At 44.4% G+C, this 144,179-nt stretch overlaps 5 protein-coding genes and 1 pseudogene across 7 annotated transcripts; all 6 read left to right on the plus strand.

Moving 5' to 3' along the window:
- Window positions 1-9,499: 9,499 nt before the first annotated feature.
- On the plus strand, window positions 9,500-12,948 carry LOC140076502 (C5a anaphylatoxin chemotactic receptor 1-like). Its single transcript, XM_072123033.1, has 2 exons — window positions 9,500-9,553; window positions 11,812-12,948. The coding sequence occupies exon 2, from the start codon at window positions 11,836-11,838 to the stop codon at window positions 12,880-12,882; it is 1,047 nt and encodes a 348-aa protein (XP_071979134.1). The 5' UTR covers window positions 9,500-9,553; window positions 11,812-11,835; the 3' UTR covers window positions 12,883-12,948.
- Window positions 12,949-24,074: 11,126 nt separating this feature from the next.
- LOC140077036 (C5a anaphylatoxin chemotactic receptor 1-like) lies at window positions 24,075-27,287 on the plus strand. Its single transcript, XM_072123883.1, has 2 exons — window positions 24,075-24,304; window positions 25,961-27,287. Exon 2 carries the CDS (start codon window positions 26,008-26,010, stop codon window positions 27,037-27,039), a length of 1,032 nt encoding a protein of 343 aa, XP_071979984.1. The 5' UTR covers window positions 24,075-24,304; window positions 25,961-26,007; the 3' UTR covers window positions 27,040-27,287.
- A 12,979-nt stretch (window positions 27,288-40,266) lies between these two features.
- Window positions 40,267-44,646, plus strand: LOC140076856 (C5a anaphylatoxin chemotactic receptor 1-like). Its single transcript, XM_072123610.1, has 2 exons — window positions 40,267-40,374; window positions 43,491-44,646. Exon 2 carries the CDS (start codon window positions 43,532-43,534, stop codon window positions 44,561-44,563), a length of 1,032 nt encoding a protein of 343 aa, XP_071979711.1. The 5' UTR covers window positions 40,267-40,374; window positions 43,491-43,531; the 3' UTR covers window positions 44,564-44,646.
- Window positions 44,647-56,336: 11,690 nt separating this feature from the next.
- On the plus strand, window positions 56,337-61,577 carry LOC140076912 (C5a anaphylatoxin chemotactic receptor 1-like). Its single transcript, XM_072123704.1, has 2 exons — window positions 56,337-56,396; window positions 59,221-61,577. Exon 2 carries the CDS (start codon window positions 59,267-59,269, stop codon window positions 60,290-60,292), a length of 1,026 nt encoding a protein of 341 aa, XP_071979805.1. The 5' UTR covers window positions 56,337-56,396; window positions 59,221-59,266; the 3' UTR covers window positions 60,293-61,577.
- A 1,079-nt stretch (window positions 61,578-62,656) lies between these two features.
- Window positions 62,657-82,247, plus strand: DHX34 (DExH-box helicase 34). Of its 3 annotated transcripts, XM_072123050.1 has the most exons (18): window positions 62,925-62,942; window positions 63,490-63,548; window positions 63,979-64,686; window positions 64,780-65,091; window positions 65,327-65,581; window positions 65,697-65,799; window positions 65,903-66,120; window positions 66,202-66,376; window positions 66,556-66,749; window positions 68,478-68,579; window positions 70,011-70,244; window positions 70,376-70,549; window positions 73,388-73,499; window positions 74,636-74,745; window positions 74,851-75,123; window positions 79,275-79,451; window positions 79,780-79,912; window positions 81,744-82,247. In XM_072123050.1, exons 3-18 carry the CDS (start codon window positions 64,003-64,005, stop codon window positions 81,881-81,883), a joined length of 3,396 nt encoding a protein of 1,131 aa, XP_071979151.1. In that variant the 5' UTR covers window positions 62,925-62,942; window positions 63,490-63,548; window positions 63,979-64,002; the 3' UTR covers window positions 81,884-82,247. The 3 variants fall into 3 exon arrangements, with proteins under 3 accessions (XP_071979150.1, XP_071979152.1, XP_071979151.1); XM_072123049.1 differs by lacking the exons at window positions 62,925-62,942; window positions 63,490-63,548 and adding an exon at window positions 62,657-62,794; XM_072123051.1 differs by lacking the exons at window positions 62,925-62,942; window positions 63,490-63,548 and adding an exon at window positions 62,657-62,794 and having other exon boundaries at window positions 81,747-82,247.
- Window positions 82,248-83,307: 1,060 nt separating this feature from the next.
- LOC140076428 (syncollin pseudogene) lies at window positions 83,308-83,706 on the plus strand (annotated as a pseudogene).
- Window positions 83,707-144,179: the final 60,473 nt, after the last annotated feature.

Raw genomic sequence — 144,179 nt, forward strand, 5'->3', positions numbered from 1 at the left:
CTGAAATCCAAAGTGTGACATTCTTATTATTCTTGCTTACTAAGTAGGATGAGATGGAATGCGTCAGTAAGGAAGTGAGAAAGGAGAAGTATTCACTCTCAATGGAGATGAAAAGATTATTTGGCTAATAATCCTAACAATATCTCATTCTCTTTTTTCAATTTGCTTTTTTTGACACCATACAGGTACAGTAAATTAGGATTATACCATTATGTTAAGGTGATAGGAAATGGCGCAAGGCAACAGGGCAAATCGGTTAATATGTCATCCCAGAGAAATGGTGACGTAGTCGTTAGACACACAGGTTGCGACCTCCCATCTCATCTCCAATCAACCAAATGCTAAATGCCTTGAGTAACCTGGTCACATCTAGTACCATAACCAATATCTATAAAATATATATGACTTTATAGGCCATAGTAAAAGATGAGCTGACTGTCGGACTTTGCTGGTAGGGACCTACTTATGAGTAAAGTGGTGGGGGCCCCGGGGCACACACCCCTGGAGCCCTCCCCATAATCTGGCCATGCATATAGTACACAAAGCCTTAGCGTTACAGTATCCCTAGGGGGCAGAAATCATTGTCTGCACAGTCGTAGAATTGGTTTGAAACTATGATCATCTCCTATTTATAAAATAAGAGAAGTATCTGGTTTCAAAGTTGAGTTACAATTTGTTTCCCAGAATGCAGCCACTGATACAAACACTGGATATATCTAGTTTGGTTTTCATGGCTATTTTCAGGATTATCCAGGGTGATTATAAAAACACTTTCTACTCGTGGCTCTATTATGCATTGATACATGAGTTATGTCTCTGAGGTTTAGTAAGCAGGAACTGAATATAATGAAGATTATGAACTATATTATAGAAAGAAGTGGTTACAATACAGTTCTGTATATGTTGTCCTGGGGTGTTGCCTTTGACCTAATTTTTTAGACAGCTTCTAGAAACTTTTATGACTAGTATTTTATAAGGTATGTGTCAGGCGGTGGGGGGAAAGACAACCAGACAGTGAGCCCTGAGGCTGAACCCCCCCCACTGTCCCTACCTACTTGCCTCAAGACAGCTCTAGCAACTGCGGACAACCTCGGTGGCGGTCCCTATACTATGTAAGTGACACACGTAACAGGACAAGACAGACAACACAATAAGGGGTAGTCGACAAGCCAGAATCAAAACCAGAAGAATCGCAGTACAAAGTCAGTAGGCAAAAAACGGTAGTCAAAGTCAGGCAGAGGTTCGGCAACGATAACAGAAGGTACAAAGAGGTCACAGGGAAATATGGGGAGCTGGGATATCCAGGTAAGAACTAGACAATAGCCAGCACGCAATTGAGCCACTAGCTGCCTTATAAGTGAAGCTGGAGAGACAGACAAGAAGCTGATAGGACTAGTGCTGATTGGAGCTGAAATCACCTGCATCAGTCCAGCAAAGACCAGGTAACTCATTAACTGCTGGACCATAGTCATCGGGTGTGTCCAGATTCCAGAGGCACAATTCACATTGCACATTACTGTCAGAACTTGCTGCACCACCGCAATCGGGCGTGTCAAAACCCCTGAGACACAATTCACACTGAACGGTTCTGACAGTACCCCCCCTCTTATGAGGGGCCTCAGGACCCTTAATCGTTGGACCAGGCTTAGAAGGATTATGTAAGTGGTACCGCCGGACCAGACGGGGCGCATGCATGTCTTTAGCAGAGACCCATGTGCGCTCCTCCGGTCCGAAACCCTTCCAGTGGACCAGATACTGTAAGGAGTCCTGTACCCAGCGGGAATTCAAAATTTTCTCCACCTCATACTCCAATTCCCCCTGGACGATGAGTGGAGCCGGAGGAGGTGAAGGCAACACCGGTGGCACATATCTTTTAAGAAGAGACTTATGAAACACAGGATGGATACGAAGAGCATTGGGTAGTTTCAACCTAAAGGTTACCGGATTAATGATTTCCACAATGGTATAAGGTCCAATATATTTGGGTGCCAGTTTCCCTGACTGCACCCTAAGTTTCAGATTTTTAGCTGAAAGCCAGACCTTCTCACCTAGTACATATTGCTGGCCAGATATACGTCTTTTATTAGCATGTCTTTGATAAGACTCTTGGGCTTTTACCAAGTTCTGATGAGCTTGGGCCCAAACTGTGCACAGTTTAGAGAAAATGGCCTCGGCTGAGGGATTAATAGATTCTGCAGAATGAACAGACGAGTACCTGGGGTTAAAACCATAATTACAGAAGAATGGTGACATCTTAATAGCACGTTGTTCATGATTGTTTATAGCAAACTCTGCTAGAGAAATGAAGTCTTTCCACTTATTCTGAGTATCAGCCACAAAACATCTTAGAAATTGCTCTAACGATTGATTGGTCCTCTCTGTCTGTCCATTTGTCTGAGGATGGAATGCAGACGAGAAGGACAGAGAGATACCTAATTTGCCACAGAACTCTCTCCAAAACCTAGCCACAAACTGGACACCCCTGTCGGAAACAACATTCTCAGGCACCCCATGAAGACGTAGAATATGATTAATAAAAAGTGTGGCGAGTGTGCGAGCGTTAGGCAGTTTACGTAGTGGAATGAGATGACACATCTTAGAAAATCTATCCACCACTACCCAAATGACTGTCTTACCCTTAGATAGTGGCAAGTCGGTAATAAAATCCATAGAAAGATGCGTCCAAGGTCTCGTAGGGACCGGTAGAGGATGTAACAGACCCTCGGGTGGCCTACGAGGGACCTTGGACCTAGCACAAACCTCACAAGCTTCGACAAAAGCCTTGACATCTCGAGCCCAAGATGGCCACCAGTAATGGCGTGAGAGCAGATACTTAGTACCTGCCACACCTGGATGACCAGACAAAACTGAACTATGAATCTCTTCAAGAACTCGGAGTCGAAGGTTAGGCGGTACATACAACAAAGAGTCTGGAGTGTTATGAGGTGCTTGACCCTGAGATTCTGCAATCAGGGTCACCAAGTCAGGTTGCAAAATAGACACTACTACCCCGGGTCTTAAAACAGTATCAGATTGAGTTCTGGGGGAACTTTCTAAATCAAAGCTACGAGACAAGGCGTCAGCCTTGATATTACGGGAACCAGGTCGGTAAGAGACTTCAAAATCGAATCTGGTAAAAAACAAAGCCCATCGGGCTTGACGTGGCGAGAGACGTTTAGCATTGTCTAGGTAAACCAGATTCTTATGATCAGTGAGTACCACCACCTTATGTTTGGCACCTTCAAGGAAATGCCTCCATTCATCAAATGCCAACTTGATGGCCAATAGTTCTCTATTACCGATATCATAGTTACATTCAGCTTGAGAGAACTTCTTTGAGAAGAACGCAATAGGTCGCAGGTTAGTAAGAGTGTCCGATCCTTGGGACAACACCGCTCCTACCCCTACCTCTGATGCGTCCACCTCCACAATAAATGGACGTTCAAAATTAGGTTGAGTCAGTACTGGGGCCTCTGAAAAACACTTACGGAGCTTGTCAAATGCTCGGATAGCCTCATGAGACCAGTTGACAAGATCTGCCCCCTTCCTGGTGAGATCAGTAAGTGGTTTGGCTATAACAGAAAACCCCTTAATAAATTTCCTATAATAATTAGCGAACCCCAGAAATCTTTGTAAGGCCTTCAAATTATTGGGACGTTCCCACTTTTCGATGGCCACCACCTTAAGGGGATCCATACGGAAGGAATTAGGGGTGACGTAGTAACCCAAAAAAGAGACCTCCTGGATACCAAACTGACATTTAGACAACTTAGCAAACAGACTGTTTTGTCTAAGCAGTTCCATCACTACACGAACATGTTTTATGTGTGAAGCCCAGTCGGGAGAAAAAATCAAAATGTCATCTAAGTAGACCACAAGAAAACGACCTAGATGCTGACGAAATATATCATTCACAAAATGTTGAAAGACCGCCGGGGCATTGCATAAACCGAAAGGCATCACTAGATATTCAAAATGACCCTCTGGTGTATTGAAAGCGGTCTTCCATTCATCACCCTCTCTGATTCTAATCAAATTGTAAGCCCCTCGCAAGTCTATCTTGGAAAACCATTTGGCCCCCACAATTTGGTTAAATAAGTCAGGAATCAGGGGTAGAGGGTGTTGATTCTTAACAGTGATTCTGTTAAGTTGTCGATAATCTATACAGGGTCGTAATCCCCCATCCTTCTTTCCCACAAAAAAGAACCCTGCTCCCAATGGGGAGGAAGATGGGCGAATGTGACCCTTCTGGAGACTTTCCTTAATATACTCCCGCATAGCCTCCCTTTCTGGACAAGACAAGTTAAAAATACGACCTCGAGGAAACTTGGCACCGGGAATTAATTCAATGGCACAGTCGTATGATCTGTGTGGCGGCAATCCGTCCACAGCTTTTTCATCAAATACATCTGCATAATCGGACAAAAAACTCGGAATACCCTCTTCCATGGAAGAGCACCCAGCAAAAGAAACCACCTCACAATGGGAGTCACATTCAGTACCCCATTTTACCAGTTCCCGGTTTGCCCAATTAAAAACAGGATTGTGCTTCTCCAACCAAGGCAAACCTAAGATCCCATCAGACGACAGGTTATGCAGACACAAAAACTTCATACGTTCCACATGAACTGCCCCCACCTTAACCTCAAGGCAGGGAGTGATGTAACGTATATCCCCCTGAGCAAAGGGGGCTGAGTCTGCTCCTGTGACATTAACAGGAGATTGGAGCAGAAGGGGACACACCTCTAGATGGGAAAAGAACATAGGGTTAACAAAATTAGCAGAAGACCCCGAGTCAATCTGAGCATAACCAGAGATGTTTCTCCCTCCCAAAGACAATGAAATAGGCAATAATAACTTATTCTTATTGGTGAAGGTTACCTGTTCGCCTGAGTGACCCCCTCGATAGTCACTCAGGCGTAGAAGTTTTCCGGCGGTGGTCCAGGAAGGGATGGACATTGCCGGACTCGATGTCCTGCTTTCCCACAGTAGAAACATAAGTTGTTCAACACACGATATGCACGTCTGGTCTTGGCATCAGTAGAATCCACTTGCATAGGTTCCTCTGATGGGGGTATAGCAGGAGGGGAAGGACTAGGGTTGGTAACACGAATAGGTGAAGGTCTAAAGGCGTCTGATGTACCTCTCTCCTTTAGCCTGTCTCTCAAGCGTCTGTCAACTCGGATAGCTAATGTCATGCTATCCTCAAGGGAACTAGGAGTGGGATAAGCTACCAACAGATCCTTCAACCGATCATTCAGTCCGACACGAAACTGAAATCGGAGTGCCGAGTCATTCCAAGTGGAGGGACCACTCCACTGCCTAAACTCCGAGCAATATTCCTCCACAGGACGTCTACCCTGCCTCAGACCTGTCAAGTGACGTTCAGCATTAGCTGCACTATCCGGGTCATCATACAGTAGCCCTAGGGCCTGAAAAAACCCATCCACCGTCTGCAACTCAGGAGAACTAGGAGGTAACGAGAAAGCCCATTCCTGTGGTGACCCCTGGAGTAGAGACATAACTATGCCCACCTTCTGGACCTCATCCCCAGAAGAGCGGGGGCGCAATCTAAAAAACAATTTACACCCCTCCCGAAATGCACAGAATCTCTTTCTATCCCCACTGAACTTATCTGGGAGTTGTACAGGTGGCTCAGGTGGTGCTGGGGAAGCCATGGTAAACTGACGTGGGGCCGTCTCCTGCTCATGAAGCCGAACAGCTAGTTCCTGCACCATGGTGTTGATTTGCTGCATCTGTTCCACAATATTTGTCAACGCAGTTCTGCTGTCCATGACAGCGACAGTATATTGGGCTGGCTATTCTGTCAGGCGGTGGGGGGAAAGACAACCAGACAGTGAGCCCTGAGGCTGAACCCCCCCCACTGTCCCTACCTACTTGCCTCAAGACAGCTCTAGCAACTGCGGACAACCTCGGTGGCGGTCCCTATACTATGTAAGTGACACACGTAACAGGACAAGACAGACAACACAATAAGGGGTAGTCGACAAGCCAGAATCAAAACCAGAAGAATCGCAGTACAAAGTCAGTAGGCAAAAAACGGTAGTCAAAGTCAGGCAGAGGTTCGGCAACGATAACAGAAGGTACAAAGAGGTCACAGGGAAATATGGGGAGCTGGGATATCCAGGTAAGAACTAGACAATAGCCAGCACGCAATTGAGCCACTAGCTGCCTTATAAGTGAAGCTGGAGAGACAGACAAGAAGCTGATAGGACTAGTGCTGATTGGAGCTGAAATCACCTGCATCAGTCCAGCAAAGACCAGGTAACTCATTAACTGCTGGACCATAGTCATCGGGTGTGTCCAGATTCCAGAGGCACAATTCACATTGCACATTACTGTCAGAACTTGCTGCACCACCGCAATCGGGCGTGTCAAAACCCCTGAGACACAATTCACACTGAACGGTTCTGACAGTATGTGAACTAAACTAGAGGGACGTGCGCAAATTAGGCACATGTGCCGTCATTTTGGTGCTTTGTCTTGGTGTATACTAAGCCAACTTACTGGTGCAAAGTTAGACTAGATAATCTTAGACTACAACAGGTTTATCATCCAGGGTTAAACACTTTATTAAAACTGGTGCGTCTTCAGGTATGACAATAATAAACTTCAGACAGTGCTAGGTATAGGTCCTAGAGATTGTATGTGGAGTAAGTACCTGAAGAGCTTTCTGCTCTTTTCAAACTTTTTCACAGCCCCTCCCCTCTGCTCTGAGGCACTGCTGCTAGTATCCAACCAAAATATGATACAGCTTTTGCTCATAGCAAAGAGGAGGGGCTGTGGAGCAACACAGTGCAGAGAGAAGAAAGCTCTTCAGGCTCTTCAGACCTGCCCTGAGCCAATGAAAGAGCTTCACAGCTGGATTATGACATCACTTTTCCTTTTTCATAGTCCACTCATTAATGATGACACTACTCAAAGCTATAGTTACACAGATCTCCAGTGTCTTGCACTATACGGCAATGGTTTACAGCACTCAACCACGACACCAGATGTCAGGACACCAGATGATTAGCCCCGATAACATGACCAGGACAATGACATTAGAAATGATTGAGTATGTCTCCACCTGGCACAGTTGTGTGGATGAGTTACTTTATCGATTCATAGAAGACTCATTTCAAAGCTTTTATAGGAATAAATAGAGACTTCCTGTCTACACAGGATTTATCAATTGGAGGGGCAAACCGCTGGTCACATGACACAAATGAGGACCAGAAGGAGGCATATAACTCATAAATACAGGGATTCGTAAAAACCTTATCTCCAATACAATTTATATCAAGAACTGGTGCCTACACTAATCATCGATCAGTAAGTTTTCTACCTGGTTTTAAAGACCTAGGTGATGATGTCATCCCAGGTCCTTGTACCAGGAGAAATACACATTAATTTCGTGGAGGCTTTGCTGCAAATTGGGTCAAAAACTGCATGAAATTGGTCCCTCAGCTTGAAGGGTGGGGTGGCATCCTAGGTAGGCACCTACCCTAACGCACCCCGTGTCCTGGTGCTGGAGCTGTCTACGTAAGGAAGCAGTGAGGCATAGTTTTCTTTTTTCCACTCTTAAAAAGTCTTCGAAAAGCAATCTCCTTAAAGAGAAAAGTTTTTTTTTCCTGGACTTGGACCTACTACTTTAAAGGTGTTTTCCAAGAATTGTAGACCAAATTTAAAAAAAAAAAACTAACAGAACAAAAACTCAGGAGGGCCACCACAGCTATAATGGTGGCTTCTGGTATATAGTGCATCTGATCCTATCAGATTGGATTGTGCAGCCAAGCCAATGTGGAGTCTGCCGAGGGGTTTATACAAATCGTGCCCCCTCCAGGGGTTTCTGCTTATAAAAAAGTAACATCAACAGGACAATTTCTACATGGGAATATCACAGATTATGTTTGTTTGTAAGTTTTTAGCTACCAAATTAGGTTGTAGAATCTAGCTTTATGCAAACCTTCAATCGCCAGGTACCTCCCCATTCTCAGAGAAATTTTTCTGGTTGGTGACGTGGTGACCTATGTCTGTTCTCATCATTACTCATTGACCTTTGTTCTCTTAGTTCTACACTGGTTCTTTGTTGTGCCTGATTTGCATTTCCAATAATGTTGGTTTCAGGACACCTTAAAGGGGTTTTCCCATGAAAATTATCACATCTAAAGTGATAGTGATGTTAACACAATAAAGATCATTTTAACCCCTTACTTTACAATTTTACTCAGTTTTATTGCTGTTTTAGCTCCTATCACTCTCTAGGCTGCCAGGGTGTGGGTGGGGACTCTCTAAGCAGACACATTATTATCCATCTAGTTCTGTGGGGTGACAATGTGGTTATACTATCAGGGTACAAGGTGTATATGCACTTTCATCTTGCTTCTGACATTGTACTAACACACTGGCACATAGAAAGAGATGAGACAGATCAGAAATGCATGAGATTGCACAGAGGCTGACAGACTTTTACACTGTTAGGCTACATTCACACTGACGTATGGAGGACGTATATACGGCCGACGTATATACGGCCGATATACGCCCTCTATAGACGTCAATGGGCGCACGGCGCACCGTACCGCTCCGTACCCCGGAAAAAGATAGGACCTGTCCTATCGTTTTCCGTAGTACGGCGCCGTGCGCCATTTATTCCTATGGTGAGGGGCGGGGGTGAGCTGCGCTGACCTCCTCCTCCTCTCCCCGTACACTGCCTTGCCCGCTACGGTACGGGCGGGCAACGGCAGTGTGAATATAGCCTTACACTGTGAGCTCTACATCTCACAGCTATGTGCCTGCCTCCCCCTTCCCCCGGATCACTTATCTCCTTGTAGTTTGTAGCCTCTCTGTTTGCATCCAATGTCCTGGCAAGAAGTGATGAGAGTCTCTGAGCTTCATGCAGGGGGCGGGGCTACAGCCACACAGCAGAGACAGACAGAAATCTCATCTGCACAATCTCACACAGAAATACCAGATGGTGGACCGACCCTAAGTCAGAAGTTATAGGGTCGTAACTGACTGATAGAGACAGGTTGGAATTATATCTGTGAAATGCTGCATTTTTGTTAATAACTGAGAATTAGAAAATGTGTTATTTTGTTATCCTGAGTACATTTAAGAAACTTGTCTTCGTTGGAATACCCCTTTAAGCCGACAGTAAATATGTTGCAACGATCTGTGATAAGAATAAGAAAATGTGATAAAGTCTTTGTCATGGGGACCTGTCAACTCGTAATCGGTCTCTTTTACTAAATTCTTGTTTTCCCTATCCATTTTCCATTGCAATAATATGTATAAATTAAGCATGGGTGTCACCCTTACCGTCAATGGGGTATGTCTGACCAGAAATGTCATGCTTTGACCCTCCCTATCTCCAGTTCGTCACATAGGAGGGTCACTGATTTCCCAATGCAGAGTAAGAACAATCTCCTTCTGAGGGTTATACAATGCGGTGACGTCCACTGCAAAATAACTATAAAAGAGGAAATTGAGTTTTTTTTCTCCATTAGCGAGGCGTCTCTGGACACTTCCACTTGCTCCATTCCTGGTAAGCATAATACCAATGTATATAGGAAACTTATCTATGTGTATAGTAGGAATATACTAAGGAAAGATGAATGACTTGATTAAGTAAGTAGAGAATTATCATTCGTCCATGGATATATAGTAGTAATAGTTGTGTAGTACTAAAAGTGCTATTAAAGGTGAAGTATACTGCTATATTATACTACATATACAAAACTGTATACATGCTATATGCAAGTGTATCATGTACTAATGGTCTTCTATAGGGAATCTATCAGCAGAATATATCCCTTGAACACAGAGGATCTAACACCTAACCTATGGCACTCAGGGTAATTGCCATGTCTAGGGAGTATTGCCCTACACAGGGTATGATAATATTCCCAGGGGTCCGTTTTCCAGTAGGAAGAACAAGGGATTTTCTGATACCCAGACCAATTTTGGAATGGTTTAACTTTTCCTAGTGATGGGTGATCAGTGTGGACACCTTACAGATCAGCTGCTACAACAGTTTCCAGCACCAGAATAACATAGTAGTAGGAGCTACAACAAGACTTTGGGAGACACAAGAAGAGAGTTGCAGTACCAGGGTTGGCCACTACACTGTAGATGGAGCTGTGGAGTTTTGATGCTCAAGTTGTATAGAGCAGCAAATTGCTACAGGGTGTGTGTGTGTCTGAAGACCAATTATATGAAGTAGACCAAAAAATCCATTTAAAATATTGATAAATATTCATTGAATATATATAATTGGAAAAGCAAATCAATGGCTTCCATGACCCAAGTGTGATTGGTGGGAAATAAAGAAGTCACACAATACGTGTCCCCAATATTAACAAAGATTACACTGGCTATACATTTTTAGGGGGTAAAGGGAATATAAAGGGAGTTAAAATATTGCCCCCTCCCACCCGACCACCATCATATGCCACATTATAGAGGGCAGATATCCCGGAAATGCCCACAACCCAGACCACTTTTGTAGGATGTCCCTTCCCTAATACTAATACACTGCAGTGATAGCAGAATATGCTGCAGAAAATCAGTATTTTATAAGAGTCAGTTTACAAATGTTTGGCTGCTCCCTTTTCTATTCCAAGAGGTTCTACCTCAGGTTTGTAGGGTTCTACATCAGTCTTATACCTACTATACAGTTTTAAGAACATTATACGCAGGGGTGTACCCCCTCTGGCAGGATCTGCTCTTCTTTTAGCTCCTAATGCCATGGAGCCCCTCAGGCTAATTTGCATGATTTTTAAAACCTTTTATTTCTTAAAATCAAGGGTATAAGAAGCTAAAAGAGGAGAGAATCCTGCCAGAGGGGGCACACACCAATATGACAGTGTGTTTGGTTTACAATCCTTCATCCTGGTGGTAGATTTAAGAGCTTTATGGCATAGCATTATAAGCACAAATATACCAGAACTGCTGGAGTCCATAGAGTTACATAATTACTCAATGTGATACAGAATGAATTTACAGCTTAATTTACAGCTTAAATTTACTAACCAAAAAGCAGCAATATCACTTTTGCTATATCCCATTACTTTGTTATGGCAGCAACTAAAGCGGAAATGCAGTAAGTTTTACTATTTCCATAACTGTGTGCAATATTCTAGTGATTGGAATAGAGGCAAATCTATGTTCTAGCAATATGCTCCTTATATATTGTATACATATATTTGTAAGAAACCTAATTTGCACACTTTTTCCCATGAATCATTGCTTGCAGGACTTCCTGTGGCGGGTGGTGTCTCCATAAAGCAGGGATGGACGTACAACTGGTGCAACCTAGCCCAGTAGATGTGACCATATTGTCTATTAGATTGACACAGGGGACCCCTACTGTCTGTACTAGTAATGGGAAGTCCGGCTCTTCTTAGTGAGCTGGATCATTAGGCTCCGCTCAACAAGAAGAGCCGGCTTTTCTGGCTCCTGAATGGCTCCCTGTTACATGTATAATAGGGAGCCGCAGTCCAGGCAGTCACCCCACTCCACACCACTTTTAAACTGATTGTTTTGGTTAATGGGGGCGGGTTGAGCCAGTTAGGGGCATGGTAAAGAGAGCTATTGGCTCACTAAAGGGAGCCAACCTTTATCATTCACCTAAAAGACCCGCCTCGCTCGCGAATAACACATCACTAATCTGTACCACTAGGATAAAACAGGAAGAGTAGATCTTGATGTTGAGAAAAGGTCTTCTTTAGCCAGATTTTGATCATGGTATTCTAATAATAATCGCATGGTAAGATGTAAACTATTTTCTCTTATGTTTTGCAGGGCATCACAGGAAGAACAGAGAAGATGGATTATGATGCGGGATCGAATGGCACTTACAGTGGTGACTATGACTATGGCGGTCATACTTTTCCAACGCATATTATGCCCAAAACATCAGTCAATCCAGTCTATGGTTGGGTGGCCATATTTCTCTACGTCCTTGTGTTCATACTTGGTGTTCCTGGAAATGGTTTGGTGATATGGATAACCGCCTTTGACATCAAACGCTCGGTAAACACTATGTGGTTCCTAAATCTGGCAGTGGCCGATCTCCTGTGCTGTCTGTCTGTGCCATTCACTATCATGTCTATAGTTCTGGAATATTGGCCTCTGGGCCTCTTCGCCTGCAAGTTTATCCCTTCCATTCTTCTAATTTCTATGTACGCCAGCGTCCTCCTCCTGACTATGATCAGTATTGATCGGTGCCTCTTGGTGATGAAACCTGTCTGGTGTCAGAACAAGAGGACTCTGGGAAAGGCGTATGTGGCTTGTGCGGTTACGTGGATCCTGGCCCTCGTCTTCAGTAGCCCATCTTTTATTTTTCGGAACCTCAGTACATCCTCGGGGAAATGTGTTTACAGCTATGTATTAGTTCCAAAAGAGATTCAACAAACAGTGGAAAACTCCATCGCCGTATATCGTCTACTAATCGGCTTCATCATCCCATTTCTTGTCATTATCACCTGCTACACCATATTGGTAGTGAGAGTGAAAAAGCGATTCACGCAGAACACCAAGACAATGACATTAGTCCTTGTAGTCATCGCCGGCTTCTTCATATGTTGGCTTCCGTACCATGTGGTTGGATTCGTCATTGCTGCAAATCCAAGCCACTCAGACACATACAAATCTATAAAACAAGTGGATACCATATTTGTCGCCATCGCTTTCATGAACAGCTGCATTAACCCTATCATCTACGTGCTGATGGGTCAGGACTTCAAAAGCAAATTTCAAAAATCAATCAGATCAGTTCTCCGAAACGTCTTGACAGAAGAATCGAGTCAGTCACGGGACTCTAGTAAGACCAAGTCGTTATCAGAAACAAGGAATACAGAGGCTTCCGTATAATTTGAGGGAATTTTTTGTATCTATTATCCATGAATTTGTGACATAAATGTAGCCTGATTGTATAAACATACAAAAAAAAAAAAAAAGTCTAAGCAAAAAAAGGAAGCAAGTATCCTGGAAACACTAATTGAAAACCGCACAGATGAAAAAAAGGAGAAGAACGACGACCTTCTAGTTGTAAACTTAACGGACACTGAACTGAGTCCAGCATGTACATCCCTGCTGGCCAAGGGCTTAGGTTTTTGTCTGCCTGATAACTTTAATTTTGTCGATTTTGAGATCGACCTCTTTAAAGGGGTCCGTAACATAAATTTAAAAAGGTTTTTTTCAATAAATGCATCTAAAAATATCAGTAACACTGCCTCGCCCTCAAAAAAAGAAGGAGATACACCTGTCTGTATAGGTCCTTTGGGTTTCATGGTGCACGATCCTCCAGAACCCCAGGATCAAGATTGCCTGTTAGCTCTTATGGATCTTGATGATCCACGAGACCCACAAGCCGGATCCAATACCGAATTAAGCTTCAGAGGAGGGAATAGATCCACGTTTAATCCCCCCGTAGTTCCAGGCGGAGCCCTGGATCAGTTCCAGAAAAGAGTTTCACAAAGCTTAAAAGCCCTTGTATACGATAAAGACCCCAATAACATCACCAAAGAAGAAAAGGAAGCCTTAATATGGCTTAAAAATAATGAGACCTTAATAGTTAAAAGGGCTGATAAGGGGGGCAACGCAGTGGTGATGACTAAGGAATACTACAAAAAAGAGGCATTTAGACAGCTAGACGACACAGGCATTTATACAAAACTAACCTCCGATCCCACCACTAAGATTAAAAATAAGCTCTGCTCTCTCCTCAGAGCAGGAGTAGAGAAGGACATCTTAAGTAGATCTATGGCCGAAAAACTCGTTCCTCCTTTCCCCCAAAAACCTACCTGGTATTTTCTACCTAAAATTCATAAAACCTTGAAATCCCCCCCAGGGCGCCCCATAGTGGCAGGGGTTGGTTCCGTTACCGAGTCTCTCTCCAGGTACGTGGATTGGATCCTGCAACCTTTATTGCAAGCGATCCCCACTTACCTGAAGGACACTAATGATTTCCTGCGTAGTCTTACAGATATTCCCTGGCAAGATGGATTTTTGTTGGCCACTATAGACGTAGAAAGCCTGTATACTAGAATCCCTCATCAATTAGGGACAGAAGCTGTACGTAAAGTCTTGGCTAATTCCAATAGGGATCCCGTGTTCGTTAGTTTTATTTGTGATGCTATACATTTCATTCTTTCTAATAACACCTTTCAGTTTGAAGATACCTGGTACAAGCAGAGAGACGGAACGGCCATGGGTACTCCAATGGCTTGTACTTATGCTAACATATTCCTCGCAATTTTAGAGGATAAATACGTTTTTTCTAAGGAGAACCATTTTGCCAAATACATACGTTCATTTTTGAGATATGTGGACGATATTTTTGTTGTATGGTCAGGGACAGAGACACAATTTCTGGAATTTATGAATTACATGAATACCAATAGCATGAATATGTTCTTTACCTTTAAAATTTCTGATGTAGAATGCGATTTTCTTGATGTTCAGGTTAGGGTACAGGACTCAGCTTTGACTACTACAGTCTTTCGAAAAAGTACAGCTACTAATAGTCTCCTGCATCATGATAGTTACCACCCTCAGCACGTTAAAACAGCTGTCCCCTATGGGCAATTCGTACGCCTTAGGCGAGTTAATAGCGACGATGTCTCCTTTTTATCTCAAGCAGAGGATCTTAAAATCAGGCTATCTAGAAGAGGCTACCCGTCACGGACAATTAATGAAGCCTTTTCAAAGGCAGCTGCCCTTAAACGCGAAGATCTCTTACATCCAAAACACATCAAACATAAGTATAATGAACATACACGCTTTACTTTTACTTTTGACTATAGCCCCATGGCTCAAAAAATAAAGAACACTATTCACAAAAATTGGTATATGTTAGCAGAAGATGCCACACTTAAGAACTTGATCACTGCACCTCCCCTGATCTCGTTTAGAAAAACCAAGAGTATAAAAGACTATTTGGTACGCAGTCGTTTACCCCCCACGCAGAAACACTGGCTCAACGGAATGATCCCATCTGGTAACTTCTGTTGTGGCCACTGTAAATTCTGTTCTCAAAATATTAAAAAACGCGGGTTCTGTATAGGTGGAGAAAAAGTGTCATTACGTCAATTTATCTCCTGTAAGTCACAGTATGTAGTATACGTGATCCTCTGTCCCTGCGGCCACTTCTATATTGGCAAAACCATTCGTTCCCTTAACATCAGATTTAGCGAACATTGCCAATCCGTAAAAAGTGGCAAAGGAGCCCCGAGACTCATAGAACATGTGAACAAGGTACATGGTGGCAATACCCGTGTCCTCCTCTTTGGAGGCATTGAACACGTTCCGATACCACCTCATGGAGGTGATCGTCACAGGGAACTTCTGAGAAAAGAAGCCAGATGGATTTTGAGGACCAATGCCATGGGTCCCCTGGGGCTTAATGACAAAAACGATATGGGGGTATTTTTGTAAAGGTTCTGTTTCTGTTAGCCCCCCCCCCCCCCCCCCCTTTTTTTCCCGTGCTTCACTACATCCTACCTCGCTTCATTTCACAAGCCATCTTTAAGTCCGCGTGCCTTTCCGTCCGTCTCTCTGCTTGCTCCGTTTGTACCGATATTTACCTGTTTGCTGTATCCTCTATAGATTCACACGTGACAATATTCCTTCTTATAAATAGTAGTTTTGTATTATTGGTTCAGTTCTTCCTGGTACATGTATTTTATATATTGTATGTTCATCCGGTCCATGTTACGCTCCAGTGCACAGCTTAGCTTATGTTTAGCCGCTATGCACGGTAGCATCTTGGTTGTCTAGCAACAGGGGGGTGTGTCCCCTCGCCGGCAGCATTTAGCAGCAGGTGAGGACGCCACACTCCGAAGGCTAGAGAAAGCGCCGGTAGGCGCGAAACGGCTGTCGCCTTGTTGACCCCCTGCTCCTACCTCTCCCCTTTTATGGCTGTACTATGTCGGACCGTTTTATCCTGAAAACGCAATAAAGAATCGTTCCCTCCGGGTGAGTGCCGCATGTGCTTTTTCTTCTTTGCCATTTGTATAAACATACAGGGGGCCATTTACTAAGGGCCCGATTTGCGTTTTCCCGACGTGTTACCCGAATATTTCTGATTTGCGCCGATTTTCCCCTGAATTGCCCCGGGATTTTGGCGTACGCGATCGGATTGTGGCGCATCGGCGCCGGCATGCACGTGACGGAAATCGGGGGCGTGGCTGAACGAAAACCCGCCGGATTCGGAAAAACCGCCGCATTTAAAACAAAAAATCTGTTTCGGAGCTTGCACTTACCTTCACTCAGCCCGGCTCGGTGAACTCCAGTGCGTTCCGATGCTTTTCAGCGCAGCAGCGCCACCTGGTGGTCGGTGGAGGGTCTACCTTAGTGAATCCCGGCCGGACCCGAATCCAGCGCAGTGAACGTGCCGCTGGATCGCGAATGGACCGGGTAAGTAAATCTGCCCCACAGTGTCGGACTGGAGCACCTAGGACCCACCTAAAAAAATCTTTTAATGGGGCCACCACCGTACAGCTGCACGCAAAAATTACCAGATATACATTTACAAATTCCTAAAATTGCCTTGGACTTTTATGGTCCTAGAATCCCTGTCACTGAGGTGCTGCCTGTTTTTGCCTTTAACTTAGACCCTCTTATCTCTGTGTACAGTAGTGTAAAATGGGTACGTATAGTATCAAGTAAGGTTTCATATGGACTTAGCTGGTGACCTGCTCTGGCCCCAGGGAGCCTGGCCCCTGTCAGCTGTCAGTATATGTGGATATAGTAATAACCCCAAGGATTACCATTTCTGCTTTTAATGCACATGTAAATACATTTCACAAAAAAATAACATAAAAAGTAATTATTTAGTATAAAATACAATTGTTTTGCATATACATGATATAATTTCCAAATGTAATATTTGAATGTAGTCCAGACAGGGAACAGCAATCGCTATATACCACTCCCCAGCAATAACCATATACGGCCTCCCCAGTAATCACTGTATACGGCTCCCCCAGCAATCACTATATACAGCCCCCAGCAATCACTGTATACAGCTAACCCAACAATCACTATATACAGGCCCCCCAGCAATCACTATATACAGCCCCCCCAGCAATCACTATATACAGCCCCCCCAGCAATCACTATATACAGCCCCCCCAGCAATCACTGTATACAGCTAACCCAACAATCACTATATACAGGCCCCCCAGCAATCGCTATATACAGCCCCCCCCCAAGCAATTACTATATACAGCTGGCAGCAATCACTATATACAGCTCCCCCAGCAATCACTATGTACAGGTCCCCCAGCAATCACTATATACAGCTCTTCCAGCAATCACTATATACAGCTCCCCCAGCAATCACTATATACAGCCCCCAGACATCACTATATACAGCTCCCCCAGCAATCACTATATACAGCTCCCCCAGCAATCACTATATACAGCTCCGCCAGCAATCACTATATACAGCTCCCCCCAGCAATCACTATATACAGCTCCCCCAGCAATCACTATATACAGCTCCCCAAGCAATCACTATATACAGCTCCCCAAGCAATCACTATATACAGCTCCCCCAGCAATCACTGTATACAGCTCCCCCAGCAATCACTATATACAGCTCCCCCAGCAACCACTATATACAGCTCCCCCAGCAACCACTATATACAGCTCCCCAAGAAACCACTATATACAGTCCCCTTATAATAACTATATACAGACCCATATAATAACTATATACACCCCCTATAATAACTATAATCCCCCTATAACAACTATATATAGTCCCCTATAATAACTATAATCCCCCTATTACTATATAAAGTCCCCCTATAACAACTATATACACACCCACTATAATAACTATATACAGTCCCCCTATAACAACTTTATACAGATTCCTATTATTGCTATATACCCCCCCCCCCATAATAAATATGTACAATCCCCCAATAATAACTTTATACTGTCCTAGATAAAAATACTAAAATTGTACTCGCCCTCCATCGTTCCCACGATGCGCGCCGTCCTCATCCTCCCTCGTGGTGTCAGGGTGGATGTAAACAAAGATGGCGGCGCCCTGGTACAGGCCACGGGAGCCCCCCTGTGGTCCAGCCCTGCTTAAGAGTCCGAGGCAGCTGGTTGTAATCCCACTGTGTAACTGTCTTGCTTTAGGCTACTCTTAAAGGTCTTGTCTACAAGACCTTTAATAGTGGTGTTCAGATCTCCGAACTCGGACTTCATTCAGAAGTTTGGGTTGGGTGTTTGGGCTCACTTCCCACCGTTAACACTGTCAAGCTCTGCCCCTGTTCACACAACCTCAGGTTCTCTAATTATTATTAAAATCCACTGAGTGAGCTCAAAGAAAACACACCAAGACAAAGAATTGTACAATATCTCAATCTCTGTGGAGCACTGACGTGATGCAAGGCTAGGCAGATGTGAGATGCATTATTTGCGTCACAAAGGATTATACAGAAACTTTCAGTGGGGCAGGACCTGGGCTTGGTTAGTTAGGGACAAATAATGTCCATAGTTCATTGGTTAGTAAATTATCACATGTGTATCACATAAACAAAAGACGATAGGTAGTATCGTTAATCAGCCCAGGGAGTCGTACATTTTTTCGGAGTGTACTGTTATCAACCTTCATCCACAGTTGAGCATCCTCTTAGTTTCGGCATTTAGCAAGCATATAAAAATAAAAGCATTTTCATTAAACATATAACACCAGCGTGTGCACGGCCATTTTCCTAAGGATTGTCACTTCCTGTGACATCATTGGTGTCATTAAAAGGGTATTTAAACTGTAACACTTGGTGATTGGTGCCAGCATTCCTTATCTTCTCCAACAAGTCCAGGGATCTATGTCAACTTCTCCTGGAAACCTGTGGGAGACCATGTGATAGCTGTCCTCTTTCTATACAACAAGATATTACTCAGCCATGTTAGTGCTGATAATAATGGAGAAAGAAGGGATTCCCCGTATCCTACCAAAAATACAGAGCCCTAAAGAGACAATTAAATGATCAATAAATTATTTAAATCTCACACCAATCAATAAAGAATACAGAACCCCTAAACAAACAATAAAAACATAAAGATTTGAATATCATAGGCCTCAAACAGGACTATAAATAACAAGACAGATAAGACAGTAAATTATAATAAGGACCCCAGAATAAACAATGAATAATCCATATTTCTTATCAGAGAATACAAAATGTAAAAAAGAAGAAGAATAAACTCAGACATCAGATAACGCAAGAAACAAAACAAAACCTTCAACAAACAAAAAAGAGCCCACACCAAACAGTATGAAATACTCAGCACCAAAAAAAAAAACAATCAAAAGGACCCCAGACCAGGCAATAAGTAACAGAGGTCCCTCCTAAAATAGTAAATTAGGCAAATTCAATTTCAAATCAGTCAGTTATCAAATACAAACCCCAAAACAGTAATAAATATACTCTAGTCTGGAAAATATATTGTATACTGTACATCCTACTCTAGATTAAGTACAAAGTCATAACCATAAAATAAATTATGCAGAGCCTAAACCAGGTAACGAGTGATATAGACTCCTGACCGGACAATAACAATGTCAGCAAGAGGCAAGATGATAATAAATTATATAATATATATATATATATATATGACTAAAACAGTAGTATAGATCCTTGATCAGATAATAAATGAAAAAACACTCCAGACAAGATAGTAAATAAAACAGACAAGACCCTAAGTAATACAGACCCCAGACCTGGCAGTAAATAATACATCCCACGTTATAGAATAAATAATCATAAATACAGAAATTGACCAGATAAAAAGCAATATAGATCCCAGAAAAGAAAAAGGGTAACACTGATTGCAGATAAAATAAAATACACTCTACATTACAGAATAGAAAAAGTATATATATATGTAGTAGTACGGCCTCTCTCCACTCCCTGCCACACAGGTGATTTCATTGCCGCCTTCAAATTTCTTCTGTGTAATGTAGAATCTTCCATAAAATAGAAGGACATCATTGTGATCCTGTCACTGAGATGGATAGCTGGTTGGTTTATATACTCCCAACAAGTTCACTTTAAGGTAAAAATCTTGTACAAAGTTGAAAAAACTTTAATCAAAAAAACCACCCAACTCACACAATGATGGAAGCACAGCACACCTATGAATTTCATAGGATCTGAGCTACAACACCAGACACAATGAGGCAGATTTATCATGCTGTCTCAAAGTCAGAATATTCCTAGTTGCCCATGGCAACCAATCACAGCTCCCCTTTAAAATATTCATGAGCACTGGTAAAATGAAAGCTGAGCTGTGATTGGTTGCCATGGGCAACTAGGAATATTCTGACTTTCAGACACCTCGATAAATCTGCCCCAATGGGTCACAGCAACTTACCTGTCCGACGGAGTTCACCGAAAGTGCATTGTCCGGTCTATACTGCACCGTGCCGCGATTCACTAAGATCGTGCGCCCGATATCCTGCGTGTGTCGCAACCCACTCAGGTCCGACAGAGTTCACCATTTTTTAAGTGGTGCATTTAAGTGCATTGTCTTGCGACACAATTTGAAAGTTAAATCCCGCGCTCAGTAGAATCAGTCGGATCATCGAATGTGATGATATGATATGATGATATCAGGAACAAAATGTTACACATGTTCTTACTGGAGTATAAAAAAGCTGAAAAATTAAATCCTACATCAGAAGTCACTGGGCAACATATGCCATAGCACTGTACACAGATTGTCATCACTCGCCACAGTCATTCGATCAGTATTTAAAACAATGATAAAGACCCACATAATAATCAGTGTATACAAATATTCCTACACAACGTTAAAGTAAAGTAGAGCAATCCAAAATCTTTATGTGTTGCCCTCCTCTATGTATACAAGCTACAAACAGTCAAGGAGCGATCCACCAAAAGTCCAAAAGTCATATCAAATATTAAAAAATAAAATCTAATAAATAAAATATACAAATATAAAATATAAAAAATTTTTCTTACTGGTCAGAACCATTTTTATATTAAAGTAAAGTAGTCCGTATTTTTGGTCACCGTACATTTAATTCTATGAAAAAGAAGAAGCTTAGCTCCACCAGTCAGATATCAAAGAGCGCTGTTCAGACAGACATTGGGGGTCATTTACTAAAGGCCCGGTTCGCGTTTTCCCGACATGTTACCCGAATATTTCTGATTTGCGCCGATTTCCCCCAGGATTTTGGCGCACGAGATCGGATTGTGGCGCATCGGCGCTGGCATGCACGCGACGGAAATGGTGGGGGCGTGGCCGAACGAAAAACCGACGGATTCGGAAAAATTGCCGCAAAAAAAAAATCTGTCACGGAGCTTGCACTTACCTTCACTCAGCCCGGCCCGGCAAACTCCAGCGTGTTCCGATGCTTTTCAGCGCAGCAGCGCCACCTGGTGGACGGTGGATGAACTACCTTAATGAATCCCGGCCGGACCCAAATCCAGTGCAGAGAATGCGCCACTGGATCGCGAATGGACCAATAACTTAAATATAGTTTATGAATAGACTTTGCTTATTTTTTATTAAAAACTGGATACAAAGTTTCCCCCTAGCAATATTCTAACAGAATAAGTCCATTTTTAACATGTACAGTAGGCTAAAAATAGTTTCCCTCACATTCCCATAAAATCAACTTTGTTCTCGTACCTGATATACAGCTCCGAGTCATATAGGCCGAATCCCCCTTGGCCTGGGTCCAGCGGCTCCTCCCTACGTCCCATGCCTCTTCTCATCGCTCAGCACATGTGACCAGAGTGAAGTCTTCTAAGGTCCCTTACCACCTAAATCTACCCAAAGGGCTTATTTACTAAAGGCCCACGGCCACACTTTCAATGGTTTTTCCGACGTTTTCGGGATTCGCGCCGCTTTGACAGATATTTAACTGGGGATTGTGGCGGGGCAGAAATCAAGGTTTGGGTGGTCGGACAATCCGACTGATTCGGACTGAGCGCAGGAATTTAACTAAATAGCGTTGCAAGACAATGTACTTACATGCACCAGGAAGAAGAAGGTGAACTCCGGTGGACCGCGGGGAAGCGACACATGCCCGATATTAGGTGCACGATCTTAGTGAATCGCAGCAGAGTGTATTATAGACGGACAATGCACTTTCGGGGAACGTGTCAGATTTTTGTCGAACTTACTCATTATTAAAGGCAGCAAACCCAGATTTTAATTCAAAACTTTTGGTTGAGCTGCACTTAGAGACGGAATACATTTTGACTCCCTACATAGTAATTGTCGTGTAAGAGAACTGTCTCTTAACGTTTTGTGAACATGATCAATTCCTCTAACTACCAGTAGGTCGTCAGTCTCTTCAACCTTAGTCTTTTTTGTTGATAGAATCCCATTATCATGTTCCCTTGTAGATGTTTTAAGTTTGCTCGTGATTATACCCACGTAAATTTTGAGACATAGTAGATTATACCTACTGTGGGGAGCAATCAATGGGCCATATGATGTCAAATAGCTTCTGCCCAACAGAGTCAACGAATGTATTGCAAGTAGCTTGGTTTGGACATTGGATGCATGGTCATGTGTGGGTTCATGGTGACTATTTACCAAATTGTTCCTCACATTTTTTGGCTCACTTGGATGCAATCCTAGGATGAGAGGGCATCATTTGTTTGAATTTTGGATCGGTCATTGTCTCTCTTTCATCATACTCCTATTTTGGAAAGTTGTGATGTACCTTGGTATCTATTTCTTTGGATTGGTTGTATCAGAGCTTTTCAATCTGTGGACCTAGCCCGTCTCTGGATACATCTCCTGGAGTATTCTCTTTCCTGGAATGGTGTCTTCAAGTCCTCAGCCTGTTCCTCAAAATCCAGAGGGATTAAGCAATATAACTTGTAGAGGGTGGGTGGGCCAAGGAGACAAGTAAAGAAGAATTAACAGATAAGTCCTTCTGGTACACATCAGTTGGCGAAAAACCTTCCTTATCACGCAGAAAATCTATATTATGCAAATTGACACCACATGTTAATTTCATTTTCCAGCTGTGGTTATTAAGCTGGTCCAAAAACATAGTTAGTTGGTCCACTGTGCCCAGCCAGATGAGGAAGATGTCATCAATGTAACCGGATATGGAGACTGCTCCATCATCTGACCAGAACAGGTCCTAATCCCACAGCCACTGGAACAGATTAGCACATACATGCTGCCCCCATTGCTGTATCCGGGAGCTGCAAGTAAAAGGACCTATAAAATGTAATTTTGAAACTGTTTGTATATGACCTATCCTTATTTGAGATATTCTTCGGATTAATTGCAAAAATAATAGGGGATTCAATTGGAGGATAACCATATTCTTCTCACCTGTGATGATGATTCCTCATTTATATCAATCTGCCATGTGGACATCATAAGAGCGACTGGATATTTTCTGTGCATGTCCACATGCACTGCTGTTCTGCTGTTACTTGAGTTTGTGCAATTTTTCTACATTCCATGGGTCCTTTTACCAGTATCTCTAGGGCACAGTAATGGGGGCAGCTTGCGCTCCCTCATATGCTAATCTGTTCCTGGGGCCGTGGGAGAGGGACCTATTCCAGTCACGTCTCAACGTCCCAAGTCCTTTTTTGGGCCGGTTGGTTACATTGATGACATCATCATCTGGCACGGCACCATGGACCAACTAACTTAGTTTTTCGACCAGCTTAATAACAACAGCTGGAATATTAAATTACCCTGTTGTGTCAATTTGGATAATATGGACTTTGTGGATGTCTCAGTCAAGCGTGATAAAGATCCATTAATTATTTTTTACGTGCCTCCTCTACAATTACAGTATAGTCTCTGCATACACCATCGTAATACATGGTTATTCCTATGCTTTACTTTTTCGATTTTAATAATCTTGTCACATGTTCTAAATCTTCACGAGAAGTTCCCTTTTTGGTAAAAGTTTGTACAAGATTAAAAAAAACACATCTATTTTCTATCTAAAACATGACTAACTGGGGTCACATAAAGGGTGTAGCGTGGCATCCGCAATGATTTCACTGGAATTGAGCGACAATATCAGATACCGTCCATGGACCGGTGGGGTGGGGGTGTAATTTCTCGTTGAATGTTGATTTCTCATACAAGTTGATTTGCTATGAAGGTACAGAGGTAATTGTACAATATCCTATTATCAACGTGCACATGATGTTATCTAGGACCAAATCGTACATAAGCTCTCGCTGTCAGGAGCCAAAAACAAAATCTTACATGAAAAGTCAGATGTCACTGGGGAACTAAAGCTTAGACACAGGTAAGCAAGAAAATATCTATTTTCTGTAGATACTGTATATGGTATATTTTGTACAGTGATCGTCATCGCTCACTGCAGTGATACAAACAGAATTTGAAATATAGGTAATTTCTTACATAATCGGCAGTATATCTATAGAAATATACAGTATGTATACATATACGTACAAGATGTCCCAACTGAAAACCACTTGATTATTTTCTCCTGCGTTAAGTTTTAGTTTTGTGATTGCCTTGTTAAAATCTTTAATAAACTTTAATACGAAAAAAAAAAAAAGAATTACAAGATGTCATTTATAGACGGAAACCTAAATTTAGGCAATAGAAATATTTACCACGTTCTATTCAAAAACAGAAGCTGAGCACCAGAAGTCGGATACTTAAAGCGACCCAGTAACAAGTAATGTGGTGACACGTTCCAATAGTCTATGCTATGCTGATTTTAAAAATTCCTATTCCGGCGTTCTGAAGCATTTCAGTATAAAACTTTATTTCACATTACCTGTCTCTCTGCCAGCAGGGTGTGGTGAGTCCCTGGGGGCAGCTGCAACAGTCTGTGTCTCAGTCTCCTCTCCTCCACACTCATCCAGCTCTCTGCCCTCTTCCTGCCATGTACATTGAGGTGGAAGGGGAGAGAGGGGGATGGCGTGTAGGAGAGGAAGAATGCATGAAGAGTATGAGATATAGACACATAAAAGCTGCAGCTGCCCCCCCTCCACCACCCATGGGACTCATCACATGCTGTTGGCAGGGAGCCGGGTAATGTGAAATAAAGTTTTATAAAGTCCTGAAATTATTAATGTTGCTTACAAAAGGTATTTTTAAAATCAGCATTGCCTAGACTTTTGGAAGCTTTCATCATTTGAAAATGACATTCTTGGTGACAGGTTTGCTTTAAAATGCTGTTATAAGTTTTATTATTTTTTTATTTTTCCATGCTCACCTTGCAACAGACATAACTTCAAAAAATGTTTTTATCTGACATGGGAATAATGCGGAAATTTCCCACTAATTAGGACGAGCATTCTTGTCCTGTGTCTCCAATGTGTTCTGTGCTCATGAACTTTTATTTAAAACTGGTAGTAAAGTTTCCCTTTAGCAATGTTTTGGACAATGAGTTGCTCTCGGAAGCTAACTTTAAACTTTTATAGCATTGCATGAACTTTACAGATGGTGGAAGAGTAGAATTACCTACAGAAGAAAGCTCCGCAAAAGGAGATCATTCACATGTGATTGTATCTAGACCAGTGGTTCTCAACCTTTCTAATGCTGTGACCCCGCAATACAGTTGCTCATGTTGCGGTGACCCCAAACCATGCGATTTGCAGTAAAAATGCTATAAAATTGCAGCTCTGATGGCTTTAGGTGACCCCCGGTTTTGGTTGTTTGACCCCCGCTGGGGTCGCGACCCACAGGTTGAGAACCACTGATCTAGACAATAATAAATTAAAATTATAATATGTCCTCGTATGCTTTTAAAGATTGAGATGGAGATACATCTATTTATCAAGGATTTTAGAATTTTTTTAGAAACATTGCACAATGAAGCTACAACATTGGGTGCGACCTTGTGGGAAATGGGGTATGCACAAACAGTTTGCAGTCACCCAGAATGATACCAAAAAAAAAAAAAAACACTTTTTGTCCTGTTTTTCAGGTTTTCAGAGAGACCAAGAATTATCTGGTTGTTCAAAGAGATCAGAGATGAATTCTAGTAATTGGAATAATGTCTATGAAACCGTAACATTGAACTCCACAAGTTTTCCAAAAAATGACAATGACCAATTATCAGCCCCTGATTGGGTTGGCATATTTCTGTACGCCCTGGTGTTCTTACTCGGTGTTCCTGGGAATGGTTTGGTGGTGTGGATAACAGCTTTTGATATAAAACGTTCAGTGAACACTATATGGTTCCTCAATCTGGCAGTGGCCGACCTCCTGTGCTGCCTATCTGTGCCAATCAATATCACGACTATAACATTGAGATATTGGCCCCTGGGCCTCTTCTGCAAGGTAATCCTTTCCATTGTTTCAATCACCATGTACACCAGCATCCTCCTCCTGACTATGATCAGTATTGATCGATGTGTCTTGGTGATCAAACCTGTTTGGTGCCAGAACAAGAGGACTCTGGGAAAGGCGTATGTGGCTTGTGCAGTTATATGGATCCTGGCCATTGTCTTCAACAGCCCGTCCTTCATTTTCTGGGGCATCCGTAAATCCGAAGGTAAAGAAGAATGTAAGTACGACTATGAAATCAGAGGTGAAGGTAAACAAAGGACGGAAAACTCCATTACCATATCTCGCCTACTAATTGGCTTCATCCTTCCATTTCTTGTCCTTGTCACCTGCTACACCATACTAATAATACGAGTGAGAAACCGATTTACAAAGACCACCAAGATAATGAAAGTCGTCCTTGTAGTCATCACCGGCTTCTTCATTTGTTGGCTTCCTTACCATGTGACTGGAATGATCGCTGCTTTAAGTCCAAACAACTCATGGTTGTTAACACACAAATCTACTATTGATGAAATATTTATCGCCATCGCTTTCATGAACAATTGTATTAACCCCATCATCTACGTGCTGATGGGTCAGGACTTGAAAAGTAAAATGACAAAATCAATAAGTACGGTTCTAAGAAACGCCCTGGTAGAAGAAGCAAGTCAGTCACGAGACACGAGGAAGAAAAAGTCAACAGTAGGATACAGGAATTCAGAAACTTCTGTATAATATAATGTAACATGATATAAAAGGGGTTGTCCAGGGAATGGAAAAGTTGTTTTTTCATTGCCTTTCAACACCAAAAATGTTACAAATGCAACTTCTGATTGTAAAAAAAAAATGAACACTGGAAAAAGTTTTGTTAAGTTTCGTTTCTAAAGACACTCCCTGAATGCACAGGTTCCAGGACGAGCATAAAGTTAGTTAGAGTTGTCCTCACAACCTCTGGTATGGCACAACACTCGCCCACAACCAGGGCTGGCGCTTGGGGTAGGCAAAGGTGGCAATTGCCCAGGGCCCCCTGAAAGGGGAGAATCTCTTCTTTCAAATGAATCTTGAATTGTGTTTCTAGGTGCCCTGGATCCAGAGATATTCAGGTTTAAAGTGAGAATATCAGGTGCCATTTTTATATATATAAAAATCACTCCCGACGGCAGTTTAACAGTTAATATATCCGTTTTCCTACATTTTAGAAACACAAATTTAGATTCATATAAAAGAGGAGACTCTCTTCTTTCATAGGAAAAAAGAAGTGAGGTTCTATGTGTCACAGAGCCAGAGATACAGCCCCCTGAAGTGTGTCCCCCCCCTCCAGATTCTTCGCCATCAGGCTGCAGGGAGAATTAGCTGCACACAGGAGCTGCTGCACCTCACAGATAATGGAAATATTCACTTTATATGTTACTACATTTTGAGAAGGGATAATATCAACTAATATTCATGTTTTTAACCCTTCTCTATGCAGAACTATCTAAGAACACACTTTGGGCCACATGTATCAATCGTTTTTTTCTGTTGTTTTTGCGCCTTTTCATTCAGGCGCACCGTTTTTGCGCCATTTTTGCAACTAAACGCCAAACTAGCTGCGCAGCAAAAATAACCAGCTTTCCCTCATTTATCCTAGCAATCCAGATGTTTTGCTGCGCCTAATGATATTCATCACTTGCGACTTTTAATTTAGGCGCAAAAACGGGCGCAAAAACACTCCAACCCGAAGGTGGCGTTAAGTGAGAAGAAAGCACTGAGCCCCTTTGCAGAACAGCTCATTTCTAGCAGCAAAGCTCAGCCAGACACTGCAGACACTAGAACATATAATACAGACATGAGATACTCTGCAGACACTAGAACATATAATACAGTCATTAGATACTCTGCAGACACTAGTACAGATAATACAGACATGAGATACTCTGCAGACACTAGAACATATAATACAGACATGAGATACTCTGCAGACACTAGTACAGATAATACAGACATGAGATACTCTGCAGACACTAGTACAGTTAATACAGACATGAGATACTCTGCAGACAGGAGCTGCAGACTCTATTTACAGTTCATCACCTTCTATTTACAAAACATTCTGCAGAATCCTGAGCTCACAGCAAGAGAGAAGAGAACGTTACAGAATGTTGCACATAGTACTGACAAGTGTCCCCCATGTAATTCTGCACAGTATCACCAGTGTGTCTGAGGGGGATACTGTGTAGAATTACAGGGGTGCAGCAGGAGACCAGCACTGGGGGATCCCCTCCAGGAGAAGCCCCTGCAGAGGAGGTCACTGGGTGCTGGGTGTCACACACCTGGGTGCTGCTGTGAGGGTTATCTTCATGCTGGGCTGTGGGAGAAGCAGAGAGGAGCTTGTAGCAGGATCACATGTAAGTGCCTGAATCTAACACTGCGCCAAAATTGCGCCTAAACTGTGTTAAAGTTAATTGATTAATAAGAGGCAGAAAATTAACTTATCACAGATGGTTGTAGCTTGTGATAATTCTGGAAAACAGTGCGCCAGAATTTAGGCGCAACTACTACACTTAGGCGCACAAAAGTGATAAATGTGGCCCTTTCTCTCTTATTCCCTTTTATTTTGTGATACTGTTTTAGGAAAGTAGATTTTCTTTATATTCTGGATTTGTACATATTTTAGAGGAAATTTTGAATGTTAATTGCCAAATGCATGGCCTGGTTGTCTGCTTTCAAAATTCTATAGGTTTTATGGCGCCTTTACTTTTTATTCTGTTTTATTGATATATTTTGCAGGTTGTGACTGTCTAAAAATGTCTAGCTGAAAAGCAGATATCTAGTTATTACAGTTTTAGTGATATTATGTGAACATATCAATATGGGACATTTGTGAACTGTACAAATGTCCACGTATTACATTTAGGAGATGTGAAGGTAAACATTTTCTGTTTGGATCAAATTTTTTGCCATCAAAGTCAAATTTTAAGTATTTTTAATAAAATGTTTCAATTTGAATCAAAATTGCATGAAGGCGCCAATTTCTATAAAATCCTTGATGCAATTTTGAAAATGGGGCAAGTGTCTGCTTTCAGAAAATATCGGTCCCTCTCCCCAATGGGCCTCACAGTCTAATCAACCTACTAGTAATTTTTTGGAGTGTAGGAGGACCCGGAGGAATCCCACGCAGACACACGCATACAAAATCTTTGCAGATGTTGACCAGCGCTGTAAGGCTGTAGTGCTAATCACGGAGACACCATGCTGCCCATAAATCTCCCTATCATTTATCTATCTCCTATAAAATTCTCCCATATTACAGTATGTTTTACCATACTAAAGGAGCCTCTTGCTGACTGTGACTGGTCATAAAATAGTTTTATTTTGGGGACCCACTTTTAGTTTTGCCCAGGGCCCCACTTTGTCTAGAACCGGCCCTGCCCACAACCCTGAATGGCTCAAAGACCCCTTTCACTAGCCTCAGTGAAAAAGAATCTTATCAGTACGGTAGGCCACCATCAACTCCTCATTTTATATAAGCGTGGTCCGTAACGGGATTATATCAAGTCAGGAAGTCAGAACTCACAGATGTGGGAATTCGTGGATCGAAATAAAAAAAACTAAACAGGTTAAATTTAATTGCCTTAAGGGCACACTAGATAAACAATACACACAATAGATTCCATTAAGACCAGACATGACCCAATGAATAAGCTCCCATTGAGAGTTATCCATATCTATGTGTACAAGGATGCTAGAACCCATAGAGACACCCTAGCATTACCCGGGTTATATGGATTCCAAATATGTATTTGGCCTTGGGCTGGGATGGATCATAACTCCATAGCTGTCCACAACTGACATAATGGTCATTTAAGCACAAGGGATTTCTATGATCCTTTGTCTAAAATTTGGAGGGAACTCCAAATTTAGAGTTGCCAGGACTATGGAGGTTTTAGTTGATAGCCACCCCCTACAGAGCTAGAGACTCTATTAAGTCTTTGAAGTGGGACCTTCCAGAGATTTATTTAGTTATTTAAAGGGAACCTACCACCACGAATCTACCTATAAAGGTAGATCTGGTGGTAGGTGGATGTAAGGGACGTGAGGATAGCTCTTTTTAGAGCTAATCCTCACGTCCCCGCTAACTTTTGGGAAACTTTATTGACCTAATATGTAAATTCCATTATGCGGCTACTGGGGCGTGGAGTAGCCGGCACGAGGTTACACAGCGCGGCTACTCCACACCCCAGTAGCCACATTACTCCCCCTACCCTGTTGTGTGCGGCGCGCAGCTCCTCGTAGCTGCGTGCCCCCGTCCGACAAGCCGGCTACTGCGCATGCGCAGTAACTCCGGCCTCGGAGCTGGGACTGCTTAGCCGGCGTTCTGCGCATGCGCAGCACGCCATCATGACGGACGAGGGCGCGCAGCTACGAGGAGCTGCGCCCCGCACACAACAGGGTAGGAGGAGTAATGTGGCTACTGGGGCGTGGAGTAGCCGCGCTGTGTAGCCTCGTGCTCGGCTACTCCACGCCCCAGTAGCCGCATAACGAAATTTACATATTAGGTCAATAAAGTTTCCCAAAAGTTAGCCGGGACGTGAGGATTAGCTCTATAAAGAGCTATCCTCACGTCCCTTACATCCACCTACCACCCGATCTACCTTTATAGGTAGATTCGTGGTGGTAGGTTCCCTTTAAGATAAGGCTAGGAAGAAGTGAGGGATATTGATGCCCTGATGAACAAGACAAAATCCCTTGTACGTGTATATTCCTTTATCATAATCCATCAAAAACATTTTGTATAACAGTCTTCAAGAGTTTCTCTCTCCTTAATTGTATATATTGTCCTTCATGTCTTATTTTCTTTTGCTTAAAATTCAATAAATTCTTTGAGACTAAAAACAAACTATCAAACAATACTGGACTGGACAGAATTCATGAACAGATGAAACAACCTAAATCCTCATGATAGAATCCCTTTAAGGAAAGATTGACAAAATCAGCAAATGTGGTCACCGATTGCAGCCACATACATCTCCATGGATGGTTGTTGTGCAATTTTTTGTCGAATGCAGACAAGTTTTTCTCATGTAGAACAACATAGAAGCAATGTTGATTTTTTTTTATGAAGATACGCAGGCAATTGTACAAGTATGTCATTATATAAGTTGTACCACCCATTAACACCCATAAATGTAGTTTTTCTTAATTTTAATATTGTGGAGGAGGGATGAAGGTTATGAGATTATTGTGTGGAACATTTTTCTAATGTAGTTTATTGATCTTTGCTTAATTATATGAAATAAGATGTAAGGTTTCCCTTTAGCAATGCTCTAACAGAGTGTTTCTATGGGAAGTCTATATTTAAACATGTCAAGGTAGAATAACCTACACAAGTCAGCTCTATAACCTTTCTATGGCCACACAATACATATAACATAACTTAAACCAGTCAATGAATATAATATGATAGACCACATACTTTTCCAGGAAGGTCACATCCCAGGAAGGTCACACCCTGGAAAATGGATTTAAAACCCTTATTACATGTGATCAGAGACAATTTTTTACTCCCCTTTGTGTGGTCCGCAGGGCATATGCTATTATTCATATTGTAGCATTTATGGTGCATGGGCTTTTGTTCTTTACACATTCTACAATTGCCCCAGATGCCCCGACCCAGGTAACCACCAGAACAGTTTAGCAGTTTGTAAGTTACAATATTTTGTCCCTGTGGATATATGCCCCTTGTGGATATCGACAACTACACATTGGACCTTGCACAACCCAAAAACAATTTATATCAAACATATGCCGACACACAATATGGAGATTCATGTGATACAAAGGGAAAAGAGGACTGTCACACGGCAAATATAATACAAAATAAGTAAATTTTTATTAAAGCAAAACTTGCCTCAAATAGGGAATTCGTGGACGCAATAAAAACAATTGAAAATGTACCGAGTACTTATATCATACACATAGTTGGCCAAACCTATGAGTTTGACCAACAAAGCACCTCCTCTAACAATGGATAGTATCCAAACCACCCCTAATATTGAATACATATAATAAATACCAAACAGAATACCAATATGTAAGTCACATCAATCCATACATTAAAGATATTCCACAAAGATTATTAAGCATAAAGGATGCAGGACACTAAAACTAAAGTGTTCTCATCCATTACAAATCAGTATAGTAGTGAGGTACACCAGTCAATGTAAGGATAGTAGGTCTTCAGGCTGGTTAAGTAGTGTTAAAGATATTACACTGGACTCAGACGCCATTTTACATATTGTCGGACATTTTAAAGATTCAGCATTATTTCACATAACTTTGTGAAATAATAACTAAGTTTGGGTGTTTCCCTCCTGCAAACAAAGACTTAGTGCTCACTAGCACCACCTAGAGGAAGGTATCCAGGTGGACATCTGGACATTTGGTTTATGTGAAGTTTCAGTATTTGCATGTAGCCAATAGTATTAGACTCCTTTGTGTGCTTACATCCAATAGTGTTACATTTCCTGGGTGAGAATACCCAATTATAGTTGCTGCTTTCCTAATTACACGCCTTATGTAAAGTGCCTTATGGTTTTCTATAAATGTCCGTCCCTCAATAAACTTATTAGTCTTGTTGCTAACTTCCTGCAAGGACAGGTCTTGTCTTTTCATTCAAGTTAGTCAATTCCAGCGCTGGACACAGACTCATTTAATTTGAAAGTCACCTTACAATGATTGGGGGTTTGAGCCCCAGATATAAATCTATAAGAAGTGGCGTCTCCTGGTTGGGCATACTTTTATGGACATCTAGCCATCGAGATGACCTCCGCAAGAGTCCAGGCGGCCAGTGACCAGAACTGACAATGAGCGCTCGTCGGGGTAAGTCAAGTCTATTTTTGTCTACCTTGACTGTAGTTCTGTTTCACTGGCTGAAAGGGACTGGGTAAGGTCATCTCCTTGTGTGATATTATGTACTTTGCCTTATATGTCCATATATAATAGTATGTTCACTTTATGTGATAAAGGATCACTTGTACGGTGACCGACAGAGACTGGACGTGACAATGTATGTTGTAGAAAAAGGTCTGCAGTGCCCTCTTGTGGATTGTTGAGATAGTTCAGAAAGTTTGTGATGGTGGAGATTTTCGTTTATGTAAGCGCGGATAGAATCTGGAAGTTTGCAGAGACAAATTCTGGCCAAATTTACGTATCCTCGGGATTGATGCGGCCCCGTGATGCGGAAAATACAGTAGAGGCAGGAAGGACACTGACGGGAATTTTACAGTTGAGCGTAATCTCCTTGATTTCTGAAGTATTGTGTGAAGGTCTCTAATTTGTACTTACTGATAGGTAGTGGGGTAGTCTGGAGCTGTATGTACGGAGGATGTCTATAGCCCTTGAACAAAATCAGGTATTCCACAGATTCCACAAAATGGGTAGTGAGCAAAGTAAGACTGTAGCTGGACACTGCAGACCTAAAAAGATGACTGACATAGTTTCACACAGGAAAGGTAAAGAGTGGGTAAAAGGAAGTTATGAGGTTTTGAAGTTTTTGGGTATGTTAGATGATTCCCTGAGTGTGCAGAGGTAGGAGACAGCACTTGATGAGAATGGTGGCTGGCTCAAAGACAAAAAGTGGCACACCCAGGCAGAAGGTTGTTTTGATGTAAGTAGAGAGTTAATGACAAAGGAAAGTGGATGGGGTTGATTACTGGAGACTTAGACCAGTGACTACGGACGGACCAGAGCAGAGGGACAGGAATCCTAGAGAGTGCTCATTTAAAAAAAAAAAAAAAAAAATCTTTTGGAATGCAACCAGCACCCTCTTAGACTCCACCCCCGTATCTGGGGGTTAGAGAAGATGACACGCCCTACCATCTTTTAGTGGTGGCCATCTTAAGACAGTATATTCCCTTCAAGTCCCTGAAAGTTAATTGCCTATAACTCTACACTGTAGGCTGGTTGTAGGATAGCAGCCGAGTCACCCTTGAGGCGTCCTGGCGGACGTTTAAATATAAATTAAATGCCGGCAGGTGAATATTTTCACCAATTTCAAACATTTGCTAAGAGTCTTGAGTGTGCAACGCTGTTTGTTTATTTTGTTTATTTTATTTTTAAACTTATTTGATTCTGACAATTGCAGAAAAATTAGTAGAAAAAGTGTTGCAATGTCTCTGGTACCTGCTTTCTGGAGTTGAAAGAGTTAATCAGGGGGAGTTCTCTGTGCAGCTGTGCAGCTGGGCTTTGTCTTATCTGTGTCTGTGAGAAGTGGCCTTGAAGCGCACAGAAAGCATCTGTGTTGAGTGGGGGAGACAGAGCTGACAATCTAAAAGACTTAAAGGAATTTGCTTGTGATAAGAATACAAAGAGACACACTCTAGGAAACGTAGACGGCCCCAACAGGGCGGGACAAGGGGGGTGGTAATGGACAAGGATGTCAGCAAGAACAGTCCCCCTCTTCTGAAAGCCCCCCCAAATAGAGTTAGTGCCTTTCATTGTAGAACTCTTCCCTGTTGGCAAATGTTCTCCTCTCTGTGCCCCTACATGAGGATTGCCAGTAAATATTTGCCTTTACCAGTGTAGTATTCCAGTATATCTGATGTAGACTCCCACAAGGAGGGTAAAACTCCCCCAGCCAGTACTCCATACTACACGGCCCTACAGGGAGTAGACTGGCAGATTAGCCCCTTACTTGATGTTCTGCTTTTCCTGACCTACTGTCTTTGTTTGCCAGGATGCATCTATTGACCTTATGTGTTTTCTGTTCCAGAAGGGTTGCAAAGTTTCCTGAGACAAACTCCAGTACTGCCAGGAGAAGGTGGTCTTCCTAGGCCACTGCTTCTCAGCCACAGGCAGACACCTGACAGAGGAAAGAAAGCTGGCAGTCCAGAATGTGCCCCTGCCCTGAGGCCCTAAGCCTCTGCACATGTTTCTAGGACTGGCCAGCTCCTGCAGCCTGGGATAAGGTCTGCTGCCTCCAGCCTGATGCTGCCCCTTGATAATTGAATTGCCTCTTCCCCATTTGCCCTTAGTCAGGAGGCAATTGATGCATTCTATAGCCTTAAGGTAGCAAATCCTGTCTGCCCCGGCCCTAGGCACATCCCACTGGATAAAACTTTTATTTCATTTTGCACTGAGTATCTAGGCCACAGGTGTCGAGTCCAGGAACGTGGTGGCCTCCCCAGTGACCTACTATTAGGCCCGGTTAGACTCAGTCGTGAGGGGAGCCCCTCATGTGTTAGTAGCTGCAGCCAGCAATCTGCTCAGCAAGGCCAGTGAGTTGATCCCAGATCCCAGATCACTCAGTTACAGTGCAAACCCCACATACCTTGCACGGTGTCCTCACCCAAGTACAGCCCAAGCATGTGAGCCAAGGCCAGACAACTCAGACTCTAGTGTGCACTCCTGATGCCGCAGGACACACTGATAAGGTGCACAACTCTGAATCCTTCATTCTATCGCCAGTCTTCCAGGATTCAGAGAGGGGGGAGAGAAGGGTGATTAACCCAGATGTTGAGTTTTTTTCTCATAGATGGCTCCAGGTCTGCAGGAGAAGACAGACGGTTCTACACTGGATATACAGTGGTCAGTGGCGCACATGAGGTAGTACAAGCAGAACCACTCCCTCCACACAGGTCAGCGCAGGAGGTGAAGTGATGGCACTCAGGGAAGTGCTACAGCTGGTGGAAGGTAAAAGGACAAACATCTATACTCAAGGTATAGTTCTGGGGTCTAAACACGACTATGAACCCATATGGAGGGCTAGAGATTTCCTCACCTCTGCAGGGAACCCCGTTAAGCATGGCACGCTGGTTAAAGAGCTCATGCATGCTCTCTTACTTCCACAAGAGGTGAGGATAGTAAAAGTTAAAGCACACACAATTTGGTAACTCCACAAGCCAAGGGCAAGTATGTGGCTGACGGGATGGCGAAGGCAGCTGCACAGATGGGGCCCGGAGACTGTCCTGAAGTCTCAGCGTTGAGTTCTGAGCTAAAAGTTTGATCCACAGGTGTTCCAGTCCCTGGTGGCCCGAGAGTCATCAGAAGTGAAGGGAGTGTGGAGGAAAGCTGGAGCCCAGATGCAAGCTAATGGGACCTGGATGCTGGGAGAGAGGGTATGCCTGCCAGAGCCCTGCACCCGACAGTAAGGCGAGTAGCCTACGGACACACACATATCCAAAATGGCCATGCTAGTGCTCATAAACCGCAAGTGGTTTGCCCCGGGCATTACTACCCCTGTCACTAGACTAGTGAAAGCCTGTATAGTCTGTGCCCGCCACAATCCGGGTAAGGTGGTAAAGACCCCACGGAAGGTGACACCCAAGCTGCTGTATCCCTTCCAGAGACTGCAGATGGATCTTATCCAGCTACCAAAAGTGGTACGTAGGAGTACGTGCCTGTGTGCATTGATCTCTTTCCAGGGTGGCCAGAAGCTTTTCTCATGACCAAGGCTACTGCCAGAGCCACAGCCAAGAAGGTGGTGAGTGAGATTTTTCTGCAGGTTTGGACTTCCAGAGCCCATAGAGTCCGGTCGCAGAACCCACTTCACTGGACAGGTAAAAACCTAAAGCCTTGTCCCTCCTGGGTGTAGAACAGGCCCTGCACACCCCTTACCCTTCCCGAATTAGTTGTGGGTTTGAGAGAATAAATGGCACTCTTAAGTTAGAGATCCAGGAAGCCATGGAAGTAACAGGGAAAGCATGCCGCGAGTGCTTTCCTGCTGCCCACTATTCAGTTAGGACCACACCCAACAGAAAGATGGGATTGTTCCCCTTTGAAGTATTTTTTGGCTGTGCACCCAGACTAGACCCCTACTAGGAAACCAAGTGGAACATGCCATACAGTTGAGCCAGGCCTTGGAAAAGGTCCGCAAAGTGTTTCTGATTACTTTTTCAGATCCAGACAGAGACCTCAGGATGCATAACCTGAAGCCCGGAGACTACGTGGTGGTAAAGAGACGCACCAGAGAGACAGTCTGGAGCCTCGCTATGACGGTCCTTTCCAAGTCCTGCTGACCAGTGCCATGTCTGTGAAGCTAGAGGGAAGTCATCACGCTTCCACGCTTACTTATTCTTGCTGCTAGCTGGTTTCTTCTGAGAGACTGTATGCTCAGGTACACCCCAACCATGACTATCACTGTATCTATAGGGGTGACCAGGATGCCCCCAGGGTAGGAGACTTTACCTACGGTTGGTGCAACAAGACAATGACCTTCTTTAACACTGACAGCACAGGTAGCCCTGTAGTAGCAGTGTCTGATGTGTACAGGATTTGTGGGGATAGGAGAGTCAGGTCAGGCCTAGAGGCTGGGAAGGTGAGTGTACGGTGATAAAACTTGTGTATTCCTTCCTCGTGATCCCCAGGGATAAGGTTGATCAGACACATAAAGTAAAGGTGGAGTATCCCAAAGGATTCTGGAGGTCTGAGAGAAGCACCTAGATGACAACGTTTATATAGATACAGTGGGAGCACCAAGGGGGGGGGGGTCCCAGATGAGTACAAAGCCCACAATCAGATATGGGCAGGTCTAGAGTCCATTATTCCCCAGAGAGCTATGAGTAAAGATGTTGGTTGGGTAACTGTTTTTATTGTAATCAACAGAGATTTGTGATTGTATCCGAGATGCTTTCCAGACCCGCACGGCTTTGGACATGATCCTTGCTGAGAAGGGAGGAGTCTGTAAGATGGTGGGAGTGGCTTGTCGCATGTACATCCAGGATGACATCGCCCCCTATGGATCCATTACCCATGCACTTGAAGAGATTGAAGGACTGTCCAGGGACCTCAAGAGAAACTCTGGGCTGGACACTTTGTCCTTCGCTTTGTGGTTGGGGGATTGGAAGGGTTTCCTTTAAGTGGGGGTGATATTGGGGATTGTGATTTTGCTCTCGTCACTTATTACATGTTGTGTGGTCCTCCTCATCAAGTCCACCATGTCCCAGATGGCCGTCCAGGTGGTAAGAACCATGACAGGAGAAGTGCCTGGAGCGGAGGATACCGTCTTGTTGAAGAACCAGCCTGTTAATAAACCCATAAACTATGGAAACACAATGATGTAATTTGAGTATGCAGGCCTGTAACCCCCGAGTGACTGGCCTCCAGGGGATCTGGTGAAGAGTTAACAAGTCCAGCAGGTAAGGGCTTAGCCTACCTGTGGGTACCTGGAGTTTGAGGAGGTCACTCTGGACAACAGTTACAGGCCATGCAAAGCTCAAAAGGGGGGAAATGTTAAAGATATTACACTGGACTCAGACGCCATTTTACATATTGTCGGATATTTTAAAGATTCAGCATTATTTCACATAACTTTGTGAAATAATAACTAAGTTTGGGTGTTTCCCTCCTGCAAACAAAGACTTAGTGCTCACTAGCACCACCTAGAGAAAGGTATCCAGGTGGACATCTGGACATTTGGTTTATGTGAAGTTTCAGTATTTGCATGTAGCCAATAGTATTAGACTCCTTTGTGTGCTTACATCCAATAGTGTTACATTTCCTGGGTGAGAACACCCAATTATAGTTGCTGCTTTCCTAATTACACGCCTTATGTAAAGTGCCTTATGGTTTTCTATAAATGTCCGTCCCTCAATAAACTTATTAGTCTTGTTGCTAACTTCCTGCAAGGACAGGTCTTGTCTTTTCATTCAAGTTAGTCAATTCCAGCGCTGGACACAGACTCATTTAATTTGAAAGTCACCTTACAATGATTAGGGGTTTGAGCCCCAGATATAAATCTATAAGAGTAGTTATAGAGGAGGTGGGGGCTCCCAACGTGTTCCGTCTCCTGGTTCTACCAGCAGGAGACAGAATGTGTATTTTATATTATATTTGCCGTGTGACACAATTCTTTTCCCTTTGTATCACATAAAAACCTCATGATATCCACAAGGGGGTTTCTCTTTTTTTCAGCGTTCTTATTATGTGCTTCTTGAAGTATAAAGATTTATGCTATAATATGGAAGGCTCTACTTTTGTCTTTAAATTTCTTGCTTGTTATTGAATTAAATTTTGGTATTGGGAAACCTTCTTAGGCTTCTTTCACATGAAATATAAGCTGCATCCAGGCCGGGACCAGGGCATAGCATACATTCGGCTGTAGAAGTGGAGTGAAGTTGCTGCCCCCTCCCCTCTCCATGGGGAGGCGTGCTGCCGCTCTACGTTTTTTCTGGTAACAGCATTATACATGTGTTCTCACCTACTGTGCCACGCACAATGCACTCCCACGGCGTTCGTGCAGCTAACATTTGCTAGTGTGAAAGGGGCCTACGTCTTCTTATACCCTTGGTGCCGCCATTTTTCTAGCTGTTCTTGTCCTATCAATCCCAGAATGCTCAGGCCAGCATAACTTTTCTCCTCTCCTTACAAGAGATTTCAAAGTTCTTTCTCTGCATATTGGGGCACATTTACTTACCCGTCCCGTTGCGATCCCCAAGGTGCGTTGCCCGACGAGGATTCAGAGCTGCCGCAATGCCGCAAGATCATGTGTCCAATTTTCTGAATGTGTCGCTTCCCCACTGAGGTCCGCCGGAGTTCACCATCATCTTCCCGGTGTATGTGAGTGCATGTCTTGCGACACAATTTTAAATGTTAAATCCCGTGCTTAGTCCGAATCAGTCGAGTTGTCCGACGGCCACGCTCTCCAATTTGTGTCGCATGAAAACGGAAAAAGTCGGGAAACCCGAAGAAAATGTGGTCCGCAGACCCTTAGTAAATGTGCCTCAATGTCCTGGAATATAAGACATCACTGTGATCCGGTCACTGTCATGGATAACAAGTAGTTGACGTCTTGGAATCCTAAATCATCATAAAAAGATCTCTGGTAAAAATTCTGTGCAAAAACATCTGAAAATGCAGTCACCGATTGGGTGTAGCGTGGCATCTGCATCCATTTCACAGGAACTAACCTACATTATCAGACACGATCCACGGAGCGGTGGTGATATTGTACAAGGTGCAGACGTTGAGCAACATCCTGCATGCAATGTGATGTTATCTAGATAAAAATCTCACGTAAGTCCTTATCATAAAAAAGCAGAAAACCAGAATCTTCAGTTACAAAGTCCAAAGTCACTGGCAAGTAAAACATAGGTAAGTAGTAAAGAATATATGTCTATTTTCAGTTCATACTGTATATGATGGTATGTAATGTCTTACAGAAGATGCAGTATATCTATATAAATACATTTGTATACACAATAACAGTAGGGTAGTAATATAAGTATAGTAATATACATATAATATATGTAGTAATATAAGTAATAGGTAATATAAGATGTTATAAGGAGACTTAGGGACCATTTCTGGTCACTGTCCATCAATTTCTTTGGATAAGCAGCTGAGCTCGATATTAAAGATTGACTAATGTTTTATGCATTTAGGATTTTATGTGGAAGGGGAAATATGAGGAAGGGCATGTTGCTGGGAATATTTTTCAAATATACTGTAGTTTATTAATTTTATTACAAATTGGCTGTAAATTTCCCCTAAGCAGTTCTCAAACAGAGTTAAAAAGGCTTTTTTTCCAACCTATGTAGTATGTCAAGGGAGAATTACCTATAGAAACAAGCCCCGGCTGCCTCTATTCATGGGTTGGAAGACGTGTTGTTGTTTGGAACATCTTTCGAATAAAATTAATTCCCAAACTTTAAATAAAAACTATCCATAAAATTTCCCCTCACCAATGCCCTGACAAAACGTTGCTAAGGAAAGATCATTTTAACCAATTTTTACAGACTGTGTAAGAGTAGAATTACCTAGAAAAGCAAGCTTTTTAAAAAAGATCATTCATATGTGATTGGTTTTGGCAGAGTTCTGCGCTTCTGAACCATCTTGGAGCTAGTTTGGGTTTCGGTCTGGGTTAAGCGATGAAAAGCTGAACCAGTCAGCTGCTGGGGCGGGTCCAGGAACTCCTCAAATACTAGCTTCTTCCCCTAACAGTTGCTGGTTATACTAGTCTCCTTGCACTTGTACTATTTTTGCTATTGCTATATTGCTGTTTATTCCAACTGTGTTGATCCAGAGGAAGGCAAAAAACTAACCCGTCAAGCTGATGCCAATTTGTCAGAATAACTCCCTGGATCAACAAAAACTACTTACAGAAAGTTTTGTTCCCATATGATGTGATATTGTTGCTCTCCAGAAAGGCATTCAGATCCCTCACTGCTCGCACAGTAAAGAATCCTGGTCTATGGTGATGGTAGAACCGCAGCATCTCTAGGTAGAGGATGTCCCCTGTCAATAGCAATGATAGAACCTCCTCTCCTCTAGGTGTAGAGGATGTCCCCTGTCAATAGCAATGATAGAACCTCCTCTCCTCTAGGTGTAGAGGATGCCCCCTGTCTATGGGGATGGTAGAAGCTCTTCTCCTGTAGATGTAGAGGATGTCTCCTGTCTATGGTGATGGAAGAACCTCCTCTAGGTGTAGAGGATGCCCCCTGTCTATGGTGAAGGTAGAACCGCCTCTCCTCTAGGTGTAGAGGATGCCCCCTGTCTATGGTGATGATAGAACCGCCACCCTCTAGGTGTAGACGATGCCCCCTGTCTATGATGATGGTAGAACCGCCTCTCCTCTAGGTGTAGATGTCCCCTGTCTATGGTGATGGTAGCACCTCCTCTCCTCTAGGTGTAGAGGATGCCCCCTGTCTATGGTGATGGTAGAACCTCCTCTCCTCTAGGTGTAGATGTCCCCTGTCTATGGTAATGGTAGAACCACCTTTCCTCTAGGTGTAGAGGATGCCCCCTGTCTATGGTGATGGTAGAACCTCCTCTCCTCTAGGTGTAGAGGATGCCCCCTGTCTATGGTGATGGTAGAACCACCTTTCCTCTAGGTGTAGAGGATGCCCCCTGTCTATGGTGATGGTAGAACCTCCTCTCCTCTAGGTGTAGAGGATGCCCCCTGTCTATGGTGATGGTAGAACCACCTTTCCTCTAGGTGTAGAGGATGCCCCCTGTCTATGGTGATGGTAGAACCACCTTTCCTCTAGGTGTAGAGGATGCCCCCTGTCTATGGTGATGGTAGAACCACCTTTCCTCTAGGTGTAGAGGATGCCCCCCGTCTATGGTGATGGTAGAACCACCTTTCCTCTAGGTGTAGAGGATGCCCCCCGTCTATGGTGATGGTAGAACCACCTTTCCTCTAGGTGTAGAGGATGCCCCCCGTCTATGGTGATGGTAGAACCACCTTTCCTCTAGGTGTAGAGGATGCCCCCCGTCTATGGTGATGGTAGAACCACCTTTCCTCTAGGTGTAGAGGATGCCACCTGTCTATGGTGATGGTAGAACCGCTTCTCCTCTAGGTGTAGAGGATGCCCCTGTCTATGGTGATGGTAGAACCTCTTCTCTAGGTGTAGAGGATGCCCCCTGTCTATGGTGATGGTAGAACTGCCTCTCCTCTAGGTGTAGAAAATGTTCCCTGTCTATGGTCTTTGTGGGAAAAGGGGTATGTCCAATGTTTTTTTGACCCTGTTAATCCTTCCATTATGCTAGAGAGAAAAGAATTATAAAACAAAATATAATAATGATAACTTACACTTGGCTATTTTATGCTTTTAAATGGGGTTGTCCAATATTTTATTGTATGTATAATAAAAAGTTTTACGATACTTTCTTCATCAATTACTTATGGTTGCTTTCTGCTTGCTCTTATTCAATTAGAGGCTTCACTGTTTAGTCCTAAGGTCGATAGAAATCTGACCCCGCTCATGTAATATCACACAGGTGCACCGCTTGTTATATCCCTGGTCATGTGATGTCACACAGATGCGCCTGTGTCATATCATTTAAGCAGGGATATAATGAGCCGTGCACCTGTGTGACATCACATGAGCAAGGATATAATGAGCCGTGCACCTGTGTGACATCACATGAGCAGGGATATAATGAGCCGTGCACCTGTGTGACATCACATGAGCAGGGATATAATGAGCCGTGCTCCTGTGTGACATCACATGAGCAGGGATATAACGAGCCGTGCACCTGTGTGACATCACATGACCAGGAACAGATTTCCATCTCCAGAGTGTAAACAAAGAAGCTTTCTATACTGTAGAATGTCAGCAAACAGAGATCAGGGAAACCATAGGGAATTGTTACACAGAGTATATTAGAAAATTGTATTATGTTTCACGACTCCAATAATAACATTTGTTTGCTGAAACCTCTCACTGATAGCTTCCAATATGAACACTTTTTCTTATGTCTCTCAGGTTTTCCCAGACATCAAGAATCATCCAATTGCTCAGAGATTATGAATTATAGTTTCAAGAATGATGTCTATGCAAACTTTACATCAAGCCCCACAATTTTTCCCGAAAATGAGACTGACCAATTATCAGTCTCTGATTGGGTCGGCGTATTTTTGTACATCCTTGTGATCATACTTGGTGTTCCTGGAAATGGTTTGGTGATATGGATAACCGCCTTCGACATAAAACGCTCGGTGAACACTGTATGGTTCCTAAATCTGGCAGTGGCCGATCTCCTGTGCTGTCTCTTTATGCCTTTCACTATTATGTCCTTAACCCTGGGACATTGGCCTCTGGGCTTTTACACCTGCAAGGTTATCCCTCCCATTGCTTCAATCACCATGTTTGCCAGCATCCTCCTCCTGACTGTGATCAGTATTGATCGATGCCTTTTGGTGGTGAAACCCGTTTGGTGCCAGAACAAGAGGACTCTGGGAAAGGCGTATGTGGCTTGTGCAGTTATATGGACCTTGGCCATCTTCTTCAACATTCCATCCTTCATTTTTTGGGACATCAATCAATCTAAAAAGAAAGACAAATGTGTTTACAACTATAGAATTATTAGAGATAAAGGTGACCAAAGAATGGAATACTCCATTACCATATGTGGTCTACTGACCGCCTACATCCTTCCACTACTTGTCATGGTCACCTGCTACACCATCCTAATAATACGAGTGAGAAAACGATTTACCCAGAGAACCAAGATAATGAAAGTCGTCCTTGTAGTCATCGTTGGCTTCTTCATCTGTTGGCTTCCTTACCATGTGACTGGAATGATCGCCGTGTTAAATCCCGAGGACTCGTTCACATATAAATTTCATTTGGATGAAATATTTATCGCCTTCGCTTTCATGAACAATTGTATTAACCCCATCATCTACGTGGTGATGGGTCAGGACATGAAAGATAGAGCTAAAAAATCTATCAGAATAATTCTAAGAAACGTCTTGGAAGAGGAAGCGAGTCAGTCACGAGAGTCCAGGATGAAAAGGTTATTTGGAGAATCTAGGATTACGGAGACTTCCGTATAATATAATGTAGCAGGGCATTAAAGGGCTTGTCCAGGGTTGTTTTATTGTTGCCTTATGAAAAATAATAAAATCTGCTAAGCTTTTTTTGTGAATACTGCTCCCCACCCAACCCTATGCATAAACAGGGGAAAGAAAACTATCTGCTGTCTGAACATATGCAGGGGAGGTTCTGGTGCTGGTACTAGGATAGGGGCCTGGATTTTACACTTTGGGGCTTATAAATGAATGTATGAATTACAACACATATAATGGACAAGTATTATCAATTATAACTAAAACAAACAAATATCATATATACTATACCATCTATATAGTTTCACTCAGCCTATACACAAGTGTATAAAAATAATAAACCTATATACTTACCCTCCCTGCAGCTCATCTCCTCCTCCTGGCTCCTTGTGGCTCTTCCCAACAGTGCGGGCAGGGTCTATGCGCTCTACCCAGGGGCGTAACTAGGAGAGGCTGGGCCCCATAGTAGATTTCTGCATGGGACCCCCCTTTCCATTTAAAAAAATATACATTTAATACGTATACACATAAATATGTACACTCAAGTTTATACAATCCCACACATTTAGGCTACATGCACACTGCCGTTTCCCACCGCACCGTAGCACGGCGAGCACACGGCACTGCACGGGGAGAGGAGAAGGAGGTGAGCGCTGCTTACCCCCACCCCTCTCCATAGGAACATATGGGCCACGGCGCCGTAATACGGGAAAAGATAGGACACGTGTGCTGCACCGTACCGCTCCCGTACCATGCCGTGAGCCCATAGAAGTGTATATACATCCCCCATACATGTGTGTGAATGCAGCCTTATATACATACACATTTAAATACTTAAATACACACACAAAGTCCTACACTCATACACACACTGTTAAATACTCGTGCACACATACATACACATGCACAAATTTATGTACTCATTTATACATTTACATACTAATACATAAAGTATATACAGACACACAGTATGTATACATCCACAGGGCCGGGTCTGTGAAAAACCCTGTGATACTTATACAAAAAAGAATGTAGCAAACACACAAATATATTCCAGCAACGAATATACCAAACACATAGATAGCAATGACTGGGCCACATATATAAATATTCACCAGCAATTAATAATTAGCACATAATAATATCCTGCACTTATAAATATAGACCAAAAATGTATTTACTACAGAGCCGTCCATCCCGCTCTTCCTACTGTAGTCTGTTCATGTCTTATCTCTACAGAATTTGCCACTTTGGTGAATGTGGCCTTTGGAGAACGTCTCCAAACTCCACCCCTATATATCCAGCCAGCTCCATAGTATATAGCAAGCCAGTCTCCTGATCCCCAGTATATAGCCAGCATGCTTCCCGGTAGTATAAAGCCAGCCCCTTGTAGTATATAGCCAGCCCCTTGTAGTATATAGCCATCTTGCCCCCCTATAGTATATAGCCTGCCAGCCCCTGTAGTATATAGCCATCCTGCTCTATGTAATATATAGCCATCCTGCCCTATGTACTATATAGCCATCCTGCCCCCCTGTAAAGTATAGCCTGCCAGCCCCATGTAGTATAAAGCCATCCTGTCCTCCTGTAGTGTATAGCCATCCTGCTCCCCTGTAAAGCATAGCCTGCCAGCCCCATGTAGTATATAGCCATCCTGCCCAATGTAGTATATAACCATCCTGCCCATGTAGTGTGTAGCCAGCCCCATGTAGTATATAGCCATCCTGCCGTCCTGTAGTGTATAGCCTGCCAGCCCCTGTAGTGTGTAGCCAGCCCCATGTAGTATATAGTCATCCTTCCCCATGTAGTATATAGCCATCCTGCCCCATGTAGTATATAGCCATCCTCCCCCCTGTAGTGTTTAGCCATCCTGCTCCCCTGTAAAGTATAGCCTGCCAGCCCCATGTAGTATATAGCCATCCTGCCCCATATAGTATATAGCCATCCTTCCCCATGTAGTATATAGCCATCCTGCCCTCCTGTAGCGTATAACCTGCCAGCCCCTGTAGTGTGTAGTCAGCCCCGTGTAGTATATAGCCATCCTGCCCCCATGTAGTATATAGCCATCGTGCCCCCATCTAGTATATAGCCATCCTGTCCCATGTAGTATATAGCCATTCTGCCCCCCCTGCAGTATATAGCCATCCTCCCACCTGTAGTTTATAGCCAGCCCCAGAAGTATATAGCCTGCACCCCCAGTTGTATACAGTCAGCCTGCCCCCCTGTGGTATATAGCCAAGCCCCCAAATAATAATAAAATAATACTTACCTACCTGCGCTCCCTAGAGCCACGTGGTCCTATGTGGGACGAAAAGGCGCCTCAGGATAGGAGGTGAGGGAAGCGCCCTAGGCGATCGCCTACTCTCCCTGATCCCTGCACATCCATACATTGATTACTGTTGTTCCTGCTGTGCTGGCGCTACATACAGGCGCCTACATACAAGCGCCAGGGAGAGAAGGGGCCTGGGAGAACAAGAGTGCACAAACAAGGTTCTGCATTCCATACTGGACCCCTGAGCAACACGGCTCCGAAGCAGCCACTACGGCTGCTACCGATGTTGTTATGCCCCTGCTCCTGACTATGATCGGTATTGATCGGTACATCTTGGTGGTGAAACCTGTCTGGGAAAGGTTTCAACACCATCTTGGTTTTGAAACACAACTCTGAAAAGCTGTATGTGGTTTGTGCAGTCTTATGCAGCGCATCCTTTATGAAATGGGACATCAGTAAATCTAATGAGAAAGAAATGTGTGTTTATAAATATGAAATACTTAGAGGTGAAAGTGATAAAATGATGGAAAACGCTATTGCCGTTTTTTAATTCCTAATTAACTTCATTGCTCCATTTGTTGCCATTGTCACCTGCTACACCATACTAATAATAAGAGTCAGAAAGCGATTTAACAGAAACAAAGACCATGAAAGTCATCCTTGTAGTCATCACTGTCAGGATTGGAGGTGGACTGTCAGGATCGGAGGTGGTAGTGGACCCACTGAACCACCACGAGCCATGACGTAAATCGACACCGGGAGCAGAGTCTAAGTGGCACCTAGTATTCACCTAAGCCCGCCACAGGTTGGACTTACTGCGGTGGGATACTACCAGGTTGCTCCACAGGCGCGACTTGCTCGTGGTAGTGGCCAAGGCGAGGTACAGAAATGGCAAGAGGTCAGGACAGGCGGCACAGGAACGGAGTCGGGGATGTAGGAGAAAGTCAAGACAGATGTCAGAGAATTTGAGGTCAGGAAACGAAGCAAGGGTCACAACGGATCAACAATAGTCTCAATATCACGCTTTCTCTTAGGCAATAGGGCACAAAGATCTGTCAAGGGTCACAGGAAGAGATTAGCCACTGGCAATTAGTGCCGTGCTCGCCCTTTAAATTTAACAGAGCAGGCGCACATGCACCAGACCACAGAAGCCGACGCTGGCGCATGGAAAGGCGCTGGGGTGCCGCTACCCCAGACCCGGGTCGCGGGAGCACCCGTGACAGTACCCCCCCACCCCTTTCGTCCTCCCCCTCTTCTAAGACAGAAGGAACATTTTCATTCTGAATAGTGCCCTAATCTGTGAACAAAGGACTCCAGAACTTTGGAATTTCATTGCAACACTGAGAATGGCTTCCACCGCTGTTTGTCACACATTGCATGGGCTCAGTTTATGCCCATTTTTGACTTTGTATGATTTATGTTGGGGGTAGAGGGTGGGGGGGTTAGCAAACTGATCCAGACAGCTAGCCCTTTTATGCAAAAGCTGCGGAGAGGTAAAGTGTTGGTGCTGGAACCTTGAAAAAAGATCTGGATTTAGGACCCTGGGGCCAGTATTCAAGAAGAATTAGGAACAAATGGGGGAAATGTACAGTATGAAGTGAGGTTTCTAAAATCTGATAAATTTGTGAAAAAATCTTGTTATAACCGGCAAATTCTTTACAAATATGTATAACCCCTAAGTGCCTGACATGTGTCATATCTGAGCTGTTATCAGATTATGTGCACATGCCTCCCCCTCAGACCTATCAAATCATCTTTTACCAATTTATCTCATTTCAAGGACAAAATCTGTTCTGATAATTCTTTTTACTCAAGCAATAGATATTCTGCAGCACAACGTAACTTCCTTATCTCGGAAGCTGCCTTTCCTGTACAAGACGCAGACAGTTTTGGCCTCTGGGTGCGGCCAACTTTTTCTACTTATTTTCTTTTATGCCGAGTTCTAAAAATCATAACATTTTTATTTTTACAACGTTTGCTGTGGGCTTGTATTTAGTGACCCAGGTTGTACTTTTAGGCGGTGTTATAGGGATGCTTATAACTTGACTGATTTTTATCAGTTTTTACTGGAGGAATTCAAACAAAAATTCAGAATTATTAAAATATATATAATTTTGCGGATCGGTATGATTCCAAATAAACCTTAGTCATACAGTTTTTCTAATATACATTGGAAAAACTTTTCTTTAACCGTTAAGCTCACCATAATATGTTGTGGCACCCTAAACCTGTACGGAGGGGGCTCATGGGATGCACCCACCCATCAACCCCCGATGGATCTTTGAGCTATACGCCATAGAGAAGGCTTCCTAGTGTTGTCCCATCCTTGATCTCCTGTTGCTGATCCCGGACCTGACCTCTGCCGAGACTGCCCACTGATTCTGTATTTCGACCTTGGCTGCCACCGCGGGACTAGTCGCACCTGTGGAACGACCTGGTGGCACCCTGTCGCAGCAAGACCATCCTGCTTTGCGGAGGGCTCTGTTGAAGACTGGGTGCCACTTAGATTCCGGTCCCAGGTGTAGTACCATCTCCAGCGGTGGTAGAGAGGGCTCACTGACCCCGAGCCCTGACACTCGTGTATAAGCCATGTATTTCAGCACAAAAACATAACTTGGCTTATACACAAGCGTATAAAATGTAAACTTTTATCCTTACCTTCTGGCTCTCCCTGCGGCTCCTTTTCTCTCTTGTCTTCATGTCTATTAGAGCGGGCAGAGACGAGCCTACGCTCTCTGCCCGCACACATGCTATGAAGTGGCCACCTTGCAGATGATGACACCAGAGAGTGTACACAGGCAGAGAACATGGACGCGTCTCTGCCCACTCTGATAGACATGAAGACAAGAGAGAAGAGGAGCTGCAGGGAGCACTGGAAGGTAAATATAGGAGTTTTTTAATACAAGAAGGGGCTACAGGGCAATTCATTTCTTGGGGGTGGGGAGTTCTGTTGCATGGGGCATACCATTACTGCGTAAGCCTGCATGGGGCATACCATTACTGGGTGAGGCTGCATGGGGCATTTCATTACTGGGGGAGGCAGTATTGGGCATATCAATACTGAGGGAGGCTGCTAGGCATTACATTACTGAGGGGTGCTGCACGGGGCATATCGATACTGGGGGAGGTTGAATATTTAATTACTGGGGAGGGCTTTATGATGTATATCGTTACTGGGAGGCTGCATGGGGCATATCATTACTGTGGGAGGCTGCATGGGGCATATCATTACTGGGGGAAGCTGCATGGGGCAGATCATTACTGGGGGAGGCTGCATGGGGCATATCATTACTGGGGGAAGCTGCATGGGGCAGATCGTTACTGGGAGAAGGCTGCATGGGGCAGATCATTACTGGGGGAAGGCCGCATGGGGCAGATCATTACTGGGGGAGGCTGCATGGGGCAGGTTATTACTGGGGGAGGCTGCATGGGGCAGATCAATACTCAAATAACCTTATAATTCCAATAGTTATCATTTCTTCCATTATCCATACCAATATATGCATTTTCTTTATAGTTTTTAATTTTTGTTGTTTGTGGTCAACCAGAAAAAAAAAAAGATGGACTTTGTGGATTCCCCCAACGTAAAACAAACTCAGTTTAATATATTCTGGTCCATGACCAGAAAGTTTCTGTATTTTTGTTGCATGTGGTTTTTGTAACATTTCTTCAGACGGGTTATTCAAATGACTTCTGTGTCCTTCTGGGTTTTGTATCTGTACGCTGGCGCTCCCGTAGGCTTTTTATATACAACTCGCTGCTCCTGTTTGCCCTGTTATAAAACCACATAGTTTTTTTTAAATACAAAAAGTTTGTTTGGCGCTCTGGAAAGTAAATGTCATAATGCAATGTGCTCGGCTCACAGATACGGCTCAGTGATGGTCAGTAGACATGTGCTGCCTCCTGCAGGAAAACTATTACTGAAAGAAGTTCCCTAACTTTAAAGCTTAGGTTTGGAAAATATTAAATATAAGAATACATAACTTGTCAGGCCGTGTCCTTCAGTCATTTTCTACCTTTTCCGGATGAAAAATAATGAAATAGGTCACAACAGTTAAAGGGCATCTACCACCAGAATGAAAGACTGTATGCAAATGAGCCTGAGGGGCTTCAGGATCCATAGGCATTAATGGAGCCTGGAGCCCCTTGTCACGGGTGCTCCTGCGACCCACGTTCCGGGTCGCAGGCGCACCTGTGCCCCTCACTGTGCCCTGGGACGGCTCTCTTACCTTCCCACGATCCACCAACGATCTCCTCGTTCTGATGCTGGCCGCCTGCCCTTCCTGTTTAAATCCTGGCCCTTTCCTGCGGGATCTTTGTCCATGATGCCTCTTTGGACAAGCATCTTTGTCCATGATGCTGGTCTCTTATGCCTAGTGATCGTTTTGTGAATTCCCGTTGTGACCCCCGTTCCGTCCCTGGCCTGTCCTCGACCACAGTTCTGCCTGACGACTCTGTACCTCACCTTGGCGGCACTGCGGACAAAGTCGCGCCTGTGGAGCGACCTTGTGGTACCACGCCGCAGCAAGTCCAAACCTTTTTGCAGCTGTGAAAACCTGGTGCCACTTAGACTCTGGTCCCAGGTGTCGGCTTACGTCATCGTCCGCGGTGGTGCAGCGGTCCCACTACCCCAGAAGCCTGGTACCCGTCAGACTCATTTGCATACAAATGGGCCAGATTTACACACCATGCAGTTTGCCTCACTATCCTGCAGACTATGCCAGACCGGTCACCGTCTTCATGAATCAGGTGCACCCAGTGGGCGCCCAAAATATACTGTATAAAGTGCACCAGGTTTTTTTGTGGTGCACTCAGTTCCCTTTACGTGCACATGGATGTGTCACGGCGTGCATAGTGCAGCTGCGACACAATACAAGCGCACATAGTTTGATATTGGTGGGCCAATGTGTCAGCTCCAAATGTATTTATGTGAAACATATTTTTTTTATTTACAGTTTTTAAAAACATTTTTTTTACTAACCCGTCCTGTGTCCTCCTCCCATCTGTTATCCAGCAACTAGCAGTCACCAAGCTTCTCTGGAGTCCCATTCACCCTGGACCTTGTATATAAGATGACCGGTTGAGGACTGGGTCAAGTGACAGCACTTCTATTTATTATATTTTGTTTTATTCCCTTATGAAGAATGGCTGGACCATTATATATTCTATTACCTCTTGTGTCACCCCACTATTCCTCATAGACTGTAAGCTCTTGCGAACAGGGACCTCACTCCTTTTGTTCCATACGAATGTTTGTGCTCCGTCATGTTTTATTATATTTGTAATTGTTCCCTATGATTTGTAAAGCGCTATGGAATATGATGGCGCTATATAAATAAGGATTCATCATAGACAGGGCGCATCCTCAGCACCTAGAGGAAAGAGAGTTCTTCCATCACCATAGACAGGGGGCATCCGCTACACCTAGAGGAGAGGAGGTTCTACCATCACCATAGACAGGGGGCATCCTCTACACCTAGAGGAGAGGCAGTTCTACCTTCACCATAGACAGGGGACATCCTCTACACCTACAGGAGAGGCGGTTATACCATCACCATAGACAGGGTGCATCCTCTACACCTAGATGAGAGGAGGTACTACCATCACCATAGACAGGGGACATCTTCTACACCTAGAGGAGAGGCGGTTCTATCATCACCATAGACAGGGGACATCCTCTACACCTACAGGAGAGGAGGTACTACCATCACCATAGACAGGGGACATCTTCTACACCTAGAGGAGAGGAGGTTCTACCATCCCCATAGACAGGAGGCATCCTCTACACCTAGAGTAATGGCGGTTCTACCATCACCATAGACGGGGGGCATCCTCTACACCTAGAAGAGAGGAGGTACTACCATCACCATAGACAGGGGACATCTTCTACACCTAGAGGAGAGGCAGTTCTACCTTCACCATAGACAGGGGACATCCTCTACACCTACAGGAGAGGCGGTTATACCATCACCATAGACAGGGTGCATCCTCTACACCTAGAGGACAGAGAGTTCTTCCATCACCATAGACGGGGGGCATCCTCTACACCTAGAGGAGAGGAGGTTCTACCATCCCCATAGACAGGAGGCATTCTCTACACCTAGAGGAGAGGCGGCTCTACCATCCCCATAGACAGGAGGCATCCTCTACACCTAGAGGAAAGGCGGTTCTACCATCACCATAGACGGGGGCCTCCTTTACACCTAGAGGAGAGGAGGTTCTACCATCACCATAGACAGGGGGCATCCTCTACACCTAGAAGAGAGGAGGTTCTACCATCACCATAGACAGGGGGCAGAGTCTACACCTAGAGGAGAGGTGGTTCTACCATCACCATAGACAGGGGCATCCTCTACACCTAGAGGAAAGGCAGTTCTACCATCACCATAGACAGGGGGCTTCCTCTTCACCTAGAGGAGAGGTGGTTCCACCATGACCAAAGACAGGGGCATCCTTTACACCTAGAAGAGAGGAGGTTCTACCATCACCATAGACAGGGGGCTTCCTCTACACCTAGAGGAGAGGTGGTTCCACCATGACCAAAGACAGGGGCATCCTTTACACCTAGAAGAGAGGAGGTTCTACCATCACCATAGACAGGGGGCATCCTCTACACCTTGAGGAGAGGTGGTTCCACCATCACCAAAGACAGGTGCATCCCTTACACCTAGAAGAGAGGAGGTTCTACCATAGACAGGGGGCAGAGTCTACACCGAGAGGAGAGGCCGTTCTACCATTGCCATTGACAGGGGGCATCCTCTACACCTTGAGGAGAGGTGGTTCTACCATCACCATATACAGGGGGCATCCTCTACACCTAGAGGAGAGGCAGCTCTACCATCACCATAGACAGGGGGCATCCTCTACACCTAGAGCAGAGGAGGTTCTACTATCACCATAGACAGGGAGCATCCTCTACACCTAGAGGAGAGGAGGTTCTACCATCACCATAGACAGGGGGCATCCATTACACACATAGGAGAAGCGGTTCTACCATCCCCATAGACGGGGGACATCCTGTACACCTAGAGGAAAGGAGGTTCTACCATCACTATAGACAGGGGCATCCTTTACACCTAGAGGAGAGGCAGTTCTACCATCATCATAGACAGAGGACATCTTCTACCTACACCTAGAGGAGAGGTGGTTCTATCATCACCATAGACGGGGGACATCCTCTACACCTAGAGGAAAGGAGGTTCTACCATCACCATAGACAGCGGCCATCCTCTACACCTAGAGGAGAGGAGGTTCTACTATCACCATAGACAGGGGGCATCCATTACACATAGAGGAGAAGCGGTTCTACCATCACCATAGACAGGGGGCATCCTCTACACCTAGAGGAGAGGAGGTTCTACCATCACCATAGCTAGGGGACATCCTCTACACCTACAGGAGAGGTGGTTCTACCATCACCATAGGCAGAGGACATCCTCTACACCTAGAGGAGAGGAGGCTCTACCATCACCATAGACAGTGGCCATCCTCTACACTTAGAGGAAAGGAGGTTCTACCATCCCCATAGACAGGGATTCCTGACTATGGAATGCTACATCGAAGTTGTAGCATTAACGAGCAATAACGTCACATAGTATGGGAATAAAACTTTTTGCAAGAAGTTTCTGTTGATCCAGGTAGTTTTTCTGACCACCATATTCGGGGTCTGTAAGGATTTTTTTTATCTACTTTGGTCCAACTGGAATCAGCATTGCAAGGTTTTTGCTTTGCTCTGTATAATTTGAAATTTATAGATTGGACTTGATGGACTGATGTCTTTTTTTAATCTTATTTAATATGACACTATGAAATATGATGTTTCTTTCTTCCTATTCACGTGCCATTGGGGGAGATTTCACATAAAAGAGGGAATTCTAGAAAGAAAATCTTATACCCTACCTGGGTCCCGATAGTTTACTGGGGTAAATTCTTTGGAGTCCCTTTTATGTAAACATACATACATTGATATTACCGATGCATTGATGCCATTTCCTGCATTTTTTATTCTGTAGCTAGTGCTATAATTTGCTCAGAAGTTATTATCAAGATAAGGTCACATACAGGGGACTTTCCTATATTAACATTTCACAGAGCAGGTTGTCTGGTTTTGGTTAGGGCCCACCTGTAAAATCTTTTAATGGGGCCTACCCCCATAGCTTACTTTCTAGTCATTGCCTTGGACTGTTATGGTCTTAGGAGCTCCGTCAGTAACTTGCTGACTGGTTTTTGCTTTTAACTTAGCCCTTCTTAGCTATGAGCAAGCAATATACACCCATACAGTAGTGCTTGGGGGCCACCAAAAGTGGCCAAACAGTGGATCCAACTCTTCGCCTGTGGGTCAGTCCGAGCCTGCTTACAACGGATGGCTACGAGGAGGAGCAGGAGGAGAAGTGAACTTTGACAGCAGCCAGTAAATGGCGGCTCTCGATGTTCTGAATTTTCCCCCTTATATGGACAGTGACATCACTGGGGACCTCCCTGAGCGTACATTCAGCGGAGGCTGGGGATGGATGCAATACTTTGCAACTGTTCCCTATTGCTTGCAATGGAATCAACAGAGCATGTTTTCCACAGTATATGATGTATACAAGGCAGAAGGAGGCAAAAAAGATGCCCCCTCCTGTCAGTATATGTCTATGGATATGCTTAGTGCATCACAAAGATGTGTCCCAATTACAATGCCATACTTTAATTAAATTTAAAGGGCTTGTAACTAGGCAGAAAAACAGGAAAATAAGAGGAGCCACCATCCAAATACTTCCGGTCATTGGATATAGCATTGAAACTAATGCTTTATCAGACGCATGTTTTTCTGTACAGATGCAGAACATATAAGATATTCTGTTGTTCTGTTGTGATTCTGTGTATGTCCAAGAATTAAGTTATTGAAACTCTTTTTAACTATTTTTCTGGGAATAGTGACATCATTTCCGGTTATTGATTATAAAATTAAACCAATGCTTGTTTGCACACAGACCTGACGAAGCGCCCAGTAGCCGTCGCGAAACTCGTTGTCCATCCTGTTTTATTGCTTTATCGTTTTATTTATTCATTTATTTTTTGAATTTATTTTACTCTGGTCTTCATATTAAAAGGAATTACTATTAAGCTATATAGCTTTGATCTTTTGGGTTGCGTCGTGAGAAGTCCTTATTTTCACCTGGTATCCATTGAGGAAATTCAATTCCATATCCTTGGATCCATTTTTGGCATTTCTACAACGGGGAAAGATTTCCACCTGCAAGGACGAGGCAGCATCCTGAACGTGATTTAACAGCGTTGTGCCTGTCCGCATAATTACCGAAGGTGAGCAGAATATGCGCACAAATACACAAGTAATTTGAAAAAACACATTTATTTTTTCTGTCTTGCTCCAAGATATTCTGTTGTTGGTGATTAGATAATTGTAAAAACGTCTTCTATCTAAATGTGCAAGTGATGTCATTTTATCTGAAAAAAAGATCTGCCACAAGTTTATAACAGAGAGAACAGAAATCCCTCTTTTATTATCTGACATAAGTCACCAAGAACGTGAAACCTCTTCCTCGGGTAAGTAAAACATGTTATTATATCCATATATTCCCTGTGACAATATATTTTAGCAGTGGATCAAAAAAACATAAAACAATGTTCCAAATTAAAAGATTATTATTCGCAAATGGGCGTTGCCATTAGACACATTGCAATAGGGGATTTATGTGTATTTGCTAGGGGTCTGACCCCTGGCGATTGGCGGAACAGGGATCTACAATTCCCCATGTCTCGCCACATAACGGGACTTCTGGAATGCCCCTGAAGGTCATGGAAATTCCATGGAAGTAAATGGAGCGCAGGATGGAGCTGTAATACATTACTTTAAGGTAAACTTCAGTGCTTAGACCTCGTACGAAGGGCTTGTTACCAAGTAAGTTTCGTTATAAAATTCACCTTTATAAACTTCTTTTTATACTTATAAATTTAGTACTTTAGGTAATAATTTAAATGACATTATTGTCTGCTCTTCGATCACATTTAGTAGGGTTTCTTCTATGTTGAATCAGAATCTCATCTCTTATTATTATGCACAGACTTGTGTGAGGTTTTTGCTGGAGGGATACTTACCATGGACCTAGTAACCGAGTCTGTTTTTAATATCTCTGATCTCAGATCGTTCTCTAGGCAAAGATTTTTTTTATATTTACATTTATTCCATGTCTGAACAGGTTTTAGACCATGTCCCTCTGCCATGATGACCACTGAGACTAGAACTTCTACCACATTAGATTTACCTAGTGCTATTTTACCTCGAAGACGATCCCAACCTCAAACCACTGTACATTTTACATAATGTTCAATGATCTTGACCTCACATATCCACATGCAAGATCCATAAAGTTACTTCTCATTCACCGAATTGCCATCAGCAGAGGGTCCACCCATGTACTCCAGGATGCTTTACATTGGACTTACTTATATCTTCTCACCTCTTGGAATGCCTGGTTTGCTCAAGCGAGTTGGACTTGTTGTGGCGGGATACCCCCAGGTCACTGCACAGGCGTGACTTGCTCACGATGGTGGCCAAGGTGAGGTACAGAATTGTAAGGCTGAGATGGAGTCGTGGACAGGCAGAGGAGGTCAGGACAGGAGGCAGAGGAGCTAATACAGGAACGGAATCGAGGTCACAATGGGAAATCACTATAAACACACAGGGAAACAGGAGACAAGCTTTCACAAAGGCACAAGGCACAAATATCGGGCAGGGGATGCAGGAAGGGCCGGCAATTTAACAGGGAAGGAGGCGCTCTGGCCCTTTAAATCGTAGAGAGCTGGCGCATGCATCAGAGAGTGGGAACGAGGGAAGGTAAGTGAGGCTCCAGGGGCACAAGGAGGCGCAAGGGTGCACCTGCGACCTGAGACATGGGTCGGAGGAGCACCCGTGACAGTGATGTTGGAGGCAAACAGAAACATTTTATGCTGGTGGTCCTATGGAACCTCAGTCCGACACAGTTGGTAGATACACAAAAGAACGCAGAATTTTAAAATAGATATTCTTCTCTGATTTCCACTTAGATAGTTTGGGCACATTGCCCTCAGCAGAGGGTCCACTGCTACATGCTGCTTCACATTTGACTTACTTCAGTCTTCTAACCTCTTGGAATGCTTCATACCATTTTTAAACAAAATTTGTTAAGCCATATTTCATATTGATCTCCCCCTGTGTAATGGAAATACACTATTAGCTAGTGATGGCTAACTCTGTATGGCTTCCAACTACTAAGGGATATGTCACCCATGTCCCTGCACTACTCGGAAATACTGATAAATCAAAGAAAAGCAACTAGTGGTAGAAAACCCTAAAAACCCCAAAATTCTTCTATTTGAATGGAAAATGGTTTGCGAATATTGTTACTGTTTATTATCACTTTAACTGTAGCCAAGAGAAGCCATTGAGCTCATCGGCTGCAACCCTTCCTCCCAGATCAAAATCATTGCCCAAATAAAGTGTTATATGAGGGGAAAGTAACACTGCCAAAAAAACATTTCTTTCCAATGTAGTAAATTCTTTACCCTGCACAATCTGACATAGCATTTATGGCTACATTAAAGTACATGGGTTTCATGATGGAAACGTCAAGGACCCCTTTGTAAGGGAATATAAAAATTATTAAAAAACAGCTTTCCCCTCTTTTATGGCACCAGTTCAGTCTCTTGTTTTCAGGACAAAAATTTGTGGTGATAAAAGCAATGTAGACGTAGATGCGCTGAAATGATCAGCATTATTTATGGCTTTTGCGTCCTTGAACATAAAAGAAATGCTGAATTAGATCAGATTTGAACATTTTTCAAACCACTTTGCAGTACATGAAAAGTTAAAAACCAGCAAAAGTCAGATCTATATTTACTTCCCCAAGCAGAGACAATTCTTTCAGTTTTGAAAGAGATTTTTTGTTGTTGTTTACGTAATCACATTATTGTTACATTTTCTTAAAGGGGTACAGGCAGTCCCCGGGTTAAGTACAAGATAAGTTCTGTAGGTTTGTTCTTAAGTTGAATTTGTATGGAAGTCGGAACTGAATACTAAAAATTTTTTTGTCTCTATGACTATTTAATTTAAAAATGTTGGGTTGTAATAAGAACCAGAATTAACAATAAATGTTAATAACAGACACCTTTATATAACTGTTATAGCTGTTTATTGTAGCCTTGGACTAAAGTACAGTAAATTACCAACCGTTTGTAACTAGGGGTCGTCTGTAAATCAGGTCTTCTTAAGTAGGGGACCACCTGTATTCTGATTTTCAAGACACAATGTTATTGGTGAGGGATATTGTTCACATTTCTAACATCTATTTAACAGTATTTTGCTCATGCTTTTTTTAAAATTGTTTTTCAGGTTCTTCCAGAGACCAAGAAATCTTTTTCGGTTGGTCGAGGAGATCATGAATTACACTTATGATGATATTTACTATGAGGACTTTACATTTCCCCCCAGCATAGAGGAAAATGGCCAAAATCCAGTCCTTTACTGGTTCACCATATTCCAATACATCCTTGTGTTCATATTTGGTGTTCCTGGAAATGGTTTGGTGATATGGATAACCGCCTTTGAAATGAAACATTCGGTGAACACTGTATGGTTCCTAAATCTGGCAGTGGCCGATCTCCTGTGCTGTCTGTCTGTGCCATTCACTATCATGTATATCGTCCTGGGATATTGGCCCCTGGGCGTCCTTGCCTGCAAATTTATCCCACCCATATTGTTAATAAACATGTACGCCAGCGTCCTCCTCCTGACTATGATCAGTATTGATCGGTGCGTCTTGGTGGTGAAACCTGTCTGGTGTCAGAACAAGAGGACTCTGGGAAAGGCGTATGTGGCTTGTGCGGTTACGTGGATCGTGGCCATCATCTTGAGCAGCCCAAGCCTAGTTTTTCGCAATGTGAGAGAACACAATGGAAGAGACAGTTGTGTTCTAGACTATACTCTACTAAGACACGACAGACAGAAGGTAGAAGACTCTGTTGTCCTTTGTCGCCTACTCATCGGGTTTATTATCCCATTTATGGTCATCATTACCTGCTACACTGTCCTGATACACAGGGTGAAGTTACGATTTTCCCATAACACCAAGGCAATGAAGGTTTCCATTGTTGTCATCATTGGGTTTTTTGTGTGTTGGCTTCCTTATCACGTGGTGGCAGTGATCTTAGCTATGAATGATTATAGCTCGCCTTTATATCACACCACAATAAAGCATATGGATACTGTGAATGCCCTGGCGTTCATGAACAGTTGTATCAATCCTGTCATTTATGTGCTAATTGGTCAAGACTTCAAAAATAAATTTAAAAGTTCAGTCAAGGTCATTCTGAAGGACGTCTTAGAAGATGAAATGACCCCCTCTGTCGACTCCAACAGGACAAATCTAACTTCTGATTCAAAGAACACAGATACTTCTCTTTAGCATCACATTGTATCTTTAGTATTGTTATCCTACTATGCGTAAGAAGGATTATTTTGGCTTATAGGGGTTGAAGAGCGCAAACATTGAACTCCCTATATATTAATGCCTCTATGTTAAATGTATAGTGTAGTATGATAGGTGTTAGTATGAAGTGTTTTAGCTCTTGTATGAAGAACAAAGTAGAATTAGAATTGTAGAAGCTTCTTTCCTATTCTGATGATAGTAGTATTATTATATGCTAATATTATACAGTAAAATACAAGCTATGGTGCACTCTTTAAGGCCCCATTCACAAGGCTGCAATGGTGGCCGTGACCTGATTGCATGATTTGCGACCAGATCACGGCCCCCCATAGATTTCAATGGCTCCCGGTCACGGCGCGATGCTGGGCGGCCGCTCTTCTGCCTATGGAGAGAGGAGGGGTGACGAACGCTCACCCCTCCCATCTTCTCCTCCTGGCCCCGCGTTCCGGGACCTGGTCTAGGCGAGAACGTGGTTGTGTGAATGAGCCCTTAGTAACATGTTATATCAATGAATGAGGTGCACCTATAGATCAACAAGAGGTCTCTCTATCATACAACAGTGTCTGTTTAAAGTTTTAGCTCACCGTTACTCATTTGTCTACAGAAAAATGGCAGAATTGATATCAGTAGTCTTTCATTTTTAAAGTCTTTTTGAAGTGTCGGACATTGGCTTAACAGTCACCTATAGGTCATACTAGTCCCATCGAGCAATGTCCTAAAGACTCTCCACTAACTGGATTTCCACAAGGAGAATTAGTAGCTTCCAAGCATTTACCCTGTCCTTTATACAGCATGTGATTGGAAATAGACAATGGGTAATATTTACATACCCGTCCGGAGGAATTAATCGAAAGTACATTGTCCACCGATAATGCACTGTGTCGCGATTCACTAAGATCGTGCGCCCGATATCCTGCATGTGTCACTTCCTCGCTCAGGTCCAACAGAGCTCACCTTCTTTTTCCTGGTGCATGTAAGTGCTTGATCTTGCGACACAATTTGACGGCACTCCCCCCGATTCGGCATGAAAGCCAGTGCAGCTGCGCCAAAATCTGATAGCGTGTGACACCGTTCCCTGCTAAATACCTGTCACAGACCGAGGGACCCTTAGTAAATAAGCCCCAATGATCTGCTGACCAGACACATTAGATATTTATACTGGCTTTACTGGTGCAAGTATCTCAGCAATGTCCTTTATGTCTACCATAGGCACAGTCCGTGTCGTGGATTTTTATAAACTCTTTTCTATGTTTTGTACATTTTTCTGGCTTATATAACAATATTAATTGCCTTTATAACAAATTCAATAAAGTTGAATATATCAAATGTACTCAGTTGCCATTTGTTGTCACATTATGACTGTACATACGGTGTCGAGACTAATGTCACTAAGATGAAGATATACAGTTGGGTGGAATTATAATTTATAAAAAAAAAAGTCTACAAGACCCAAAATCACTATAGTCACTTCTGATTGGCCAAGGAGTTGTACTATTTCTTATACCTTTCTGTTCATAATATATAAATACATTTACAGCAATATGCGTCATAAATATTTTCATACTTGTCCCAGATAACATCTTTAAGTCCCCAATCCCCCATTGATCCATTACCTTTATTATCTCCAACAAACAGACATGTTATCTAATCTCTTCCTGTTCATAGAAAGCGCAATGTCTGCAACAGACATGTCAACTCTTTAATTTTTATCAGATTGTGACTGCTGGAAATAGCAGCTCTGATGCGGTGGATGAAAATCTGTCATCAGTAGGGTTTGCTTTATTTTGGAAGTCTCTGTATGGTGATACGTGGTCATCATAATTATTGGGGATGTGTAACTGGCATTATGGGTTATACGACACGATATGATACAATAGTACTTTATTGATTCCCTGGGGCGAAATAATTTTGTACATAGTGTCACAGTTAGAGATAGGCTTAATGTTACAGTTACATATTTACACTACAAGAGGCGCGCCATTCTTACATGTTGCTAGTATGTTAGTTGCATACAAAGATAGTTACAGGACACTGCGATACAGCACAATACGGTTTACATATTTGGAAACAAATTACAGATATACATATATTAGAGAGAATAACAAATAGACACAAGCTATGTGCATAGTTGGTGCCCCAGGGTGACTCCATGTTACTCCATAGACCTCTGTATGTAATACATGTACAGCAAGGTTTCCTATTGAAAATTCAAATATTCATACGTGTTTTACAGACAAAAAAAATCAGTCAGGCAAAATATTACAAGTGATCCTACGCCAGGACCAATATACACACATTTACCACCTCACAAAAGCCAAGGCAAAAATCCGGAACTAGAGCGCATGTGACTTGTTTCTGCTCGGACAGTAATTGTGAGACGCACCAGTAGCCCGATCCAAGCCTCGTTTTGGCACAGTAAGTGAAGCAGTGGAACGCAAACCCGGAAGTGTGTGTTACCGGAGGAGTGCATGTGCACAGGTAAATAGTGTGATACAGACAGATGCGTTTTGTGTTGCTGCGTTTTTGGGTGTGATGCTGGGCCGTGTGCAGTGATGATGTGGGATGCAGTAACATAATATGCACCAGAATTCTAGACTTTTGATGTCATGGCAGGATATGTGAATGTGTAGGACAGAGATTAACCCCTTAGTGGTGGTTGCACATAGATTATAGAAAGTATGAACACCACTGTTAGCTTGTATGTTTGCTGTATGGACCCTTACAGTCCTTCCCTGTATGTGATGCCCTGGGGTATATGGACAGAGAATGCAGGTACTATGACTGTGGGGATCTTCTTATATCTGTTATCCATGGCCTCCTTCCTTCTAAAATGCACTTTTAAAAGTTTGCTAATATGAGAAGAGGGTGTTACCAGAGCCCCTCTGTCCTGTAGCTTCATAGACTGTTACACTGTGCATACACACTTCTATCCTTCCATTGTGTCAGATTACAGTAGGCAGAGAGAGGTGGAGATAGCGTGACAGTCTGTAAAGCCATATCACAGAGGGGACTCAGGGTACCCCATCAGGCTCATTAGAATAATTGTTAAAGTTGATTTTAGCTTGGATTAGGCCACGAATAACAAATATAAGAAAATTACCACAGTACCTGGATCTATGAGTAAGTGCTCCTGTTTTATCATAATGTATTTTGATGGTAGTTTCCTTTAACAGCATATCCCCTATCCACCACTGATTATGAGAATGGAACCCCCAGCAATCCAGAGAACAGGGTGAGCAATAGATGGAGCATACATCCTTCCGCTCCATATAATAATTTGGGACTGTTGGAAATTGCAGCATGGGGGTTTCACCGGCACTCCGGACAGTGGAGTAAAGGAGATACCCGAGCGCTGTGCTTCGCAATTACCAGAACTCCCATACTATTCAACGTAATGGCTGGACGCATGCTCCTACTTTCACTTACTCATTAGTGAGTATGGGAACTGCAGGTCTTCCAGTGTGAAAAGCTTTCTGCTCTCTGCACTGTGATACTCCACAGCCCCTCCACTCTGCTAAGAGTGGATGATGTATATGGATTTTGGTTACAGTAGTCACTAAGAGCAGAAGGGAGGGGCTGTGGAGCAGTTAATTGTATAAAGAAGAAAGCTCTTCAGGCTTAAACACCTTTTTTATTTTTAATGCTTTGTTTTCTTTTATCAGTCCCAGAGGAGATGAATTGGTGACATGGAGAGAGACCGAAGAAGTGACCAATGGGACTGGAATAACCCGCATACTCGTGCACTGCTAGAAGACTTATTCTTTGGTCCTCATGGTTACATCAAAGCCAATTCAGAAGAAAGCAAAGAGTTTTGGTCCTTTTTTGAACGTTTCCAAAGATTTCAAAGTCTCCAAAAACAAAACCGCAAAACAGATGACAGTGCTTGGCATGAAGGACACAGACATGAGCTCATAGACCTTCCTAGGGAGTATGATGCAAGATATCGGATTAACCAGTCCATTGTTCTGAGCAGAGAAGTTGAAAAAATTCTTCATGGACATCGGGACAAGGGACGGAAATCCAGAGATGTCAGTGCTGTACCCAAGGAGAAGCTACATGAATTTAAGAAAGCTGTTCTTCACTATCTGGACTTTAGCCAAAGGCAGAGTTTTGGGAAGTTGGCCAAGCTACGGAAAGAGAGGTCCAACCTGCCCATCTTCCAGTATAGAGAAAAGATTGTCCGGATGGTCAGAGAACATCAAGTGGTGGTGGTCGCAGGAGACACTGGATGTGGGAAGTCTACTCAGGTCCCTCAGTACTTGTTGGCAGCAGGCTTTGGGCATATAGCCTGTACCCAACCTCGAAGAATTGCTTGTATTTCGTTAGCAAAGAGAGTTGGGTTTGAGAGCCTCAACCAGTATGGATCAAAGGTAAGAGGATGATGTGTTTAGAGGAGAAAAAACACAATTTTGAAAAGCTTTTATATAAGAATTGTAATGTTTTATTCTTCTTTCTTCCATTAGGTTGGGTACCAGATCCGCTTCGAGAGCAGCCGTTCACCAGCCACAAAAATTGTCTTTCTGACAGAGGGTCTGCTGCTTCGTCAGATCCAGAGAGACGCTGAGGTTCCCCAGTACCAGGTTCTAATAGTAGATGAAGTCCATGAACGACATCTCCACAGCGATTTCCTGCTAGGGGTTTTACGCCAGCTTCTTGCTTTGCGGAAAGATTTGAAGGTCATTCTCATGTCTGCCACCATAAACATCAAGCTCTTCTCTGGATACTTTGACGAGGCTCCAGTCCTCCAGGTCCCAGGGAGACTTTTTCCTATACAGGTAGTGGCGAGAGCCAGTTATGGACTGATATGTTTTCTCTTTCCGCTTTAGTATCAGGTGTGAATGGTATTGTAGGTAAATAAGATGGGTGGTGATGGTTTCACCTGTAAACCTGTCAGCATGAAAGTGAAATACAATCTGCAGGCAGCATGTTATAGAGGATGAGGGTTGGGCAGTTGTATCTTCACACCTTATGTCCAAGCCAGAGTTGATTTTACTAAATTTGATTTATCAGGTCATTTACCAACCAATCCCCCAGGAAGAATCAGCATCAAAGTCCGAGAAGCTGGACCCCAGGCCTTACCTCCGTGTACTACAGGGCATAGATCACAAGTATCCAGCGGATGAGCGGGGAGATCTGCTAATATTTCTCAGTGGAGTGACTGAAATCAGCAGTGTTCAGGAGGCTGTACAGGTATACGCCACCCATACTCAGCGCTGGATTGTGCTGCCACTACACAGTACACTGTCCATTGCAGAACAAGATAAGGTAAGTTTGGAAAAATTTCTTGTCTTATTTTACTTATCATATTATCTATCAATACCTACTATATGAACATTATACCACCAAAGCCATTTCTATTTTTTTGCTATCCACTACACAGGTATTTGACTTGGCTCCACCTGGTGTCCGAAAATGTATAATCTCCACCAACATCGCTGAAACCTCTGTGACCATTGATGGTGTAAGATTTGTCCTTGACTCGGGTAAGGTGTCTGCACCAGAATCCTTGCTCCATGTTTTTGAGGAGCTGCACTCTCTCTCCTAGCCAAGTTTTCCCATTCTAAGTATTCCCTCTTATCACTTTAGGGAAAGTAAAAGAAATGAGTTTCGACCCAAAAGCAAAGATGCAGCGATTGCAGGAGTTCTGGATCAGCCGTGCTAGCTCTGAGCAGAGGAAAGGTCGAGCTGGTCGTACGGGCCCCGGGGTGTGTTACCGCCTCTATGCCGAGTCAGATTATGATGCTTTTGCACCGTATCCTGTGCCAGAAATTCAGCGCGTGGCCTTGGATGCATTAGTATTGCAAGTATGTTGACATCATTGCAAATATTGTGTCTCACGTTATAATATGGTACAAGACTGATCAGTGTATTTGTGTTATCGGCAGATGAAGAGTATGGGTCTAGGGGATCCGCGCACCTTTCCTTTTATTGAACAGCCTCCCATGTCGAGCATTGAGACAGCCATTTTTTACTTGCGAGACCAAGGAGCATTAGACGGCAGTGAAGAGCTCACACCCATTGGCAATATGCTGGCACAGCTACCAGTGGATGTTGTGATTGGTAAGGCCTGCAGTTAAAGGGGATTACCGTCTTCATTCGGTTCAACGGAGCTGAGCCTCAATACTAGATTGAAACCATTGATTGTGGACAATCCCTTAAAGGGCTATTGGCTTGCTGATCTGCTGTTATTGATGCATTCTTGACCAGATTTTAATAGCTTCTTTGTGTGTCCCTTGTAGGGAAGATGCTGATATTAGGATCTTTATTCAGCCTGGTGGAGCCAATCTTGACCATTGCTGCAGCCCTTAGTGTCCAGTCTCCCTTTGTCCGCAGCGCTACTAACAACCCGGAGTGCTCCACAGCAAGGAAACCCTTGGAGAGCGACCATGGAGACCCCTTCACATTGCTCAATGTTTTCAATGAATGGATACAGGTATGGTAATGAGGATTTGACGCCCAGCAAGAGGAACCGGGATGGAAAGATGTAGCTTGCTGTGTGTTTCCCATGGGATACAGGGTGTGTCCTGGTCAGACAAAGGCAAAAAGGACGCTTCCCGCCTGCCAGTATATGTCTACCATATATGGACCTTCTTCTTGTATATTAGGAGCTTTCCTGAGTGTACATACTCAGCATATACAAAAAAACACAATGTGAATGTAACCAAAGACGGGATAAACAAAAATGGCAAATCAGAAATGCAGTCAAACTCAGTGACCATTCCTAATCTTCATCCTGTAAGATGCCTGGATAGTAGTCCGAAGCCCACGGACACAACCAGGAAGAAAAAGAATATAGCGACCTGCACGGGTCGCAGATGAATAGAAATAATCCAAAACCCCTAGGCTTTAAGGCTCAGTGTCCAATATATTGCACACTGAGCTGATACCGGCTCAGCTCGAGATCGGAGCTTATCCAGCATAGGGATACACGAGGTGCCGGCAGGTTTGTAACCCGTTAAAAGCTGGGGTCAGCTAAAATTTACAACTGAAATGAAGTACAACATGTGCAGAAAAAACAATCTCATAATCGCCCTTGTCAGAATACAAAAAATGGGGCTGAGCCTTAAAGAGGACCTGTCACCCAGAAAATGACCCCCACCAAATGTGCCCCCCCTAGCCATTTTCTCCCCAGCCAGTTTTAAAAATTTTTTATTTGTGATAAGTAGATTTAAACCGATCCAACCTCTTACTAAATAAGAGGTCGGATTCTCGTATCTTGTGTCAGTCGGAGTCGACTTATTCATAAGGGGGCCGGCCGACACACCTCCAGCATGCCCCTGCCAGCGGGGACCTGTATACACAGCGCGGCCGTGCTGCACTAACAGCGGCTGCGGAATACACACTATAGGTGTTACATACAGTGGGAACCTGTATGCACAGCACGGCCGCACTAACAGCAGGCTTACACACAGCGGAGAGCTGGCAGCGATTAAGCAAGGTTCCCGCTGACAGGGGCGTGCTGGGGGTGTGTCAGCCGGCCCCCTTATGAAAAAGTCCGACTCCAACTGACACAAGATACGAGAATCCGACCTCTTATTTAGTAAGAGGTCGGATCGGTTTAAATCTACTTATCACAAATAAAAAATTTTAAAAAACTGGCTGGGGAGAAAGGGGGGGGCACATTTGGTGGGGGTCATTTTCTGGGTGACAGGTCCTCTTTAAGCTTTAAACTGGCTGCGTCCTTAAGGGGTTAAAAATACCCATGCAGCACAACACTTAGCAATGCCAGAGGGTCAACGCGTTTCGACACAAAGCATCTTAATCATGACCTGAATCATCAGGGGAGATGCAATGTTACTAAAAATTGGAGATCTTGTGACCTAAATTGTCATATTGTGATGTGTTTATTAACTAGAGGAAATTGCGGCGTCTCCATCACTTCCCACTTCTCGTTCAATATGCTTTGCTCCACCAATACTGATGAGGTGTCAATGAATGCCAAAGTTTGCATCTGTTTATGGATGGGTAGTCATGGTCTGAAACAGTATGACAGTAGAGACACAAATATTTTTGTCAGAAGCAAATAATTCCACATGCATCGGAATCTGTAAAGCAATTCCCCATATGCTTATAAACATGCGTATACTGCCTTGTGTTACTCATGTGTACTTGTTTGATTCTTTGAAGTTACATTTTCATGTGTTTTCTGCCAAATTGTCAGATAAAGTCCAGCCGCTCCAGTAACTCCAGGAAGTGGTGTCGTCGGCGAGGCCTTGAAGAACAAAGATTATACGAGATGACAAACCTACGGCGACAATTCAAAGTGAGTTGTTAGAGATCCTAATCCTGGATCCGGGAATCTAGATCCTGACATTTTGCTCTATAGATCCTTTACCTACTTCGACAGGTCGTTAGTTCTCAATCTGCTGATTAAGTTTTAGGCGGCCATGATTTGTCCATAAATCACGGACCTCGCAGTGTGTTGTTTCACGGAACTACGGTTCCTGGAGATAGGATTCAAGTGATATATGGTGGCTCGATGGTTAGCATTACAGCCTTGCAGTGCTGGGGACCTGGGTCCCAGTGTCAACATCTGCAAAGAGTTTGTATGTTCTCTCCATGTTTGCGTGGGTTTCCTCTGTGTCCTCCGGTTTCCTCCCACACTCCAAAACATACTGGTAGTTTGATTAGATTGTGAGCCCCATGGGACAGGGACCGATTTGGCAAGCTCCGTGCAGCGCTGCGTAATCTGTGTGCTCCATATAAATAAAGGAATTATTATTATTATTATATGATGCCTGGAGGCCCTACATTCCCGTGGAACAGCAATGGGGACTCCTTGCATCATGTAACAGTGATGTTCAGATGACTCATCCTCTGCACTGTGGTCACTAAAACTCAAGCAGTGGACGGTGTGTGATACATGGGACAGACCACAGTTGTGTGTTACACTAGTCTAACATGTATAGGACGAACATCTGATGCTTATTAGACACGCCTTGGGATGATGGATTGGGTTAATGGAGTTAAGCCACCACCAGGGGGCAGCATTTCATTACTATCTAATCTTTCAGATGCACATTCGGACCGACTATGGAAAGGGCTGGAAAGAATACCTTATGGTTGAGCGTTAAACCAACAATTATTATGGATGCATCGCCATCTTTCCGTGGCTTCTCACAAGTGCAAAAAGAGGGGGGGCATCAAAATAGACCCCCCCCGTTATAATGCACGTTTTAATCCACAACTCGGAGGGGTACTTATTTATTTCCATTACCTTTGTGCAGTTCTTATACCATTTTCTTACACTGTAGTAAAGGGAGTCCTGGAGAGCTGGGACTCACCTGGGTTAATCTCTTCTGTCTTATAGCGGTCCCAAGATGTAATATCAGTACCCTCCAGTCTGACCCCTGCCCCTTTTGATGTTTATATTACCCTACAGGACAGTCAGGCTTGGTATACATTTCTCCATCAACCCCCTTTTGGAGACTTGTGAGTCAGTTTCATACAGTTTGTTATAAAGCAGCTGCTTTTCAGAGGCTTGTTCTGCACAGGTCCTTGGCACTACCACCACCAGGGCTTGTCCTCCTCTCTCCTGGGGTCCCATTGCTGTTGTGATATCTGAGCCTTCGCTCCCCAGTCGGAGTTATGGCGCTTTCATAAAATGCACAAATCTCTTTAGATGACCTAGAGATCTCCAGCTGTTTCCTCCACCACTTATCATAAACCAATAGATTTATTCTTCTCTTTCCAGGGTCTACTAAAGGATCATGGGATGTTCAGCGAGACAGTGACCCGAGTAGTGGACCGCTACAGCCGCCAACAGCAGCACAAGGAACGCAAGGAACTTCACCAGCTGAAGAGGGAACATGAACGGTCGGAGAAACGCAAGCGAAAAGTGCTCAAGCTCCAGGACCAAGATGTGGGGTCTTCCAGCGATGAAGATGAGAGATCTAGTAAAGACAAGAAGGACAATGTGGACATCCAGGTGGGTGATTGGCATAATCTACTTACCTACTTTCTACAATATGAGTGGACAGGGCACTTTAGTCTATAGTTGTGTAGTAATAACTTTATTACTTTTTGGACATATGACTTGTGAAATATGGATGTTTGCAGGATGTGAAGTTTAAGCTCCGTCACAACGTCAGTGAACTGCGAGATGCTTCTGGTGCTGGAGAGGAGTTGTCCACAAAACAGCTGTCCTTACTGAAACTTATCGTGTGCCACGGCCTGTACCCACAGCTGGCGCTGCCAGACAACTTCAACAGCTGCCGCAAAGATTCTGATCAGGTAGGTCCTGAAACTTTCCCAAGGTAATGAGTGCTACAATATGAACTTCTGTAACAATAGGATTGTTATTGTACAGTAGTGCATTCCTTGAAGTAGAACAACACCTTTAAAGAGGTTATCCGGCTGTTAAAATTTACTGAGGCCGGGCGGGGGTGGGCTAGTTAAACATAATAAACATGTACTTGCCTCCTCCGGCGCCGTTGTTTGTTTACAGGGCCACCGAAGTCGCGCACAGGGAACTTCCGGTCCGCGATGTGGCCGGCTCCTCCCATCGATCCCTAACTCTCAGCATTGTAAGCGCTGGGAGATGGTGGGGAGAGTGCCCCTGTATACAAACCGGCGCACAGAAGAGACTGACCGCGGCGCGGGACATAGGCGGCACCGGACGAGGTAAGTACATGTTATTTAACTAGCCCACCCCGGCCTTCAGTATTTTTTAACACCTGGATAACCCATTTAAGACTTTAATGGAGTTTGCTAATTGTAGACTATGGGGGACATGTATCACTCCTTTTTCTTTTTTTTTTTTTGTGTGCAACTTTTTGTGAGACTTTTCGAAAGTCTGAGTCTTTTTAGATGCAGAATCAAGCTTTGTACCAAAGTTGGCTGCCTCAGGGATTTAGTGCAGTGGCCGTATTTATCTTTGTAGCCCTGATGTTTGTTCAACTTGTGCAACTTTTGGGCTTGAAATTTTCCCGTTCTCACACCTAATAAGTCCCAAAACAGAACATGCTAGATCCAGACTTTGTTTTGGTAAACTACTATTTGGGACTAAAAAGTCTCGCACCACAAAAAGTCACAAAACTGGGACTAAACAGCAACCCATCACATGTATCACAAAGGGGAAAAACTTAAGATACGTCACAATGATTAAGTAGGTCCAACTTCAGGAAACGTGAAAAAGTGGCAGCCGAAAAACTATGATACACGTGCCCCTGTAAGTGTCTGCCAAAGTGATATCCCTTTAAGTCTTCTTGCAACCTTTGAGATGGTTTCTTCATGACAAATCGTTGTGCATCCCTATTTTATTTTAATTATTTATTTTATATTTTTTTACTGTCCCACTAGGGGACGTACACTCGGGATACCTTGATCCCTTATTCAATAAATAGCAGTACCTCTGTAATGCGATGTATTGTGCCTGTCAGTGTTTTACTGACATTTTGCCTATGAGTCCAAGTCTTGGACTGGGTCTCAAAGGCCACCGTACGTAGCAGACAATGAATCCTGCCATGGCAACCCCTGGGACTTCGTGATCGCGCTGCGGGGGTCGGGTGCGACAGAGGGAACCCTGTTCCTCCTGCCTGTCTCCTTTGCGATCAAGTACAGTTAAGGGGTTAAACTGCCCCTTAAGGAACAATCTCCCTGCTGGGAAGATGCAGCAGTGCCCAGGCTGTATGGATCTGATGACGGTATAGATCGTCCTAATGCGGTAACGGCCCACTAATTAGGACAATCTATATTGTTTAATAGTAGCAACCAGATTAAAGAGGAGAATCTCATATTAGCATTGTGTTTCTATGAGCCATAAATCTGGTGATATTCACGGTTTAAGCTGCAGTAAAAATTTTATGTTTTTTTTTCTTTTTATATACAGCTCTCTAGTTCTGACTAAAACTTTAACAGTGATATCTCCAGTTCTGTGACATCAAGAAACAGAATCCAGGATATTACAGGGGAGATTTTTCTCTTTAATTTATTTTTAGGAGCCATGGATCAGAAGATATAGGTGTTTAAAGTGACTCAATCCCCCCCCCCCCTCTCCCGGTCTGTCTGAGAATGGAGAAGGAGCAGGTGGGAGGCAGAGCTGACAGTATAAATACATGCACCCTCAGCATCTGTAGCTGGACCTGGGGATTGATTGAGACCATACACATTTTTAACATATTTTGGTAAAGCTATATTATTAATTTTACTACATTCTAAAAAAAACTTTAATGGGAAAAATTACAAAAAATTTTTTTTTGTCAGCTTAATGAAAAAAAAACTCGAGTATAAGCCGAGGCCCCTAATTTTACCACCAAAAACTGGGAAAACCTATTGACTCGAGTATAAGCTGCCTGCCTGCCTGCCCCCTGTGGTATACAGCCAGCCCGGCCTGCTCCCTGTGGTATACAGCCAGCCCGGCCTGCTCCCTGTGGTATACAGCCAGCCCGGCCTGCCCCCTGTGGTATACAGCCAGCCCGGCCTGCCCCCTGTGGTATACAGCCAGCCCGACCTGCCCCTGGCCTTTACACGATTATATACGGTACCTGTAGAAGCTAGGGGGGCGTGGAGTGGGGTCTATGATTAGTAAAAGATTAGGGCAGGCAGGAGGATTCCTCGAGGTAGGCTTCCTTTTAAAGTCTGACATGTCTTGGGAAAAAAAGAGTAAAAATTGTAATTACATGTAAAGCTGTTCCAAACATATTGTCATTTAAAGGGGTCATAGGGTCCAGCTTGCTGATCAGTGGGGGTCTGATACCCCCACAGATCACGAAAATGAGGGGTCAGTCGAACCCCTCGTCGCTCTGTCTGATTAATGGCGCAGTCGGCCGCGCCATGACTGTTCTGCTCCATTAATTTGACGGAATAACGAGGGGTCTGATGGAGGTACGTGGGACCCCATTGGACCCCTTGTTTTCGTGACCCCTTTTTCTCTCTGCACTGAGAACCCCACTGATCAGCAAGTTAGACCCTATCCCGTAGATGGAGCCTAACTTTTCATTGTGCTAAAACTCCTTTAAAGATGACCTACAAACATTATCCTGGACTATCGGCACCATTCAGGGGTTAATTTTGAGAATTGACATTTTAGGCTACTTTTGCATTTAGCTCCCTCTTTTATCTCTATTGCAGGTTTTCCACACGAGGACTAAGCAGGGTATTGTCCTCCACCCAACCTCCGTCTTCTCTAACAATCCCGATCTGCTTCAAGTAGAAAATGACAGAGAAGAGGCTGCGCCAAGTGGTAATTTTCCAGTTTCTATACAATCTCATACATTTCATGCACAATGTGACTCGGAGCAAAAGAATTTCCGAGGTGACCCTGACTCAGCGCGAGCGAAAGACAAGATATGGAAAGAAGAACTGATAAGGCAGCGCCTTGTGTGCAGAGATACAGTCTAGATATAAAAGAGAAGAGAAACGAACAGATAAAGAGAAGAAAGAGAAGACACAGAACTTTTATATAACTGCAGCTTGTGGTTCATGTACTTATATGGGGAAACTTTTGTGAGCCTCTTATGAATTCTTCTATGACATGGAGAGACTTAGAGCTTGTGGGGCCGCAAAGGCTAAAATGTGGGATTCACACGGATGTAAAAGTGGAACCTTGAGATTTTGATGATGTTACTGTGAGCCTAGTCTTAAAGGGCTATTCCCATTTTGGATAATTATTGTTATTGTCTGTATGATGACAAATAATACAATTTTCCAATACACTTTCTGTATCAATTCCTCACTGTTTTCTAGATCTCTGCTTGCTGTCATTCTATAGAAAGCTTCTATTTTTACCATGGTCACACAGGTGCGCGGCTCGTTAGTATCATAGAGAATAATCAGAGCTGTGTGATATAACGAGCCGTGCACCTGTGTGACCACGGTCAGATTTCTGCCCACTGCAAACAAACAATGAAGCTTATAACAGAATGACAGCAAGCAGAGATCTAGAAACCCAGGAGGAATTGATACACAAAGGATATTAGTAATTATTCAAACAATATCAATTACGTGTTGAAATGGGAATACCTGAGAGTCTCAGGGTGAAGATACACGTGGCGTTTTTAGTTAGCGCGTTTTCAGATCGTTAAAAAACGCATCCGGTTTTTTAAAACGCATGCGTTTTTGTCCGGTTTTCTGAATTTGCGCAATTAAAAACAGACAAAAATGCATGTTTTTAAAAACCGGATGCGTTTTTTAACGATCTGAAAACGCACTAACTAAAAACGCCACGTGTGTCTTCACCCTAAGGAGTAGATATACAGGCAGATGGTGGTCCGGGGATACAAGTATGGGGGGAGGACATATAACAGTTGTGCAGTAATGTAAATCTTTAAATATGATGAGACATCAATTATTGTGAACATGTTTGTTTTTTTCCCATAGACTCCAGGAACAAGGGGCGCAGCAGCAAGCACCAACTCGTGAGTTTTGTCTCGCTTCTGGAGACAAACAAACCATATCTGGTGAACTGTGTCAGATTGCCAGCTCTGCAGGTGAGTCCTGCTTATGACGGATACTTTAAACAGCAGCATGGTATGAGTGTATACTGTATGAGCGATGTTAAGTGTCATATTGTATGACTATTTTCCTGGACTCAGGGTCTTCTGCTGTTGGCTCGCTCCCTGGACACTAATGCTGACTGTTGCCGTATCGTGTGTGATGGTTGGATAGAGCTCAATGTGGAAGACCCTGAAGGAGCCCTTCATCTCATCTCTGAGGCTGTCCGGGTGAGACTAGCTTGGGAGAAAGTGCTGCGCTCCCGGCTGGAGAACACTTCAAGTAGGAGGGACCCCGATGAGGATGACACTCGGAGGAGAAGACGGGAGATCGATGAGTTAGGACGGCGGCTTGTGGATTTTGTGCGCTCAGAGGTGAGGCGTCATCTAATCGACTCTACTGGCGATATTTAGTAGATATCTCATGGTAGGGTCCAGTTTTTTAACTTTGCTCCTTAAAGGGGTATTCCCACGAAGACAAGTTTCTTATATGTACTCAGGATAACAAAATAACAGATTCTCTAATTCACTGTTATTAACAAAAAATACAGCATTTTACAGATGCCAACCTGTCTCTATCAGTCCTGCTGTACACAATTTTAGTTGCCCCTAGACACGACCCTGTAACTTCTGACTTTAGGGTCGGGCCGCCATGTTGGATTTCTGTGTGACAGCCGTGCTGTGGAGTTTCTCTGTGTTTCTGCTGTGTCTGTAGCCCCGCCCCCTGCACGGAGCTCATACACAGTCACTTCCTGCCAGGACATGTGAGCAGAGAGGAGCTGCAAACTACAAGGAGATAAGTGATCTGGGGGAAGGGGGAGGCAGGCACATATATGTAAGATGTAGCAAAGCTGACTGTGTAATAGGCATCTCATGCATCTTATCATATCTATTCTGTCTCATCTCTCCTTCTATGTGTTAGTACAATGTCAGAAGCCAGATGAAACTCCATATACACCTGTACCCTGATAATGTAACCACATTGTCACCCCACAGAACTAGATGGATCATAATGTATCTGCTTAGAGAGGTGCTGCCTACACCCTGGGATTTTGCACTGAGCAGCCAAGGGAGTGTTAGGATCTAAAACAGCAATAAAACTGAGTAACATAATGGGTTAAAATAATATTTGTGTTAACATCACTAGGGGTTTGAGATGTGAGAATTTTCTTTTGTGGGAAAACCCCTTTAAAGCAAGATTTATATTAGACAACTGGTGCATAGACTATTGGTGGAGATTTATCAGAAGTGTCTGAGAGCAGAACTGTTCTAGTTACCCATGGCAACCAATCAAATCTCAGCTTATATTTCCCCACAGCTGTTTATAAAAATAAAGCTGAGCTCTGATTGGTTTCCATGGGCAACTAGAGTAGTTTTACCCCAGACACTTCTGATAAATAGGCTCCTTAGACTTTCTATGGATTCTTAAACTGCTTACTCTGGTGGGGTGCAGCTATGAGAGATTTCTGACCAAAGGCCCCCACTGATCAAACCTTGTGATATGTCATTTTAAGTACCCTTTAACCCCTTAACGACTTGGCCTTTTTTAGTTTTTTCACTTCCATTTTTCACTCACCAACTTCAAAAATCTATAACTTTTTTATTTTTCCACATAAAGAGCTGTGTTATGGCTTATTTTCTGCGTAACAAATTGCACTTCATACTGATGGTATTTAATATTCTATGGCGTGTACTGGGAAGTGGGAAAAAAATTCCAAATGCAGTGAAAATGGTGAAAAACCACATTTGTGACGTTTTCTTGTGGGCTTTGATTTTACAGCTTTCACTCTGCGTCCCAAATGACATGTCTACTTTATTCTTTGGGTCGGTACGATCATGTGGATACCAAATTTGTATAGGTTTTATAATGTTTTCATACATTAAAAAAAAATTAAAACCTCCTGTACAAAATATTTTTTTTTTTATTTTGCCATCTTCTGGGGCCAATAACTTTTTCATACTTTGGTGTATGGAGCTGTGGATAGTGTCATTTTTTACGAATTTTGATGGCGTTTTCATTACTATAATTTTTGGGACTGTGCGAACTTTTGATCACTTTTTATTAATTTTTTTATATTTTTCAAAATGGCAAAAAAATGCAATTTTCGACTTTGGACGCTATTTTCCGTTACGGGGTTAAACGTAGTGAAAAAAAATTATCATATTTTGATAGATCGGGCATTTTCGGACGCGGCGATACCTAATGTGTTTATGATTTTTACTGTTTATTTATTTTTATATCAGTTCTAGGGAAAGGGGGGTGATTTGAATTTTTAGGGTTTTTTATTATAATTTTTTTTTTTAAACTTTTTTTTATTTTTACTTTTACTATTTTTCAGACTCCCTAGGGTACTCTAACCCTAGGTAGTCTGATCGATCCTATCATATACTGCCATACAACAGTATGGCAGTATATGTGGATTTTACTCCCCATGCATTACAATGTGCAATTAGCACATTGTAATGCATGGGTTAAAACGAAGTAGCCTCGGGTATTCGGAACACCCGAGGTTACCATGGCGACGGATCGCGCTCCCCGTGACATCATCGGGGAGCAGCGATCCACAACAAGATGGCGGCGACCATGCGGCGCCATCTCTTTGAAGCCGCCGGCAGCATTGCCGGCGGCGATCGAGGTGAAAACACCCGCGATCGGTGCTAGCAATATGCACCAAAGACTTACCGGCTATGGAGAGGGCTCGGCCCGCGAGCCCTCTCCATGCACCGTGACCCGGCGCGCGCCGTACTAGTACGTCGGGAAGGGGTTAAAAAGGGTATGTTAGGTTATCTGAAATTCATCTGACATGGGGGAGTGAAAACTTAATGGGGTTGGCCACTTTCATCAAACAATTAATAGTGTTTGTGTAATGAAAAGTTAATCACTTTTCCTGAATACTTTTTGTATCAATTACTCACCGGTTCTAGATCTCTGCTTGCTGTCATTTTATAGGAAACATTATTGCTTACTTCCTGTGGATAAAAAAAACGATCCCTGGTCATTTGATATCACACAGGTGCACGACTCGTTATATATCCCTGGTCATGTGATGTCACACATGTGGGCAGCTCTTTATATATCCCTGGTCATGTGATGTCACACATGTGGGCAGCTCTTTATATATCCCTGGTCATGTGATGTCACACAGGTGGGCGGCTCTTTATATATCCCTGGTCATGTGATTTCACACAGGTGCACAGCTCGTTATAATGGCACTGATTACTCTACGATGTGACGATTCATGCACCTGTGTGACCAGGGACCAGTTTTTATCCACAGAAAGTAAACAATAAAGCTTTCTATAAAATGATAGCAAGCAAAGATTTAGAAATCTTTGTGACATTGATACAGAAAGAATATTGTATTGTAACTTCTTATTTCACAAACCTTATCAGTTATTTGCAGAATGCAGTGCACATCTGCCTCTCTGCCTTTTCTAAACATTTGCATTACAATATAATTGTGTGTTATAACTTACCTTGCACAATGACAGAATCCTCTGTGTAGTCCCAGGGGTTGGCTTGGATTTGGATGCATTTCAAAAAAACAACACGACTTGTCTGTGCAGCAGACTGCTCAGCTCTCAGCCCCCATCTATGTAGTCCCATACAGCTCCTCCCTCCCCCACTGATGTCAGCTCACCAGGCTGTGAGCTTTGTGAAGGAGCAAGAGGGAGGAGCTGTACAGGAGCACAAAGAGCAAATTAGTCTGCAGCACAGACAAGTCACGTGTTGTTTTTTGAAATGCATCCAAACCAAAGCCCAACCCCTGGGACTACACAGAGGATTCTGTCAGGGTGCAAGGTATGTTATAACACACAATAGTATTGTAATGAAAAGGCAGTAAGGCAAACTTGCACTGCAGGTGTCATGGGTTTCTGTAACCTGTCTTTAGTGAAAATAAGGTCCCTGGTGACAGGTTCCCGTTAAGCCTACTTACCATGGTCTGGTCCACCTATTGCCTTTTCCATCAGTGTCTTTGGTCCTGTGAACATTGTGGTCAATCAGCGGCGCTATAGTCACAATCGCCCTCCAGATGTTTTATATATGATGGAAAACCCCTTTAGAGGGAACCTGTCTCTATATTTTTCACAAATAAAGCTAGTTACAATTTCCCATAGAGCCTATTAACTAAATGTTACCCTTCTTTTAGTTAAAAATTGTTTCCCTCACATCACCATAAAATCTATTTTTTTTTATCTTGCTTGGCATACGTCTAGCAGCTCCTTTCCTTGTCCCAGTGGCCTTCTTACCATTCAGCACTTGATATCATGTGACCAGGGTGATTTTATCTAAGGTCCTTTACCCACTAAAATTTGCAAAACTATCCCATGTATGTATCTGATCACATGAAATCACAGCAGCCTCCACTGACTTCTACCCCGCCTTGTGGAGGCTGCTGTGATTTCATGTGATCAGATAGATACATGGGGTTCATTTTGCAAATGGGATGACAATGGGAATGTGGTGACAAGTTCCCTTTAAATGACAAGTTATTACTGAGTTATTTTCCTGTGCTTCCTCTGTAGGTAATCTACAGTATGAGACGTCTTGCGGTTTTAGAAGCCCAGAACCTTTATGTGGGGCCTCAGACAGTTACTGACATCCACAACTTGAAGGGATTGTTCAGCACGGAGGAGATGAAACCCGATCCTGTAAAAGGAGGATACAGTGTAACAAGCTTCCTGACATATAATTGTCTGCGGGTGAGTGGGAGAAGGATTTCTTGCTGCACTTATAACCCGCAACTTAATGATATAATGCAACGAGCGACTGTGCTATTCCTTTCAAGACTTAAAGGAGCAAGTTATTGGGTTATGCTTGGTGCAGGGAGGTGACATTGGGATTGTACTGATTTCTCTTGGGGGGTGGGGGGTTGTCAGACTGATTGTTGGCCATAGAGACCTTCCCAATCTTAATCTGCTGTTCATTCATTTCTCCCATTGGCTTTGTTTCTGCATCTCACATGATCCCATGTAGACATATCTCTCCATATTACTATATATTGCAACTTAATGGGTTTCTTTTCATCAGAGCGACACAGATTTCTACAGTGACTGCCTGCGCACCTTCTGGACCTGTCCTCGCTGCGGTCTGTACATGCCGTTCACTCCCCTGGAACGTATGGCTCATGAGAACAGCTGCGCTGAAGAGGGAACGTCTCAGGGTATGTCATACACTACAGCCAGCACAATCTACGGACGTACAATTGTAACGGTTTAGGCATCAAGTACTAAACGTTTAAAATGGGATTTGAAGGAAACCTATTGTGAGAAATCTACTATCTTAAGTAGAATGTCAGGGTCACAAGTAGTGGATCCTCTGGACCACCGTGGATGATGACACCTGAGACCGGAGTCTAAGTGGTACCAATTCCACAGGATTGACTCTGTCCGAGGTGGTGGCCAAGGCATAGTGCAGAATCGTAAGGCAGACTCATGGTCAGGGACAGGCAGGAGGTCGACACAGGCAGCACAGGATCAGAGTCGGGATCGGTCACAACGGGAAATCAGGATAATCGCAATACAGCTTTGGAATACAGCTTTCTCTTAGGCATGGAAGCACAAAGATCCGGCAGGGGTCACAGGAAGAGGTTGAGCCTTTCATAGGTAGGCAGGTGGCCAGCGCCATTTAGCAATTGGCTGGCCCTTTAAACTTCAGACGGCTGGCGTGCGCGCCTTAACAGGTGGGGACGACTGGAGCGCAGCTAGGTAAGTGAGGGTGCCGGTGAGAGGTGGCACACGGGTGCGCCTACGACACAAAACATGGGTCACAGGAGCACCCGTGACATAGATCTGATGGTAGATTCCTCTTGCCTGCCTCTGCCCTAATCTGTAATTTAATAATCCCGGAACCTAATTTGTTAAAAACATTATTTTAGTAATATGTAAATTAATTGCAGAGTTTACTGTGGCTTGTAGTAACCTGGCCGGGCATTGGGAGTTAAGGCAAGTACACGCCCCAGTAGCCTCTGCAGTGAATTTACATATTAGTAAAATAATGCTTCCAGAATGAATTCCCTTAGATTAGGGCAGAGGCAGCAGGAGGAATCTACAATCAGATCTACTTCTGGAGGTAGATTTCTCAGCTAGGTTTCCTTTTAAAGGTATGTTTACATACTACCCCTTCCATTCCACAACGTGGTCTAATTGGTGGCCATCCAGCTGCCATGGACCTCACTAATCCTAAGAACACAGGCTCCGTGTCCCTATTATTGAGTGCCAGGTCAAGACTACCTGCTCCGCTCCTTTTATCTCTATAGGACTGCTGAAGTCAACCTGTATACAAGCTTAAAGGGGCGATTAGACGATTCAGTGTGGTGAATGGGGGATAACACCACACTGTAGGTGGGGGTTAGACCACTGCAACTCCCACAGGTCACCAAAACTGGTGTCCGTTTCCTTCTAATGAATGGAGCATCAGGGGGAGCATGTACCTTGGCCTCTCTGGGACTCCTCATAGAAGGCCACCTCTGCAGACTTACAGCCATAATACTTGTCTATCTCTGACTGTCCTACAGAGATGAATGGAAGAATAGTGTTCATGATCAACCTGCCACTCAATGCATTCAGGGGAATAAGATGCTTTTTCTCATAATGGTGAGGGTCCCAAAAAATCAGACCCCCATTGATTAGGATGTTATAGTATTTGATTGTGGATCAGCAGCCCTAGCAGCATTGCACTTGCTTGACCACTGCATTATTTAGGTGGGGAAGATGAGATCTCACTTATTTTGGTTTGTGAAGGTGCCCAGGTGCCTTACTAGTACGTAGGTGTTAAGTATATAACTTGGTACAACGCCTTTAAATAATATTTTAACATCCACCAATAAGGGGAACTTTCTGCATATCATGTGTAATCGGTATGCAGTAAGCTCCTTAGCTCCCCCTAGCGGTTACTGATCAAAGCCTTAATATTATCATTGTAAATGACATCTTAATGTTGAAATTTTCTGAAAATAATGTGAATTTTTGTTAAACTATTTTCCTCTTCTTCAGCAGAGGCTGAGGACCAAGAAACTAAAGTTTCGTCTGTGACCTCTCTACATAAGACCTATCACTGTGACGTTTGTGACAAGGACTTGGTTCTGACGCCCACTGAGATCCTCAAACACAAGAGGCAGCATTTGAACTCTTAGGATAGAGACAATGTGGGAATAGACGCACCTGGATGCCCCTTACTCTCCTATAGGAGGCATATGGTTTCCCTCCCAGGCGTTATTATGTAGCCTGAGTCTCTCTTAGTCAGTATAACATCCATATAAGACCTTGTGGTCACACCAGTCCTGTGGTGGAAGCTTCCAAGATGCCAAGACTGGAGATGACTTCCCTTACATGCCTCGCTAAGACGCTTTCAAGTTGGATTCTATCTGGCAAAGCTGGCACCAACCACACCTTGAATGCTTGGGTGGTCTACCAGCTGAAAGACCACTGAAACGATTCCACCCAGTCTTATTACTGTACATGCACATAAAATGCCAGAGGCCCATCTTTTACTCCATGTATTTGTGGTTTTGGTTCATTGTCTGGGAAGATTGGAGATGGGTAGTTGGGGACATTTTTTTCTTACTTCTGGTATAGCGCCTCTCTTCTCTATTGTCTGTGTCTGGTATTGCAGTCCCGTTCTGCACATAGGGGTACGATAAAGGATATCAAACTGTTAGACTTCAGTTATCATTGTTTTAGTCGCGGAAGATAATAACGGAGGTCCTAACATAAGTTTGACCTGACCTTTTCAATAGAAAGTGCAGTGTGACAGCCATTGAAGCCTTAGAGAGGCTCCTGTCATGACAAGCGATCAGTGCCCCCTGATGACATCATGTCCATGCACCACTGATGTTTAGTTGCTATGGTCTGGTTTGATGGATAACTCTGTCCGGAAAGGGTTTATGGGGAGTATACCTACAGCTTTTACCATACAAACTTGCAGACTAGGTAGCCGCCTCCAGATCTGTTTAACCATTACTTTGTGTGTGTTATTTGTATCATCAAATCTGTCAAAGATTCATTTATAAAATTCCAGGACTTGGAGCACTGCCTTTCATTTCTCCTCAGCCCCTCCCCTCTGCTGTAATATACAACCAGAAGCCAGTACAGCTCTTATACACCGTAGTGTACCTCAGTGGGTCAACTCCATGCAATTTTTCATAGTTCTGCTGCTACTGACAAACTACAGATCTCCAGCGCCAATAGATTACACTGTATACAGCTCTGCATGGTCAGAGCTGCTGCTTAACTTCCCTAAAGTTCAGTTACATAATGTGTTGCCTCTATTGCCTTTAGATTTCTACAGTGACTGCGCACATTGTTTACCTGTCTAAGGTTTAGTCTGTGACTTATCTACGGAAGACCTATCAAATATGTGGGAATGGACGCACCTGGATGCCCCTTACCCTCCAATAGTCGGCATATGTTTTCCCTCCCAGACATTATCATACAGCCCGACCTCTTAGTCAGCATATCATCCATATCAATCAGGCCTTGGACAACTTCTCAAACATAAGTTATGTATATAAATGTCCCAGGCCCGCAGTGTGGTATCAGATCCATGTCTGCCGCCACCATGAAGCTGCTCTGTGCTCTCCTCCTGCTGCCTTTCTTCTTCGAGGGTCTTCTGGCTCAGTGCCCCTCACCATCCAACCTCCTGAATGATGCCGGAGAGAAGCTCTGCGCCCGCATGTTTGAACACAGCAATATCTACTTTGAACAGTCCTGTGGTGGAAGCTTCCTAGATGCCAAGAACGGAGATGACTTCCCTTACATGCCTCTTGGCTGGGGAAACAAGATTTCTTCCTTGGTGGTTGCGAATCGATGCACTTTGAAAGTTTGGAGTAAATCCGCCAAGGGGGGCAACAACCGCACCTTTAATGCTGGGGTGGTCTACCAGCTGAAGGACTACTCTAATGGACTTTTCGGGGACTGGAATGATTCCATCCAGTCCTATTACTGTACATGCACATAAGATGCCGGAGGACTGCGGGGCTATGCCAAGCTGATGATGGTGGCACAATAAAGGTCTTCTGCTTCATGTAGTTGTGTAGCTGCCTTCTTTATCAAGGGAGAGTGGGGGGGGGGGGGGATAATTTTTTGTATAACTGGATTCTTATAGTTGACACAGAAGGGGGTAGCTCTAAAGAGGCAGAAAGACAAATGTGGTGTGTGCACTCAGGTACACTGTACTGCTGCACAGCTCCTTCCCATTGCTGTAGCGGCTTCTGTTTAAATACAACAGCAATTACTCAAGGGGGGGTACGGTGCAGCAGAACAGTGAAGAGATATCACGCACCGGTGCACCAAATCCAGCTGCAACCCTGGAATATAAATTTATTTTTCACAGTCCAGCTTCTACTAACCCAACACACAAATGTATGAGTACACAGATCTCCTGAGTTGCTATCTAACACTGTCTGCAGCTTTGTATGGTCAAAAATGCTAACAGATTCCCTTTAAGGTTTACTATGATAGGTAGACAATTTTTTTTTACTGTCTTAAGATCAATTTGTGTAAATTTGCAAACACATTGCATGCCTTATTACAACCTGAGTTGTCAATTCTGTGTATTGCTATTGGAAACGATCAATACACATCCTACAGACACATCTCAATCTATTGATGCTCTGAATTCACATTGCATTGGATCTGGTACCTCAACTGGTCACCTGTATGGAGATACTAAATAATTTGGACTAGTGAAACCGCCTTTTCACTCCCTTATAAAGAACGTTAAGAACAGCGCCATAAGTTGTACAGTGGCTGTGCTTGGTATGTTGTAACCAGGTCTATGAATCGATAGAAGAGGTCACTGAAGCACCAAAAACCACTCAAGCAGCTCTAGTGGTGCGGGATATCTGATCCTCACTGATCTGATATTCACAAACTACCCTAAGGAGAGGCCATTCATATTTGATCTGCCTTTAAATAACAAACGTCTTTTAGAGGGGCAACTTTACCTCATGTGTTTTGTTATGTATTGTATAAGTGTGTGGGGGGGCAGGATATTAGGAAATTTACCAATAAACCTCTATTAATAGTTCCGCTCTGCTTTCTTGATATGTAAAGTGAAGCCTCCTGTCTGTTACCTCATCAGCCAGAGATTCCTGACCATAAAATGGCCTGCAAATGGAGAGTCATGTGATCTCTGTCCATGAACAATCCTCAGGGCGATTGTTCATGGACAGATAGAGATCACATGACCCTCCATGTGCGGCCATTTTATGGTCAGGAATCTCTGGCTGATGAGGTGAAAGACAGGAGGCTTCACTTTACATATCAAGAAAGCAGAGCGTAACTATTAATGTGTGTACCCCCCACACACATTACAAAAAAATGAGGTAAATTGGCCACCTTTAAAGAGGACCTGTCACCCTGAAAAAGTGCACTAGGAGCTGCTAAAACAAACGCAGTAGTGTTAGCCTGGCAGCACACATGGCGTTTTGAACCCGTTTTTAAGCAGTCCGTTAAAAAAACGCATCCGTTTTGACCGGTTTTACCAATTATCTTAATTAAAACGGGTCAAAAACGGATGAGTTTTTTAACGGAAACGGCCCAAAAACGGGTTAAAAATGCCACGTGTGCCGCCGGCCTTACACTGTTAGCGTTATCGGAGGTTTCTGATAAAGCTAACTAACACTGCTGCGCTGTACAGTACAAACGCCGGACCGCTCTCAAAACAGTCCGGCGTATTCATGAGGGGGCGGGATTAGGGGCGGTGACTATGAAGTGAGCAGGGCGGTCCGGGAAAGAGGCAGCGCCTCGGAATGCCCCCTCACGAATACGCCAGACCGCTTTGAGAGTAGTCTGGCGTTTGTACTGTACATCGCAACATTGTTAGTTAGTGTTATCGGAGGTTTCCGATAACGCTAACAGTAGAACACTGCTGCGTCTGTTTTCGCACTAGGAGATGCTTACTTTAGTAAGCAGCTCCTAGTCACTTTTTCAGGTTGACACGTCCTCTTTAAGTGTATAGTACTGTGCATTATAACACCACCATACCACTAGGTGGCAGTATTACATTATAAACTTATTATGGCGGCTCGGTCTAAAATGTGCTATAATTGTAAGAAAACTGTAAAATGTTAAGTGTGTTTTCACAGTCGCTCCCATAACAAATGCGGGGGGTTTTATTAGTTTCCTCTCGCCTTATTCTCCCGATGCTTTTAAAGCTGCATGATCCTGATGCCAGATACTTTTTTTTGGCTCTTTTTAGTTAATTTTATTGTCCATTATTTTCATCATGTATATGGCCTCGATGGGAAGAAGCTGCTGCGTGCAGCAAAATGCAAATGAAATAGATTTTTTTAAAGTAATGTGAATTAACATCGCCTCTGATTGTAAAGTGTGATAATAGGATATTGGCCATAAAGAAGACCTCTGCTGGGGAGATGGGGCCAAGTGCCGACCTCTAACCGCCTAATAGCTGAGGGGAGGGGGGGGGGGTCGGCCATCTTCTCCTGTGGAGTTCTGAGGGAAGACGAGATGACAGCACATTATGAAATCGCACCACAGGGATGAACATCTTACTATATATGTCCTGCATTGTCATCTGCTTCCTCCTGCTATAATTTAGCCAGGGAATGCACATTCCCAAATTTATAACATCTTTGTAGCTACTCCTTATGAAGTGTGGGCTCTGCTAGAGTCCCTGTCATATGAAATAAACTGCCATATAGTGCGTCACACAGGTGCATGGCTCATTATACCCCTGGTTATCACACATAACTCTGATTACTATGTGATGTAAGGAGCCGTGCAGCTGAATGACATCACATGACCAGAGATATAATAGCCGTGCACCTGTGTGACATAACATGACCAGGTATATTAAGAGCTGTGTAACTGTGTGACACAACATGACTAGCAAAATAACAAGCCCGTGCACCTCTGTGACATCACATGACCAGGGAGGGATATAACGAGCCATGCACCTGTCTGACATCACATGACCAGGGATATAACGAGCCGTGCACCTGTGTGACATCACATGACCAGGGATATAACGAGCCATGCACCTGTCTGACATCACATGACCAGGGATATAAGGAGCTGTACGTCTGTGTCACATCACACGACTAGCTATATAATGAGCGGTGTTCCTGTGTCATATCACATGACCATAGAGCGGTCGATAGGAAGTGAACAATTAAACTTCCTGTTGAATGACAGCAAACAGAGATCTAGAAAATTCTGAGGAATTGATATCGAAAGTATATTGTAAAATTGAATAACTTTACATTACACAAAAAACATCAAATATTTGCTGAAAGTGAACAAACCCTTTAACACATACAAATGTATATGTCAAAATTCCTGTCCCATACAAAATCTTATTTTGTGGTCAGAGGGTGTGCGACCACGACCGGGCCTGGTGCTGGGGAGGGCCCGCGCCAGCCTGAAATAGGTACGGGTCCTCCCCAGCACTTACGGGGGCAGTGATACCGCCATCTGCGCCACCATCGGCACCGCATTGGACGTCTCATAAAGGACCCAAACTACTTGCACAGGTTTTTCAGAAGTGTCTGTACCACATTTGTCTGTGTCGCACCTGACTCTTTTGTGTTGCGGCTGCACAAATATTCATGCGACACAAATTTCTGCACTGAAGGGGGCGTTCCGGTGCTCAGTTGGACCGTGCGCTGTCCAACAGAATTGTGTTCCACACCCCATGTTAAAGGTGCACCAAAATAAAAAATTAGTGCACTCTGTCAGGGAAGTGCCGGGGCACCAGATTCATGAAGAACGAGCAGCACAAATCCTGAATCTGGCACCCCCTGCACACTACACTGCACATAGTGCACACTGATAAATGTGCCCCACTATACTCTAATAACTGTGGTATATTTTCAGTGGCACAGTGTGGCAAGGAGCTGACTGCCTGGCAAATCCTGCAGAGACGACGGGGAGAAGTCCTTTTGAGGTTGTATAGCTGATGGAGAAATGTCATCTGTGAAGATCCCACAGGATACGGACATAGATGGACCAGGCCAACACAGAGGGAGAAGGAAGCAATTGTCACTGATTTAATCCGTAAGTGATGCCTATCTCTGCTCTCAGCCTTATTTTACAGTACAATTGCCGCTATATATTATATGCTGGTATATATTTATGTGTGCAGAACATTAATTTCTGGTATATTTGTATTCACCACAGGTACGTATTTATGCCTAGATTTATATTCTGAAGTTTAATATGTTAGATGCGGACATTGATAAGGGTTTTCGTATTTGGGGCCCCGACACAAAGTTTGCATTGGGGCCCATTACAGTCTTGTTACACCACTGTATGTATGGATCCACAATACCGACCCATATAGATGTCTGTACTATCCTGCCTTATGTTTTAATTCCATATAGTAAGGTGTGCTCTCACAATTTGACCCCCTATATAACAGTATAACGTTCACACTGCTGCCATCAGGGGGCGACAGTGTGACACAAGAAATCCCATATAGACAGGATCATTAGGCAGGGCAGGAATGTCCTGATATTGGCAGAAAATCCCTGCATGACTCCATGCGGGTCAATACGTGACTTAGTCATTCTGATTGCAACAATCCGGATGGTGCACAACTCCGAGGGGGCCTACGATTGATTTGGGGGAATGGATGAATTCTGCTGTTTGTTTGTCTCGTAACTGTTCCCGTCATTAACCCTGTAATATTACACTGCTGTGCACCTCTCTAACATACAGATGATAGCGGTATTATAGTAATATCCTGGATGGGGTGATATCCAGTCTGCTCCGGCGCACATAAATCACTGGGGTGAGTCTCTGTCATTTTCCGAGGTAATTTCTTCCAAGAAAAATTATTTGTGCTATGATCTGCAAAATGCTGATGCTGCCTGTGGATGCATCAATGGAGTTGAGCGCGTCCGCGTATAATACCGTATCCCTGAGGACTTGCCTTTTTATTTTCAGCATATTAATTAATGACTCGTTATATTGCTACCTAGCCACTGCTGGAAGTGAGCGATGGCCTTCGGCGTACGACTGGATTTTGGTTTCTGTTGAATGATATTTTTCTAGTAACATCGCAGCTGCCAGGTGTAAAGTCATAGAGTTCTATATTACAATACCGGGCATTGTCAGACGACACTTAAAGGGATTGTATAGGGGAAGAAGAAGATGGCTGCTGTTTTATGTCCAAAGAAAAAGCACCACATTCATCCATCGGTTGTATCCGGCATTACAGCTGATCTGCATTACAGTGAAACTGAGTCGCAATCCCACAATCTTCCTCTTGCCAAGGGTGGCGCTGTTGTTACAATAAATATCCATCGTTTGTGGCCAGTGAGTGATCTTTCTAACCATTGAGCCCTCATGCACACAGAGATTATTTTGGTCCTTTGCTATACAGGCTTTAAACAAGGGACCACATATTTTTTTTTGCACTTGTTCGTATGCAGGGAGCCAAAGGTTGAGTTCACACGTCACATCAGCTGAATTGTTAATAGATGGAACAGTCACATGACCATAATCAATGAAAATTGCACCTCTAAACATATTAGCCGCGTGATTACAGCTCAATGTGACTGCGCATGTGCTGGATAATGGCTAAAATGTGTCCAATTTTTTTTTAAAGGGAACCTATCAGCAGTGATAAGCGGATTAAAACGGCATCAGTATCAGCAAATGATCAATCTGCTTATTGAGTATCAGCTCTGTATCATAAATCAACTGTATGGTAATGGAGGGCATATTGTTTGGGAGGCGTGAGCTTTATTCATCACACCTTGCATGTGTCATGCGCATGCGCTATGTATACGGAAGTCAAGCGCTTACAAGTATGATCAAGGCATACAGTGGTCATGTGATGATTGCAAATAGGCTCCACTTCGGTGTCATGCCTCATGCCCATTACAACACAATAGTTGTCCCTCATTGCAGTATTGATCCAGTGCATGTGTGTATGATCAGGGTGTATGGTGTCCATGCTTCATGGCATCATGACGCTGTGAGAGTTGTCCCTGATTATTGCATTACTACATCTGAAGTTGTGTGCATGCGCAATGTGCACATGAGTGTATTATCAGGGTGTACGGAGTCCATGGTAAGAGTCATTCCTGATTATAGCATTGGTGCAAGTGATATTTATGTCCATGTGATGACTGTAAATAAGCACTTTGATCAGTGACCACAAGCCTATCCCAACAGTTAAACCCCCCCCCACTATAACATACCTCCCAACATTTGTGAAAGGGAAAGAGGGACCCCCTAAGCCACACCCCCAATCACTCCCTGGCCACGCCCCAAATTTTAGCCATATTGTAATAATAAAAATCATCTCAATAAAAAAAAAAAAAAAAAATTATCCTCATTGGGATTTGAACCTAGAACCTGCAGTGTCCATGTACAACAATGTCACAGTGCCTCAACCAACTGAGCTATAACCTCTGTGATTATCGAGGTTTAGAATTTTGGTAACTAAGAACTATGACTACTGTTACATTGTGACACAGATTTAATGCCTTGGTATATAGGGAGGGATCTTCTCAGAGATTATTGTAATTATTGAGATTATTATTATGGAGATTATTATTATTATTGAGATGATTATTATTATTTTTACTATTATTAATAATTGTCTCCATAATAATAAAAATAATACAATTTATAATAATAATAGTCTCAATAATTACAATAACCTCTGAGAAGATCCCTCTCTATATATCAGGGCAGTAAGTCTGTGTCACAATGTAAAACGGGACTTTCCCGGCAAAATCGGGACAGTTGGGAGCTATGCTATAATTACCTATTATGTGGACAGGCAATAACTTGTTAACCTCATCCTACTATTTTAGAGATATTACAGGTATCTTCCTGAAGGCCCCTTTCACACTTGCGTTTTTTCAAACACATTTTCGGTGCATGCTTTACATGTGCAGAGCTTTGCACTCTGACCCATTGTAATCATTGGGTTTTTTCAGCATTTTTTTTCACGGACACATGAAAACTGAAAACTGATTGAACTCTGATGAAAAATGACCAAACCCTGATTGCACCCTGACCAGACTCTGATGTGATCTGCAACGCAAGTGTGAAAGACCTTAGGCCGGCGGCACACGTGCATTTAGAACGCGTTTTTGGGGCGTATTTAAGCAGTCTGTTAAAAAACACATGCGACAAATAATGCATGCGTTTTTGAAAACGCATCAGATTTAGGCTACATTCACACGACCGTCTGATTTCTCCAGTCCTGTATTTACGGGCCGTATGAGCCCGTATATACGTGACGTTTTTCATCCGTATGCAGCACGTATTTAACCCGTATTTTATACATGCCCATAGACTTTTAGGGCATACAGAACTGAAATACGGGAGAAAATAGGACATGCTCTATATTTTTATACGGCCAGTATACGGTACGTACACTCCAGTGTCAAAAACGGCAATATAAATGGTTGGACGTATTGTCCATTGAAATGAATGTGGCCGTATGTAACCCGTAAAAAAACGGTACGTATACGGCCGTTTTTATACGTCCGTGTGAATGTAGCCTTAGGCTAAATTCACACTGCCGTGAGCCCGCCGCACCGTAGTACGGCGGGCACACGGCAGCGCGGGGAGAGGAGGAGTAGGTGAGCGCAGCTCACCTCCGCCCCTCTCCACAGAAACTAATGGCGCACGGCGCCGTAATACGGGGAAAGATAGGACATGTCCTATCTTTCCCCGGGCTACGGAGCGGTACGGTGCCGCACGTGTGCTGCACCGTACCGCTCCCGTACAGGGCCGTGAGCCCATAGGAGTGTATGGGGGACGTATATCGGCCGTATATACGTCGGCCGTATATACGTCCCCCATACTGTAGTGTGAATGTAGCCTTTTTAGACTGGTTTTACCAATTATCTTAATTTAAAAGGGTCAAAAACTGATGCCTTTTTAAAAAATGCATGCGTTTTTTTTAGATTGCTTAAAGACGGTCCAAAAACGGGTTCAAAGCGCCACGCATGCCGTCGGCCTTAGGATGATGGCACACGTGATGTCTTGTCTGCGTTTGAAAACGGCGGCTCATTCCCGATCGCAGGCAGTTCCATAAAAACACCGATGTGGTGGGTGCGGCTTTGTCTGCGTTTGCAAATGCAGATAAGACGGCACGTTTGTCATGGCCCTTAGGGTGATGGCACACATGGCTTTTTGAACGCGTTTGGGGCCGTTTTTAAGCAGTCTGTAAAAAAACACATGCGTCAAAAAACGCATTCGTTTTTTGAAAAATGCATGCCTTTTTTGAAAATGCACCTGTTTTTGGCCCGTTTTTATTAAGATAATTGGCCAAACCTGTCAAAAACGGATGCGTTTTTCAAAAACGCAACCGTTTTTTAATGGACTGCTTAAAACGGACCAAAAACGTGTTCAAAACGCCACGTGTGGCATCGCCCTAAGGCTGTGTTTGGGGATAAATAATGGCAGGCAAATGAGGGCTCAGCTGAACGAGATGTTATTGGGGTAAGAGATGTACATGCTACATTGGTGTGGTGGAAAACGGAATAAAAACTTCCATTCATGGGGAAATAATGAGGAAGCAGAAGGTCAATTAGACCCTTTCATCATACAATAACAAAACTTTGCTTTCATAACACTAAAAAAACAGCCAAAAGTTCTTAAGGCAATAGAAATACAAAAAAAAGCTATTGCATAACACGTTTCTTTGTACCTGTTCTCAGAAAAAAAAGCATAAAAAAGGCAAAACCCGAGAAATCAGAGCTTGGCAAAATGACAGGGGTTCACACAAGGTCTGCCTTGTATAGAGCGCTGAACAATACATTAAAAATGTCAAATTACAAAATATGAAAGAAAAGTCACTTAACTGTCGGTATTCAGCGCCTCCGGGAACTGACCGTTACAAAATCGCCTTACATCATCCAGGCGGTAGGAGAGCGCATGATGGAAGTTACCTGTTAGTAGCTGTGCCCAAAAAATCTACATAACGTTCCCATTTCCCAGATTGAAGTGATAGAGTTTGCAGTTTTGTGATCACTTTAAAATCATTGTAATATCCGATTCCTTCTTTAAAAACAAATAATACCCATATTGTGTTGCTGACTTTTATTTATTTTCAAAGATATTGGGTTTTTCCTGTTTTACTACTTATGAGAAATCGTCCTGTGCTGCACAGGAGGTGTGGGGGTCTTTCCTACTTATATATTGTTTGCTTGCCCTATAACTAGTGTGCGCTGCCCTTACTTACCTTCTAAGCAGGGGAGCTCCTGCCATGCAGCAAGTTGAGCCACTCGCCTCAGGCAGCAGAACCTGCAGCAAGATGGGAGGACAGCATGAGGGGTGTGGTCAATTACTACAAAGCATGACCTGACACTTAATATAGTGTCTCTTCACACCTGATATCAGCATGTGTGTAAGACAGTGGGGCAGATTTACTTACCCGGTCCATTTGCGATCCAGCGGCGCAATCTCTGCGGTGGATTCGGGTCCGGCCGGGATTCATTAAGGTAGTTCCTCCGCTGTCCACCAGGTGGCACTGCTGCGCTTAAAAGCATCGGAACGCAATGGAGTTCACTGAGCTGGGCTGAGTGAAGGTAAGTGCAAGCTCCACGAAAGATTTTTTTTTAAATGCGGCAGTTTTTCCGAGTCCGTCGGGTTTTCGTTCGGCCAGGCCCCCCGATTTCCGTCGCGTGCATGCCAGCGCCGATGCGTCACAATTCTGTCGCGTGCGCCAAAATCCCGGGGCAATTCAGGGGAAATCGGCGCAAATCGGAAATATTCGGGTAACACGTCGGGAAAACGCGAATCGGGCCCTTAGTAAATGACCCCCAATGCCTCGAGGACCCATCTACTTAAAAAAATACCTGATATATTAATACTGGATAGGGTGGAGGGGGTTGTCATATACAACTCGCCTCAGGCAGCAGAAAGTTCAGGTTAACCCCTGGTTCATATCAATATAGTGAAGTAGCCTGGTAACTGTCATTGGGAGCGAGGGTAGAGGAGCAATTCCATGGTATGTACCTTACTTAACCCCTAGCGTGATACACAGGACTATACAACACACATGACAGGAATAGAAACCAGCAGTGAAATAGATAAAAGTCCTAGCCAGTACATCTATTTATTTCACTTCTGGCTTCTACTACCTATTCTACTGTTCATCATGTTGTATGCGATGCTTAGGGTTAACAGGGTCCCATCTTCATAGAAGAGGGATAGAAGGAGCTCTAGCCACTGGATATGCTATATATTATAGAGGAAATTTATAGATCCCTTTGCCGCTGTGAATGGGTGTGGGGGCCTATCTTTTTGGTTAACAGCTTGAAAACCACCAAATTGAATGAAGGACAGGTCTTTCCAATGGGGAGGCGGTCATGTAGCCCATCAGATAAAACCAGAATTGTCTCAGAAATCGACTACTACATCTCTGGTGGTACAAAAGTTATCAACACAGAAACTTGCAACAACAACTGGTAACGTCCGATGTGATGCACAGCTATATGATATGTTGTTCATGGTGCTAAAAACGGAGTTGGAGATCTACATTACAGTCTATGAGAATCTATGAGAATATATGGAGAATCTCTGTGTTGATAACTAACTCGAACCAATATAGCGCTTTCAAGATGGCGGCCATGTATACTGCAATTAGCCTCCTTTCTGCCCCCGACTATAAATAATGCTTATATTAATGCCTTCATTTTGATAAACCACTTATAATCCTATGAACGCCATCCCCTCCCCCATTTTATAGCAATGTTTTTTGGTAGGGAAGGTCACAATCTTACCCGCCTGATGTAAAGTGACTTTGATAGCGCCCGCTCCCACCATCTGGATGTTTTGTGGGGGCTTTATTATGAGTGCGACGATAATGAAAATAATTGATAACCATAGCAAAGCATTTACAGCGCGGGATAAATAGCTGAATAACCACAACATCTAATCTAACGCCATTAACAGATTCATTTACTTTCTGATAATTAGGCCCCATATTGTGTCAACAATTTGTTCCAGCATGTAAATATGTGTATAGAAGGTGTGCGTTTCCATGGAAAAGACAAACATCACCACCTTCATCTTATCTCGTTGAATTTGGTTTGTTCGTTTGCAGCGATAAAGCTGTTAATATTTACAGAACGCTAACACATTAGTTAGCATTTTGTTTTTGACCTATTTTGAGATTAAAAAAAAAAAATCGAAATTCAGATTTTTTTTTTTCTCCTGGAACAGACTGGTAAAAGAAGGCATTGGGAATGCACATTTCTACAAGAGGGGCTGGGTGTCGCATATGGCTGGCTGGAAAATTGGAATGTTCCTCACCCCTCCCCTTACCATATGTAGCTGCAAGGTACTTCGTGGATGTTACGGTGACGCACATTGTGCATACTGTACCTTGACACGCACAATGCACTTTTATGGAGGCCGTACACCTGCTGCCATTCGAACAGCTAGCATGTGTGTGTTGTGCATGGAGCCTAAGGCTGGGTTCCCACCTTATTTATTGTATACGTCAGCAAAGCTCCTGACTTACAAGGTCTCCCAAATTGGTCCCTGTCCCCAATGGGGCTCACATCTAATCAACCTACCAGTATGTTTTAGAATGTGGGAGGAAACCCACACAAATATGGAGAGAACATACAAGCTATTTGCAGATGTTGACCTGGTTGGGACTTGAACCCAGGACCCCAGCACTGCAAGGCAGAAGTGCTACCCACTCAGCCACCGTGCTGACCTATCTGCATGTTGCCTCCATCTGACCAGTATACCACGCATCCACTGAAAAAGGCAGGTTGGAAACATGCAGCAAGCTACATCTATCCATCCAGCTTCCTCCTGCTGAGTAACATAATGGGGCACATTTACTAAGGTTCCCGCAGGTACATTTCCATGGGGTTTTCCAACGTTTTTGGGGATCGCACCGCTAAAGCGCCGTCTTTCATGCGACAGAAAACGGGGGGGTGCCGTCGGACGATTAGGCGGATTCGGACAAAATTGTGTCACAAGCCAAGCACTTGCATGCAGCGGGAAAAGATGGTGATCTCCGGCGGACCTGAGCAGGGAAGCAACACTTGCAGGATGTCAGGCACACAATCTTCTTGAATTGCGGCACAGTGTATTGTCGTCGGAGAATGCACTTTCGGGATCTCCTCCGGAAGAGTAAGTAAATGTGCCCCAAAACGTTCAGCTGAGGCAATAGTAGCCTATGAGGAGCAGATGCAGAGTACAAGCCCTCCTCTAGGCTAGCTGTAGTAGTGATGGGTCATTTGTGAATCGAATGTCGGTTCCCCTCAGTGAGCAGATAAAATCTGACAAGAGCTGAGGGTCTGTTGTGATTAGGAGTTACCTGGGGCATCACTGTATGCATATGTAGTCTGCATAACACACAATTGTCTCAGATTGAGAGGGACAGTCCCAACTTTCTTGATTCTGTCCCACCATCCCGGATGGGAGGCATGACCCGGCCTGCGATTTTTCAATGGCAAGTTAAAGGGCTATTCCCATTTTGGCAAATTAATGTTATTATTTGTTTATTATAGAATTTTCCAATATACTTTCTGGATCAATACTTCACTGTTTTCTAGATCTCTGCTTGCTGTCACTTGGTAGAAAGCTTCTATGTTTATTTCCAGTGGACAGGAATGTGACTATGGTGATTTTTGATTTAAATGGGTTTTACACGAATATTGGAAGGTGTAGATAAAATAAAAACTGTACTTATCCTGCTTCCAGTTCCAGCTTTGCGGTGGTCTATGTCCCTGTGGCTGAGGACAGCCTTCCGGCCATGGCAGTGCCAGGGAGCTTGGGATTGCTGCAATACTGGATTTGGGATCCGATGCAGGGTAAGTATGCTTTATATTTTAACCCACATCCCAGGCCCCATGGATTCCTGTAAAATCCCTTTAAGCCCCCAAGGCTTGAGCAAGAGTTTTTGCTTGGTGAATGGGATACTTACTTCTTCATTGATCACATCTTTTAGGACTTTTTTAGTAGCACTTGGGTGAGAGACTTCCAGAAGTATTGTGTACTGATATTGGGGGAGGCCACATCCCATCCCTTGATGTCATATTGGGTATCAGAGTAAATTTAGTGGATGTATTGTCATGATGTGAGGAGGATTGTACAGACACACACTGGCGTAGATAGAATCAGGTTCTTCGGCGGCGCCGACATCTATGGCGCTGACTCATGTTGTCAGATGTTCTCCGGCGCGTCCATTGTTCACCCAAAATTGTAGTGCACAAAAGAGAAGTAAAGTAACAGAATTACTTGTATTATGGTGAACTTCATAGGAAAGATGGACTTTCTTAAATGTGTCAGAGAAAGAAAGACCTTTACAAAATCCATTATCAGAAATATTTAGCAGCGGTGAGAGGAGATTGCAGTTTTCTGGAGTTTTCTATAACCTGGTAAAACAAGTAGTTGATAGACGGCCATTTAGACACATTAAAGGGCAGAAAAACAGACCTTCAAACATATAGAAAATGGTTTGCACTAAGTTAAAGGGACATACCATTCTTTACTGAAACAGCACCACACCGGCACAGTGGTTGTGTCCAGTATTGCAGCTCAGCTCCACTCAAGTGAATGGGGCTGATTTGCAATATCATAAAATTCCAGGACAAGATTCCTGCTGTTTTGCCTGTAAAACTGAAATATTGTTCTTATCCTGTATAACCTGTAATATAATATAACATTAGTGCTTTTTAAATCGCTATATAATATGATGGTGCTATATAAATAAAGATTATTATTATTATTTTTAACGACAGTGCAACCTATTAAGCCAATTTTCTATAAAAGTTACTAGCAAGAAGATAGCACCAAGCAGTCAACATGGTATTTACAGGAGGAATAACAGAAGGCAAAATCAATGCTGATATAATAAGAGAAAAATGTCCCAGAATTATTACTTTGTGAAGGCAAAGAAAGAGAGGTGACAGATCTTCTTAAAACTGATATTTGTAAAAAAAAAAAAAAGAACAAAAAAAGTGAGATCCCTGCTGGTTCATATTTTGGAAAATGTTAAGGACTTTAGTAAGTTATCAGGCAAGTTCAAGGTGTGGTAACAGGTGAGAAAACCATCTGATGTCCCAGAGCTTTGTTGATACCATTTATAAAGGTCACAAACTCTAAACTGAGTGCGGACCTAGGAGGGATAGTGAAGAGCTTAAAGGGGTTGGCCATTTTACCTCATATGTTTTGTAATGTGTGTGTAAGTGTGGGGGGCAGGACATTAATTAATGTACCAATAGACATCTATTCAGAGTTCTGCTCTGCTTTCTTGACATTTCTTGATAGAAGTTTAGCCTGCTGTCTTTTACCTCATCAACCAGACATTCCTCATCATATAATGGCTGCAGATGGAGGGTCATGTGATCTCTGACTATTAGCAATCGCTCTGCCAGGACCATAATCCTATATTCATCAATACTATAATAAGGTCCTAGCATTATGATATTACCTAATACCCTGTACTTTAGGCCTCATTCACACAGCCGTTGGGGGGGGGGGGGCGTATATACCTCAGAATACTTCGCCGTGCCCCATGTTTCTCTATCTATGCCTCTTCCTCTACCCACCCCAATGTTCTGTGTGAATGAAGCCTTACACTTACACACATTACAAAAACATGAGGTAAAGTTTAATATGTAGACGCTGTTTCTTAAGATGAACAGTCCCACAGTAATGTGCTGTGTTTAGTTGACATATTAATATATACAATTTACATTTTACCACTTATTACTTAGTGGGTGGTGCTGGGCATTTACATACAGGTACACAAGTATTATGTGGTAATATGTAAATTGTATGTATTAATCACATTACTGTGGAACTGTCCATCTAAAGAAACAGTGGGGCAGATTTATTTACCCGGTCCTGCGCGATCCCCGGGGTGCGTTCCCCAGCGAGAATGCACAGCTGCCGCGATTCACTATAAATGTCCCCCGATATCCTGCATGTGTCGCTTCCCCGATCCGGTCTGCCGGAGTTCACCTTCTTCTTCCTGGTGTATGTAAGTGCATGGCTTGCAACACAATTTAAATGATAAATCCCACGGTTTGTCTGAATCCGTCGGATTGTCTGATGGCCCGCCCCCCAATTTGAGTCGCATGAAAGCGACACAATCCGACACAATCCGAACATGTGCGACACAATCCGAACGCATGCGACACAATCCCCTTCTAAATCCCTGCCCTAGCGTCGCGATACCCGACGGAAATGCGGCCACGGGACCCTTAGTAAATAAGCCCCTGTGTCTACATATTAAAGGGGTCGGGCACTTTACCTCATGTTTTTGTATTGTGTGTAAGTGTAAGGTGCAGGGTATCCCAGGGCCACCTATAGGCAGAGGCCTACTGAGCCTGCATGTAAATCAGGCTCCAGCTATGGGTATGAGACCTATTTCACAGGAACAGCTACAGACAGGATAGCAAGGAGTCGCATGTTTTTCTGCTTTGATCTAGAAAGATTTTCAAGAACATAAGATATCTGCATTTAGGGGAAGCAAAGAAGCGGCCTGATGCGTGTCCCTGGAGAATGGAAGATGAGAGGCTGCATCTTGTAAATAATATAGAGATTCATTGCTCTCTTTATGCCGGGCCAGAGTGCAAAAATTTAATTTACTAGTGTGACAACGTAAACCGTGGGAGCCGAGAATGACTTGTGTCTTGTGTGGAGCTGATCTCTATAATAATGATGCTTTAGGAGAGAGAGGGGATGTGAGATGGAGAGAATGTGAGAGGGAGACAGCGGTGCTGAGGGTGTGATGGAGGAGTCAGCGTACTATGGGGCGCCGTTTGTTCACAATGTATTCTGTGCAACAAAATGTGTTCAGTGGCACAAAATTAATTTAGTGATCACAGAACTCATACTATGGACACAAAATTCAATGTTGTCATCACAAAATCTATTTTGTGCTTACAAAAGTAATATTTATCGACCCAAGTTGCCTTTTGTCATTACAAAAATAATTTTTGTGTACACAAAATCAATTAGACTTTCACAGAATGCACAAAAATAATTTTGTGATGCAGTTTATTTTGTGTGGACAGAATGTATTTTGTGTCACAAAATATAATTATTTGACTACAAAATGTCATTTTGTGTCACAAAATACGATTTTGTGTCACATACAATATTATTTTGTCATACAAAATTACTTTTGTCAGACGAGATTTACAAAATGCTTTGTGTCACACAGGACTAATTTTGTCTCACAAAATGCATTCTGTAACACAGAATTAATTTTGTCTCACAAAATGTTTTCTGTCATACAAAATTTACAAAATGTATTTTGTGACACAGAATTAATTTTGTCTGACAAAATTCACAGAATGCTTTGTGTCAAACAGAATTCATTTTGCCTCATATAATTCACAAAATGCATTCTGTCATTGAATTTTTTGTTGCATAAAAAAAGTTAGTAAATACAAAATTACAAAATAAATGCAGTAATTAACCCCTTGCTAATATGGCGCTGGCTCCCGTGATTAGCGCTCAGCACCGTACTAGTATGGCGCGAGCGCACCAGGGCTATCCTGTGTCACCACGTCACCCAACCAATCGGACCGGTCCCGCCCACCGATCGCTGCAATTGCCCAGTCAATCCTGACTGGCCAATTGCAGCATTTTTGGGCTAAAACACGTGTTTTTACTCCTTCCTCTTCCTCCAGCAGCACCTGTAGCGCCTTTTTGCGCGTTGCACATAGGTTTTTTTTGGTACCTGGTATTATTTTTTTCCAGAGCGTACCCATAGTAGGGTGCACTTATCTATTTTTTTTTGTTTGCCATCTGTGCTGATTGCCTGTGTACGTTCTCTAGTTTTTTTCTGGTTTATTATTTATAATTTGTGTGCAGTGTCTCAGAAGACGTACACTGTGTTGGAGGCATACAACATGCCGGCCTCTGACACCGAGTCAACTAGTGGGGTAATGTCCCCACCACACCTATCATCATCCTCCTGCTTATCTTCCAGTGACCTGGAAGGACCCCGAGAAGGTGCCGTAGGGTTCCTGTGCCTGGGACTTCTGCGATTGAGGTGTCTGGGGCTTTCACTGACCCCACATGGGTAGCCCCAGATTATTATACCCCTTAGGTCCCCGGCTTTTTGGGCCAACCTGGAATTAAATTTGACACGGCAGGGCTCAGAGTTGTGGACTTTTTTTTTTTGATGAGGAGCAGTTGAATTTAATTGTAATCCAGACCAATCTCTACGCTGCACAATACATTGCCCAAAACCCCTCATTTTATGTACAACCCTACAGGTGGACCCCTGTCACTGCAGCAGAGATGGAAAAGTATTGGGGCATAATACTTCTTATGGGGCATGTAAAGAAGTCCGCAATCAGGGACTACTGCAGCACAGACATCCTGTACCACTCCCTGATGTCCCGCATGGCATTGAGCAGGATGTGAAGCCATCCATAAGATTATGCACTACACCGACAAAACACAGTGCCCACCAAGCGAAGACCCCAGTTATGATTGTTTATTTAAGGTCAGGCCCATATTAGATCATTTTAGTGCCAAGTTTTCTGAGGCATATACCCCCGCCAAACATGTGAGCATAGACAAGTCCCAGGTACAACTCAAAGGGTGAATTCAATTTCACCAGTACTTGCCCATTAAGAGGACAAGGTATGGCGTGAAGATGTATTAGCTGTGCGAAAGTACATCAGGGTATACCTACAAGTTCAGGGTATATGAAGGTAAGGACTCCACTATAGTGAACCCAAGATTGCTCCCCCCCTTCCTGGGTGTTACAGGGAAGTTAGTGTGGGATTTGGTGCACCCACTGCTGGACCAGGGCTACCACCTCTACCTGGACAATTTCTACACCAGCACTACACTGTTCAAGTGCCTCACTACCAGAAATACTGCGGCATGCGGCACTGTACGCAGAAATCAGAGAGGTCTCCCTAAGTTGCTGCTTGGGCAAAAACTTAAAAGGCACGATAGCAGGGCACTATGCAGCGACTCTGTACAGGAGAGCCGGGCACTATGCAGCGAGTCTGTACAGGAGAGCCTGGCACTATGCAGCGACTCTGTACAGGAGAACAGGGCACTATGCAGTGACTCTGTACACGGGAGCCGGGCACTATGCAGTGACTCTGTACAGGAGAGCCGGGCACTATGCAGTGACTCTGTACAGGAGAGCCGGGCACTATGCAGCGAGTCTGTACAGGAGAGCCTGGCACTATGCAGCGACTCTGTACAGGAGAGCCGGGCACTATGCAGCGACTCTGTACAGGAGAGCCGGGCACTATGCAGCGACTCTGTACAGGAGAACGGGGCACTATGCAGTGACTCTGTAAAGGAGAGCAGGGCACTATGCAGTGACTCTGTACAGGAGAGCCGGGCACTATGCAGTGACTCTGTACAGGAGAGTTGGGCACTATGCAGTAACTCTGTACAGGAGAACAGGGCACTATGCAGTGACTCTGTACAGGAGAGCCGGGCACTATGCAGCGACTCTGTACAGGAGAGCTGGGCACTATGCAGTGACTCTGTACAGGAGAGCCGGGCACTATGCAGTGACTCTGTACAGGAGAGCCTGGCACTATGCAGCGACTCTGTACAGGAGAACAGGGCACTATGCAGTGACGCTGTACAGGGGAGCCGGGCACTATGCAGTGACTCTGTACAGGAGAGCCGGGCACTATGCAGTGACTCTGTACAGGAGAGCCGGGCACTATGCAGCGAGTCTGTACAGGAGAGCCTGGCAATATGCAGCGACTCTGTACAGGAGAGCCGGGCACTATGCAGCGACTCTGTACAGGAGAGCCGGGCACTATGCAGCGACTCTGTACAGGAGAACGGGGCACTATGCAGTGACTCTGTAAAGGAGAGTCGGGCACTATGCAGTGACTCTGTACAGGAGAGCCGGGCACTATGCAGCAACTCTGTACAGGAGAGCTGGGCACTATGCAGTGACTCTGTACAGGAGAACAGGGCACTATGCAGCGACTCTGTACAGGAGAACAGGGCACTATGCAGTGACTCTGTATAGGAGAGCCGGGCACTATGCAGTGACTCTACAACAGGGGAGCCGGGCACTATGCAGTGACTCTGTACAGGAGAGCAGGGCACTATGCAGTGACTCTGTACAGGAGAACAGGGCACTATGCAGTGACTCTGTATAGGAGAGCCAGGCACTATGCAGTGACTCTGAACAGGGGAGCCGGGCACTATGCAGTGACTCTGTACAGGAGAGCAGGGCACTATGCAGTGACTCTGTACAGGAGAACAGGGCACTATGCAGTGACTCTGTATAGGAGAGCAGGGCACTATGCAGTGACTCTGTACAGGGGAGCCGGGCACTATGCAGTGACTCTGTATAGGAGAGCAGGGCACTATGCAGCGACTCTGTACAGGAGAGCAGGGCACTATGCAGCGACTCTGTACAGGAGAACAGGGCACTATGCAGTGACTCTGTATAGGAGAGCAGGGCACTATGCAGTGACTCTGTACAGGAGAGCCGGGCACTATGCAGTGACTCTGTACAGGAGAGCCGGGCACTATGCAGTGACTCTATATTGTGTGTTAAGTACAAGGACATGAGAGAGGTCCTTGTATTAACCACAATACATGGGCACACCACCCCTGTACCAGTGACTATGCGCATGCGCACATAGTGTTCGCCGACGCGAGCCATGTGACTAACCCGGAGACTTCCGGTCTCTGATGGACATGGCGCCTTATCCAAACGTTTTGTTCCTACAGCTGAGGGTGAGTGCAATATGGGGGGTATATAAGGGGAGCCTAGCAACACAGGGGGCATCTTTCACCCCTGAGGAAGTCTCCAGTTGGAGACGTAACGCATAGGGAGCCCTCCACCTCCTGATTACTCCACCACCCCGCTTGCATGCTGCTATTTCACTGGTTCGTTTGCCAGGTCATTTGTTATATGTACTAGGGTTTGCCTCCATTACCTTTATCAACTTTTTACCATGTTTACATTGCAGGCATTAATTTACTTAACCCTTACTTCTAGGGCCGGCTCCAGGTTTTAGTGGGCCCCTGGGCGACAGAGCCCTAATGGGCCCCTTTATGGGCCAGCCTCCAGTAGTCACACTGCCCCCCCATCCCCGTGTACACATTCCTCTCCTCCCCCTGTATACACACTGCCCCCCCTCCTGTATACACACTGCCCCCCTCCCCCTGTATACACACTCCCCCCCCCCTTCTGTATACACACTGCCCCCCCTCCCCCTGTATACACACTGCCTCCCCTCCCCCTGTATATACACTGCCCCACTTCCTCCTGTATATACACTGCCTCCCCTCCCCCTGTATACACACTGCCCCCCATCTGTATACACACTGCCCCCCTCCTCCTGTATACACACTGACCCCCCTCCTCCTGTATACACACTGCCCCCTCCTCCTGTATACACACTGCCCCCTCCTCCTCCTGTATACACACTGCCCCCCTCCTGTATACACACTGCCCCCCCTCCTCCTGTATACACACTACCCCCTCCTGTATACACACTGCCTCGACTCCTCCTCCTGTATACACACTGCCCCCCTCCTGTATATACACTGCCCCACCTCCTCCTGTATATACACTGCCTCCCCTCCTCCTGTATACACACTGCCTCCCCTCCTCCTGTATACACACTGCCTCCCCTCCTCCTGTATACACACTGCCCCCTCCTGTATATACACTGCCCCACCTCCTCCTGTATACACACTGCCTCCCCTCCTCCTGTATACACACTGCCTCCCCTCCTCCTGTATACACACTGCCCCCTCCTGTATACACACTGCCTCCCCTCCTCCGGTATACACACTGCCCCCCCTCCTCCTGTATACACACTGCCCCCCTCCTGTATACACACTGCCTCCCCTCCTCCTGTATACACACTGCCCCCCCTCCTCCTGTATACACACTGCCCCCTCCTGTATACACACTGCCTCCCCTCCTCTTGTATACACACTGCCCCCCTCCTGTATACACACTGCCCCCTGTATACACATTGCCTCCCCTCCTCCTGTATACACACAGACCTCCATGTTCTCCCCCTTCCCTGGCCCCTGTCATGTCTCCCCCTCCCCCCCAGATGCAGGTCTCTCCCTGTGGTCACTGCTTTCCCCGGCACGTCATGTGACTGTGACATCATCAAAGGTCCTTCAGCCTTCAGCCTCAGGGGAAAGCAGTGACTGCAAATGCTCTCATCGTGATCTGTGTCCGGAGGACACAGATCGCGATGAGAGAGGAAAGGAACCTCCCGGGCACTTGGCTGGGTTAGCCGTGTGCTGGCGCCGGGCCTGCTTACTTCTGCAACACCCTCGCCGATGCAATGGCGAGGTCGTGCTTGCGAATACGTCCCACCTGCATATACCCACATCACACTACATGGTCCTGATAGGACATAGCGGTATTGCAGTGGTTAATCCTGCCTGGCAAGGCAGAGGTTAAGTATTTTGTATGATGCAAGATGCTGTTGTCCAATGATATGTGTTACATCCTGTGCTTTGTAAGCTGAGATGTGATTGGAGGAGCAGCCACCACCTGACCAAAGGGAGGTAATAAAACCTCTGGCCAGGAATGTTCTGGAGGATTCCAGTATGAGAACTCTGAGAGAAGTCTCTCCCAGAAGAGGAGAAGATCTTGTAGACTTAGGGATCAGTGAGTGAGTGAGTAATCTCAGTCTAGCCCATACCAGAGCAGGAAGAGCCTAGCCCCTGCCTCTGAAGAGTGGAGCAAGAAGACTAGAGTTAGTACAGTGAGGAAAGGGGTATCATTTTACCTTTGAAGGTGATACCTGAAGCCCTACAGGACAAGCTGAAGCTTCCTACCAGGACACAGCTGCCTCCCAGCCTGCCCTCTACATCCAGGCTGGTGAACTATCTCCTGAGGCTCCCTCCAACTCACATCTCAGCACTCCATCTACCTGTTAAAGGCACGTTGCTGCGGTTCCTGCCGGTTCAAATAAAGAACTGTAAGTTGTTTTCTTCAACTTCTGTCTCCTTCTGGTCCCTGCTAATACGGCTGCCTTCATCACCGGCACCCTGTCCATCACCCAGAGACTCACACTCGGGACATTAAGGGGTTGCCCCAGGGAGATCCGCTATAGCAGCCTCTCCCTCATCTTTTCTTGCCAACACCACCCTGCTGGAGACCTGCCAGGCTGTAGGACAGCCCTCCGGTTCCCCAGTACCAAGCACCGTGACAATAGCGTGCTTAGGCCGCAACCGCCAGCCACTCCGGTACCGCGGGCCCCGGCTGACTCCAGGCCTCACCGCAAAGGGCTAGGCCCCGGTGGGGGATGTTGCAAGTGGCGTCACGAACAGGATTGATACTTCTGTGCCTTATTACGGCATTAAAGACTTTCCTTTATTAAAAAGACTGTGCTGCCTAACCCTGCTGCCATCCGGGTTTAGGCCCAAGCAATTGTGTGTTTCTGGATTGAACTGTGTTAATGCTGCCACGTGCTGTCGAGCACCGCTCCAGCACTCCAGAGGTTAATCCCTGCAAGAACTGTACCAGCTCTGCTACATCCGGCGCTGCCGCGCCTGAAGATTTTTACCTCAGAAACTGTGGCGCAGCAAGTAATTCCAGCCCGCCAAAACTTTCACTGGCGGGAAACCCAGAGACATCGCTAAGCTCCGCCCCCTGCGCGTATGGCGCGAATCCTGCCTCAGCGCGCTGTGGCGCAGCAGAAAATTCAGCCCGCCACAACTCCTGGCGGGAAAGACTCAAGCTCCGCCCTCTGGCGCGAAACTCTCCCGCGCTGCAACGCCAGTGAGAGCCCACGAGGTACCTCAGAGTCAGCGCAGCCGCCATCCAGCATCAAAGAGGTTAATCGGCCATCTTGGATTTCTCCACCTGCTGTCTCCTGTCCTGCCGACATGCCGCACAGCCTCCGAGATGAAGAACCAAGTGTCGCATGGCCTGCCCACAAGCCTCGGGCACCTTCCTCTGCTGCACCGCTTACTGCTGTCTCCCGTACGCAGTCTTCAATGGCGGATTCTCCACAGCGGCTGCCTCCTCCGATGACGGACCTCCTGAGGACCACCGCGGATGTGAGTACCATGGCCCCCAGGGCCTATATCACAGTGACTGTGACTATATCTCCCTTAGCCCCGGCTGGGGTACAGTCCGGCCTCCCTGCAGAGGGTCAACATCTCCCCATAGGAGGCCCGGCTACAAAAGGGACTCTCTTAAAGGGGCCTGACCCCTTATCTAATGCTGCTGATCGTCCTGCGGAGTATCCAGGACCACCTCTTAAGAGGCCCAGGCTGTCCGGTGAGAACGCCCTGCCAGCTACAGAGGTTACCACCGCCAGCGCAACAGCGCCCCCAAGAGCTACAGGTCAGTCCAGGAACAACAATCCTTCAGCTGTCAGCAGTGAAGAAGTTACAGCTCCTGCGGTCATCATCATGCGCTCCACAGTGCCCCCAGCTACAGAAGGTCAGCCAGAGAAGTGCCTGCCTCCTTCCTTTGCTGAGATGCCTGCCGCCGCAGATGACCTCCCTGCTGTCCCAGCTCCAGCTTCTGGGTGTTCCAGGTCAGCAGTTCCAGTGTCTACCACCAGATGTCTTCAGGTGACAGATCTCAACACTGCTTTCTTCACCCAGGCTGATAATGTCCCTGCTGCAGTTCATGCTTCCATGCCTGCAGCCATTGCTCTTGAGCAGCAAGATTAACCCCTGAAGGGCTGTAGCCCACTTCAGGTACTGTACATATTGTGTATATTCCTGTCCTTTCCCAAAGAGCCAGAGACTTTCCTGAGACTCTTACCCTTATTTATCTCAGTCAAGAGATTATACATTGTCTTGTGCTATGATAGCACCTCTTCCTCTGCCACAGCAGAGATTTCTTCAAAGGACTCTGTCCCTCTCTAAATAGAGGAGACCCTTTGCATCTCAGTGCACTTTTCCCCACATCAAGGGCTGTACCCAGAAGATGGACTTTGTTATTAAAGACCTTCTGTGAGACTTTTGCCAGATACTACTAGGAAAAGTTGCCATGTAAATTATTATTTTGCACTTAATGCCTTCCTTTTTAGGTATGGACATTATGTTTGCACTTCCATGCCTTTTCTTTGCAGGAAAAGAGACATTTGCTATCGCGCTACTCTGAGTAGCCTATCTACTTCTGTAACGTTTGTAACGTTCAAGATGTGTACCCATTGGGCTCCTAAGCCAATGTGAATTTACCACCTGTTTGCACACTGTCATATCTGCCAGTAGTCTGCATTAACCCTTTCATAGGCTTTACAGGTTGTAGTGTGGCTGTGTCGGACCGTCTTTCTATGTAAACACTGACCGCTACCTGATCCCTCAAACCGAGGTTTGCACATGGGGGTAGTCCGTAAACTGCGGGTCCTACGGGGACCGGGGGTGTTACAGAGTTAGCACCTGGATGCCACTCATACATGGGTAAGGATGCCAGTCAGGAGGTACTTGTGTCGCATATGCTAACGCAATGCAGATAGACACCTTATATAATTGCCGCCAGGGAAGAAGCGTTGATAAAACAAATATACAGGCCTTGGTGCAAGGAGTGGATTACAGGACATGACACCACACCTTTCCTACTGTACAGTTCGGTTTAATGGCGTCAGCGACCAACTGTCATACAGCTACATATTTTTGTCTCAGTCCGACACCAACCCAGGTGCCTGTCTCCAGGACCATGGGCGGTTTGTCCCTACACCTCACATAGCCTGCACTTCCTAGAAGTGCCCTTAGCCCCCTGTGTGCCCCAAACCATCTGTAGTCGAGCCGAGGGCGGCTCTTTCAATTGCCCCCGGGGTATGCAACACCCTCGCCGATGCAATGGCGAGGTCGTGCTTGCGAATACGTCCCACCTGCATATACCCACATCACACTACATGGTCCTGATAGGACATAGCGGTATTGCAGTGGTTAATCCTGCCTGGCAAGGCAGAGGTTAAGTATTTTGTATGATGCAAGATGCTGTTGTCCAATGATATGTGTTACATCCTGTGCTTTGTAAGCTGAGATGTGATTGGAGGAGCAGCCACCACCTGACCAAAGGGAGGTAATAAAACCTCTGGCCAGGAATGTTCTGGAGGATTCCAGTATGAGAACTCTAAGAGAAGTCTCTCCCAGAAGAGGAGAAGATCTTGTAGACTTAGGGATCAGTGAGTGAGTGAGTAATCTCAGTCTAGCCCATACCAGAGCAGGAAGAGCCTAGCCCCTGCCTCTGAAGAGTGGAGCAAGAAGACTAGAGTTAGTACAGTGAGGAAAGGGGTATCATTTTACCTTTGAAGGTGATACCTGAAGCCCTACAGGACAAGCTGAAGCTTCCTACCAGGACACAGCTGCCTCCCAGCCTGCCCTCTACATCCAGGCTGGTGAACTATCTCCTGAGGCTCCCTCCAACTCACATCTCAGCACTCCATCTACCTGTTAAAGGCACGTTGCTGCGGTTCCTGCCGGTTCAAATAAAGAACTGTAAGTTGTTTTCTTCAACTTCTGTCTCCGTCTGGTCCCTGCTAATACGGCTGCCTTCATCACCGGCACCCTGTCCATCACCCAGAGACTCACACTCGGGACATTAAGGGGTTGCCCCAGGGAGATCCGCTATAGCAGCCTCTCCCTCATCTTTTCTTGCCAACACCACCCTGCTGGAGACCTGCCAGGCTGTAGGACAGCCCTCCGGTTCCCCCGTACCAAGCACCGTGACAATAGCGTGCTTAGGCCGCAACCGCCAGCCACTCCGGTACCGCGGGCCCCGGCTGACTCCAGGCCTCACCGCAAAGGGCTAGGCCCCGGTGGGGGATGTTGCACTTCCATGGCAGCTTGACAGATGCACTTGCACTTTATATGTGTCTTTTCATTGTTTAGGGGTGGTTTTGGGTGGATACCACCCATTCAGGAGGTGTTTTGTTTTTGCGCCGACCACAGTGCATAACATGGTAGACAATTGTATGTACTTTGGTACAGTTTTAATTGATTTTATATGCATGTTTGTGTTCAGTGTTGAATATTAATAAAATTTGTTATGTCTTTTGAATCAAATTATGTCAGTGACACACTACTTTTTTCTCTGGCTTTTGATTGCTCGTTTTGAGTTTGTCGACTATTACCTTTACTTGGTGCAGTACTCTGCTGTGCAAGGTTCCATTTTCTATTGATGATGCTTCCAAATTTATCACACATCCCTGGATTTTTGAATTACCCTGTTGTTACCCTGATGTACTATGCCTAGCTAATATATCAAGACGCATGCCGCACCTTCCTTTCTAAGCCCTGCCATGTGCCCAACCTGTAGATTATTGCACCATATGGGGTATTGCTGTACCCAGGAAAACACTCCCCCAGTCCCCACAGAGCATAGTACATACATACACTGTACCTTTCATTAGCATCTGCTGTGTGACTAGGCAGTTGCCTATTGGGAGTGGCTGGAAAGGAGCAGTTCCCCCCCCACCCTTGGGAAACAGCTCCTCCATGTGACCTTTTCAAATATATGAAAACACCCATCACTGGGCTTAGCGATGCCCCCTGCTCCTCTACAGCCAATCCCGAGTGTTGGGAGTTATTCATATATTTGAAAAGGTCACATGTTTCCCAAGGGTGGGGGGGAACTGCTCCTTTCCAGCCCCTCCCAATTGCCAACTGCCTAGTCACAAAACATTTTTTATACAAACACTTTGGCAGTGTATGTACTATGCTCTGTGAGGACTGGGGGAGTGCTAAAAATGGGTCTCCTGGTGACAGGTTCCCTTTAAGGCTACATTCACACGAACATATGGGAGGTGTATATACGTCCCCCATACATTTCAATTGGAAGCTGCACCCCCTCTCCCTTATACAACCAAAGCGCTAGAGCTACAACTATTAAAGCACCGAGAAGATGGAGGTGGTAAAAGATCTGCCAGAAATGTTATCATTTTGGCCAATAAAAAGACAGTAAAGGGGAAATTAAAAATAAGAGAAAGAGTCACATGAATGTAAAAAAGAAAGTCATAGAAATAAGAGTAAAAGAGAAAAAAAAAGTAAAAGAGTAGTAACACACCAATCCCTGTAGCAGGCGCTATGCACATCAGTGAGTGATAGAATGGTGAGAGGATCTTAGTTTAGTAACTTTTCCTTTATTAGGGCACCATCTTTATTACTCTATGTAATCCATCATGTCCTATAAGTAATCTACACACACAGCAAATTACTATCATGTAATGAGATATAAAACCTGATATCACAACATACTATAAATCTGTATACTCCGCGCTCTCCTGACAAGTCTCTATGAAGTCTCGGGAATTTACTTCTCCAGTCTGGCCTGGGGCTGAGGATAAGGAGCAGATACCGTGATGAATGTGTGACGCGTCTACAGCCGGAAAGACTGGTTCTGACTTCCATGATACATGTAATACAAAGAGCCCCGGAATGTATCTCCATAATGTACTTGTCCCAAAATCCAAGTGTAGAGGAGAAGGTCCATGTCTGTCCAGAAAGTCTTGTAGGATATTATAGATTTATATGTAAGGTGGTTGTGAGTTTTCACACTATAGTTACAGAACCCATGGCCCAGCGCCTCTACATCTCCGGGTATGCATAAAGATGGAGAGAAACCACAATAACAGAACTGAAATTCTTCTTCATAGCCTGTAGATTAAGGCCTCATGCACATGACCACGATCACCGTCACACACGACGGGTCAATAGGAAATGACTGAACGCACCGTGAATGTGCCGAATGGAAGGCTACGAGGCGGTGAGTGAATCACAGTTGTTTGTTCGTGTCCATCAGGCCTAAGGGTTGATATTGTATATTGTGACCTTTGTTTGGGATATTTCACTCCCACCACTGATACCAATCCCCCGTCTATACCCCTTCATGCCAGTATTTATGACTGCCGTCCCATCACTTCTATAGAGCTGCCAAAGATTGTGGCCCTGGCAGCCCCATTGAAGTAAATAACACCCCAGGAGTCACCCACCAATTTATATGTGTCCACTAAGCGGTGGAATATGGATGGGGAATGTGGTGGAACAAGCCCTTTCAGGTTTTTTTTTACAAATTAGAAAGTAAAAACACAAAAACACTTCATATAATCAGCACATTTATTGGCAGTGACATATAAATCTAAGGGCTCTTTGTGCCAACATCTGGAGATCAGGATATGGCAAGTGATACCCATAGCTGGTATCATGGTGCCACCCTATGTGCAAGGAAAAATCTGAAGCCTCAAATCCAAAGATAAATTAAACCAGAGAGTATCATTAAGTGTCAGTCATGCAGACTGTGATGAAACCGAATTGGCTTCTTCTTAAAAAAAAAAAAGTGGTTAACATCATAAAATCATCCGCCATGCAGAGGTCTGTTCTGTAACAGTGAGTTTTGGTGGAGCCGATCATGGATCCAGTACAGCAGACCATAGAGTCTCCTGGATCTGACATAAACCGTTAGCATAATCTTGACTTCTGTTACAGCAGAATTATTGGCAAAAGTATAAAACCTCAGTAGAAAGGTTTGTGTAGAGGTTCAGATCTTCATAGTCATAGACGTCCAGCTCTGACACCCGGGGCGGGAGGACACGTCTATTGGCCTAATGAAAGAACAAAGATATATCACTTCATACATTCTCATCAAGTGGCTGCTACATGTCTACAAGACTGGGGCCATCCTGGAATGATCCATATCTAAGTGTCCGTAGCAGTGATGATACCACATGGACATCGGCCTAGATGGGAATATCTTATGGACATTGCTCACTAGTAGAGAAGTGATTGGCAGAGTATAGACTATCAGGACTTACAGGTTCGGTAGGTTACAGGTCGTGTAGAAGATCTTCTTATCCTTGGGGAAAAAGTGCAGAGAAGCCAGAACCTTCACGAATGAAAGCTGCAAAAAAAAAAATCTCTGGATTATCTTCATTGTAAAGTCTCACATTAGGTCATATAATCCAACGCAAAAGCCAAAAATCAGTCGGTGTATGTTATAAATATATTTTTTGAGCTCCCATAATGCACTTTTCCAAACTAAGAGGAAAACAGCAGTAGCATCACCTTAGCTGTAGACGTGTAATAGTAAAATAGTGTGTGATATCGGGACAAGTTCTGAAGACTCCGATCTGCAGAATCTCAGATCTCCCTGATGTTGTCCTTGTCACAATGTACTGATGTGCGTTCCACCTACCTCAGAACTCATCCTTATGGACCTGGGTGGAAGCGTCAACCATATAGGGTTTCACCTGGATCACGGTGACTTTTGGCCCATGTGACATCAGGCTGAGCTCTTCCTCTGTCACTTGGCATGCAAAGTTTTTTGTGTCCGGTCTGCTGGGAGCTGGCGTGAAAGGAGTCACCATCACTGATTCCCGGCTCTACAGAGGAAAGATAAGAGAAAGCTGATGATGATTTGTGTATCACGAGTCCAGTCACTTGTGAATGAGATCCTGAGATACGCGACATGTATCACCAGGCTGAGATACATGTCCTAGACTGAGATCTCCTCACCATGCAGAAGAGGCTCCTCAGTCTCTTTCTCCATCTTGATGCAGATGATCTTCTCTTCTCCCCAGAGGTTTCTGGTTCATCCTGTTGAGAATTTAGATACACAGAAATTTAGAGTGATAGAAAGCAAATGAATCCTCCATTCGACTATAAACATGGGTCCAGACTTACTATGGAAAAGCACCGAAAATTGTACACACAGCGGACACCACACACTAAATGACTATATAGTAATGCCCTCCTTACCGATCTAACAATCCAGCAGGGCTCAGGTGACTCCGGCATCAGCTCTCCTGGTCCATCATCAGTAGCAGCGGCAAAATTATACAAGGCAGGAGAAGGACCTGGCTGTGGGACATAAAAATAGAAACATTACTTTCAGATCAATGATATCTTATTGATAAGATGTCATGGAGGAGGTGAACCCCAGATAACCCCAATATCACATGTTATGTATAATGTGGTGATGGCTGATGACGTCTCTAGAATTATTTACCCCGTCCTCGTATGAATTAATCCAAGTGTGTTCAGCCTCCGGCTCCAGTGCCCTGCGGGTCAGAACTTGGACATGGGTGCGCCCAGTAAGATTATCCTATAGGGGAGAGAGAAGAACAGAATTTCGGGTTCAGTGAAATTATTTGTGGTTCTACATGATGGAGACGTCTCCAGAAGGAATCATGCAAAGTAACCATAGACCTTCAGGAGCGGAGATGGTGGAGACCACTAGTGGAGTATAGGAGGACATTGGTGGAAAGAGACATTGATATAACCATAAATGAGCAAAGATGTAGTAGACGGCTCTAGAACATCTTCAATATCACATAGTCTATCTCTCAGAGCATTATGGGTAATACCAGGCTGCATACAGCAGTGATAGTGATGACATCACGCTAGAACCTGGGTAAATGGAGAAAGATTCTATTGCTTTGGTATCCAGTACACACGTCCGCCACTCTCTTCTATTTCGGGAGTGACTCATATATCAGTATATCAACTTCTGATAGGACAGCCAAAAATATTTCGGCCTATAGTAAAGATATTTGCAAAATAGTGTCCAGGTGGTGACCTCATACCTGCCATATACATCCAGAGGTCCAAGTTAGCCTGACATGCCAAACTATGTCCCATTGTTTTAAATAAGGCAGTTATACATGAGCTGTTTGTAGTAAGGTAGTGTTACCCATATTAACCAATCACAGCGCTGCTTTGATTTTATTAGCTTCTCGATATGAATGAAAGCTGAGCTGTGATTGGCTGCTCCAGTTTTATTACATGGCTATATAGATAAATATCACCGGTAGACTCTATGTATAGTAAGATCTCAGCTTCACATTCACCAGCTCTGACAAGGAGAGACAGCGATGAACATGGGAAAAAATGAAGTAAAAAAATGTGCTAAATTTTGATAACTGAATTGTTGATTTGTTACAAAAATTGGCGCCATTTTACTATACAATAAATTCTACTGATCTTTTTTTTTAAGACCCTGTCTACTTGTCTACTTGCTGTTCATATTTGACATGTGATGAGAGGAGTTGCAGTTTTTGATGCTAATTTGTGACACAAGAGATTTTAGGACTTTTTGGTTCAATTCATAGAAAAACTGAATTAATTAGTGAGATCCTAATATTAAATCTGCCATCAAATTCCATCCTGATAAACCAGGATCAATGTGTTATCCATGGCCTCCTTCCTTCTAAAATCAACCTTTATAATTCTGCTGATGAGCCAGAAGCGATCTGGGGGAGTATTACCAGTGTCCCTCTGTGATGTAACTTCACAGACCATTACCCACTCTCCTTCCCAGGAGGGAAGTACTGGGGGAGAAGGAGGTGGGGAAGACAGTGTAATAGTCTGTGAAGCTGCAGCACAGAGAGTCTCTGGTAACAACCCAGGGAGTCCTATAGGCTCATTGGCATAATTGTAAAAGTTGAATTTAGAAGGAAGGAGACCATAGATAACAAATATAAGAAGATTATCACAGTCACGGTGCTTGGATCTAAGAAACGTACAACGGACACCAGATGTAACTATTACATCTAAATTTGTAAATCATGTACTTGATAACACGCTCTAGTTTATCTTGCGTCTATTAGAGAATATTAGTAAATCTGCCCCATTGTCTATAAGTCGTGTGTGGATCATAGAGGAGAAGAGACATTACCGTGATGATGCAGTCCAAGTCCAGCGGCGTTTTTCCTGTACTACACTCAGGATGCGGATCCAGTGGTAGGAAACTCTCCTGTCAATACATATTAATTGTCAAATTCGAATCATTTTCCCTCAATTCATCATCACCTCCAACATCATCATCAATAGCATCAGCAGCAGTTATGGGACATGGCGAGTCCATGACTATATAGTAATGGCCTCCTTACCGATCTAACAATCCAGCAGGGCTCAGGTGACTCCGGCATCAGCTCTCCTGGTCCATCCTGTGCAGCAGCAGCCAAATCATAAAAGGCAGGAGAAGGACCTAGCTGTGGGACATAAAATAGAAACATTACTTTCAGATCAATAACATATCACATATTATGTATGATGTGGTGATGGCTGATGACGTCTCTAGAATTATTTACCCCGTCGTTGTATGATTTGATCCATGTGCGCTTGGCCTCCGGCTCCAGTGCCCTGCGGGACAGGACCTGGACACGGTTGCGCCCAGTAAGTTTATCCTATAGGGGAGAGAGAAGAACAGAATTTTGGGTCAGTGAAATTATTTGTGGTTCCACATGATGGAGACGTCTCCAGAAGGAATCATGCAAAGTAACCATAGACCTTCAGGAGCGGAGATGGTGGAGACCACTAGTGAAGTATAGGAGGACATTGGTGGAAAGAGACATTGATATAACCAGAAATGAGTAAAGATGTAGTAGACGGCTCTAGAACATCTTCAATATCACATAGTCTATCTCTCAGAGCATTATGGGTAATACCAGGCTGTATACAGCAGTGATAGTGATGACATCACGCTAGAACCTGGGTAAATGGAGAAAGATTCTATTGCTATGGTAACCAGTACACACATCCGCCATCTTTCTTTTAGAGTAAATTATACAATTTTTGCAATTTCTTCACATAAAGTTTATAATTTTAAACTGTTATCAGCAAGAGGAGTGTAAGAATGAGTCTGGGGGTGACATATTATAACTAGTGCACAGTAGATACAGGGTTTAGATCTTCCCCTCACCCTCCCAGACACCTCAATGTCACCCTAATGACAGATCTAGGACCTCAGTATAACCAGGAATGGGTGGAGGGGACATCAGGACCTGGATATGATGCCACCATGTTTTATAATATGTCCTTTAGGGACAGGGGTCAGGGGGGTAAATCTTCTTCCTGCTCCTCTGGACACACAGCGCTATCAATAATGTCCCAAATGTAGAACAGAAACCCAAAAATTAGAGCAGATATTCCCCAGGATCTGTGTCGGACTGTCCCACCAGAGGATCGGAGGATCCTCCGGTGGGCCCAGGCTCCAACCTTATACTGGATTACAAAGATACAGCGGAAGATAACTAAATTTGGAAGCTTGAAGGTTTTTTTTTTTAAGTTGAATGTGAAGAGGGTCCTCCAGAATAATGTTATCTGGTGGACCTAAGTAGCCCCAGTACGACACTGCCCAGGATTCCCTTTACCTACATTACAATCCGACGTCTATTTCCTGATGTCTAAATTTCATCACTAATAATAATCCTGATATCCGTCAATAAATAAAGTCTACTTACAAAAAATCTTTCCATCATTCGTCTGTAAAACAGCAAAAAATCTCCTCTTCACTCTCCACTCCTCAACTATACAACCCTCAGAGAATTATGGGTACAGAGCGGGAGTTATATAGCAGTGATGACATCACAGCGGGTATGACATCATGTTTAGAACTCAGTTGAATGGGGAGGATTCTGATTCCAAGGCAACCCAGTACAGGGATCTGCCATCTTGTATAATAAATGATGGAGACATGATAAATGTATATTAAATATGGCAAATTTAACCCTTTTGACTCTCTTCTATTCCGGGAGTTACTCATATATCAGTATATCAACTGCAGATAGGACAGCCAAAAATATTTCAGCCTAAACCCAAAGACATTTGTATAATAGTGTCCAGATGGTGACTTCATACCTGCCATATACATCCATAGGTCCAAATTAGCCCAACATATGCCAAAACTACGTCCCATTGTTATACATAAGAGTTATACATGAGCTGTTTGTAGTAGTGTTACCCATATTAACCAATCACAGCACTGCTTTCATTTTATTAGCTGCTCTGTATGAATGAAAGCTGAGCGGTGATTGGCTGCTACAGTTCTATTACATGGCTATATAGATAGATATCACCGGGAGACTCTATGTATAGTAAGATCTCAGCTTCACATTCACCAGCTCTGACAAGGAGAGACAGCGATGAACATGGGAAAAAATTCAGTTATAAAATGTGCTAAATTTAGATAACTGAATTGTTGATTTGTTACAAAAATTGGCGCCATTTTACTATACAATAAATTCTTATGATCTTTTTTTTTTTTAAGACCCGTCCACTTATCTAGTTGCTGTTCATATTTGACATGTGGCGAAAGGAGTTGCAGTTTTTGATGCTAATTTGTGACACAAGAGATATTAGGACTTTTTGGTTCAATTCATAGAAAAACTGAATTAATTAGTGAGATCCTAATATTAAATCTGCCATCAAATTCCATCCTGATAAACCAGGATCAATTACTCATACTGTATGTGTTATCCATGGCCTCCTTCCTTCTAAAATCAATCTTTACAATTCTGCTGATGAGCCACAAGTGATCTGGAGGGGGGTGGGGGGGTATTACCAGTGTCTCTCTGTGCTGTAACTTCACAGACCGTTACCGAGTGTCCTCCCCAGGAGGGAAGTGCTGGGGGAGAAGGAGGTGGGGAAGACAGTATAATAGTCTGTGTAGCTGCAGCACAGAGAGTCTCTGGTAACAACCCCAGGAGTCCTATAGGCTCATTAGCATAATTGTAAAAGTTGAATTTAGAAGGAAGGAGGCCATAGATAACAAATATAAGAAGATTACCACAGTCACGGTGCTTAGATCTAAGAATAAGAGCCCCTGGTTTCATGCTTGATTGCGATGGTAGATTTCCTTTAAGACTGTAGGGACCTGTAGATCAGCACCGTGAAAACTGATGCTCTTGACCCGGGGATTTGCCAACCTCCAAAAACAAACCTTTATTGCACGACAGGGACCATTAAATTGTTGTGGGTATGTGGGTAGGCCACAGCATTTATTTTTGGAAAAAACCTTAGTTAATAAGTAACAAAACATTTAAAGTGCAAAAAGTTGAAAAACAAGAAATAGAGGGGCCAATCGCCTCCTTCTGCATCCATTAAAATTAAATAAATTCCCCTACAGTCCCCCGCCCCTTCTCTATTTGATTTGGGGCTAGTGAGGTCATCCATGGCCAATGAGCCTTAGGGGGTTTATATGCAGTTTCTTCCCCTTATGAAGACCTGTACATTATAGATTTCTTACTGGGACCTGGCAGCTTTAAGTTCCTTCTCTGCGGTCACCTATGGTATTTAGGTTTTCCACTATAGGAGAAGTCACAAGCTCAGATGTAATCCCTATAGTGATCCTAAATGTCGGCATCTAAATGACTAATAGAGAATCTTTCTTGGTTGAAGAAAAGATTGTGAAACCTCCATCTGTATTACATCATGTGTAAGATCCATATTATCACCAGGCGACGGTCACTGGATTATGGTTGTAGGATTTCCCATACAGACCTGTCATGTCCTCCTCACACCTGTGACGTCCTGACATCTCTGTGACTAATGGCCAAAATATCCGTCAGATCTGTAATAGATATAATACTGTAATGAGAGGGAGGGGGGAGAAGAGGGGACGTCATCATTCCTATACATATACATATAACCCTCCAGTGATTTGCCATATCCAATCAGGCGATCAGCAGAGCTGCAATTTTTGGGCTAATATTTTATTCAAGAATTATTACAGCTACCAGGATCCCTATGGAGAAGGGTGAGGAGCACTCACCCATCCCATCTCCAACGAGCCGAAAACATCTCCTGGTGTGCAGCCCATTACATGTATGTAGCCTTACATAGATCAAGCTGTAGATTATGGGGCAAATTTACTTACCTGGTCCAGTTGCGAACCCCGATTCGGATGGTCCAACAAGGAGGAAGTTCAGCGCGATTCATGAAGATCGTGCACCCGAGTTCCTGCATCCGTCGTTTCCCCGCCGAGGTCCGCCGGAGTTCACCTTCTTCTTCCCGGTGATTGTAAGTGCTTGGCTTGCGATACAATGCTATTGTTAAATCTTGTGCGTTGTCTGAATTCTTCGGGTTGTCCGACGGCCCGCACCCGATGCAGCAAAATCCGATTGCATGCAACACAATCCCCGGTGCGATGCGCGCAAAATGGAATTCGGCGGGAAACCAGACAAAAATGCGCTCTGCAGACCCTTAGTAAATGACCCCCAAGAAACAATGAGACCTTAACAATGTGTCCTTGGATACGGCCACCTCTGCTGGAGTGATTTCACAAAGAAACAAAAAGTTGTTGTATATGAAATGTCTGGGAGTTACTGAATGTCCCACTGCCGTCCTGATCGCTGGTCAGGGCTCAGTAGCGCATGTCTGGCCACGTTTGCCAAAATGTGAGGTGGACGTATCCAAGAAAGCTATCTCGTTTCTAAGGGACAACATGACAACATTTATGAGAAATTATCTTCACAATGGAACATTTTTTTAATAACATCCAATCAGAAGAAATGTTTACACATGGAAAATGAGTTAAAATAAATGTAATTGCCTAGATGGGAAAAACCCTTAAACGCTTCCCTAAAGAAAAAAGGATATTTTTTTTATCATAAAAATGAACATGCCTTAAATATCATATTGTGCTGTGTCCCAATGAATTAGGAAGACTCATCGCCAGAACTGAGGTCCCACAACCCTTTCCATGCTTGGTGTCATAACCACCATGTATGAGCTCTAACACACATGTGTGGCTCTATCCTATAGAGGTGAATATAGAAAGTTATGTATATTAGGTTGTGTGATGTGTGTCATTATAACGCCATCAAATTATTTTTACTCTGTCCACGTGATTCCTCCCGGAAATGTAAGAATACATCCACAATGTGACACTACCATTTACTGTGCCTTCAGTCTTTTACAAAGAGATTGGTACAAAGGGGCTCCCAAGGATCGACCATCAATAGTTGAAGAGTTGGCACTAGACATCTGTGGTCATCTGGACAAACACAAGGACATAGAGCTGGCAGTAGTTGACTCCTTGCCCCTGTAGCATCAGCCACGGCTAGCATACATTTTCATTAAGAGCCACGTCTCCAGTAGAGATTTCTGAACACTACAGGGGCAAGGAGCCAGCTGCTTCCAGCTCCTAGACTTTATGTATATGGGGCATCAAACAGTTGATCATATGGGTGTTGTGTGTCATTGCTCCCACAATCAACTACTGAAAATAGGCCATCAATAAAAATTCCTGACCAAACCCATTTTCCAGGAGGAAAATCCATCCTAGACATAAGCCGGTAACAAGTGACATTTTGTCGCCTCCTATGCCTTGACCCTGATGTATCAGCTAGATATCCAAGTGTAATAGACACATGACCCCATATACCGTCATAGGCCAGGACCATAATAATAGCTCCATAAACCGTTAAAGGCTGAGACCATAACAATGGCATCATAGCCCATAACAATGGCTGTATACAATGTCATAAGCCAAGACCATAACAATAGCTCTATACATTGTCATAGGCCTAGAGCAAAACAATGTCTCTATACACCGTCATAGACCGGGACCATAACAATGACTCCATACATTGTCATAGGCTGAGACCAAAACAATGGCTTCATAAACCGTCATAGGCCGGGACCATAACAATGGCTCCATAGACAGTCATAGGCCGGGACCATTACAATGGCTCCATACACTGTCATAGGCCGAAACCAAAACAATGGCTTCATACACCGTCATAGGCCAAGACCATAAAAATGGTTCAATACACAGTCGTAGGCCGAGACCATAACAATGTCTCCATACACCGTGATAGGCTAGGGCTAGGCCATAACAATGGCTCCATACAATGTCACAGGCCAAGACCATAACAATGGCTCCATACAATGTCATAGGCCGGGGCCATTACAAAGGCTCCATACAATGTTATAGGCCAAGATCATAGCAATGGCTCCATAGACCGTCATAGGCCGAGAAAATAACAATGGCTCCATACACTGTCATAGGCCGAGACCATAACAATGGCTCCATACACAGTCATAGGCCGAGACCATAACAATGGCTCCAGCCTCCACGTCTTTCATCAGTCACCAGGACAATGATATAAATGACTCCTCACATGTAATGATGGGTCATGATATAATTACCTCACATTATATATAGAGTATTTTATGAGGTAATAGGTGTGAATGAGAAACAGTAAAATCTTCATGTGACTTTTGAATAGTAGGACTGGCTGTAATAATGTGTAATATGCTTATTATGGACGGCCAGGAGATTATACTCTCATAGGTCACACGCAAAATATAACAATATGTGAGATCATTACACAGAAGCAAATATAGAAGATTATACTTACGGGAGCATTCAGGGTGACATCCCATTCAAGAGACGAGGAAAGCTGGGTTGCAGCTATACTGGAGGCTAAAACAGCGGTAGATGAGATACATATCATAGAGATAGATAGATATGAGATAGATAGATAGATAGATATGAGATAGATAGATAGATGTGAGATAGATAGATAGATATGAGATAGATAGATAGATAGATAGATGTGAGATAGATAGATACATACAGAAGAAACGGCAGCACTCCAAGGTAGTGAAACAATTCAGTGTTTATTCCACCTCAAGCAATGTTTCGGCTGTGTATCCAGCCTATGTCAAGCCCTTTGTGTCCAAGTGCAGATATATATACTCTTAGAGTTGTGATATCATATCCAGGGTAAACATTGCATACATATACAGTAAAGTAGTATTTAACATTATCTTTCACATAAACACAATATTAATAAGTAGTGTATCCCTTTATCATTATATAAAGTGTACAGCCATATGTGATCAAGTGATCGATTACCATACAGACATCATTTACATAGATTATAATGTAATAAGTCACTTGTAAGGGAACCTCCTCCTGGCCATGTTGTTCATAGACAAAAACGCTAGCCGCGTCCTACAGACGCTAGTTCGCATGTCAGTAAGAGGTAGTGGCGTGCAGATCCTCTATTGCGCATGGCCTAGATATGACCTTTTAGATAGCGGTGAAATGCAGTACAGATATCAAAGGTACACATCGAGTATCGAGTATAGGTTGGTAGGCAACTAACCACAAAGTATGGGCTATAAACTCAGCACAAAAAGTTAATCTGTCACAAATAACGTGGGGCACTCACACGGGGTGTATTCAAGGAGAACACACACACTGCAAGAAGGGAGAAGCCCCCATCACCAACCTCAATTATCGTTGTGCTCTCCCCCACTAGTGAACTAAGGAAAGCCCTAGTGGTCAGTATAAACCTAAATAGACATAAAGTAGCAACGTCCAATCTGTATATTATATAGACTGCTAAATATATAAGCTGTAACGTCCTAATCACAGTCCAAGTGGTAGTCGGTCCAGTCTCCATCCACCAAGATAAGTAGTCAATCGGGGTCATTTACTAAGGGCCCGATTCGCGTATTCCCGACGTGTTACCCGAATATTTCCGATTTGCGCCGATTTTCCCTGTATTGCCCCAGATTTTTGGCGCACGCGACCGGATTGTGGCGCATTGGCGCAGGCATGCATGCGACGGAAATCGGGGGGCGTGGCTGAACGAAAACCCGACGAATTCGGCAAAACCGCCGCAGTTAAAAAAAAAAAATTGTCGCTCGGCACACGCTTACCTTCACTCAGCCCGGCTCAGTGTACTCCAGAGCGTTCCAATGCTCTTCAGCGCAGAAGCGACATCTGGTGGACGGCGGAGGAACTACCTTAGTGAATTGCCGGAAGACCTGAATCCACCGCAGAGAACGCGCCGCTGGATCGCAAATGGACCAGGTAAGTAAATCTGCCCCAATATGTGATCATAGTCATTATGGATCTGCAACACCAATAACCTCGGCATGAGTTAATCAGGAACCAAAATGATCATAAATAAACATTTGATTAAACTATGCAAATAACAAACATTTTTTAGCAGAGGAGCCATAGGAGGAGTCCACAGACGGTGTCCAGCAATATTGTGTACGTGACAAAGTGCGATCGTGAGAAAGTGATCTATAGAAAAAAGAAAATTACGGTTAGTATCGTATGTAAAATCGCAAAGACCGACATACAATATACCATAGATTACATGGGCACTGCAACAGATAAATGACGTGATCCGAATTACACGTAAGATAGTGCTTCATTTCATACGTGGTACTGGAATATATCCGATTTGCGCCGATTTCCCCTGAATTGCCCTGGGATTTTGGTGCACGCGATCGGATTGTGGCATGTACACGACGGAAATCGGGAGGGGGGGCTGGCCGAACGAAAAGCCGACGGATTCGCAAAAACCGCCGCATTTAAAAAAAAAAATGTGTTGCGGAGCTTGCACTTACCTTCACTCAGCCCGGCTCGGTGTATTCCAGTGCCTTCAAGGGAACTTCAGTGCAGCAGCGCCACCTGGTGGACGTCGGAGGAACTGCCTTGATAAATCCCAGCCGGACCCGAATCCAGCGCAGAGAACGCGCCGCTGGATCGCGAATGGACCGGGTAAGTAAATCTGCCCCATTGGGTGTGTGAATTTTTCTCCCTTTAGCATCATAGTGCAGTTTACACATTGCCTGCAGGGAAAGCTGCCTTTCTTTTGAGGGGCCAGAAAAGTCTGCCTTTCTTTCTTTTTTGGACCCACATCAGCCCTAACTAACTTGTCTCTCAGACTCGGCGTGCGTCTGTAAGATAGAAGGGGTGGGACGCATCAGCAAGGATATACCAATTCTTATGGATAATCTTTCCTATGTCACCACTTATCTCAGTATAAGTGGATACAAAGGGTATGCGGTTTTGTTTTGTTTGTTTCGTTTTGGGTTGTAGGAGATTCTTTCTCTCCATACCCAGAACTCTGTTTCTGTGTTTGGCTATAAGGGATGCGGGGTATCCCCTGTCTCTAAATTTAGTGGACAATTCATCAAAGTTTTTTGAAGAAAAGAGTCATTCGAGGTGATCCGACGTGCCCACAAGAATGGGCAATGGGTAATGGGAATGGGTAATGATCTCATCCTTTTTGTGGGGGTGATTACTCTTAAAATAAAGTAGATTATTTTTGTCTGTTGGTTTGACAAATACCATATATACTCGTGTATAAGCCGAGTTTTTCAGCACAAAAAATGTGCTGAAAAACTTCACTTCGGCTTATACACGAGTCAAGAAAAAAAATAAAAACCGTAATACTCACCCTCCGGTGTCCCGATCTTCAGCGCGGGTCCCGATCTTCAGTGCGAGGCTCCCGATCCTCGGAGCGGTACCAGGCGGCGGCGGGTACTCTTCTCTCTTCTGTAGCCGGCAGATCGCGTCCATGTGATCTGCCGGCGGGCGCACAATAAGATGCAGCGGTGTCGCGGCTGATGACGTCATCAGCCGCGACACCGCTGTATCCTAGTGCGCGCCCGCCGGGAGATCACATGGACGTGATCTGCCGGCTACAGAAGAGAGAAGAGGAGCCACCGTCGCCGCCTGGTACCGCGCCGAGGAACGGGAGCCTCGCGCTGAAGATCGGGACACCGGAGGGTGAGTATTACGTTTTTTATTTTTTTATTCGCTTGGCAGGGGGCAGGCTGTATACTCTATGGGGGCAGGCTGTATACTCTATGGGGGCAGGCTGTATACTCTAAGGGGGCAGGCTGTATACTCTATGGGGGCAGGCTGTATACTCTATGGGGGCAGGCTGTATACTACATTGGGACTGGCTGTATAATACATTGGGACTGGCTGTATACTACATTGGGACTGGCTGTATACTACATTGGGACTGGCTGTATACTACACGGAGACTGGCTGTATACTGCACCCTCGGCTTATACTCGAGTCAATAGGTTTTCCCAGTTTTTGGTGGTAAAATGAGGGGTCTCGGCTTATACTCAGGTCGGCTTATACTCGAGTATATACGGTAAATCGGTTTGTAGTTCACCATTTTGTAGCAAAATTTGTGACAAAGGATCTTGTGTTATCCAGTTGCTCAAACACCATTAGGTGTGAATGTTGCATTAAATCCAAAGCTACAAGGGCAACACTTACTAAATCAAGTGAGAGCCTCAAGACCACTCGACATTATGCACAGCGACGTGTGTGGCCCAATGAGACTAAGTACTCCTGCTGGAAACAGGTATATAGTGACCTTCATAGACGACTATTCAAGGTACACAGTTATTTACCTAATGAAAAACAAAAGCAAAGTTTTGGATAAGTTACAGGACTACATAACAAAGACAAGTTATAACAAGTTTCAAAGGAAATTGAACAGAGGGGAGATGTTGGCGCAAAGTCAGGGGTCTATATGAATAAATGCTATGGCGTAGGTGTCGCTGCTGGTATAATATGAGCCGCCCAAGCTCATAAAAGTGTACAACACAATAGAAGACAAAATAACAATATACCTGCGCTGGCTATGACTACTGATGCAAACAGTTGAGGAGGTGGTGATGATCAGGAAGTTTCTACGCAGTGTGAATAGCCCCACAATATCCAGTGTAGTAAATGCCTTTTTCTGTGAGCCAAGTTTGAAGTCAGTCAGAGCAGAGCGATTTAGTGTGGGAGCCCCGGCCGGTGGCTCGACCACACGATGAGTCGGAAGTGAATAGTGACGTCACTCTAAGTTACGGATGGAGCGGTGGGACATAGGTGAACACGCACCAAACACGTTTTCAAGAGCTACAGCTCTCTTCCTCAGGGTAGAGTTCAAGCTTCTCTGCCACTGCCGTAATTTATCAACTTCCAATAGAACTCCGGCCGCTTGTTCTACCTTCAATCTTCTAAGTGCGGTCAGTGAAACATTCATCTGGATGTTGGTTGATATTTATTTGCAAAGTTTCAAAGGAAACCTCTTTCCTGGTTTTGTTTGGTTATCATGTTTTATAGTATTGGCCTGATGAAGGGTTCCCCCGAAACGCGTTGCCATTGTACCTATGTTTGAAACCAGATTTTAACCATTTACAATAAATACTTACCTAGCCTAAAGACACCAATTTGTGTTGTGGTAAAAACTCTCTGGGTTACAAGCGCACCCATCCGTAGCGCAAAACCTTTTCTTCTACCCATACTCTTGTACTCACGGTTCCAACGGATACCGGTCTTGGAGCGTTTGGGAAGCTGCTAAGGTAACCTGGGAAGGATCCACCAACAAGGGTAACTCAGTTCCCTACACTTATATATGCTACTAGCCAAGTGGCTACCAGGTGAGCACCCTCTATCACTCACCTAAAAGAAACCGTTCAAAAACGTTATCACACGAGGCGCCGTCCTCTTCGGTTGTTTTCTTTGTTTTTCTTCCTTTTCATCAAAGGAAACCTCTGACACTGCGGAGTGATAATGGAGGTGAATTTACTGGACACAAGATTAAGACCTATTTAAATCAACATGGTATAGAGCACCAAAAGACAGTACCCTACAGACCAGAGCAAAATGGGGTAGCTGAAAGGAAGAACAGAACACTGACTGAAATGATCAGGTGTATGCTAACAGATTCTGGACTACATGAACAGACTTTTCTCTAGGACAGTGGAGAAAACCCCATATGAACTGTGGCACGGTGAGAAGCCAAAGGTACAACACATAAGAGTTTGGTTGCAAAGCATTCATGTATATCCCAGAAGAGAAACGCACCAAACTCCAGAACAGAGCAGTAGAGGGGGCTCTAGTTGGATACAGTGATAACTGCAAAGGATACAGAATCCTAGACACCAAAACAGAAAGGGTTACTATTAGCAACAGTGTCACTTTTATTGAAGAACTAAAGGATGGTGTGATGACTAAACTGGAATCAAGAACAGAAGAGAAAAATTATGAAGACCAGACAACTACTGCATCCTCTGAACGACTAGTTGAAGTCAATACAAACTCAGATACCATGAGTGAGACGACACAATCGACCCCAAATACAGAACCGAGGCGTTCAACTAGAGAAAACAAGAGTAAAGCACCAGTGCGTCTCTCATACAAAGTGAGTACAGTTAGCGTTCATGAACCTGCATCCTAGGAAGAAATGTCACAGCTTCCGGACAGGGAAGCCAGTAAATGGATAAAGGCAGCAAAGGAAGAAATAAAATCTTTGCATGAGACTAAAACATGGGTGCTGACAGAACTGCCAACAGGAAGAAAAGCTACTGGCTGTAAGTGGACCTTTAAAGTTAAATACAATGCAGATGGCACCCTTGAACGATATAAAGCAAGACTAGTCGCCAAGGGATACTCACAAAAGTATGGAGAAGACTACGAAGAGACATTCGCTCCAGTGGTTAAACACGCTACAATCAGAACGTTACTCTCGGTAGCAGCTAACAATAAAATGCAGGTGAAACACTTTGATGTAAAAACTGCCTTTTTACATGGTGAGACAACTGAAGACATTTATATGGAACAACCACCAGGATTCAAAGACGAGCAAAGACCAGACCTAGTATGCAAACTTCAGAAAAGTATATATGGTCTAAAACAGGCAGCCAGGGCGTGGAATGTGAAATTACATGAGGTCCTTACCAGTGAGGACTTTCAGCGGAGTAAGGCAGACCCCTGCCTGTACACAAAGAAACAGATGGATCTTTGTGCTCATTTATGTGGATGATCTTTTGGTCTGTTTTGAGCAAGAAGGGGATGAACAAGGAATATTACAAACCTTGAATCTAAACTTTGAGACCAAGGATCTTGGAAACATAAGCAACTACCTCGGCATTCAGATCGAGAGGGAAGAAGATGGAAGTTTTCTTCTGAACCAGCAGCAGGAAAATTGGAAGATGCAAAAACAGTGAAGTCTCCCATGGAAACCAACTACCTGAAAGAAAACAAATCACTACCAAATGATAACCAATTTAGAAGAGCCATAGGAAAATTGCTGTACATCGCCACTGCTACAAGACCAGAAATTGCAGCAGCCGTAGGAATTTTATGCAGAAAAACCTCAATGCCAAGTCAGCTAGATTGGAATGGCGTAAAGAGAGTAATACGCTATTTAAAGGGAACCTTGCATTTTAAGCTGAAGTTACCAGCAAGTAACAAATGCAACCTAATAGGATATGTTGATGCTGATTGGGCTGGAGACCCGGGCGACAGAAAATCCACTAGTGGCTATTTGTTTCTCATTTCGGGTGGTGCTGTAAGCTTGGCTAGCAGATAACAGCTGTGTGTAACACTTTCATCAATAGTATGTCGCAGCAGCGCATGCAAGTCAAGAAACTATCTGGCTACGACAACTGTTGGTCGTCTTGGGTCAACAACAGTTGGAACCAACGAAGGTCTTTGAAGACAACCAAGGATGTCTTGCACTTGCATAGATGGAAAGAGTCAACTCAAAAACCAAGCATATCGATGTTAAGTTTCATTTTCTGTGGGATCTTCAAGAACAACAATTTCTGGAATTACAGTACTGCCCAACTGAGGAGATGCTTGCGGATATGTTCACAAAACCTCTAAGCACAGAGAGACATTCTAGGCTCACGAAGATGCTCGGCCTAATGGACTAAGCCTTAGCTGTTGAGAAGGGGTGTTGGAGAATATACAACAGCTTTAGCTTATGTTAGAGGACTTTGGTCATACAGACAGCAGGTGGTGCTGTATTAAGTGTTAATGTGTTTACTTATAAACTGTTGTGCCAGTGTTTGACTACTCTGCTTTTTAGATCTCTCTTGTATTCTCCATATTTGTGAGAGCCCATGTTAGGCATGTAATGGTTGCTGTGTATCTCAAGTGAAGATCACAATAAATATACTTCCACAATTGACTGTGTGCGGATGCTTCAACTCCAGATAGCTGCAATCTGCAAGAATTTTTTGTAGCGTGTGTGTGGGGGGCAGGACCTTAATTAATGAACCAGTAGACATCTATTAATAGTTCTGCTCTGCTTTCTTGACATTTCTTGATATAAGTGAAGCCTCCTGTATTTTACCTCTCAGCCAGAGATTCCTGAGCATAAAATGGCTGCAGATGGAGGGTCATGTGATCTGCCAGGACCATAATCCTATATTCATCAATACTATAATAAGGTCCTGGCTTTATGATATTACCTAATACCCTGCACTTTAGGCCTCATTCTCACGACCGTTGGGGGATGTATTATCGGTCCTATCTTTTCTCGGAATACGGAGCCGTGCCCCATGTTTCTCTATCTATGCCTCCTCCTCTCCCCAGCGCCAACGTGTGCCGTTGTGCCACGGTACGGCGGGCACACATTCTGTGTGAATGAAAACTTACACTTGCACACATTACAAAAACATGAGGTAAAGTGCCCGACCCCTTTAATGTGTAGACACTGTTTCTCAAGATGGACAGTCCCACAGTAATGTGCTGTGTTTAGTTGATATATTAATACATACAATTTACATATAACCACATATTACTTAGTGGGTGAGTATTATGTGGAAATATGTAAATTGTATGTACAGGCGGTCCCCTACTTAAGGACACCCGACTTACAGACGACCCATAGTTAAAGACGGACCCCTCTGCCCACTGTGACCTCTGGTGAAGCTCTCTGAATGCTTTACTTTAGTCCCAGACTGCAGTGATCAGCTGTAAGGTGTCTGTAATGAACTCCAATTGTCACTGGGGCAAAAAAATTTTTGTCTGGATCTACCATATATAAAATATACAGTTCCAACTCACATACAAATTCAACTTAAGAACAAACCTACGGAACCTATCTTGTATGTAACTGCCTGTATTAATATATCAACTAAACACATCACATTACTGTGGGACTGTCCATCTTAAGCAGTGATTTTCAACCTTTTTTGAGCCGCGGCACACTTTTTATACTTAGAAAATCCTGGGGCACACCACCAACCAAAATAGCACAAAATGACACTAAAACAGTCATATTATACATATAGTTAATAATATAGATTCTAAATTTACCTCTTCCTCAACAGTTCTCAGTTTCTCCCTGGTTTTGGTATATGGTGCTGATTATTATGTGGCTCATATACTGCAAAATAAAGGGGTACAATGAGAAGTACTATGGCCATGAGGCCAGAGTACAAGTGCCAGCTCATATACTCAGCATATGAGCTGGTACTTGTAGTACTCCAGCCTCATGACTATAGTATTTCTCATTTTACATCGCTGCGCATTGCCAGGAAACAAAACACAGGGGGAACTGTGTTTGGGGAACTTTCCCCGCGGCACACCCGACCATGTGTCGCGGCACACTAAAGAAACTGTGAGGCAGATTTATTTACCTGGTCCTGCGCGATCCCCGGGGTGCGTTCCCCGACGAGAATGCACAGCTGCCGCGATTCACTACGAGCGTGCGCACGATATCCTGCATGTGTCGCTTCTCCGTTTAGGTCTGCCGGAGTTCACCTTCTTCTTCCCAGTGTATGTAAGTACATGGCTTGTGACACAATTTAAATGTTAAATCCCGCCGTTTGTCCGAAGACACAATCCGACGCAATCCGAACACGTGCGTTACAATCCCCTTTTAAATCCCTGTCCCGGTGTTGCGATCCCCGAAAAGTCGGAAAACCTGACGGAAATGCGGCGGCGGGACCCTTAGTAAATAAGCCCCAGTGTCTACATATTAAAGGGGTCGGGCACTTTACCTCATGTTTTTGTAAAACAGCTACAGACAGGATAGCAAGGAGTCGCATGTTTTTCTGCTTTGATCTAGAAAGATTTTCAAGAACATAAGATATCTGCATTTAGGGGAAGCAAAGAAGCGGCCTGATGCGTGTCCCTGGAGAATGGAAGATGAGAGGCTGCATCTTGTAAATAATATAGAGATTCATTGCTCTGTTTATGCCGGGCCAGAGTGCAAAAATTTAATTTACTAGTGTGACAACGTAAACCGTGGGAGCCGAGAATGACTTATGTCTTGTGTGGAGCTGATCTCTATAATAATGATGCTTTAGGAGAGAGAGGGGATGTGAGATGGAGAGAATGTGAGAGAGAGATTGATGGAGGAATGGAGGGGAATCCAGGGGGGAGACAGCGGTGCTGAGGGTGTGATGGAGGAGTCAGGGTACAAGGCTCATGCCGGGCTCTGTGGAGCCCATCAATATCCATGTGTCACCGCTTCCTTAGATGCAGCAAAGTTGTGCAGATGTTCGCAGAGATGCATAAATATGAGCCCTATGTTGTCAGGATATAGAAAAATGATAGGCCCGGGTATTCTACACTTAATGGACTTTAAAGGAACACTGAACTAAGGCAGAAGAAGTAAAACTTCCCCATAGTATTTATCAGAATCTTTCATATAGCCATCACACAGATATTCTCTATGTGTGAGGCTGGACTTCTACTAGAGATGTGTCGTTTGCGAACGAGCCGGCTCTTTTTAGTTAACGACGGGAGTCGGCTCCCCTCAGTGAGCCGAGGGTTTACTTAACCCCGCCCCTAACTGGCTCACCACGCCCTCTTTGACCTGATACAATCGGGTGAAAAATGGTTTGGGTGATTGGCTGGACTGCAGCTCTGTATTATACATGCAATAGGGAGCCGTTCAGGAGCCAGAAGAGCCAGCTCACAAAGAAGAGCCGTAATTTCCATCACTAACTTCTACAGTAGACAGAGCTGCCAGGGAAGGCTCCCGCTACAGGCTGGCATCTTACAGCCAAGCCGATCTTCTACTTCCTTCCCTCTAACTCATCAGAAATTGTAGACTGCTCTCCCGCCTTCCTTTTACAGTGAATCCCAAGTGATCCTAAAATGAATGTCCTCCTCTGAATAAAGTGCATGGGGATTAACACTGTTTCTGAGGCTATACCTCCTCTACCCTCTCCATAGAGCTCCTATGTCATCTGACATCTCAGTGAGCTTCTGTCTGTCTTGTGAGCAAGTCGGAACTCAGGTTAGATTTCAGAGGGAATCTCATTTTACTAGAAAGGCAGGCAGTAAGGGAGAAGCACTTTGCTCCGATTAGATATATTAAAAAGTTTCTTGTAGTTACTTGCACTATTGAATTATGCAAAATTTTGTCACAATTTAAAGCGCAACTCCTGCGGCTAAGTCTAGGATGGCACCTGTGCACACTATGCGTACGTCTGGTTACCCGAGACCTCCTCACTACTATAGTACCTCTAGGTCCATATTCCAGGACTTTGCTAGTCATCTCGCTACCAATAGAAATCTATGAGTACCCTGTACTGGCCAGCCGGCAGAGACTCCATTCTTTTTGGGTCAAAGTAATCATTCACAATACCCTCTGTAGTAAGTACAATTTTGTTATGAACCTGAGGAACGGGAACACGTAGTCCTATTTTTATCAATTCAAAAAATACATTTTATATTATATACACCAATACATCTTGTCTATATTGAGCTGCACTTTCTAGACAACCCTGTTTTTGTTTAAGAAAACAAATACCACATTTTTAGCTGGTGACAGGTTCCAGTAGTTTATCATTTCAGTACTTTGTAAAACTTGAATTCACATTACCTGTCTCTTTTCCAGCAGCTTGTGGTGCGTCCCCAGGAAGGGACAGCTGCAGCCTGTGTGTGCCTGTGTCAGTCTCCTTTCCTCCACATTTATCCAGGTCCCCTCCACCCCCTGTAATGTGCATACAGCAGGCAGTGGGTAGGGGGAGTTGGGTTGTGTTCAAAAATGCATGAGGAGACACATGCACACACAGGCCCTCCACTTACCACATGCTGCAGGCAGGGAGCCAGTTAATGTGACTTCAAGTTTTAAAAAGTACAGAAATTTAAGATGCTGACAAAGGTATTGTTAAAATCAGTATAGCATAGGGTATAGGAACCTGCCACCAACTAAAAATGACATTCCTGGTGATAGGTTCCATTTACTATCTTCCCCCTTCTCTGGATTTTCAGAGATTTTCCAGTGTACCCATACAACCCCATTCACATAAGGAAAATACATAATATAGTAGAACATTGTTGCCCTGTGATTAGTTATTCAGCTTTACAAGAATAATTGATGGGATCAAAAATTCCTTGCAGCTGTTTCCCTAAAAAGTTCAAATGAACTGTGACAACCTGGATAATTTTAATGGGAACTGCAGAGGGACTCTCACCCATCCTGCCTCCCTTATATTCAGTATTTGAGATACCATAGAATATAGTCAATGGCCAATTGAGTATCCATTGCACCAATGAGACCTGAATGACCTTACCGGCTTATTACAGGGGTCTATTGTTTTAGGGAGGATTTAATTCACATTGGAACATAGCCTTAAAGGGGTTGTCCACTTTTATCAAATAATTGATGTTGTTTGTCTAATGGAAAGTCATACAGTATTCCGATATACTTTCTGTATCAATACCTCGCAGTTTTATGCATCTCTGCTTGGGGTCACACTGTAGGAAGCTTCATTGTTTACTTCCTGTGGAAAAAAAATGGTTCCTGGTCATGTGATGTCCCACAGGTGCACGGCTCATTAGTATCACAGAGAGTAATCAGAGCTGTGTGATATAACGCACCGTGCACCTTTGTGACAGCACATGATCAGGGATATAATGAGCTGTGCACCTGTGTATAATCACATGGCCTGGGATATAATGAGCCGTTCACCTGTGTGACACCACATGGCCAGGGATATAACGTGCTGTGCACCTGTGTGACGTCACAAGACCAGGAATATATAACAAGCCGTTCACCTTTGTGACACCATGGGGAACTGTGAGGAATTGATAACGAAAGTACATAGCACCCAACTATTCTGCTTAAAAATCGGGACTCTCCCGCCGTCCCGGGCAGTAGGGATGTGCCTTTCTCTAAACCGATTGGCTGTTGTTTTTAAACAAGTCGGTTTTGGACTGCGTGTCGGGAGCTGATTTTCTATTACAACAAGAGCAAAATGACTATAAATTACAGAGCGCTGCACATTCGGAGATTACTAAGGGGGTCACTTTTCGAAAAATGTGCCACCAGAATCGGTGGTATAGGCCACGAAAAGGTTGGTTCTACCGCTTCAAACTTGATTCCTATGGATGGTTCTTGAAGAAGTTGTTCTATAACAAAATTGCCTATGTTCCTGCACTGGGATAAGCATGTCGATGGTTAATCTTTAGTGTTATTGCGCCTTTAAAACATTAATTGTCTATCAAGCTGAGTTTTACGGAGACAGTTACGGCGGCGTTGTGCCGGGATAATAAAGCACAGATGGTTTCCGTCATGCTGCATTGTGCACTGTGTAATTCCTGCAGTGCTGCTAATCCAGTGCCCCCCACCCCTACTGCAGCAACTCCCCCCCCCCATAGCGGTAATCCCTTCTCTCATACCGCATTGTATTACGGTATTAACCCAACGCTCCCGTCTGTCACGCTGAATTATAATCCAGACATTCCCTGTGTCACATCGCATTGTGCCGAGCCTCTAATCCAGTGATTCAGCCTCTCACACTGCATTGTATTAAGATTCATTGTGGTCGCTCTGGGTCTGTTCCTTATCCATATTAGTAATTAAAGTAATAAACAATATAATTGCGCTATTTATATACTATACATGCGCGGCAGGCGGGAGATTGTGGAGGGCTGCCGGCAGCATCGGCTGGCATAATATGTTAAAGGGAACCTAGCGCCAGATTTTACCCCCATTGTATTGTGTATTAATGTCATTTTATTGTTCATGTATTGCTGTTCTTATCTGTCGGTCTATTTACTGATGTAAATGCGGGTGTAGTGACATGTTAATTTCCCCCGTGGGGACAATAAATTCTCTATTCTATTCTAAACTAACAAGTAGGGTATGAAATGTCCTTTTTAGAATTCCCTCTTTTATGTGAAATCTTTTTATATAAAAAATTTCCTCCAAAGTCATATGTAAATGAGCTGAGAATAGTCATATTTTGCCTGAGAGGAGTCATTTTTATAGGCTGTGGAGGGAGAGGGGTATTTAACATCAGATGTCCCTATCTTCATCTCTCTAGTTCCAAGAAACATACCATTGGTGCCAGAGAACCTGATATAAGGCATAATTACCTCCATATAAAGCTCCAATCATAAATTGTCTGTATTTTTGGTCCTTTAGGTCCCAGAATCACAATGTGGCCTGATGTGACCTGAAAGATGAGATTTGTAATATTTTTGCATATTTTTTAATATGACACCATGTGGGGAATTTATGAAGACTGGTGTTTTGAACTCCAGTCTTAAAGTTCCCCCCACAGGCGGCACCGCCCATATCTACTAAGAGCTCCACAACCCGTCCGACTCGCTCCCTGACACACCAAAAGTGGCACGCGGGTATAATGGAGGCATAATGAACCATGTTTCTTTCTTCTATAGAACTGAAGATAGGGGTGCCTGGATTGACCTCCCCTTGGTGCCACTAAACTTGACCCATTTCAGGCAAACATGACTCTTCTCTGATCATTTTGATATGACTTTAGACATAATTTTTTATAGGTAAATGGGTGAGATTTTACATAAAAGAGGGAATTCTAAAAAGGACATTTTAATGAGCAAAATCCGGTGACAATGTCACTTAAAATATTATGAGTGGAGTCCGGGGTTTAGGGTGACGGGTCAGCAGACCTATACAGATACAGTGACACTTATATATAGGGTTTACATAGAGTTAAAATCCGCTCTCCGCAGTGTGCTGTTATCCATTGTCTGGCTGCCACTTCTTTCATACTCTTCTTTAATGTCACTGCACATAATCCTCAGAAGACAAATTGTGACCTGTCACACACCTCTCCCAGGCCTGTTTTTATCCCAGTGTTTTGACAAAGAACTCATAGACCGAAAAAAAACCCCTGCTTATCCATCTGTAAGGGAGGACTTGAACAAGGAGTATTTAACTCAACAGCAGACGGAGCAAGGTGACACATTAACACCCGAATCTCAGGCCGGGAAAGATAATGAATTGACTCTTAATTGCCGTAAAATAATAGAAAAATTCTATTGCTGCAGTAATCTAGATGCATGGCCAGTCTTATATAGGTTGAGACTCCCAGTACCGTGCAAAAGTTTTAGGCAATGCTGGAAAGTAAGAAATATTTCGAACTCAGCAAGGAGGTTGTTCCAGACATCTTGGAGAACTAAGCTCAGATGTTCAGTGGGTGGAGGAACTTGACAGGAAGGTTGTTCCAGACATCTTAGAGAACTAAGCTTAGATGTGGATGCCGGCTTGCTCAGATCTGTCTGTCTCTTTGTGTAATCCTAGATAGACTGGATGTCTGAGATGATGGCTCTTTTGGGGCTACATCATCAATTCCAGGACTCCCAGTGTTTGTTTACGCTGAAGATAGTTCTCAATGACATTGACCATAGTGTAATGACACACTCATCAAGAAGACACTATTGACACTTTTCCTATCGTTCGAGGTGCAGCTTTAGGTTTTGTGTGGTCAGATGTGAACAAAATAAATAAAGATGCTCAGTAAATCATATAAACTCAAATCCAACTCCTTCGGCAAAAAACAAGCCCTCAATTTGGGTGGCACTCACCATGAATCTTCTTACATAATCTTTAATCAATATACTCACATGATGTACCAAAAACACAAAGGCAGGGTAAGACGAAATTGAAGGACATAACTTATTTCCAGGACATTGCTTGTAATATGTGATGTCCTGAACATTCGTCCTTTTTTGTACATCATGTGAGTATTTTGAATAAAATGGATTAAAGGGAACCTGCCAGCAGAAACTCTGACCTAGTAAGCCACTACCGTTATGTTGTCAAGCAGCTGTACACCTTCCAGATCCGATTTCCTTCATGACCCAGTGTGGAGGCATCATCCAAAAAATCTACTTTGAAGTGAGATGTAAATTGGCTGCATAAAGTCAAGAAGGCGGAGATTTTAACCTTAAAGTCAACCTCTTTCTTCCTCAGAAAGCCCTTTAACTGTAATTGATGTTCCTACATTCAGCTTCAGCTCAATGCAAACAACAAAGAACAGAGAAGTATGCACATGGAGAAACTACAAAAATATTTAAATTTTTCACAGCCCTGCTGCTACAAACATTACGTTATGGTTACATAAAATTATGATTAGCTACAGGAACGGACTGTCCCACTGGTGTACCGGGGAAAGCACCCGTGTGGGTTTCAACACCTTTTGGCTCTTTCCCCAACACCGCTGACTCCGCCATCGTCATTGCTTTGTTAGCCCCCTGTCCAGGGGCCTAACTAGGAGATGCTGGGGTCTATAGCATATTTCTGAATGGGGCCCCCCTTCCCTCTTAAAAAATATACATATTTGTATACTCATACATCACATATATCTTATGTACACATTATACAGTACAATGTGCAGCATAATATGGATATAATGATGCACATCTTCCATTCTTTAGTGTTTCAGGTTGGATGACGTGGCCCCCCGACACTGTGGGCCCCATAGTGGCTGCTATGGTTGCTATCATAGTAGTTACGCCCCTGCTCCTGTCCCCACTATCTACTTCCTCTGGCACAGATTGCGTTGAATAAAAGGTCACAATTTGGATTTTAAACAGAAACCTTTCTTTAATAAAAAAAATATTACCAAAAATAACACCCCAACGGGACTGGACAGACCACACATGGTCCGTATTAGATGGCTCACATTCCGACCTAAATCTTTTTACTTTAGGTCTGCAATCAGCATCCATGTGTGAATATGGTCTGATTACTGAGGACTAAAGACTAGCTTGTGCTTTGCGGCCTATTCCTGCAATCATAGGTGATTGTAGCCTTATTGCTGCCTAAGGCAAGAATTGTAGGAGAAATGGAAAACTTTGTGATATTTCTGTAAAATTTTTTGCCGCCCACCGTCGATAAAAATTGCAGCTTTCGAAAAAAGCCTTTAACATACGGAAATGATAACCTGAATATAATCATCAGATTGAAGAGAATAAGAATATTATACAACGTGAAATACAGGCTATGGTCAGCATTTGCTGACTTATCACAGCTCCTTCACCGGGCGACATGTAACCAGTGATCCAGTATTACAAAAATGAATTTCGGAAACTTTCAACCGCTATTAGATTCACTTTTCAGACCCATTCTACAGGTTCCTGTCATGAAGATGCAACATCCCCCACCGGGGCCTAGCCTTTTCTCGGGGCCTGGAGTCAGCCGGGGCCCGCAGTACCTGAGTGGCTGGCGGTTGCGGCCTAGGCACGCTAGTGTCACGGTGCTTGGTATGGGGGAACCGGAGGGCTGTCCTACAGCCTGGCAGGTCTCCAGTAGGGTGGTGTTGGCAAGAAATGATGAGGGAGAGGCTGCTATAGCTGATCTCCCTGGGGCAACCCTTTGGTGTCTAGAGTATAAGTCTCTGTGTGGTGGACAGGGTGCCTGTGATGATGGCAGCCGTAGTAGCAGGGACCAGACGGAGGCAGAGGTTGAACAAAAACAACTTACAGTTCTTTATTGGAACCGACAGGAACTTCAGCAACGTGCCTTTAACAGAGTGATGGAGTACTGAGATGCTTTTGGAGGAAGCCACAGGAGGTAGATCGCCAGCCTGGATGTAGAGGGCAGGCTGGGAGGTAGCTGTGTCCTAATAGGAAGCTTCAGCTTGTCCTGGAGTGCTTCAGGTATCACCCTTGAAGGTAGGATGATACCCCTTTCCTCACTAACTCTAATCTATTAGCTCCACTCTTCAGAGGCAGGGGCTAGGCTCTTCCTGCTCTTATCTGGTATGCTGGCTGAATAGAGTCTGGACTGGGTTTCCCTAGTCTACTTCTCTTCTCATAAGAGCTAGGCTAAACTAGTCTCTAGCTGTTCTGATCTTGTGCCCTGCAGACCCAGAGGGTCTGACTGGACCTGGTCCCTTCTCCCTCCTGGGAGAGACTGCTCCTCTCTCTCTCCTGAGAGAGACTTCTCTAGAACATTCCTGGCCATGGGTTTTGTAACTCCCTGGTCAGGTGGTGGCTGCTCCTCCAATCACATCTCAGCTTACAAAGGACAGGATGTAACACAAGTGATTGGATGACAGATCTTAAATCATACGAAACACTTAACTCCTTCCTTGCCAGGCAGGATCTACCACTGCAATGTCCCCTGTGTGATGTGATGACATGCTGTGGGGCTTATTCGCAAGCACTCCTTCGCCATTGCATCGGCGAGGGTGTTGCATACCCCCGGGGCAATTGAAAGAGCCGACCTCGGCTCGACTACAGATGGTTTGGGGGCGCAGAGGTGGATAAGGGCACTTCTGGGAAGTGCAGGCTATGTGAGGTGTAGGGACAAACCGCCCATGGTCCTGGAGACAGGCACCTGGGTTGGTGTCGGACTAAGACAAAAACATGTAAGTGCTTGACAGTTGGTCGCTGACGCCATTAAACCGAACTGTACAGTAGGAAAGGTGTGGTGTCATGTACTGTAATCCACTCCTTGCACCAAGGCCTGTATATTTGTTATGTAAACACTTCTTCCCTGGCGGCAATTATATAATGTGTATATCTGCATTGCGTTAGCATATGCGACACGAGTACCTCCTGACTGACATCCTTACCCATAGTATGGGTGGCATCCAGGTGCTATCTCTGTAACACCCCCGGTCCCCTAAAGACCCGCAGTTTACGGACTACCCCCATGTGCAAACCTCGGTTTGAGGGATAAGGTAGCGGTCAGTGTTTTACAAAAAGACGGTCCGACACAGCCACACTACAACCTGTAAAGCCTATGAAAGGGTTAATGCAGACTACTGACATATATTGACAGTGTGCAAACATTTTGTAAACTCACATTGGCTTAGGAGCCCAATGGGTACACATCTTATAACATTACAACGTTACAGATAGATAGGCTACTCAGGGTAGCAAGATAGCAAATGTCTCTTTTCCTGCAAAGGAAAGGCATGGAAGTGCAAACATAATGTCCGTACCTAAAAGGAAAGGCATTAAGTGCAAAATAATAATAAATTACATGGCAACTTTTCCTTGGAGTTGGCAAAAGTCTCACAGAAGGTCTTTAATGACAAAGTCCATCTTCTGGGTACAGCGCTTGTGTAGAGGGACAGAGTCCTTTGAAAAGAATCTCTGCTGTGGCAGAGGAAGGGTGCTATCATAGCACATAACAGTGGAAAATCTCTTGACTGAGATAAATAAGGGTAAGAGTCTCAGGACAGTTTCTGGCTCTTTGGGGAAAAGAGGAATAGATACACATATATACACATGGTACAGTACCTGAAGTGGGCTACAGCCCTTCAGGGGTAACTCTGCATTGCTGGGTTCAGCAGAGACAGGATCCAGCTCCAGCAGGGAATCCTGTGCATCCTCAGCGGGAGTAGGTGCCGGCTGGGGACACCCGGTGGCAGTAGCGGGTACTGCAGGTGCAGCAACATCCTCCGGACCTTCAGGGGGAGGAGCACTGCAGCCCGGGGTGTCGGCTGTTCCAGCCGGGGGCTCAACTGAGCCAGGGACCACGGAGGGGTCCAGCAAGAAATAAATAGGGATCTGCGGCAGCGCCGCAGCTCCTTCCAGCTCCGGTTCTTCTGGGGCCGGGTCATCACCCCACTGGTAACCGGCAAGTGGAGAAGTAGGCCTCGTCGGAACCTCCGGACAAGGTTCACTAGCCGGGATGTCTTCTCCCACAGAAGAGTCGCGGGACCTGGCAAAGCTCCCGGCAGGGGAGACGGTGGGGGTGGCGCCCTGGATCATGCCCGGCCCATGGATGGCAATGGGACCCGTACTCACGATTACCGTGGATGGAGCATTCACGTGGGTCACCGCCCGGGGACTCGCAGCCGAGGAAGAAGAAGTGTTCGGGGATTCCGGCCACTCGTCGTCCTCATACAGCTCGTCGTACGGTGGGTAGCGGTCCTCATCGGAGTCCGGGATCCGGATCACACCAGCCGCCCATGGTCCTCGGGGCCCCTCCTGCAGGGAGAACTCGATGCACTCTCCTGGCTTCAGATTGTGCAGTCTCTCTGGCAAGTCAGGCCTCTTGATAGACCGGCGGGGAATAAATACCTCCCGTCCGGTGTAGTCCTGGGTGGCGAAGCCATAGCCACGTTGCTTGTCGAAGAACCGGACCATGCCGGTGGTGCGGTTCTTTTCCACCCAGGCTCCAGCTGCAGACCGGCCGGCCATGTAACGTTGGGCCTCCTTCTCGCGGCGTCGCTGGTCTGAGACAGCGTCTCGGAGTCTCTGGCGGACGGCCTCACCTCGGCCTCGAGGCTGCGGAGGTGCCGGTGCTGGGGCTCGTGGCTCCGGTGCAGGCTCGGATCTCCGTGGTGGTCGGGCAGGTGCCGGAACAGGAGCAGCCGGAGGATCAGGAACCGTCACAGCAGGGCTAGCAGGCCGAACAGCAGGGACAGTAGGCCTCGGAGCAGGTGGCACGGCAGCAGTAGGCCCAGGCGCTGGCTCAACAGGAGTCGGGGCCTCCCCACGCGGCGCCTCCACGTGGGCCCGCGGTGCCGGCATGGTAACCGGGAGAGGCACGAGGAACCGCCCGGTTGGTACTTGGTACTCCGTCACCGTATGGACATACCTCCTGGTGACGAAGGCTCGGGTCAGTCCTCGATGCAGCCGGTGCCCAGCAAAGGGCCTCCGGACCGGCTGCGCGGAGACCACAACCATGGTCTCCAAAACTTCGAAGAACTCGGGACGCTCCACGGAAGGGAATGGCGGAGGACCCCACATGATGCTGACCTCACTGTCCAAGATCCGTACGAGTTCTGGCGTTTAGTTGAGGCGGGGCAGGAAATCCGCTTCGCGCCAGAGGGAGGAGTCCAAGTCCTTCCCGCCAAGAGCTGTGGCGGGCTCTAATTTTTCCTGCGCCACAGGAGGCGGGGTTCGCGCCCTTCGCGCGTGGGTGGAGCTTGGTGTGTCGTCTGGGTTTCCCGCCAGTGAAGGTTTTGGCCGGCTGGAATTACTTGCTGCGCCACAGTTTTCTGAGGTAAAATCTTCAGGCGCGGCAGCGCCGGATGCAGCAGAGCTGGTACAGTTCTTGCGGGGATTAACCTCTTGAGTGCTGGAGCGGTGCTCGACAGCACGTGGCAGCATTAACACAGTTCAATCCAGAAACACACCATCACTTGGGCCTAAACCCGGATGGCAGCAGGGTTAGGCAGCACAGTCTTTTCAATAAAGGATAGTCTTTAATGCCGGAATAAGGCACAGAAGTATCAATCCTGTTCGTGACGCCACTTGCAACATCCCCCACCGGGGCCTAGCCTTTTCTCGGGGCCTGGAGTCAGCCGGGGCCCGCAGTACCTGAGTGGCTGGCGGTTGCGGCCTAGGCATGCTAGTGTCACGGTGCTTGGTATGGGGGAACCGGAGGGCTGTCCTACAGCCTGGCAGGTCTCCAGTAGGGTGGTGTTGGCAAGAAATGATGAGGGAGAGGCTGCTATAGCTGATCTCCCTGGGGCAACCCTTTGGTGTCTAGAGTATAAGTCTCTGTGTGGTGGACAGGGTGCCTGTGATGATGGCAGCCGTAGTAGCAGGGACCAGACGGAGGCAGAGGTTGAACAAAAACAACTTACAGTTCTTTATTGGAACCGACAGGAACTTCAGCAACGTGCCTTTAACAGAGTGATGGAGTACTGAGATGCTTTTGGAGGAAGCCACAGGAGGTAGATCGCCAGGTTGGATGCAGAGGGCAGGCTGGGAGGTAGCTGTGTCCTAATAGGAAGCTTCAGCTTGTCCTGGAGTGCTTCAGGTATCACCCTTGAAGGTAGGATGATACCCCTTTCCTCACTAACTCTAATCTATTAGCTCCACTCTTCAGAGGCAGGGGCTAGGCTCTTCCTGCTCTTATCTGGTATGCTGGCTGAATAGAGTCTGGACTGGGTTTCCCTAGTCTACTTCTCTTCTCATCTGAGCTAGGCTAAACTAGTCTCTAGCTGTTCTGATCTTGTGCCCTGCAGACCCAGAGGGTCTGACTGGACCTGGTCCCTTCTCCCTCCTGGGAGAGACTGCTCCTCTCTCTCTCCTGAGAGAGACTTCTCTAGAACATTCCTGGCCAGGGGTTTTGTAACTCCCTGGTCAGGTGGTGGCTGCTCCTCCAATCACATCTCAGCTTACAAAGGACAGGATGTAACACAAGTGATTGGATGACAGATCTTAAATCATACAAAACACTTAAGGCAGGATCTACCACTGCAATGTCCCCTCTGTGATGTGATGACATGCTGTGGGGCTTATTCGCAAGCACTCCTTCGCCATTGCATCGGCGAGGGTGTTGCAAAGACAAATGTTACACCGTTATCAGATCACTATTCATCATGGCAGGAGATGCTGGACCCCATAACAGACTTCTGAATCGGACCCCCCTTCCCCTTAAAAAATATACATACTATACAAATTTGCACACTTACATGTGTTTATACAATCACATACAGTATATACACACATTTATACACTCACACGGACACCGCACGGATATATACATTTATGCATACAGTATATACACATGAAATACACACGCATATAGTATATATACATCACATTATTACACATACACACTATATACACACACATGATTACGGCATTAACATACATACAGTATATTCATACCATAAATACACACACAGCATATACACACATACATACAGTACTTTATATACTGTATTTAAAGGTACATCTCCTCCCTTCTTTACTGTGGCAGGTTGGGTGCTGGGCCTCCTGAGACTGCCGGCCCCATAGCAGCTGCCATGGATGCTACTCCTGTAGGTTGCCCCTGACAGTTGACTTTTTAAACTGTTCTACGCGCCCTTATCATGAGATAAATATCCCACCATCATTTGATCCCTATTCTTCTTTGTTGGCCCACAGGTTCCTGTCATGAGAGCAATATTCCACTCCAATTTGATCCCAATTCCTAAAAATGATCATCTAGATCATTCTAAATTTCATGGGATTATTATTCCATTCTTCCTTCACCACCAGGTGATCCTAATTCTCCCTGGACAAATTCTGAAGTCCTTGTC

Source organism: Engystomops pustulosus, chromosome 9, assembly GCF_040894005.1.
Source record: "Engystomops pustulosus chromosome 9, aEngPut4.maternal, whole genome shotgun sequence".
NCBI classification, from domain to species: domain Eukaryota; kingdom Metazoa; phylum Chordata; class Amphibia; order Anura; family Leptodactylidae; genus Engystomops; species Engystomops pustulosus.

Excerpts from the sequence above, each read along its gene's own strand:
- LOC140076912 (XM_072123704.1), top strand. The coding sequence starts at position 59,267 with ATGAATTACACTTATGATGATATTTACTATGAGGACTTTACATTTCCC.
- LOC140076502 (XM_072123033.1), top strand. The coding sequence starts at position 11,836 with ATGGATTATGATGCGGGATCGAATGGCACTTACAGTGGTGACTATGAC.
- LOC140077036 (XM_072123883.1), top strand. The coding sequence starts at position 26,008 with ATGAATTCTAGTAATTGGAATAATGTCTATGAAACCGTAACATTGAAC.
- LOC140076856 (XM_072123610.1), top strand. The coding sequence starts at position 43,532 with ATGAATTATAGTTTCAAGAATGATGTCTATGCAAACTTTACATCAAGC.
- DHX34 (XM_072123049.1), top strand. The coding sequence starts at position 64,003 with ATGGAGAGAGACCGAAGAAGTGACCAATGGGACTGGAATAACCCGCAT. Across the intron at positions 68,580-70,010 it reads ACCTACGGCGACAATTCAAA|GGTCTACTAAAGGATCATGG; the intron begins GTGAGTTGTTAG and ends TTCTCTTTCCAG. Across the intron at positions 79,913-81,743 it reads TGAAGAGGGAACGTCTCAGG|CAGAGGCTGAGGACCAAGAA; the intron begins GTATGTCATACA and ends CCTCTTCTTCAG.